General features: G+C 51.4%; 3 protein-coding genes across 4 annotated transcripts; 2 read left to right on the top strand and 1 right to left on the bottom strand.

The window, feature by feature from the left end:
- The first annotated feature begins 21,775 nt into the window (after window positions 1-21,775).
- On the top strand, window positions 21,776-33,926 carry CCN5 (cellular communication network factor 5). Its single transcript, XM_047067965.1, has 4 exons — window positions 21,776-21,835; window positions 25,871-26,087; window positions 31,636-31,890; window positions 33,706-33,926. Exons 1-4 carry the CDS (start codon window positions 21,776-21,778, stop codon window positions 33,924-33,926), a joined length of 753 nt encoding a protein of 250 aa, XP_046923921.1.
- A 19,170-nt stretch (window positions 33,927-53,096) lies between these two features.
- KCNK15 (potassium two pore domain channel subfamily K member 15) lies at window positions 53,097-58,001 on the top strand. The gene is made up of 2 exons (XM_047069960.1): window positions 53,097-53,379; window positions 57,251-58,001. Exons 1-2 carry the CDS (start codon window positions 53,097-53,099, stop codon window positions 57,958-57,960), a joined length of 993 nt encoding a protein of 330 aa, XP_046925916.1. The 3' UTR covers window positions 57,961-58,001.
- Window positions 58,002-63,140: 5,139 nt separating this feature from the next.
- On the bottom strand, window positions 63,141-122,435 carry RIMS4 (regulating synaptic membrane exocytosis 4). Of its 2 annotated transcripts, none has more exons than XM_047069788.1 (6): window positions 122,339-122,435; window positions 81,597-81,738; window positions 67,422-67,534; window positions 67,044-67,145; window positions 66,269-66,408; window positions 63,141-63,483 (listed from the first exon to the last, which is right to left on the bottom strand). In XM_047069788.1, the coding sequence occupies exons 1-6, from the start codon at window positions 122,433-122,435 to the stop codon at window positions 63,265-63,267; spliced, it is 813 nt and encodes a 270-aa protein (XP_046925744.1). In that variant the 3' UTR covers window positions 63,141-63,264. The 2 variants fall into 2 exon arrangements, with proteins under 2 accessions (XP_046925744.1, XP_046925745.1); XM_047069789.1 differs by having other exon boundaries at window positions 81,597-81,735.
- Between the last annotated feature and the right edge of the window lie 1,246 nt (window positions 122,436-123,681).

The raw sequence follows: 123,681 nt of genomic DNA, 5'->3' as shown, positions 1-123,681 counted from the left end.
TATCAAACAAAACAAAACAAAAACAAAAATAGAAGCTCCTGGCTATCTCAGCCAGTAGAGCGTGCAACTCTTGATCTCAGGGTTGTGAGTTCAAGCCCCATGTTGGGTGTAGAGATGACTTTAAAAAATAAATAGAGTCTAAAAAAAAAATGAAAATAAGAAGTGTTGGCAAGGATGTGGAGACTGTGCACTGTTGGTAGGAATAGAAAACAGTGTATCTACTGTGGAAAACTGTATGGCAATTCCTCAAAAAATTAAAAATAGAATTACCATATATCACTCAGCAATCCCGTGTCTAGGTGAATACCCAAAAGATTTGAAAGTAGGGTCTTGAGGGGCGCCTAGGTGGCTCAGTCGGTTGAACATTAGGCTTTGGCTCAGGTCATGATCTCATGGTTCATGGGTTCAAGCCCCACGTCAGGCTCCACGCTGGTGGTGTGGAGCTTGCTTGGGATTCTCTCTCTCTCTCTCTCTCTCTCTCTCTCTCTCTGCCCCTCTTCCACTCATGCTTTCTCTCTCTCTCTCTCTCTCAAAATAAATGTTTTTAAAAAATGTTTTAAAAAATGGCTAAAATGGCAAATTTGATATTATGCATATTTAACCACAATTAAAATTTTTAAAAAGGGAGGTGTCTATAAGGTGAGCAAAATACTCAAGATACTGTGAGTAATAAAATTCAAGGGGGAGAACAGAGTGTAAGGAATGTTTCCATTTGTTTAAGATATCAAACTGTTAAACAGAAGACACAGAGATAGGATAGAAGTGACCTTCCAGACCAGATTACCATGCACAAAGGACTAACAAAGAAAGTGGGCAAGGACCCGTCTTCGCCCCTCATGACTTAGAGAAAGTTAAGGCGGGGGCGGGGTGGGGGCGCTTGGTGAGGTGCTGTGCAGGAAGGGGGTGCAGCTCAGGCCTGAGGGACCCCTGCCTGAGATAGCCAAACAGAGGCGGCACCTCCATATGTTGGACTAGAGACTAGGAGGGTTTCTGGACCAGTTGGGGGCTGAGGTGGGGGGAGGGGGGGTTCTGTCATCTTGGGTCCTATCCCAAGAAGCTGGAGATGGGTGTGGGATTCCTAGGGCTGAGCAAGGAGTGGCAGGGGACTTGGCGCATCCACCAAGGTCAAGGGTAAGAGGAGCCCGCAGCAATGGCCAAATTCATGAAGCCCACAACAGTGTCCCATGATGGAAACATGGGGCAGCTTAAAATGTCTGCTGGCTAGAAATAAGTCAGTCAGAGAAAGACAAATATCATATGATTTCACTCATATGTGGAATTTCAGAAACAAAACAGATGAACATAAGGGAAGGGAAGCAAAAATAAGATAAAGACAGAGAGGGAGACAAGCCGTAAGAGACTCAAATAGAGAACAAACTGAGCGCTGCTGGCCGGGTGTTGGCTGCGGGGGGATGGGCTAAATGGGGGACGGCCATTAAGGAGGACACTTGTTGGGATAAGCACTGGGTGTTATATGTAAGTGACGAATCACTAAATTCTATTCCTGAAATCACTATCATACTATATTTTAACTAACTTGGATTTAAATTAAAAAATAATAACAAAACAAAACAAAACAAAACAAAACGTCTGCTGGTTAGAACACTGGAAGCCAGCCAGGATGGCAGCAGCTCGATTAAGACCCTTCCTCTCCCCTTACCACCTCCACCCAGCCCCACAAGCAGGGGAGAGGAGGAGGGATGGAGAAGGCCCCCACCCCACCTTCCTCACTGTGGGAAAGAAGCAGGGGAGACGGTCTAAACCCAAATCAAATTGGCAATTTCCCTGAGTATCCTGACTGGATACAATTTGAGTGGAGACCATGTTTGGGACTGAAAGTGACGGCAGAATTGTCTCTATCTAAAAGCTGCTGAGACAACATGACTCCATTCCATGTGCCCTCCCATTCTCCAGGGCACTGGCAGAGGAGGGGGGGGGGAGGGAGAGAGGGAGGGAGAGAGAGGGAGAGAGATAAGGAGGGAGGGAGGGAGGGAGAGAGAAGCTGCAGGGTCTCTTAAGGGCCTGCCCAGAACTAGCACGAGGTTGCTTCTACCACATTCTATTGACCAAAGCAACACCCAAGGCCAACCCATCTTTGAGGGAAATAAAATCTACTTTTTGAATGGAGGAGCTAGGTCAAAGTCACATTGCAAAGGGGCGTGGGAACAGCGAGGGATGGAGAAGTGGGCCCACTTTCCTAACCAGTCTCTCAAAAAGACCTTGCTTCCCTTGCAAGGGAAGCTGGGAAATGTAGGCCAGCTGCAAGTCCAGAAAGAGGAAGCAGGTTACCGGTTCTGCCGTCCCCGCCCCCTCCTCTGCTGGTGCCCTTCTAGGCACCTGCCTACCGTGCTCAGCCCAGCAGCGTGGCTTAGCAAGAGCCTCTATTCTCAGATATGGAGGTCCTGACTTCCCATTTGTGCGACCACACACTTCTGCTCTCAGGAGCTCCATTTTCTCATCTGGAAAATAGGGATATGACAATAATCATCGCCTCCCATTGACATGAGGATGATGAAAGCACTCTTCAATTCATGAAAGCCTCAGACTTTGCAAAGAACCGGCTGACGCTGTGCTTTCAAAAGTGTTAGGGAAGTAGAGGACACAGAAATCAAGATATGTGTGCAGACCTGGGGAGATGTGTTAACAGTGGGGGTGGGGGGGAGCAATCAGAGGAGCTGTGGCAGGAGAGGCTCCTGCAGCCAAACTTTGACAGGTGATGAGCAAGATCGGAATAGACCCAGGAGACAGGGAAAAGCACGGTAGGGAGAAAGAACAGCACATGCAAAGGTGTGGAGGCTGGAACACACGTGGCACGTTGAAAGGTCCCATGCCTCACTATTTAAAGCAGAAATTCCCCAAGGGTGGGATGCTGGCTGGGCTAGGGGCTGACGCACACTAACATGCTTGTTCCTTGGCAGGGCAGGTTCTAAAAGGGGGGGGGGTGAAGAATGAGAAATTGAAAACAGATCATTGGGGAGAAAAGTCTTTCAGGCTCGAGACAACTGTCTTTGCAGCCTCTGGCTCCCATCCCACCCATTCCCTGGCCCTGACGCAAGGCTGGCTGGAAGAAGGTGTTTCTCCTGGGACTGTTCAAGCTGAGGGCCTCGTCGGCAGGAGGCTAAAGCCTACCCCATTCCTGTCTGGGTGCCAAACTCTACACCAGGCTTAAATGGACCCACAGCCTGACGGCATACCTGAAGCCATGTGAAGTGCTCCCTTGATTCTCCCCTCAAGATACGTTCTGTTATTGTCCCCATTTCCCAGATGAGTAAACTGAGGCTTAGAGAAGTTAACTGGCTTACCCACAGCCACATTGCCAGCCAAGGGTGAATCTGACCGATTCCATTGCCTTATCCTGGGCCTGGGGTGCAGGTAGAGTAGGGAGATGTTTAGAACAGCAAAGAAGAGCATTCCATGGGGTACAGGATTTAGTGTGTGAGGTGGTACAGTGCAGGGAGCAAGTGTTTGACTCAGAAGTCAGATTTTGGGGGCTGTTTGTTACAGCAGTATGACTTAGCCTATCCTGACTGATACAAGTCATGAGAAACAAAGTTACACGTCCTTTAAAAGGTTACGGCTTACTATCTTCCTCTCAGAAGCAGCAATTAAAAAAAAAACCCAGCAACTAATTTTTAAACTTTGACAAAGTACATGTAACATAAAATTTGCCACCTTAACATTTGAAAATGTACAGCTCTGTGGCATTAAGCCCATTCACATGGTTATGCTGCCATCACCACCATCCACCCCCAGAGCTCTTGTCGTCCTGTGAGGTTCAAACTCTGTTTCCATCAAACATGAACTTCTCCTTCCCCTTCCCCAGCCCCAGGCCACCACGCTTCTACTTTCTGTCTCTATGCACCCGATTACTCCAGGTCCCTGAACGTCCTCATGGTTCATCCATGTTGTGGCCTGGGTCAAAACGTCCTTCCTTATTAAGGCTGAGTAATATTCCGTTGCACGTATATTTGTCATTCATTCACTCAACCATCCCCCATGGACACCTGGGTTACCTCCACCTTTTGGCTGTTGGGAATAATGTTATACAAAGGGGAGCACAAAAATCCAGAGCCGCATTAGAAAGCAAAGTTGTTGGGGGAGATACGTGCACTGACCAAGACGCCAGGAGACTCCAGGCCTCCGGATCCACCACTAACTTGCCGTGTCGCTTTGGGCACATGGCTTTCTGCATCCGATTCAAACTCTCCTCGCTTCGCTGCCTGCCTCACGGTAGCGTGCGGAGACCCGGTGGGACCGTGTGCCGTATGAACGCTCCCTGCAAAGAGAAGCCACGAGAGACTGTTATTGCTGTTACTTAGTGGGCTGAGGGTGATGATTTCCCAAAGGCATGAGTCACTAATGGTGGAATTCTAGGCATCAGGAGACACAGTTCTGGGCAACAGAGACCAGATTCCACACAGAGCAGTGACCCTGACCCTGAGCCTGCTAAGGAGCCACACCCTCTCTCCTTGGCCACTGGCTGTTGTGAGGAAGCAGTCAGTGAATGTCATATCACATGGTCCTTAGGGTAGAGCCTGCAGTTCTTATTGCCTCACATGATTGTTAAGGAGGCCGAGAAAGGGTGATACACTTGCCTGGGGCCACACAGCCAGAGAGCAGTGGAAGCCAGACTAGAACTCAAAGCTCCAGACTCCCAGCCCTACACCACCCTGCCTACCATGTGGTTCTAACTCTAGGAAGAGGGTATAGGGACTGAGCTCTGGAAGAGCAGTTGGGGCAGGGAGAGAAGGGGGGCCCAAGTGGCCTCACGGGGAAGGGGGAACTTTCTTCTTTGGTATCATGGAGATTGACCTAAGAACCTCTCAACTTACAGCCCTCTCCGTACTTTCCAAAATCCTGAGAGCACTCGTGATAACAATACTTGCTACTATTAATTGAACCCTTCCTAAGTCCCAGGCTTAGAGCTGAGTACTTCACGTGCTGGTCTCCTTCATCCCTCCAGTGAGCTAGGAACCAGTGTTATACCATCCAAAAGGCCCCAAACCTGAATTCAATGGCATTTTCCAGGTCATAAAATGCGAAAAGCCCAGAGCTGGCTTTGAACCCAGGGCAGCGTGCCTGTGGTTATCTGTGTACTGAAGTGCAATGATTTACTGCTTCGGCTGAATTCTGTAACAGTTGTGAGGTCAGGGGTGGGGGTGGGGGAGGGCTGACTTCACCCATTGCTCAAGCGGGAAAACTGAGGCTTGGAGCAGATTAGTGGCATGTGGACAAGAGGAGGAGTCAGGGCTGGGTCAGGGCAGGCTTCTGTCCAGCACATCTGCTCCGGGGAGGACAAAGCTCTTCTAGGAGTGCTGCGGCCCCTGTCAGACCTAAGCAGGATGGGGAGGGGGTAGCAATGAAACCTATGTGGGCCCCCTCAACCCAGCAATAACGACAGCCAGCACTTAAGGAGCGCTAACCAGGCCCATGGTGTTCAGCTTGACACCTCCTCTGGATTATTTCATTTCGTCTCCACCCACGTTGAAGGAACTCACCTTCCTCTCCTCACTTTGTAGATGGGAACGTTCAGGTTCAGGGAGGTGAGCTCACTTGTCCAGCTGGCCAGGCTAGAAGGTTGTGGAACTGATATGCGAAAGTCTGGCCTTTTACCCACCCTGCAAGATCCCCTCCCCAAGGAGAGGAGAGAGCAGCAGCCCGAGTAAGCCCTGCACAGCCCGCCAGGGCTGAGGCTCCGGAGATTCCATTTGCCAAGGGTCCCCAGGTACGCTGTTCTCAGAAACCATATTCCTCAAGCAGAGCTATCATGCATGGTGATTCAACAGCCCCCCCTTCCCCGCCAATTCTCCGCCGTCCACAGGATAGAGGATCCACGGGGTGTGGGCCCGAGAGCTGAGCCAACAGAGGGGCTGGTGACAGCAGGTCAGCCCAGGCAAATTTGGCTACCTACAGAAGCCTTCCCCTCCCTGTATGTGCCGCTCTCAGCACTGGCCGGGGAGGAAGGCAGCATCTCTTAGGCCCCATCCTTTCGGGGCCCTTGATCCAGCTCAGATCCAGAAACGACTGCCCATTCTCTTTCCTGCCTCCAGCCTTCTCTCTAGAGCCTTGCCTTTGCTCTGGGATAGGGGTGGGCAATGTGTTCAAGAAGTCTCTTCTCCAGCCCCAGGGGCTCAGCCATTCAAGAGTCTCCAGTCCCCGTGGCTTGTTTTCAGGGTCGGGCTTGTGTATTGGCTGGGTTAAGTCATGCTAGCTGCTGTAACAAATACCTCCAAGATTTCAGTGGCTTTCCACCACGTTTGGTTCTTTCTCACATGCCCGTATGGGAAGTCTTAACAGAAACATTTTGATCTGTACGGCCATTTAGGGACAGAGACCCTCCCTTCCTAGCTTGTGATTTGGCCTTCCTCGTCCTTATTCAGCAGGCAGATCGGCAAGGATCATAGGCCAGACCCGAAAACGATGCATTTATTTCTGCTCATATCCCATTGGCCAGACTCGGTCACATGGCCACACCTAACTGCACAGGGGGCTGGGAACTGTAGCCTGGCCGTGCACCTAGAAAGATGGCTATCAGTGAGCCCTAGCGGACTTCCATGGGAATATGACCCCGTTCTCACTGAGGAGACACAAAGTCTGCCAGGGGGTTCTGAGGAGGGCTTGCCTCGATTATAAGAAGCCGTGTAGGGAGACGTTCCTCTCTTCTTCCCTTTAGGTGGTTGCATGAGGATATGATGTCTGAAACTGGCAGCCATGTTGAGACCATGAGGAGCCATGCCTGAGCCCTAAAGCCAACACGTGGAAGACGCTGGCGCTGAAGTACGGGTCCCGGATGACATCACTGAGCCTCTGAACTAACCATTCCTGGAATGACGAAGCCTGCAGAGTGCTTGACCGCAGAGGTCTCTACTGTGGAAGTCAGGAGCATCAGGGTATTCCACGATTTGCAGTCAAACCTCCTGACTGACACTCAGGAGTGAATGCTGGAAAGAGCCGGCCCGTCGCACAGGCTGTTGTGCTTATTTTAGGGGAAAGGGTGGGGAAGGTGCAGCAGTTTGAACACAAAATGAGCAACTACTTATGTGCCAGGACCCTGACACATGTAGGGTCTATGTGGGGATAAACTGCCCGGATTCAAATCTTGGCTCCATCACCTCAGCAGCCCGTGACCTTGGGTAAGTCACTGAACCTCTCTGTGCCACAGTTACTCCATTCCTAACATTGGGGTGCTTCTAAATATTCCACCTACTCGGTAGAGGATTAAATGTCCAGTTCATGTAACCAGTCTAGCACATTATCAGTAAACGTGAGCTTGAAAATCCTGACCAGACCCTGAGGGGTATGAGGAATATTAACCCCATTTAAGAGATGGGGAATCTGAAGTTCAAGGAAGTGAAGTCTAAGAGCATACAAATAAGGAGAGACAGAACCTGGATTTGAAGCCAGGTCGAGTTGAGCACCTACAATGTGCCAGGCATTATGGCAGGAGTTTAGTTACATTAGCCCATCGGATTTGCACAGCAGCCCTGCATAGGAGGTGGTGCTATTATTTATTATTTATTCCTACTATTTATTCCCATCACAGAGGTAATGAAAGTTGCCTACAAGTAGGGTCAGGATGTCAGCATTTGAACCTAGGCCTGGGTCCAAGCCTTTATTCTCTCTACCATTTATCAGCCTCCCTCACAGGGACCCACAGACTATGATAGTAGACCTTCAGGCATCGGAGGAATAAGACACTTGGCCCCCAGGGCTGTTCAGGGTCTCCTGATCTCATTCCCCAAAGCTGGCTGCCAGTTCAGCCTATCTCCACAGTTGTCCCGGTGATGGCTGTACCCTTGCTCTGCCAGGAAAACCAGGACCTGAAGCAGAAAATCCTGAGAGAGGCAATGCTTGGCTCACTTTATAAAGCAGAACTTTAGGAGCTGAACCATAACGGAGTAGGCTGCCTTGGGGTGAGCTCCTCGGTCCTGGGAGAATACAAGGAAAGATTGGTGGTCAGTCTTCTCCTGTGAAGGTTTTAGAGGCAGTTCCTGCATGGAAAGATACTGATTCGAAGACCTTTCAGTTTGAAAATCTGTGATCGTGAGACTCCCAGATTCTAAGACCGCACAATACTCAGAATCTAGGGATCTAAGATTGTGTGCCTTTGCCCCTCTGTGTTTTCTGTCCCCACTTCAGGCTGTTGGACTGTGACTCGGGGAAGGGATATTCCAGTGAAAGCAGAGAATAACTTTTTAGGTTTCAAAAGCCCCCCTTCCTCCCCAAAAGACCATTCCTAAAGGGACTTGGGGCATAGTGAGTACATCATGAGTCAGAGAAGGGCAGGCTTCCCTGCTTTCTCCAACCTTTGGGATGGTGGCTGTTCCGTCCATCTGGGTCCTGGAGCGAGGGGACATGAAGCCGGCGGCCGGGGGCCTGAGTGCACACAAAACCTGAGAAACAAGGTTTTGGGGGTGGTTGTTACTGCACTGTGACCTGGCTGACCCTGACCGATGCACATTCCTCCCCCTCCCCCTTCGCCTCCTCCCAAATAAGAGAGCTGGGAAGGGAGCCAGAGAAAAAGCTACGAGTGAACATTTTTTTAATTTCGTGGGTCAACATGACCCCAGACGGTTCTGAGGAATCCAAAAGTAGAGCGAGGAAGGTATCAAAAGATGAAACGATCACGTGGCCTATGTAAGCCAAGGGGGCCTGAGACACCCTCACACTGAGACACAACCACAGGGAAAATGCACACACACACGTGTGTGCGCGTGAGAGAGAAGAGCTGGGGAAGAAAACAAACTGATCAAGACTGATTTTCTGCCCACTTGTGAAGTGGGATGTCATAACAAACATTCAGGATAGATTAATTTCCTGCTCATCTGAATTAACTGAGATTTGTACCTGCTACCCATACTCCTAAGATTTCATAATCCCCAGAGTCTTGGATTCTGGGCTTTTACCATGACTCCTTCCCCAGGTGGGAGGTTGTAGGTACATGGACATGACAGCAGCCAGGTCTGGAAACCAGAAGACCTGAGATCTGCTCTCAAACGTCACCTTCCCAGGGATGCCTCCTCCGGCTCGAAAACGGAACTCTCTCTGCCACCTGGGCATTCCCCCATGCTTCTTCCTTTTTCTCCAAAGCACTAGCATCAACGGACACACTGTATATTTTACTTATTCGTTTATTGTCTATTCCCTCCACTTGACTGTAAGTTTCAAAAGGGCAGAGAGATTCCTTCCTTCCTTCCATTCTTTTTCTATCTCCTTTCTCTTTTTTCTCTCCTCCTTCCTATGTATCTATAAAATACTTCAAACCTACAGAAAAGCATAGAAAACATATAATGAACACTCATTTGCTATTTGCCCATCCCCTAGGTTTAACAACTGTTAAAATTTTACTCTATTTGCTTCATTTTTGTTTTGGTACCAGCGTTTTCTAAAGTAAACACTATTCATCATGATACTGCCTCTTTAAAAGCTTGGAACCAGAGGGTTTTGTCTCTTGTATTCATTGCTTTATGATTTACTGCCTGGAAGTTGGTAGGCCTTCAGTAAATAGCTGTTGAATCCTCATGCAAGGAGGTATTATTATCTCCATTTTTGGAAGAGGAAACAGGCACAGAGAAGTCAAATAACTTGTCCAAGGCCACACAGCTAGGAGGCGGTGAAAGGGGAACGAGAGTTCAGGCAGGCTGAGGCTAGAACCCAGGCATTTCCTGCACTAGAGGCCTCTAGGAGGCTTCTTCAACTGGGATGTTCCTTCATCTTCTCTGCCCACCTGTCCCATCCCACCACCATCCAAGAGGAGACCCAGGGCAGGGAGACGGTTCACAGGCTAGCCAGAAGCAGGCTATGCCCTACCTGGGCACCTGGGTGGTCTCCATAAAAGCTGGGGCCCTCTCTCTTGCCCAGGGGTGGAGACAGAATGCTCCTTTCCAGTTGAGTGACCTTTGGGGTTTGTTATGAGTAGAGATTCCTTCTGGGGAACGTGATGGCTGATGCTGGAAGGCTGAGTCCCCAGACTTAACCCACAGGAATGTGGGGAGGAATCTCCAGGCCTCTGCCCTGCAGGCCAGCTCTCTGGGCTGCCTTGGGCCAGCCAGAGGAGGGCGGTTCTAGGCAGCTGTCCCGGTTGCCGGGCCTTCTGGGGAGGCGGATTGGGACCTTTTATTCCTGGACTGGGAGGCAGCTCCATAAAAAGAGGTCCAGGTTTCAAAACCGAAGAATCCTGAGGTCTGCATCTTCCTAGCCATGTGACGCTGGACAGGTGCCCAGGCTGGCGAAGCCTCGGTTTGCACATCTATCAAATGGGGAGAATTATCGTCCCAACTCACAGCAGATCTGGGACTAGGACGGGGCGGGCCAGGTGCCCAGGACACAACATCTAAGGAGGCGCTGGCTCTCAGGCAGGAGAGAGTACGTACCCCTTAAATTATGTACCCCTGTCACCTCGCTGCTAACCCTGGTCCCCGCCCTTCTTCCCAGGGTTGTCGTAGGCAAGAAATGAGATATTCTGTGCAGGGCACATTAACACAGTGCCTGGTACACGCCTCACTCTTTGGGAAAGGCTGTTGTTGTTATTCTTACCGACTGCTTTTCAGAAGCGGGCCGGGCCCTTGCCCAACCACGGTCCCATTTCCTGTCTCTCTCAGTGGCCTGCGTCTCTTCCACCTGTGTAGACTGCGCCGTTTTCATGATTTACCCCCTTCTCGCAGGATTTGACCCCTACAAATTTCATGACTTTCCTTGGCCTATGGCTCCTGCTCCACGTTCACGGCACACGAACAGGGACTGCCCATATTGACCGTGGGCTTTGAGTGTGCCGGGCACTGTGCTAAGCACGTAGCTGCCACCTCCCAGCTAATCCTTACCGTGACCCTGTGAGGTAGGAACTATGATGTGCCCATTTTGCAAATGAGGAAACTGAGACACTGAAGCAGTAAGGGACTCGTCCTATGATGGGAGGGCCAGAGCTCAGGGCAGGCCAAGGTGGTCTGACCCCACAGCCCGCATGATGGAGCCCAGACATGGCTCCTTCTGCCTTTCACCGGCCTGTGCCCCACGAGGTGCAGACACAGGACTCAAGGCAGGGGCCCCAATGCCAATTGGAGGAGACTGACCTCCCTGAGCTAAATCAGGTGCCAGGCACCTGGGGACAGGGGGATGGCCCAGATGCCCTGTGGGCATTTCCAGCCCACAGCGGGTGGTTTCTGAGTTCTTCCCAGACCAGACAGCTTTCTGCTTTCAGGCTCTGGCAGTAATGACATTGAGCTCTTATTTGTGGAGCATTCACCCTGAACGAGCCCCATGCTCCGTGCCCCACATTCAAAACCCCAAGCAATCCTCACAGTGTTCCTCTCGTTCATGACTGTCTATGTTATGAATGAGGGAGACCTCAAGGCACCCAGCAGGGGGCACGGCCCAAGTATAGGACAGGTCCAACGTCTGAACTCCCATTTGTCTGAATGCCAGGTGGGCTGGGGGTGAAGACGGAGCTGCTGAGGGCCTTGTGGGCACCTCCCCACCCCCACCCCGCCCGTCTCTGCTACCTTCTGTGTCTCCTCCTGCTGCTGGCAGCCACTGTGGTCAAAATGGGATCCACCCCCAAAGTAGGTCACTGAGGGGACTGGGGCTGAGGCCGGGCTGGGGAAGGCGGCACATTTCTGGGCTCCAAGGACTCCAAGCCTGGCCACTCCATGACCACGCCCTGTGCCCCAAAGGCACACATACATTGCTTTGGATGAAGTGGAATCTGGGGCAGGTGAATTTCGATCTGGGGGAGACAGCTCAGCGCCAGGAGCCACGCTGGGGTTTGTCATTTGTACAAATTGGTCCGGTCTCATACAAACACTGCTCGGGACTGTTCAGGGCTTCTGTACCTCACAGGACAGTCTAAGACTTTTCTTGGCATTCAAGGCTGTTTGCAGACGTCCCTCAGTCTTGCCACCTGTCACTCTCATCACTCATGCACCTCAGCCCTGCAGGCCGCAGCCTTTGCTATTCCACAAACAGGTCGTGCTGCTGAGACTAGGACGGTGGCCTGGCTCTGCGTCTTTGCCTTTCCACAGGCGAGGCTCTCTGCCTAGAGGGTCTTCCCTCCCCCAAGATCCTTCTGGATCTTCTCAAGCCGGGCTGGGCACAACTCTGAACTCCCAGGGTTGCTGGCAAAAAACCTACATGGACAATGGGTAGCTTAGTGGTTAAAAATGCAGGCTTTGAACTGAGGCATGGGTTCAGTCCTGGCTTCGCCACTCACCAGCTGGGAGACGTCAGGCCGGCCTCTCTGAGCCTCGGTTTGCTTCTGTGAACACAGAAAGAATGACACGACCGACTCCGTGCTGGGGAATCAGAAGGATATCATGCACTTGAAGCATTGCGCTCAGTGCCTATGGCCTCTCTGCGTTCAGAAAGCATTGGGTGTTCCTCTGCTCGCCCCGCCCCTAGGTTTAAACCCCGAGTTGGTGGCAGTCTCCTTGCTGGGTGCTGGGATAGAGCAGTGACTGGGATCGTGTGGCCCCTGCTCCCACAGAGACACTGGAGAGCCACATGTTCACCAATTCATTTCCATCGTGACTACAGTAATTAGGTACATCACAGCCCGACCTCCTAACCCCCCAAACCCTCACCTTGACCTTGAAGCTCCCTGGGGCAGGAACCAAATCTGATTTATCTGCATAACCTCAGCTCCTCAGTCATGGTGTGGATGCCCCGCAAATATTTCAGTTGAAAAGATTTCCATAGCAAACAGGGCACTGAGTATGTGAGAGCAACTCTGTGGTACATTTTACACGAATGAGATCATTTCATTATGTCAATGTCTCCTTGTAGTGGGTACTATTATCATCACCCTCATTTTACAGACAGGGAAACCAAGGCACAGAAAAATTGAGCAAACTATCCAGAGTTATACAGCCAGTGAGGAGCGATGTCAGGATTTGAACCCAGGCAGCCTAGCTCCAGAATCCACTGGCTACTTGCTTCTTGTGAGTTGATGCCATTTTCCAGGGTGTCCAGAAAGGGCCTGGTCCCCTGACCCAGCTCAGGAAGCTGGACCAGGGAGCCCAGAGCCGGCCTGAAGACCTCACCCATCTCTACCACCCCCTGTTCTCTGGAGGGTGGGGGAGGGTCCTCAGCTCTCCACTCCCCAGGTGGACCATGAGGAAAACAAGGCTTCAGCTGCAGCTTTGATGTCCTCTGCCAAGCTGGCACTTGGAGGCCTGGGGGGCCTCAGGGGATCCCAGCCCGGCAGCTGGGCCGGCCTCAGGGCCAGGGTTTCCGTAAACACCCCCAGTGAGCCAGCCCCATGTGGCCAGTCCGTGGGCTGCTGCTGGCCTCGAAGGCCGAGGTTTGGCTGACCCTGTGAGGCTTCCTGTAGCACAACCATTTCCAGCCCCTCTGCCTGGCTGGGCTTCCAGTAATGAAGTGTTTTCTGTGGGGCCGGCTGGATGGGGCACTGGGGGCCTCTCTGTCCCACGCGCTGCACTGGGCTCCTGGAAGCCGGTCTGGGTGCCCCTTGCTGCAGCCCGGACGGCCCATCTGGGGTCTGAGGGTGAAATCACCTCTACGGAGGCAGGTCTTGGGTTCCTGAGAGTGGGGGCTATGCCCAGAGGGAGGGTGTGGCTGGTCCTTTCGGAAGGGCTGCGGGGTGAGAGAAACTGCCAGGCAGCTTGGAGACGGAAGGGCAAGTCTCAGCTGTGGCTACAGCCTCCTCGCCGCCCAGAGCAAGCAGCTGCGAGGGGCTGTGGGGCAGGGGGCAGAGACGGAGGGGGCACGAGTCACAAGGAGCGTGCCATCTCCTGAATGCCGCTATGCCCAGCCCTTTAATTCTCATGACAACTCTGCTTGGAAACTGAGGCCCAGAGAGGTGAAGTGACTCACCCCAGGTCACGCAGTGAGTGACAGAGCCAGGACATGACTGGGTCTCTCCCTGCCCCCTGAATCGCTTCTATCTTATTGTCTGAATCCCAGACAGTAGGAGCTGGGAGATGCTTCCAGGCCATCTTTTAAGAAGAAGTAAATCAGAGTGGTCAGGCCTTGGGGACTGCTGGTGGGTGGGAGAGGGCCCGGAGCCCCAGCTGAGGGCCCCCTCCCTCTGCTTCATCCCAAACCATCTTCCCTGGGCCGGTTTTAAAAATGTAAGTTTTGGGGCGCCTGGGTGGCTTGGTCGGTTGAGCGTCTGACTTCGGCTCGGGTCATGATCTCACGGTCCGTGAGTTCGAGCCCTGCGTCGGGCTCTGTGCTGACAGCTCAGAGCCTGGAGCCTGTTTCAGATTCTGTGTCTCCCTCTCTCTCTGCCCCTCCCCTGTTCATGCTCTGTCTCTCTCTGTCTCAAAAATAAATACACGTTAAAAAAAAAAATAAAAAAAAATGTTAGTTTTGTGTGGGAGTTTGTTCTGAACAGGGGTCTGCTGTCTTGAGAAGGGGGTTCTGGGGCAACTAGGAGTCAGGAGTGGGGCTCCCCTCCCCCTACCTGGGGACCCTGGGGCCCAAACTGATGCCTGGCTGGTGACTCACTCCCTTCTTAGCACATCCTCCTGTCCCATGACTGAGAGCCCTGTGGGGGCGGCCCCCAACCAGCGTCCCCCTAACAAATGCCCTCCCCACCCCCAACACACATAGGGACTGGGAACAATTAACTCATGGCTCAGGCCAGGCCAGATGTTCACATGGGTATTGGGTTTGCTAACCACATGCGACTCAAAGGCTCCCTCAGAGCTGGAAGTCTCCCAAGAGGCCACAGAGGGCCACCTTGTCATGTCACAGCAGGGGAACTAAGGCCCAGAGAGGGCAGGTGACTGCCCTACGGCCACTTAGGGGTAGAGAGGAGGAAGGAAGCTGGCATCCTGACGCCTGATCCAGAGCTTTTCTGCATCTCCAGACAGTCCCTGGGTTTCCCAAGGCAATCCCTCTTCCCAGCCCCAGCCACAAACGTCCCCCGCCAACTGACACAGGGCCCTCCATGACCATGACCCACAATGTCCCCCCGAACTGACACAGGGCCCTCCATGACCAAGCCTCTCCAGCTGCATTTCGGCCTGCCCCTCACTTAGCCCTCCAGGATTTATCCAGGCTCAGCCACTCACAGCTCCTGCTCTCGTGCTACTCCCAGGCCTTTGTTCTCTCCCAGCCTCTATTTTAATGGACTTTTTGCCTGGACAACTCCTACTCTTGCCTCAAGACTCGGCTCAGATGTCACCCCCCCCCAGTAAGACTTCCAAAGCCACCTCTCCCACCTCCCAGACTGGGCTGGGTCCTCTTCTCTCATTGCCTTCCCAGTTACTGTGCTCTAATCACCTCTGCTTGTCTCTCTCTTCCCCTATAATCTGTGAGCCCACTGGACAGAGACCTTATTTAAACATTTTTTTAATGTTTATCTATTTTTGAGAGACAGAGTGTGAGTGGGGGAGGGGCAGAGAGAGAGAGAAAGAGAAAGACACAGACTCTGAAGAGGTTCCAGGCTCTGTGCTGTCAGCACAGAGCCCGACATGGGGCTCGAACTCACAAGTCGTGAGATCATAACCTGAGCCGAAGTCGGACGCTTAGCCGACTGAGCCACCCAGGCACCCCTTAATTAAAGTTTTCCTTTTAAGTTTATTTATTTTGACAAAGAACAGAGCACATGAGTGGGGGAGGGGCAGAGAGCAAGAGGGAGAGAGAGAATCCCAAAGCAGGCTTTGCCTGCTGTCAGCACACAGCCTGATGTGGGGCTCGAACTCACAAACCGTGAGATCACGATCTGAGCTGAAGTCAAGAGCTGACGCTTAACTGACTGAGCCACCCAGGCGCCCCTTGAGACCTTATTTTAATTCTTTATGTACTCATAGGGCATGGCCCACTGCATTCAGTGCTCGTTGAATGAATGCATGGGTGGATGGATATACAGATGGATAGATGGATGGATATACAGATGAACAGCTGGACTGATGGACAAATGGATGGATGGATTAGGTATGGATATGAACATGTAATGCCACCTGTAGGGACTCAGTGAGAGGTAATCCCTGGAGACCAAATGTCCTGAAGGATGGAGGGGCTCTTTGATGGGGAGGGAATAACCTAACCTATTATCTGCGTCCTCCAAGAGATGTCTAGCAAAGAGCCAATCCACCTGTCCTGGCACCCAGTCCCTCGTGAACAACAACTGGTTCCAACTCAACGTGGTCTCCTGAACTCTGACGAGTCAGACATCAGTGAGTCTACAGGAACCACCTCTGCCTCCTGACATTCTAGAACTCTATACTCCTGAGGTCCCTCCCTCCATGCTTCCCTCTGGGTCAGACCTGACACTCATACTTCCAGACACAGAAACAGATTCCTAGAGCCAAGAGGCCCTAGAAAATATGGAGTTTGCCCCAGTCCCATTTAACAAATGAGGAAACTAAGGCCAAGCAAGGGCAAGGAATTTTCCCAAGAATGTCTAGCCATAGAGCTGGCATTAGAGCTTGGGTCCCCCAATTCACTCATGCTTGCAACAAATATGTAAGTAGCACCTAACATGTGCCAGGTTCAGTGCCTTCTCCCTGGCACACTAAGTCTGTAAATAAACCCTCACGCCAATTTCCAAAGCCCTTTCCATGTCCCATCATGACTTCCTCCCAGCTCCCCAGCAGGCTTATCAATGCTTCACCAGCTGCACCCTTGGCACAGCCCCGGGTGCCAACCCCCTCACCCAGCAAGTGAGGACCAGTTCACTGCCAGGCTTCCCAGTTCACACGGCTGCATGAGGCCGTGTGCAGAGGCGGTCACATGCGTGGGCTGAGAGCTCCGCATTCCAGCCCCTTTGGACCCTGTGTGTCCCTGCACACAGAACCTTGCCAGCTCAGACTGAAGCCAAGTGTTAAACTGTTCAAGCCCCACAGCTGTCCTAAGGGGTGGGAGAAGGAGCTCATCATGGCACCTAGGATCTCAGGTCAGGAGCACACCTCTGAACTCTGGCCCAGACCGGGGAGTGTGTGGAAGGAGAGGCCGGGAGAGGTGCCTGGGGGCTGGGTATTTGCAGACCAGCTGAACCGGCAGGAGGCAGAAATTCCATTGGCACACAAATCACCTGTGGGTCTCATTAAAATGCAGGTTGATTCTGGGCGGGGCTTGGGATTCCTCCTTTCAAACAAGCACCAGGGCGCTGCTGACCTCGGAGCAGGGAGGGAGGGGCCAGACAATCAGGCCCAAGATGGAGAAGACCTACCTGACTCCATTGGACTCTTCGTGAGCAAAGATAAACCTTCGTTGGGTCAAGCCACTGAGCTTTGGGGATTTGTGACCTCAGCATAGCCTAATGTCCCCGAGTGACACATTAGGATAGGGGACTGTCCTATGTAGTCAGGCCACCAATATTTACTGAGTTGCTGCCATAAACTCATTTTGTGCCCCAGAGGCCTCCCTCTTCAAGAGGCGCTCACTCTCCGGGTGACGCAGTGCAAGGCGGGCACCTGAGAGGGAGAGTCCCTTAAAGTTTGCTCCCTTGGGGCATCTAGGAGCACCCCTTAGTGCACCCTAATCCCAGCACTGTGAGTCATGGGGGAGCCGGGATTTGAAGCCAGGACCTTTTGACTTATGAGGCTATGTTTCCTTCCGGTAACGCAAAGGGGAGACAGGCTCATTCTGGGATCTTATCTAGGGGGGTGGCTACGGCAGCAGCCAAGAGACTCATGGGTTCCCTGGACTGTCCCATCCCTCCAGCACCAAACTCAGCGGTTTGGAGCCCAACCCACTCGCACCCGGTCAGCAAAGTGGCAGTTCCCGCCGCAGGCTTTCAACACTCTGAACTGTGTGTGGAAGGCTCGTCTCTGACACTTTCATCACCAAATGCCCCGATGCCAGCCTGCGTGCTTCCAGAACTGGCCAGGCCCCAGGGCCTCCCCTCCCTGTCCACACGCTGCCATCCCCAGTTATTAGAACAAGTTCCAAGCAAACAGCCACACTCTGACTCAGAGGGGCCCGCCGGGGGAGGGGTGGGTGGCAGGATTTCCACTCATCTCTTGTCGCCTACCTGGCTGGCGCTGGCCCATGCCTTCTTCACTCCCCCAGGACCCCACGGCGGCCTCACCTCCCCACTGCCTGTGGAGGCTCCCCCTCCGATGTTGCCATGAGCAGCTCCTCCCCACACTGAAATCCTCCTGTCTTCCTTCTTGCCTCAGCGAGATAAGTGGTTCCACGCCGCTCCTCCCAGGAAAAACTAATCAATGCTGATAGAGGTCAGAATAGCGAGTACCTGGAAGGGGCATGAGGAACCTTCTGGAAATGTATCTTGCTCTGGGTGGTGGTTACATGGGCGTGCACACATGCAAAGAGTTGTCGAGAGGTACACTTCACACTAGCACGTTGCCCCTCGATCTAAAAAACATATGCCACAGAGAGCTCTAGGAGCCGTAGCCAAAATAAATAACACAAACCACAACGGAAGGTTCTGGAGTCAGACGGACCAGTAACTGAAAACCTGGCTCTAGTGTCTAGCTGTGTAACCTTAGAGAAGTTACTTATCCTCTCTGAACCTCACCTTTCTTACTGAGGCATACATTGTGAGGATTAGAAACACTACTTTTTATAAAAAAAAAAAAAAAATACTTAGCACCGGGCTGGCTCCCTCTGAGGGCCCTTTTCTTTCATTGTTGTTAAAACCGGTGGTCTCAGGGGCGCCTGGGTGGCGCAGTCGGTTAAGCGTCCGACTTCAACCAGGTCACGATCTCGCGGTCTGTGAGTTCGAGCCCCGCGTCGGGCTCTGGGCTGATGGCTCAGAGCCTGGAGCCTGTTTCAGATTCTGTGTCTCCCTCTCTCTCTGCCCCTCCCCCGTTCATGCTCTGTCTCTCTCTGTCCCAAAAATAAATAAACATTGAAAAAAAAATTTAAAAAAAAACCGGTGGTCTCAGCAAAGACAGGGCATGGGAGTGGTCTTCCCTGGGTGCAGGCAATAAGAGGGGCACATCGTCTGAGAGAATTTAAAGGTAAAATTGGGGGCGCCTGGGTGGCACAGTCGGTTAAGCGTCCGACTTCAGCCAGGTCACGATCTCGCGGTCCGTGAGTTCGAGCCCCGCGTCAGGCTCTGGGCTGATGGCTCAGAGCCTGGAGCCTGTTTCCGATTCTGTGTCTCCCTCTCTCTCTGCCCCTCCCCCGTTCATGCTCTGTCTCTCTCTGTCCCAAAAATAAATAAACGTTGAAAAAAAAAATTTTTTTTAATAAAAAAAAGGTAAAATTGATGAGGGGCACCTGGGTGGCTCAGGTGGTTGTGTTCAACTCGTGATTTCGGCTCAGATCCCGATCTCATGGTTCGTGAGATCAAGCCCCAAATCGGACTCTGTGCTGACAGGGCAGAGCCTGCCTGGGATTCTCTCTCTTCCTCTCTCTGCCCCTCCCCAGACTTGGGTGCTCTCTCTCTCTCTCTCAAAATAAATAAAATAAACATTAAAAAAAGATAAAATTGATGAGAAGTCCGTATATAAATATAAATCACATCAATCATAAATTCATGGTAAAGTACTTTGCCCTGAAAATATCTTTTTTTTGGTCCAAGTTCTAAACAATTGATGCCGTAGCTGTTGAATTTTAATAATGCGTAGGTAAGCTTCGAATTAGCACATTTTAATTTCTTATCCTTTAATAAACCTACATGGAAGTGAACTTGGAGAAGTCTAGGAAGACAGTTGCCCAGTACACATGAGCTCAGGAGCACACGTTCACCGAGAGCAGAAGTGCCTGACAGTTTGGAATCTTGCGCAGCACCTGTCTCTAACCCTGGGGGTGACAGTTCTGCACCCCGACAGTAGATGAAAAGCATCAGTGGATGCTGAGTGACAGTGAAGACGGAGATAGAGGTCTGTCAATTCTCTCATTCTATGTGACTCCTTGGAATTTGGGTCTGTGCTAAAAATTTAAAACGGTGAGGGGTGCCTGGGTGGTTCAGTCGGTTAAGCATCTGACTTCAGCTCATGTCATGATCTCAGGGTCCATGAGTTTGAGCCCTGCCCTGGGCTCTGTGCTGACAGCTCAGAGCCTGGAGCCTGCTTCAGGTTCTGTCTCCCTCTCTCTCTACTCCTCCCCTGCCCACATTCTGTCTGTCTGTCTGTCTCTCTCTCAAAAATAAATAAACATTAAAACTGTGACACAGTGTGAGCTGTGGAGGGTGGTGTTTTTGTTTGGTAAGTGCAAACCTTAGGTCATACATGAAAAGTATTTGTTTCATTTTATGATTATTATGGAAAATAATTCTGTCGTGCGAAGGAGGGGGTGCTCAGCAAGGATCCGCTCCCTGTGTAGAGTCCCCTAGGCATGCCTCTGACTGAAATAGAAGCATTTATAAACAAAGACCGCATCCCCTTCCCTGCAGGCCAAGGGACCCCCTGCCCTCCCCCTCCAGCCAGAACCCACAGAGAGGAGCTGGGGTCGTACATTTCAACCTTTATCTCCCCTCCCCATCGCCTCCTTCCCCAGGAGCGCAGCTGGGAGGGCGTTTCCCCCTAGGAAATCCACTCAGTCTGACCCCTATATCAGCTCACCCTTCTTCCTCACCAACCGCCCATTCTGGAACCCAGCGCCTTCACTTCAAGTTTTGGGGTACTGGTGGAGATTATGGGGGCCAAAGCCCTCCCCAGCCCCCCCCTTGACACCACCGGTGATTATCTTTGCCAAATGCCACAACCCAAGCACTTGCCCACGTCCGGCAGCCCCGGTGGCTGGATCGTTGGAGATGCCCCCAGACACCGGCGGTATGAATTCGGTGTCCTGCTCCCCATGTAGAACACCCCTCCCCACCTCCGCCAGCTCCGGCCACACCTTTGGCTCCCAGAGTAGGCATGTTATCACGCTCACTCCTGCTGTGTTTGCCTCTGCCTGCAACATTCTCCTCACACCTCCTTTTCCTGTGGTTCTCTGTGAAGGCGCCTCCCCCAGGCAGCCACCCCTTCCCTTCGGTCTGAACAAGGACCCCTCCTCAGTATGCCCAGAAATTCCACCTGTTTTCCCTCTGTCGTCACCCACTCTGGGCTTTGTCCCAAGGTCACTCTTGTGTCTCCAGCTCCTACAGAGGGGGCCTCAGAGATGGCTGAATTAAACGAAATGGATTTGGTTCTTCTAGATCATCCGGCAGGGGCCCGGCAAGCACCGGCACACGATAGGTCCAGCCTGCACGGGCTCACCCACTGTGGGCCACCTCCCGGAGCCCGGGGAAGCAGGCACTGGGGAGGCCCCTTGTTGCCAAAAGCAAACAGGCCGCCCAGGGAAGTTTTGCTCTGGGTCACACCCGCCTCTGGATGGCCGCCAATCTTCCTGCCAGAAACCACAGGCCCAGCTGAAACTGCCCAGAGTCCGGGCCACGGGGCTTCGGAGGATTTGGGTCGGCGCGGCAAAGGGGGTATCTGCTGAGCTCTTTCTGGATCCACAGCCCCCAGGGGGGCGGGCAGGGGTCGGGCCAGGGCTCATCAGCAAGAGCAGCAGCCCAGGAAGGTCCCCTTCCCTTCCTGGGCTGGGAGGAGCCAGAGAGGCCCCTGCCAGCCTGTCGCAGGCTCCTGGCACTGGCATTGGCTCTGACTTTCACACACGGGCGTGCGCACGCACGCACGCACACACACACACACACACGCTCACACTGGTAGGCACCTTCTTGGTGGCCTCGCCGTCTCATCTGCAGGTAAATGGGCTCATCAGTGGGAGCATGAGGATGGGGAGAGGAGCAGGAATGCAGAGACCAGCGTGCGTGTGCATCTGTGTGTGCGTGTGCATCTGTGTGTGTGTGTGAGCCTGTGTGCCTGGCAGTGACCTCACAGCTGCCGGGACATAAAGACTCACAGGTCCTGCCTCCCAGGCTGAAAGCCGGCTCCGTGGGGGACACAGTGACATGAGAGTCACACTACAGACCCACCTTCTGGCCTTCTCCCTCCTCTGCCTCCTCTCAAAGGTAAGGGGGCCCTGGGCCCCAAAACATCCTGCTGACTTCCTTGGTGTGTTGGGGAGGTGTGAAGTCACTGCCAAGGACCCCCTAAAAGAATTCCTGCAGGTCTTCTATGTTGGGCACAGCCGGGCTTCCCTCCCTGGTGCCCGGAGAGTTGCCCCTGGCCAGCTCTGCTGTGTGATCTCAGGCAAGTCCCTTCTCCTCTCCGAGCCTCAGCTGCTTCCTTGGATAAATGGGCATAATGATCATGAGGCTTTTGTGAAGATCATTTATGGTAATTCATCAAAAGTACTCAGCGCAGCACCCGGAACGTGGCAGGTGTTCAGAAGCAGAGGGTCGTGACTATTAGCAGTCCCCAGAGCCCTACAAAGCCGAAGTGGGCGTCCTCATTACAAATAAGGAGATGCCACATACACCCTGCTTTGCCTGATTGTGAGCCAGGGTTTGAAAGGATGTTGGTGTCTAACTGATCGGAAAAGTTCACGCTGCAAGGGCGTTAATGCTGTTGGCAGTGAGTGACCTAATGACCTGCAGACCTGGCTGAAAGGGGACAGGGAGACACCTTGTGGAATGATGATCTTCTCTTATGGGACATTTTTTCAGAAGGTCTGTGAAACATCTACCTTGCGTAACGTATCCAACAACCTCGTAAGGATTTATTATCCCCTGTTTTTAGTCAAGCAGGACTCAGAGAGGGCAAGCAACTTGACTAACATCACACAGCAAAGAAACATCAGAGCAATAGAGGAAGTGGAGCCCAGGATAGGCTTGAGTGTGTGGAGGGTGGGGAAGGGGCGCTTCTACTTGTGCCTCTCCTGCCTGGGCCTCTCCCCTACCTGGACCGAGGCCACAGCTGCTGATCCCTGTGATTCCCTCAGCAAATGCTGAGTTCCCGACGCCTTGGAGATTGGCCCCACCGCGAGCCATGATCTCACTGGGCTTTCATGTTCCGCTGAGGAGCACAGCAGAAGTTTTGCTCTCCTGGGTCCTGAGCAGCGGTGGGGCAAGGCCCAGAACTCTGCCAGCGTCCCAGTCCCACTGTTTGTTCTCCCGAAGGCGCCCGGCAGAACATCACGCTTAGGTGGGTGGCTTGGGGGCTCGGGGTTCTGGGCCCAGACTTATATAAAAGACCAAAATGAAGCCATCCTGGGCCCACTGTCCTCACCTCCATTATTCCTGGTCCCAGGGAGCCAGGCAGCATCCTGCACAGGACTCAGGGACCTGGTCATCACGAACACGGAAAGCTACAACAATCCTCAGAACGAGAATCCCGAGCCTTCCGGCGGGCTGTGGGCTCCTGGGCTCAGGCCTGTGAACAGGGGCAGGTGGCAGAGACCTGGAAACAGACAGAGTCACGATGATCGAGAGCTAGCCGTGACCTTTTATCCCTGTCACAATTTTAAGATAGGTGGTCTCTACCCTGTTTTACTGAGAAGGAAACAGCTCCCTCCCCGACAAAGTGGTTCAGCGGCGTGGTGTTGAAAGTCACACAGCCAGACAGTGGTAGAACTTGGATTTCAACTCTTCCTAGAATATTCTGTGTCCGGGGCTCTTCCCCCTTGGTGACCGCAGCAAGGGTCTGGAAAAACCATGTGTGCAGGGGGTGGTTGGGAAGGGCATGGAGATAGAGGGAAACCAGAGAGGGCCTACCTCCCCTTGGTGTGCTCCCTTGACCTGTCGCTGACCGTCCTGAACAAATGGGTAAACTGAGGCAGAGGCTAAGCTGGCAAACAGCTCCCCAAGATAGGTGTGATAATTACAACCTGGTGAACCCGCATTCCGGTCCTAGCTCTGCCTCTTACTGGTGACGTGGCCACACTGTTTTGAGCTTCTACAGTGGGCACAGTGCTGGCACCTCACCTCGCAGGGCTAAATCAGATGACACATTACGGCTGCCCGTGGTAACTGTTAGCCATAATCACTGATATTATTAGCGGCCCCCCCTGCGTATCAGGACCTGCACATCTGGCCCTGGCCACGCTTGCTCATGGAGAGCCAAAGTGGGAACCTGGGTGCAAGCCAGACGGTCTGTGGCCTGGCACCCCGGCTTTCAGGTGGGAGGGACCCGAGAGCCAGTTCTGGTCAGGGTCCCCACTTCCCACTCACCGAGGGAGCCCACCCTCTGGTTTGAAAGGGAACCCCAGAGTCCGGCCGATTGCTCGCTGGGTCAATTCCATGAGAATAATTTCTACGTTTGTTAAAAGGCAGAGTCAGACTCATAAAATGGGGCCCCAGATACTGCAACAGACTTCCGGGTGACGCTGCTCCTGCTGCTGGTCCAGACCACGCTTTGAGGAGCGAGCCTAGGCCATCTTCTCTAGAATCTCTTTGGTATCACCCAGTCTCCTGCTTGGAATTCCTGCAGAGGCGGGAACTCTTTCCCCTGTGAGGCTCCACGCTTGAACCTGTTACCAGTGCTGTCCTAGCCTGGTCTGTGACACCCCCTCCCACCCAAGGCTGGTTGGCCAGTTTGGGGCGGCCCCTGGTGGCCAGGGTGTGAGCTGCAGGCCACTGAAGGCAGGTTTGCAGGACGGTGGTAGGGTTGGGGCAAAGTGGGGATTAGGGCAAAGAGGTCATTGCCTGCTTTGGGGCCACACCAAAGATAGGAGGTTATTAGTTCGATCTCTGTAAACTGTAAGTCTTCCATTCTCCAGGTAAAACCCTCTGGTCCTCCAAGGATCCTACTGAACTAAAGATTGGTCCCTCACAGAGGGGGCCACTGGGAACATCTTGAGTTACGCCTGCCTCTTGGTCCCCACCTCCAAATGGACATATGGGGAGACCATGGCATACGGTTTCTGGTTTGGTTGTTTCTGTGTCCTGAGTGGGAAGAAACAGCCAGGACACTTGGGTCGATACCCACCTGGGGGGCGGGTCCCTGGCTGAGGCTTTTCCCAACTATAGCATCCTTAAGGAGGAAGCAGGTTCCCAGCTCTGTGGCTAACACACTGTGACTTTTGGCAAGACCCTTGTTCTCTCTGGAGCCGAGGGTTCCCATCTCTCCATGGCCAGGGGCTGGGGGTTAGAACTGGAGCAGAGGTGCCAAAATCCTAGCTGTGCATCAGAAGCCCCTGGCAGCCTGGTACAAATACAGATTCCGGGGCCCTGCCTCTGGAGGTTCTATTTGGTAAGTCCCAGGGGAGGTCTGGGGTTCAGTATTTTCCCAAGTTTCCTGGCTGATTTAATAAGTATCCAGAAATATATTCTGGGTTATTCCAACAATCAAAAACATCTATGATACTGTTTGATTTATTCAGCTGTCGAGATAAAGATTTGCAATCTATGTGCTAGAAAACATATAGTGCCCTGTTATTTTATTTTTTATTTAAAAAAATTTTTTTAATGTTTATTTATTTTTAACAGAGAGAGAGAGAGAGAGAGACAGACAGAGACAGAGACAGAGCATGAGCATGGGAGGGGCAGAGAGAGAGGGGGACACAGAATCTGAAGCAGGCTCCAGGCTCTGAGTTGTCAGCACAGAGCCAGACACGGTGCTCGAACTCATGAACCGCGAGATCATGACCTGAACCGAAGTCGGACTCTCAACCGACTGAGCCACCCAGGTGCCCCAGTGCCCTGTCATTTTAATCCTTTGTTTTGTGGCGTTTGCCTTACTATAGTGTCTAAAGGGCGGGGCCTCAGCCCTTCCTTGTCATTCCCAACAGTGATCATCATTTGCTAAATGCACTGAGCACCTACCCCATGCCTGGCTGCCTGCTCAGGGTTTAACATGCATCACTTTATGTACTCTTCAAAACAATCCTCTGAGCTAAACACTGCTATTGCCCCCTTTTTACAGATAGGGAAACTGAGGCTAAGAGAGCTTAAGTAACTTGCCCAAGGTCACTCAGCTAATAAGAGGCAGAGTGGGGACTGGAGTTCTAGTCCAAAGTTCTAGCTCATGACCACAATGCCAACTGTCTCTTAGGGAGGAGTGTCACGAGGTTCAAGGCCAGGTCTGTGTGACCCTGGGGCCAAAGTGTGGATCTCTCACTGCCCCCCTTGAACGGCCATGGCTGAGTGACATCTCTGTCTCTGCAGGTATGTGCCCAGCTGTGCCCAACACCATGTGTCTGCCCCTGGCCGCCACCCCGATGCCCACCGGGGGCGCCCCTGGTGCTGGACGGCTGCAACTGTTGCCGGGTATGTGCACGGCGGCTGGGGGAGCCCTGCGACCATCTCCACGTCTGCGACCCCAGCCAGGGCCTGATCTGCCAGCCCAGGGTGGGCCCTGGTGGCCGAGGGGCCGTGTGCCTCTGTAAGCAGGTTTGCGGGACTGACGGTGGATGTATTTGGGAGGGTCAAGGCTGAGGGGACCTGAGTCAAAGAGAAGCTCTTCTCTCTCTACCTCCTTACATCAGGTGCACCATCCATTTCAGCCAAACCCGGTGACCCACGGTTCCCTGGGCCCTCCCTCTGCCTGCCCCCCACCTTGTCTTTGATCCAACCATGCCCTCCACCTGAGCAGCCTCCCCCCATTCCTACCTGTCCAAATCACAACCCACTGTCAAAGGTGAGCTCAAACACTCCTCCCCCGGAAGTCCTCCCAGATTATTCAAACCAGATGTTACTATCCTTTCTGGGGACCTTCACACCTTTTTGGGAAAATAAAAGCATTGCTGCTTATTTAGGGCATAATACTTCTCAGACAGTGTGCTGAAACTTGCCACATAATCCTCACAACGATCCTATGTGGTAAGTACTTTCAGACCCACTTTATAGATGAGCAGACTGAGCCTTAGTAACAGTAATGGGCATGATGACTCTTAGACAGCTTGGGACCAGATCACACAGATTCTAAAGCAACGTTTTGTTCTGTCTTCCTCCTGGATTGGGAGCCTTGGGCTATCGTTTGAGTCCTGAGTCTGCCATTTACTAGTGACCTTGAGCATGTTATATCTCTCAGCATTTTAGGCCTTGGTGCCTTCTGGCACTTTAGATCAGGGTTTCTCAACTTTACTCTTTGGGGCCAGATAATTGTTATAATTCTTTGTAGGGGGGCTGTCCTACACACGGTAGGACTTTTAACAGCATCCCTGGTCTCTACTCACTGGATGCCAGTAGCATGACTCAGGTCATGACAATCTGTCTCAGACATTGCCAAGTGTCCCCTGGGGGAGCAAAATCATCTCTATTTGAGGACCACTGCCTTAGAGAAACAGCCAAATGTGACAGTGTTCTCTTTTTTCTTTTTTTTTTTTAATGAGCCTTGTAGAGCAATCTATCTCTTTCATCTATTTGCATGTGTCATTTTAAGAAAATAAGAACAAGAGAGGGGCTCATGAATCATTGACAATGAATCCACTTATAGAAAAAAACAAGGCTTAAAGACTAACAACAAGACTTAAAGATAACAACAAGACTAATAGACATAAGGTTATCAACACTAAATCCTCGTTAAATGTTTTTTTATGATCAGGGGAGTATAATCATGAGAAAGTAGTGATTTGTTTTATAAACTGATAGATGGTTGCTAAAGGGAAAAATGAGAGAAGTAACATTTAGCTCACCAGGCCATTGTTTTAATTAGCCAGGACACATGTAAAGCACACGGCAAAGCTTTATTTGTTGAACACTTGCATGGTACTTACCGCGTGCGAGGCGCTAAGGGTTTCACAAATATTATCTCATTTAATCTCACAACAACCGTGGGGTGCCTGGGTGGCTCAGTCGGCTAAGCGTCCGACTTCGGCTCAGGTCATGATCTCGCGGTCTGTGAGTTCGAGCCCCACGTCGGGCTCTGTGCTGACAGCTCAGAGCCTGGAGCCTGTTTCAGATTCTGTGTCTCCCTCTCTCTCTGACCCTCCCCCGTTCATGTTCTGTCTCTCTCTGTCTCAAAAATAAATAAACATTAAAAAAAACTAAAACAAAACAAAACAACCTTATGAGGTTGGTCCTGATGTCATTCGCATTTTATAAATGGGAAAAAACAAAAAGAGGCACAGAGAGGTTAGGCAACTTGCCCAGGGTCACACAGCTCATAAGGAGCTGGGCTGGGATTTGAACTCAGCGAGCTGGCTCCACAATCCTCCTTTCCATCACTCTTCTGCCTGACACTCAGCATATGATTAGTATACATTGGCTGTTATTGTCACTAAGTTTATTAAAGGGCTTTTCCTAGTCTGTCTTGATTCAGACTTCAAACAACCGGAGGTCAAAAATGTAGTTAGTCTTTGCTTCTTCCTACAACTCCCAGTGCTGGTCAGGCAACATAGTGGGTGTTCATGAACCAAATCTGGAGGCTGGTGAACCCCACAGATGAGCCAGAGCCAGCTAAGACCTCACGGAGGCTGGGTCTAGGTCTTAGCTCTGGAGGGAATGTGCTGCCCAAAAACTCTCTTGTCAATTCCTGTTGGACAGACCTCTGACGGCCAACTCCAGTCTGTGTGCGTGTCCATCGTAAGCCTCTGATCCCTCATACCCCAAGCGTGCAGCCTCCGCACTCAGCCGAGGGCATCCCCGCCCTTCCTGTGGCTTGAGTTTCAAACTTTACAGTCATTCTTGACCTCTCTCATTTTTGCACATCCCACATACTTCCCACAAGCAAAGTCTTCAAGATATTTCTAGAATCTTCCGTTCCCAATCCAGCCCCTGCTACCAGCCTGGTCCGAGCCCCATCATCATGTGATGGATGTTGCGGTGGCTGCATAACTGTTTCCCTGCTTCTATCCTTGCCTTTCGCCTGTTTCCAACACAGCAGCCACAGGGCCCTTTCCATACATACATCAGACCACATCCATCCTCGGCCTCAAGGCCTCCAAGAGCTTCCTACCACCTCCGAATACAAGCCAAAGTCCTCCTGGTGGCTACAAGGCCCCACAGGGTCCTGCTCCTACTTTCTCTCTGACCCCATCGAACCCCCTCTCTCCCTCCCATTCTCTGCTTCAGCCACACTGGCCTATTTTGTTCCTTAAATATCCCAGGGAGGCTCCTACCTCAGGGCCTTTGCACTGGCTGCTTGTCTACCAGCATTCTTTCCCCCAGATACATGCATGGCAAGTTCCTATACCTCCTTCACATCTTTACTCAAATATCACCCTCTTGGTGAGGCCTTCCGCGATCACCATTTTCAACACCCCTCTCTTAAAACCCTTCCCTCCATTATTTTTCTGGCTCTAATCGCCATCTGACATCATAAACTCTACTTGCTTATTGTGCTTATTTCTGCTAGGGCGAAAGCTCCAATGAGGGCAGGATGTTTGCCTGTTTTAGTCATCGCCATACCACAAGTACCCAGAACAGTTCCTGATGCATAGTAGGTACCCAATAAATAAGCATTGAATGAATGAATGAATGAATGAATGATAGTAGGAGTTCTAGAGAAGCTAGCAGGAAGAGGCACAGGAACAGGCATTTATTGAGCATGTCCTGTGAGCAAGCCCTTTACACACATGATTTCACTTTACCCTTAATAATGAGGAAGGTCCTATTATTAAACTTATTTTGCAGATGAAGGAAGTGGGGGGCCAGAGAGGTTAAATCACTTGCCTACAGTCACACAGTGTGCAAGTGGCTAAAGGTAAACAAACAAACAAACAAAAAACAAATACCCTGTCATTCCCTCTCCTGTAAGGGACCCTCAGAGGGAAAGAAGGATGTAGAAATCACCAGATAACAAGACTGGGCTCTCAAGTTTCTTTTTTTAATTTTTTAATGTTTGCTTGTTGTTTGTTTATTTATTTAGAGAGAAAGAGCATGAGAGGGGTGGGGGGATGGAGGGGGGGAAGGGCAGAGAGCAAGGGGGAGAGGATCCCAAGCAGGTTCCATGCTGGGCTCCATCTCACAAAACCATGAGGTCATGATCTGAGCCAAAATCAAGAGTCGGCTGCTTAACTCACTGAGCCACCCAGGAGCCCCTGGGCTCTAAAGTTATTTGAGGGAGGTTGCTGGACAAGAAGGTATTGGAAGGGCCCGGAAGGGGCAACTATATGTGTATGTCGGGGGTGGGGATCCAAGGATGAGTAAGTTTGGAGGTACCTCACGTGTTTGGGACCACGCACAAGGGTGCACGCAGACCCCAGCGTAGGGAGTGACTGCCCAGGGACCATTGCTCCCACTCCCAACCAGCCTGAGCTGTAGGACCCAGGAGGGGTGCCAGGAAACCTTGCTAAAATTATCACCACTCCAGCTGACTTTCCTAAACAATCCCTCTGTTTACCAGTCATCCCAGCGACCAGGAGGCCCCAGGGCTGTGACATCAGGAGTCCGGTGGAGACCCAGGCTCGGCCAGGCTTAGGGTACAGATTAAGGCACAGCTGCCCCCTACAGTTTCCAGGAAACCAGCGGCCACATGATCCAGGCCAGAAGGCCAGGGATTTGGAGCCAAAGGGCTGCGGCCTGGAAGGAGTGGGGAGACCGCTAGTGCCCGCCTGTGCCTCTCAAAGGAACAGGCATCACCCGCTCCCACTCACCTGCTATGTTCCAGACTCGGGGCGAAATCCTTTAAGTACACTGGCTCCTTCAATCCTTGGCGGCCCTGTGAGCGGGTATTGTGGCTCAGTTTCCACAGCTAGCAAGTGGGAACAGGGACTGCCCTCCACATCTGTGTGGTTCCCAAATTCCTGCATGTGTATAGGCTCGCTAGAGGTTTCTCTCTGAAATCCTGGGAAAATCTGCCTTCCAGCAAATCCGTCCCCAGAACCTCCTGACCCCTCCGAGCTCTCTGCACTTCCCCGGGCGGCTCACACGCACCTCTCCACGGCTCTTCACTCTGTCTTGGAGACAGTGACATCTGTCCCTTGCCTGGGCATCAATCCCTCACGGCAAGGACTGTGTCTTAGTCCTGTCTAGGAGCCCAGTGGATGGCACACAGGAGGGGCACACTACATATCTCTGGAATTTATAAGAAGTCGGAACTCTTTTATCAGTGTCTCTCACATGCTGGGCGTTGCACCAGGCATTGCAAAGGGCATTTCCCCAGGGTCTTTGTGTCCCATCCATGCTCTGAGCCGGCCTGGTGGATGGGGATGTGCCGGCAGGAGCACTCCCAGCCCCAGCCCTCAAGCAGTGCTTTTCCAGTGGAGGAAGTGGGGATAGCGTCCACATCTTGAGGGCTCTGTTCAAAGAGTGTTTCTTGAACACCTACTATATGCCTAGCACTGTGCCAAATGTTTTGTACATATTATCTCGTGTAACTGAAGGTACTGAGCTGTTCTCATCAATGCTATTGTTAAGGGGACTCAGAGAAGTCAAGTAACTTATCCAAAGTCACACAGCCAGCAAGTTAAGCCCTGGCCTAATAGGGACGACTACCACACAGCAGATGTACAATGAAATTTTGTTGCAGAAACCCTCATTGTGTATGTATGTTATATATTATTAATATATAGTACTTATATTCATAGTAACAACAGAGCAGCTAGGATCTATCGAAGATGTCTTTTATGTTGGATTCATTACATATATCATTTCATTTTGTCTATACCACAACCCTGTGAAATAAGTATCATTATAACCCACTTTGCAGGTGAGGAAACTGAGGCAAGAAGTGAAGTCGCTTGGCCAAGGTCCAGAGCTAATAAAGCAGAGTGGGGCTCCGACCAGGCCAGCGTCTCCCCATCCCTTGTGTCAGGATGCAGTGTGCCACGCTGTGTTCCTGCTGGCTCCAGGGCAGGCTGGCAGCGGGGACGGGGTGCATACGATGGGCTGGAGCCCTTTGGCCCAGTGTCCTGACCCTGTAAGGGCACCGCTCCCCAGCAGGATCTGGGCCAGCTCTGCAGAGAGACCACGTGGAGGATGTGGCTGGCACAGGCTTGCCCAGGGAAAAGTTGGGGGTCACGGATGGGGGTGTGGTTTCTCCTCTGCAGGGGGAGAGGATGACGGGAGCTGTGAGGTGAACGGCCGCGTGTACCGAGATGGGGAGACCTTCCAGCCCCACTGCAGGGTTCGCTGCCACTGTGAGGATGGTGGCTTCACCTGTGTGCCACTGTGCAGTGAGGACGTCCGGCTGCCCAGCTGGGACTGCCCGTATCCCAGGAGGGTTGAGGTCCCGGGCAAGTGCTGCCCTGAGTGGGTGTGCGACCAGGGAGGGGGGCTGGGGGTCCAGCCCCTCCCAGCCCAAGGTGAGTGCAGGGTTGGCCCAGGCCCGGGGCAGGGCCACCTGGGGGCGGGGCGAGGGCGGGGCTTCTCAGGAGCCAGGACAGTGGACTGGTCAAAGCCAGGGGCAGGGCCACCGGGGAGGGGGGCGGGGCGAGGGCGGGGCTTCTCCGGAGCCAGGAGACTGGACAGGTCAAAGCCCAGGTTTCCCTGACAGGACCCGGGAGGGGGTGCGGGCTGAGGAGACTAGGTGAGCAGAGTGGGAAGTCACAAGACCTCTTTGAAACTGGCAAAACAAGAAGTAATATAATTTTAAGTCATAAATAATGAAAAATGAAAATTAGTGGCAGAGTGGAGAAGGGAAAGGAGGGCTAGGATCCTTGAGCCAAAGGCTCGCATTTCATAGCGGAAGTACTATTACGACATACTACTATTATAATTCTAATACACTAATACACATAATAATATATTTATATAATTTAAATATTATATACTAGTATTAACATGTAATTATTTGGATGTACCCAAAGAGGAACTCAAAACTGAATCAGGCAAGGTGGTTGCCTCTGGGATGTGGACTTAGGGGCAGAGGTGGAGGAAAGACAGTTACCTCATGCTATAAACTCTTTAGAGATTTGGTTCTTGCTACATCACTGAGTTATTATGATTATCATATGAATGTGATTTTTCTAGAGAAAGGCAGCTGGAAAGAAGGCATGGGTCCATTGGCGATGGACCATATTGGGAGTAGAGCATGGTGGGTTCAGCATGGAGTCTGCCCGGGGTTCTAAGCCCGGCTTCACTACTTCTAGTGGTGGGACTCTGAGAAAGTTGCTTAACTTCTCCGGGCCTCAGTGCCTCCAACTGTTCCAAAGTGAGAATAAGGGCATCCACCTCGCAGAGTTGTTGCGAGACTGGGCGAGTAAACACAAGGAAAGTAGTCAGGCAGTGCCTGGAACATAGCGCTCCGTCCGTGGTGGCTGTAGTTATCCCCAGGACGGAACGGGACACATCCGCTTCAATGCACAGCAGGATGCCAGCGAGTTGATCTTGTGCGTAAAAAGCAGGAGAGGGCACTGTCTATGCAATTTGGCCTCCGGTATGTGAGTACATGTGCGTGTGCATACAGACGGCGCACAAGTCATATCACACGGGGTTTCTCAACTTTGGCACTAGTGACACGTGGGCCGGGTAACCCTCTGTCGCGTGGGAGCTGATAGGATGCTTAGCGGCATCCCGGCTAGACTCCAGTACCCCCACTCCCAGTGTGACCACCAAAAGGTCTCTGGACATTGCCAAATGTCCCGGGGGGGGGGGGTGGGGAGCAAAATCACCCCCAGTTGAGAACCAGTTGGTTAAAAAGGACCAGAAGAAAGGACACCAAAACATCAGAGCAGAATCGGATGTGAGAGGAGGAAAACTTAGACGGTGGTGAACCCCCCGTCTTGTTCCGGGCACAGCCTCAGAACCTCTAGCATCTTTGCGGCCGGGTCACGGTACCACTACCCACACAATCTCCTTCCTGTAAGAGGCCATGGGGGGAGGGGTGCAGAAATGAGAAACGTGCCACTTCCTGGGGGACCGTCCCGGCCGTCACCATCCCAGCTGCCTAGTAACCCACACATACGAGGTGCTTACAAGTAGGAGTACTCTGCTAAGCACCTCCCCTCCATTATTTTATTCAGCCCTAGCAATCGACCAGTAGAAAATTTACATGGGAAGAGACCGAGGTCCAGAGAGGTTAAGCAACGCGACCAAGAGGGCACCGCCAGCAGTTGGGTTGACTTAGCCGCCAAGCCCTGACCTCGCAGTGCTGACCTCTTTTTCTTCCCCCCTCCCAGGACCCCAGTTTTCTGGCCTTGTCGCTCCCCCACCCCCTGGCATCCCCTGCCCAGAATGGAGCACGGCCTGGGGCCCCTGCTCAACCACCTGCGGGCTGGGCGTGGCCACCCGGGTGTCCAACCAGAACCGCCTCTGCCGACTGGAGACCCAGCACCACCTGTGCCTGACTGGGCCCTGTCCACCTGCCAGGGGCCGCAGCCCACGGAACAGTGCCTTTTAGAGCAGAGCTGGGAAGGGGGGTTCGGTGCCCACCCTAATCCAGCAGGCAGCCCCGTGCCTGGGCCCTCCCCACACCCTTGACTGGGGCAACGCCATGCAGGCCCCGGAGGACAAGAATGTTCACAAGCCGTCTGGTCCATCTGGACCCTGAGATAGAGCTGGGTTGCGTGCCCCAGTCTCCCTTCCTCTACCTCACAGCCTAGGGGGCTGGCCAAGGTTTCCAGGGTCTTCTGGTCCTTTACCAGCCTCCACACAGCCTTTATCAAACACACACATGGGCAAGCTTTCCAGCAGATAAGGCAACCAGCTGTCCCTTAATCATTAGGCCAAGGCAGGTGCTGGGCTGGACTGGCTATTTTCCCGGGGGTGTGGTGAAGAGGGGCGCACAGATATTCTGAATCTCTTGCTCCCTTTCCTGGAGTTGACATAAAAACGTCCCAGGTACATGCCTAGGCAAGAGCTTGTAGGTCAAGCTTATGCTGTCTGAGAAAGCGCTCCCCATCCAAGGGCAGCATGCAGAGGCTGCATCCTTTGTGAAAATCACAAGGTGAAATCACACTGTCTTGAAGAAAGTCAGAAAACAGGCCTGAAAGGGATCCGTTAAAACCAACTCGTGTTAATAAAAATGAACCTTTCGCGCACACCTGCAACGTGCCAGGCACTGAGCTAGACGCTTTATATAGAGCTTGGTGCTTCGCAACATTTAAGACCAGAGAAAATCAGGGGGAAAATGAAGGCTTGCCCCCAGCGACTGGGGAACACGGCCTGAAATAAACCCACCCAAGTGTGCAATTGTTTGAAGTCTCATGTTTTATTGTTGTTTTTTCTTAAACCTACATATAAATTTTCTTTCCTCCTCTGTGATCTACATCTGTGTGTTTAAAAAGGAAAACTGTGTTCTCATCACACTCCAGTCAGGAAATTAGAAAACACTGAGTATTTAAACAGGGATTTCTTTTCATTGAGCTAATTTTATTGAGGCACGGCTTACACACAGTGAAACACACAGGTCTTAACATATGGTTTACCGAGTCTTTACAAATGTATACGCCTGTGTAATCAATACCCCCATCAAGGTACAAAACATTTCCATCATCTCAGGAAGTTTCCTACGGCGCCTTCCCGGTCATCCCCTCCACCCCTGAAGGCAACCACGGTTCTGAGTTCCAGCACCTTAGATGACGGATAGCTAGCTGCCTGTTCTTAACGTAAAGAGCATCACGCAGGAGGTATTGTCTTGTGAATGGCTTCTTTCACTTGGCACCAGCTGTTGGGATGCAGGGTTTGAGGGAGAGCAGAGCCCAGAAGCCGCGATCAACCAGCAGAAGGTGGAATCACAGCAGGGCCGGCTGCGGGGAGCAGGAGCCCCCAAGGACACGCAGCCTTGCAGACCTAACAAAAAGCGATGGAGATGGGGAGGCAGACCTGGCTTCTGCTTCTCCTACCCCCGGTTTCCGTTAGTGCCTTCCATTGGTCACGTCACCCCCCTCCCCCGGAAGGTGAGAGGCAAGGGAGCCTGGGAGTCTAGGGCCCTGAGATACTCTGCAGAGGAGGCGAAGGGTGGCCCCAGCTCACAGAAGGCACATGACCTGCCCCTGGGGACAGCTGCCTCCAGCACTTTACTCAGGTAACACCTCCTCCAAAAAACCCCAGACAGAGAATCACAGGCAGCGTCTGGGCCACTTATTCCTCACAAAACTCTGGTTCACAGATGAGAAAGCTGCTTGGACGCCCAGTTTACCTGACTCAAGGCTGAGTTGATGCTCTCTCACGGGATGAGAGTTTCAGTGGGTCAGGCTCCACAGGGGTAAACTCTGAACACATTGCCGGGGAAAATTCGGAGAATATCCCTAGAAACAGTGAGAGCGAGGATGAGGACAACAGACCTGTGTCCAATGATTCCTGCATGTGGGGCCCTTGCTTCCGGGCACTTTACCCACAATTGCATGTTGCCCTTGGGACATCCCTAAAGGAAAGCGCTATCGATATTCCCATTTTAGAGATGGGTAAACTGAGACCCAGAGTAACGGGTTGTCCTAGGATTGTGGTGCTGGGCCCTGGGCCATCTGGCTACAAGGCCTGTGACCTCACTGTCAAGCAGCTGTGAACAGAGCTGCACAGAGTGGGCTTGGCCATCTGGCCCAACCCAGCTCTGCTGTTTCCTGGTGTGATTTTAGGCGGTACCTAACTTCTTTGTGCCTCAGGGTCCTTTTCTCTAAAGTGGGCTGAACAGCAGCGCTCTACACAGAGGGTTGTTGAGTATTCTGAGACTGAAATAACAATTTTAATTTTTCTTTAATGTTTATTTATTTTTGAGACAGAGAGAGACAGAGCATGAACGGGGGAGGGTCAGAGAGAGGGAGACACAGAATCTGAAACAGGCTCCAGGCTCTGAGCGGTCAGCACAGACCCCGACACGGGGCTTGAACTCACGGACCGCGAGATCACGACCTGAGCCGAAGTCGGATGCTTAACCGACTGAGCCACCCAGGCGCCCCTGAAATAACAATTTTAGCTATCATCCTCTTGACTCGACCTTTTAGTGCTTTAGTTTTTTCATCTGTAAAATGGGCATAAAGAGCAGTACCCACCCTAAAGGATCACTGTGTTGATGAGTTCCCATATTAGGTCGCGGTAATTCCTCTGTGTTCACCCGAAATACAGGCTATTATTATTGTCCTGCCTTCACGGTTCTTTGGCAAGTCAGGGAAAGATATGAGGCAAAGGCTGGGATTTTTGTTTGTGAAGAAGAAGAGGTCATTTTGGGGGCACAGGTTAGGTGAAAATCAGACTACCCCCCACTGAAACCCACAGCTGGAGGTGCTAGGCCCAGCCATTCCCCGTTACATTTATACTTGTTAAATATCTGTGTTGTTGCAGGTAACAATCGTGCATTCCTTCTCATCACTATGGTATTATTCCCTTGCACGAATATACTACACTTTCTCTACCCGTTCTATGCCTGATGGGTAGTTTCCGGATGGGGGCTATTATGAATAGGGTGTCATTCTAGTCCGTGTCTTCTGCTGGATATTGATGAACACTTCTGTTGGATCAACATTCAAGAGTGGAATTGCTGGGGTCTGCACTCTTCTTCCTGGGTTCGATTATCTTCCAGTAGATGGAGGTCTCTATACAATAAGTACTCAATAAAGACTTATTGCATAAATAATAAGAGAGCTGGGGCGCCTGGGTGGCTCAGTCAGTTAAGTGTCGGACTCTTGATTTTGGTTCAGGTCATGATCTCACGGTTTGTGAGTTTGAGTCCCGCATCGGGCTCTGCACTGACAGTGTGGAGCCTGCTTGGGATTCTCTCTCTCTCTTCTCCTCTCTCTGTTCCTCCCCTGCTTATGTTCTCTCTCTCTCTCTCTCTCTCTCTCTCTCAAAATAATGAACTTTAAAAATTAATGCTAAAAGAGCTAGTATTTATTGAGTTCTCACCACATAAAAGACTCTGCTCCAAGCATCTTCTATGTAATCTCTCACTTGACCCTCATAATAACATTTGAAGTATAATTATGCCCATTTCACTGACAGAGAAACTGAGATGGCAAATTGAGGAAACAGCCCCAAGTTCACAGGGGCAGAACCAGGATTCAAACCCAGAGAATCCTGCTCAAGAGCCCGTGCCCCTGGCCACCAGGCTCCCCTGTGATCAGTCGCTGCAGTGTTCAGGGGTGAGGCCCACGGGCCTGGACAGGTAGCTGTGGGCATGGGAAAGAGGGAACAGATGGAGAATCAGCAGAGCCCGACATTGCCTGTGAGATCTGGTTTGAAGGATGCACGTGAGCAGCACGGGAACTAAGATACCCAATACAGCCCTGGGCTTTGGGCTGGAGGGCGGCAGAGTGGAGGGGCCACCAACAGAAACCCGGGGGAGTGGTGGAGGCTCTACAGGAGGCAGATGAGGGGGTGTCCTCGATGCCTTGAGTTCGAGGATGCAGTGGTCACCTAGGACAGTGTGGCCAGAGGCAGCTGGAGATCAAAGACGATCAAAGATCATAGACTGACATAGAGACATGAGTTAAGGTCGGGAATTTGAGTCGCTGCACAGAGGAGTAGATGATCACATTGACCCGGCCATTTAGTTATGGAAATACAGACAAGTATGGGGTTTGCTGGTATGTATAAACTCTTACCACCCTGTCCTCTCCACCGCTCCCCAGCCAGGACTACCATCATCTCTGCCCCGATGACCTCACACCCTCTTCTTACTCTCCTGACTTCCACCCTGCTCCTTGCAGTGTGTGCAGAGGGATCCTGTTCAAGCCAAGCCAGACCACGCCGCTCCTGCACCTGAGAACATCTAAAGGCCTCCACACAACCTACAGCGCCCCTCACTGTGCCCCAGTCACCTGTCTGCCCTCATCCTCAATTACTCTCCCCCTTGCTCGTGCCGCTCTGACCTCATGGTGCTCCTGGCTGTTTCTTGAACATGCCAGACATTCTCCCACCTCAGGACCTTTGCGCTGACTGTTCCCTATGCCTGGCATAATCTTCCCCCAAGTTTCCCCATGGCTAATCCCCTCACTTTCTTTCAAGTTTGACTCACAAAGTAAATACTTCACAGAGAACCTGCCTCAGCCACCCTGTTCCGTCCCTCTGATGCATGTAGCGTGTTTTAACACACTACCTGACTTGTTTGTAACATTTATTATTTGTTGCCTGACTCCGCAAGTGCTGGCTGGGACCTATTTTTTCTGCTTTGTTTCCTGGATTCCCAGGACTTAGAACAACACCGAGGACAGAACCAGGCTTGGTCCTTATTGAATGAATGAAATGATATACCTTCATTCAGCATTTTGAAAAAGGGATTTAATGGGGGCTTAGAAAACTAAATACGCCATCGTTGTCAAATGGGAGTGGCTGCCCGGTTGGCAGTGATTTCCCAGTGGCCATGTTTGGGTGGGTCAGAGCTCACCCCATCCCCACCCAACACTCAACCTCAGTAGTTCTCAGAGTGGGGTCCCCGGACCAGAAGCATCAGCATCATCTGGGAACTGGTTAGAAATGCAAATATTTTGGGTCCCATTCCAGATTCACAGAAACTCTTGAGACGGGGCCCAGAAGTCTCTGTTTTAATAAGTCGTCCGCCTCATTAAAACTGTAAGTTTAATCAGGAGTGTGGCTCCAGGGGAGAATGGGAGAGGACGGTGGTGCGCTGCTGCCCCCTTGCGGCACTCGCGCGCATGAACGGCCGAGATGCCCGGCGGGGAGGAGCCCTGGGAGGCGGGCGGGCAGGGCGTCTCCACCCGGAAGGGCCTTGCCCAAAGGCAAGGAAGAAGCGGGATCCTTTACTGTTTGCACCAGCGCCACAGTTTTCTTGACTCCAAACACTACACGGATGCCTCTGAGGACCCCTGCACCGCCCTGAGCGAGAGGTGCCCACCTTAATCTGGCCCACCCCCTCCACGACTCCGAGTCCCTCGTCCACAATCCAGCTCCCTCCTCCCAGTGGCCAGACTATGCAGCGGGGAGCTGCTTCTGGAGCCCAGTTGTGGTTATGTCACTCTGCTTAAACCCCTCCGAGGCTCAGAGCTGCCCTCTGGCTTGGGTCCAGACTCCGTCCATGACTCACGGGGTCCTGCTTTGTCTTCCCGCCTCCTCTGCGTCCCACCACACTGGACGGCTTGGTCTCCCCCCCCCCCCCCCCCGCCAGGAGCACTCTTTCCCCCACGTCTTCACTTAGATGACCCCCAGATTATTCTCCATTAGTCGCAGCTGCCATGTCTACCTGAGGTCAACCTTCCCCTTGTGCGCTGGCTCCCACCACTCTCACCTTCTCGAATGACGTACCGGGAAGTCCCCCTTTCCACTCCCACATCTTCCCATTTCTCCCTCTCTTCCCGATCATTCCCGCACACATACACACGTGTTGGCTGCTCCACTAACAAGAGGTTGGGTGCCCTCTTCAAGGGGCAGCTCCAGCAGCCTCACTGTCACATGCCTCTCCGTGGCTACAACGTGGTCTAGGATGTCAGCCACATCCTCAGCAACAGGGTCCTGATTTAGCTGATTCTCAAGAACTTTGTCCTCTTCTGCTTTGATTAATTATAACATCAGGGGGACCCCAAGGGCAGGAGCCCGAGCCTCTTGGACACCCTGAGGTTGGCCAATGAACATAGTTGTGAGTGGTCCCATCATACTGGTCTGGTTCTTATCTGTGGCCTATTCACTGCCTCCTGGCCCCTCACCACTGGCTTTCATAAAAGCGTTCTGAATCCCACCGCTGGGCTAGGTCTTTTCATCCACTCTTGGTGAGAAGGGGACATTAACATGAGCTGCCTCAGCAGCTTCTCCCCAGCCCTGAAGCCAGCAGGCAGCCAAGCACCGGCGGTTGACTTTGACTTTCACCCTCTCCTCGCTTCAAGGACTGGACCTCCAGGTCCTGATAACCCTCCCGCATCCCCCAGGCTTGGAGACATCCCATTCGTATCCTGTTGCCCTCCTGTCTTCTTTGATCCCTGCTCCGTGCCCCACTCGCGCCCCACTCAAAGCCCAAGGTTTGGGAACCGTGGCATCCACACTGTGTCACCGCTCACTCCAGGTGGCCAGTCTGGGGGCCTAATGGGAAGTCCCCCCGAGGCCGTTCGCTCAGATTTCTCAGCTATCTCAATTCGATCTCCCAAAGAAATCTACATGTATTTTAAAATCTCCTGTCAACAGTCATATTTGTAATGTGTCCTTAATCACTGTGGTGCACATATGGGTCTTCATCATAATTTTTTTGCCGTTTATTTATTTTTGAGAGACAGAGAGATGCAAAGCGTGAGCAGGGGAGGGGCAGAGAGAGGGGGAGACACAGAATCCGAAGCAGGCTCCAGGCTCCGAGCTGTCAGCGCAGAGCCCGACACGGGGCTTGAACCCACGAACTGTGAGATCATGACCTGAGCTGAAGTTGGTTGCCCAACCAACTGAGCCACCCAGGCTCCCCAGGAAGGACTATTTTACCGCTGACCATGTTTAGATTTACTGGCATGTGTGATAATAAAGAGCAGATCAAATTTAGCCAGTCTTATTCAAGTTTAAAAAGTCTTTAAAAAACAATGCACCCCTTTATCACCTGCCTCTGGGGGTACACCACTCCAACACCATGACCCCGCCTTGCCACATCACTGCTTACTAGCTAAGCCCCAAAGTCTATTTCTCAGTTACATAACACTCCTAACAGGTGCTTCTGGGGGATAGTCTCCTCCACAAAATGATTAAGAGACTCGGCCTCCTTCAGTCTTATGGCTCCACCCCATCCCCACCTTATCGGCATCCAGAGTAGCACACACAGGTCAGGTAGGCAGGTCAGCCATCCCATGCAACGAACGCCTCAAGAATGTTTCTGGAACAACTGGGATCAGTGGCGAACAATTACCATCATTTTGACTCAAGTAGCCAAACGGTCACTGGCTAAGCTTTCAGTTGCCAGAGGCTACGTCTGCCACCCTGAGAAGAGACTGCCTGAAAAATGAAGTCACACAGAGCCAAGTAATTAAGGGAGACAGATGCCAGGCAATAGGGTATGAGCTGCTGGGTCCAGCCATGCCTGAAGTTATACCTCCCTAAACCTTTCAGTTATATTCCGTTTCTATTTAAACCAGTCTGAGTTGGGTTTCTATCACTTGAATTAAAAGAGTCTTGACAAATATAATTGTATATGGTAGTGTAATTACCAGTCTATTCTTGGCTTTTCTGTTGGGCTCTGCTCCCTAGAAGCCAAGTAGATTTCTGATTCATCCTTGTGTCCCTGAAGCCAGCACAGGACCTGGCACACGGTAGGTATTTACCACATGCCTGCTGAATGGTGACAGACTTGGGTTCTAGCCCTGATTCCACCTCCGGTTCGTGACCTTGAGCATTGAATTCTCCTTTCCGAGCCCAGTTTTCAACTGTAATGACACGGTCATCTTTGCCCTTCCCTGCTTGAGGGCTGTGGTGAAGACCGGAGAAGTCCAGGCTGATGGAAGTGCTTGGCAAACTCTAAAGCTCTACATACATTGGAGCTATAATTATATTTTCAAGGATGTACATTTTGTCCTAATTTCACCAGCCCCCGACAGACTGTGGGTTCTTGGGACACAAAGCAGACAGCATGTTGGAAGAACAGAAGGATCTGAGAAGAGCATACTCAGCTGCCCCCAGCACCACCTCCATCAACACCAGCCTTGATGACCCTGCAGATGAGACGAGCAAGATGGACCCCTGGTGGCCGGCACCTGCCCCCCACGGAAATTGGTGAGACCAGGCATCTCAGTGTCTCCTTAAATTTGAGTCCTTATAAGTGCTATGACAATCCGGCAGAGGGTGGCTGGTTGTTCTCCAAACTGTCTCTCTCTTCCTCCTGGGCACCCAGAGAGAGACCCCACCTTCAGGTCAGGGGACTGAAGTCTGGCCATGGGATAGGATTTCAGATCTGAACCATAAGCACCCCACTTACAATCCTCCACACTCGCTCTTTGCCTTTGTCCACTGGTCCCATCCAGAGGACCCAATAGAGGGCTCCAAGGGTTTTTTTTTTTTTTTATGTGTATTTATTTTGAGAGACAGAGAGCAAGCAGGGAAAGGGCAGAGAGAGGGGGAGAAAGAGAATCCCAAGCAGGCTCTGCGTCGTCAGCACAGAGCCGGTGTGGGGCTTGAACCCACGAACCATGAGATCATGACCTGAGCCGAAACCAAGAGTCAGACGCTTCACTGACTGAGCCACCCAGGCGCCCCTAGAACATTGTTCTTAACTGTTCTCTGTGAGCCTAGGTCCCCTCACATAGCTGTTTGTTGGGGACCACGATCAAAAAGACACGACTAACGATTGACCCCTGAGCTGGACCCAGTACTCAGAGGCTCCTCAGCCTCTCCCCTGCCCTTGGAATGTGGGTTCCACTTGCCTTTCCTGTTCCCAGAGCCTGCTCCAAGGACACAGCCGTGAGATGGTGACGTGGTGTTGAAAACACCCGCACAGTGTATGTGACTGAGCCCAGTTAGGGCCCCCTTCATGAACCCTTAAGATTTGGCGGGCAGGTGCAGGGATCCATTCGTCTTCCTGCTGCCTGGGACAAGCCTCATATGGGAGTTCCCTTTGTCATTATTAAAACTGCCACCTACCAACCTGGAGTGGCCCATCTCTCTCTTGGGTCTCTCCCTGTGCTCCTCAAGTGGGGGCTGGTTTCACACTATACCCGGGAAGCTCAAGAGAGGGTTGTGAGCCTATACTGGTAAAATCTATGATCTTCTCCGATTAGTAATATTAAATACATAAAATAACATATATGGGGTTACAAAGGAAACAAATTACTGAAATATGGTCACTAAAATTAAAAAAAAAGTGAGATAGTTACATATGTGCTTCATTTTAACACGGTAAACAAGATCGAGTCTAATTACCGTCATTTCAAAGTGGTGATTGTCTGCAATTAACTGCAACGTGATGCGACAATACCTGTGACTTCGATCGGCAACAAGTAGGTACAGCTAATGCCACCTTGTCCACGTTCCTAATCGAAGGACATGCTAAGTGTCAGCTCGAGGTGAGTATAAATAAAGATGCAATTCTTTTCCCTCTCAAGCCCATAAATCCCTAAATTCCATCCATAGATCCCTTGACTCCGGGGTAAGAGTCTCTGCTTTAGGGCAGGACAGAGCCACGAAAAAAAAGGCCTGTGTCCTTGGGTGACCACATAGAGCGGAGACCCCTGCAACACGTATGCAACCCAGAGGAAAGGGCAAATTTTTTCCAGGAACGTCAAGACTCTGGGGCCAGGCTTGATTTACTGCGCCAGCTGGGTGAACCTGAACAGGCCATCCAACCTTTCTGGACTTTCATAGCCTCATGGAGAAAATGCAGACCATGATCCCAGGCTTACAGGGCGGCCATGAGGACAGGAGACAATAGCTCGAGAGGTTTGCAAGCTCTATGTAATGTATGTCTGAGGTCTTCAGACACCAGCCGGTGAACTGGTACTGAAAATAAGGGCAACGCAGTGGAACTTCATCAAGTTAAATGGATACCATCTGTAGGACTGGCCTTTACCCTGAACTTACGACCTCTCTAATTTGAGGGGTTATAAAATTGATTCTTTTATAAAATGAGGATGCCTATAAATAACGCTTGTGGATTTCCCCCATTGTTCTCACTTTGCAAAGGGAGTTGGCGGTGTTTTTTGGACTCACAAATAATTTCATGAAATTTGGTGGTTTATGAAGACCAAAAAGTGGGAGACCGCACAAATAGCCATTCTTATTATCACTCCAAACTAATAAAGCTTAGAGAGGATTTGATCCCTGACCTGGCAGAAGTCTGAATAACAATAATATTTAATATGTACTGAGGGTTTCAATGTGTCCCCAGGTGATCGAAATATTTGACCTGCATCACTGGTTTATTGAATAATCCGAACTTAGTGAGGGGACACACAGAAGCGGGGTTTAGTTTTTCTTCAGCTGTTGTCTTTGAACACATTGCATCAAACCTCTCCTTGCCCATGCTTTTTAGTCGGGCTGAGATACCTCATCATATCCTACTGAACACTTCTGCTAAGTCAGGACTGACCCTTCACTTCAAGAATGCATTGTTATTTAATGTAACAAACTGTTAAGTAGCCTAAGTAGGTGCACCTTGTTACACTAGGTGGTAGGTACTATTATTAAAAGCATCTTACAGCGCTCGCTTCGGCAGCACATATACTAAAAGCATCTGACAGATACTAAGGCCCAGAGAGGTGAGGTAAGTTGCCTGAGGCCACACAGCTAGTAAGTTATAGACACAGGATTCAAATCCAGAATGTCTGGCTCTAGAATCTTGCTTTTAATCTCTGCAGCACTGAAAGCAGTGTGAGGGTCCCTTTAACACCTTTCCCACCCCCACCCCTTCTAAGTTCTAGCTTCTCCTGTTACGAGGACTGGAGGGAGCAGTACAGGAAAGGGGGCAAAAATCAAGCTGGTGTTGCTTGAGGTCATCTCAGGGGGATGGATTCCTTCTGTGTGCCCAGTGTCCGAAGGCTGGTATCCTTGGGCCACGTGAGTAGCTTATTCAGGGAAATCTAGGACCCATGGACCTCTCTGAGACCCTGTCCCCAGAAGTACACTTCATAGCCTCTTTCTGCCAGAGTCCTCTTTCCTGGAAAGCAAAACGATCATCCCTTTTGGGCAGGATACTGAGCAGATGGCCCAGCACCTACTCAGCTCACGGGAAGCTCTCCCATCCTTGCATGGCCAAATGGCTGGGGGTGCGGGATGCCCTCCGCCCTGCCATCTCTCTTGAACCACTTTCTTCCAGCTCAGACTCTGCGGGCAGATGTGCAAGCAGTTGGAGAATCAGAAACCACTCACCACTTCTGGCAGGAACCCCGAGTCTCTACAAGCAGGATCTATGAGGACAAGGGGAGTACCCCTTTGTTCTTTCCCCAAGAAAGCAGACAAGAAAAGGCATGTCATTTCTCCCTGTTCTAGAAAATCATTCTCAAATTCGAATCTTCTGCTTATGGAGGCTGAGGGGGTGGGGATGGGGTAGGAGAAAACCTGGTATGATGTCCCTAAGAAGGTCCTACAGACATGTGTCTCGTGGCTTTCTGGAAATAGGGGGTATCTAGCACCTTGTGGTTTTAAGTGGAAATAGGAGGCAACAGAAGCCCCATTTAAGAGTCTGTTACGTGTATGTCATCGAATTTAACTCTCACAACAGCCCTATAAGGTAAGTTCATTAATTAGGGTAATGGCAGTTGCTATAACAAGCAAACCCCCAAATTCAGCCGCTTAATGCAATAGAAGTTTATTTCTTACTCACGTAATAGTCCAAAGCAGGTGTTCCTGGCTGGAGTTCCTTCATGTGGTGAGCCAGGTAGCTTACAGGTTATGGCTCCACCAAACTCCGGGACCTTGGGAGCCTTCTGCAGCTAGATTGCCCTCAGGGTGGAGAAGTTCACCTGCTCCTTAAAGGCCCCACCTAGAGATGACACTCACCACGCCCACTCACATTCCATTGGTGCGGGCTAGTCATGTGGTCACGCTAGGAAGCAAAGGAGGCTGGGAAGTGTAGTCTCCATCTGGGCAGATGTCTTTCAGAGATGATTCCACACTAGGTAGAAGCTTTCTTTACCAATGTCTGTTTAATCAGCCCACCAGGTTAACCAGTGCTCTGCATTTCATTGGAACACGACACTCCTGCCCCAGGCACAATGAAAGCTCACAGCTAGTGGGCCACTGCCTGGCATTCCATTCTGCTGCCTCCCACAGAATGGTGGTGTGGGCTGAAAGTCTGTGTACCTCCCGTCCCCAAATTCATATGTTGAAATCCTAATCCTCAATATGAAAGTATCGGGAGATAAGGTCAAGAGTGGGGAGCGCTTATGAATGGGATTAGTGCCCTTATAGGAAGAAATAGGAGAGAACTTGCTTCTTCTCTCTGCTCTCTGCCATACGAGGAGAAAACAAGAAGATGGCCATCTGTAAACCAGAAAGAGGACTTTCACCAGCCGCGCCGGCCCCCTGATCTCAGACTTCCAGCCTCTGTCACCGTGAGAAATAAAAGTTTCCTGTTTAAGCCACCTCATCTCTGGGATTCTGTTTTGGCAGCCTGAGCTAAGACAAATGGCACGTTTGCCAAGAATCTGCTGGGCCTGTTCCCAAACCAGTTTGCACCGGCCACACTTGTTATTGTAACGATATTCCACAGGCTGATGAAATACAAGTGCAAAAAGGAAGAGATTTGTTTTTATGAAAATTCGATAGAGACGAGTTGCTAAAAAACACTGTCAATTTAGGCATGGAAGAAACAATGACAAGAGATCCAGAAAAAACCTGCCACGAGAGAGAGATTCTGCACTCGAGTTGCTACACAGTATCTTCAAATCCTTGTTCCGCTTGAAATAAACCCCCGTCAGAAATCAGAAGATAGATCCTGTAGCTGCTGTAAGGAGGACAACGCTAAAAGCCAATTAGCAGCTCAAGAATGGCAAATGTTCTAGGTGTTTATCATTTAAAATAATTCTGTGCGGGGCGCCTGGGTGGCTCAGTCGGTTGAGCATCCGACTTCAGCTCAGGTCAGGATCTCTCGGTCGGTAAGTTCGAGCCCCGTGTTGGGCTCTGTGCTGACAGCTCAGAGCCCGGAGCCCGCTTCCGATTCTGTGTCTCCCTCTCTCTCTGCCCCTCCCCCTCTCTCTCTCTCTCTCTCAAACATAAATAAACATTTTTAAAAAATAATAAACGAAAAACCATTTTATTGTGAAAATTCTCAGGCATACACTAAAGGACACAGAATGGTTTCACAACTCTCCATTCCCCCTTCAGTTAGTTTTCTTAATGTTTATTTATTTTTATTTTTGAGAGCGACAGGGGGGGGGGAGGGGCAGAGAGAGATGGAGACAGAAAATTCCAAGCAGGCTCCGCGCTGTCAGCACAGAGCCTGATGTGGGGCTCGACCTGACGAGTCATGAGATCGTGACATGAGCTGACATTGAGTTGAGCATTTTACTGACTGAGCCAGGCAGTGTCCCACCCCCGTCAGTTTTTAAAATTATTAACCAGAGCAAAAGTTTTAATATCTCCACTAGCCCAAACTCCCAATGGCTCCAACCGAATGGCCGCAGACTCTGTGTCAGGAGTCCTTTGAGCAGCTCTGGCGGGTCCCGACAGTCAGGTACAGGGTCATGCTCAGCTGCCACTTGTCCCCTGACCAGTATCTGCATCAGCCTAGGGACAATGGTGGCCCCCCCCCCAACACACACTGGGTACAGCTATGGTGTTTCCGGTAGGTTCCATCTCTCTGGGCCCCTCGAACCAGTGCCTGGAAGATTCTGCAAGATCCCCAAATCCTACTATAACCTTCTTTAAATTAGCGAGAGGCAGCTTTTAACTTCTTGCAGCCCAGATCTCTCAATGATCCTCCAGCTGCAGAAAGGTCACAGCTGCCACCTCCAAGAAGCTGGTACCTGAGGCCCAAATGATCCATTCTTTAAGGACGGAGACAAGAGACAGAGATCTTATCAGGAAAAATGCCTGAGCCCTCCAGGCTTCTGGAAAATTACTGAACTATATTCTAACTATAAAAATCAATCCTTTGAGATCCCAGGAGGCCTGGGGAATAATTGGGGTGGAAAAGGAAAAGACAACATTAATTGGGTGTAAGGGGTACTCACATGTGCTGGGACCAGTACAGAACTACTGGTACTCCCATGTCACAGATGAGGAAACTGAGGCTCAAAAGTGACGTCATTTGTCCAAGATGGAACAGAGATCTGACTCACTCAGAAACTCCTGTTCTTTCTGGATTACTGCCCTACCATGTGCCACCTTGGATGACAGTCCCTTCTCTCTCCCTGATCCTGGGTCTTCCCTCTGACATGAATGGCATGGCCTGCCTGGCTCACAAAGCTTTCAGAAAGCTCTAGACTCATAAGGGATGTGAAGTGCTCTGAAAGGCACCCAGGGTCCAGCTGGGGACTGGGATCACCCTTCTTGTTGTCCTCAGAGCTGGCAACCCTGGGGCTCTGGAAGAAGATCAGTGGCCTCACTGAGGGGCCATGCGTGGGACTCTGGCATGAAGGGACAGAGGAAAATCACTGGGTCCCCTCAAGTTCCCAGAGTGGGAAGAAGGAGAGCAGGTTGGGGGGCAGGTGAAGGGGGTGCCTCGGAGTGTTGCTGTTTTTGGTGACGGCTCAGCTGACGGTTTTGCAAGCTGAGAAATACACACACACAAACTCTAACCTCCTCTGGCTTAAAATAGAGCTGCTGAACCAAAAATGCCAAGCACAGGGCACAGTCACCTGCCCGGCGGGGCCAGACAGCTCCAGCATGGCCCCAATAATACCCACCCTCAGTGGGCACATCTGACAAACCAGCTGGGTGTCACAGGGTCCTCACGATGACGGTGGAGGCAGGCAGCCAGCCAGTACTCCTCAGCTCCATCTTCGAGAAGAGGAAGGTGAAATCCAGAGAGGCAATAGGGGCGGGGGGGGGGGGGGGTGATAAAGCCGGCGGCATCTTGCCTGACGAAGCACCATGGTGCATTGGAAGGATCATGACCTTGGGGACCGCGCAGCCCCGAGTTCGAGTTCTGGCTCAGCCCCTGCCTGGCTGTGAGGACGGGACAAGCAGGGCATCGTCTCTGTGCCATGGTTTCCTGCACTAGAAAGGGAGGGCCCCGTCGGTAATGTGGGAGAATGTGCCTGGCACACACATGCACTTCCAGAAAAAGAATTCCTGACATCTGCAGGCAGACAGTTGTAAAAAGGGAGGAAAAGCAGTGAGCTGCTACTGGGCACCTGGAAAGCGACACACAACATCTTCTATAATCCTCGATGCGGTCCCATGAAGGGGGCGTTATTATCACTTTCATTTCTCACATGGGAGAAGCGAGGCCAGAGAAGTGTTCTACCCACACTCACCGACCGGGAAAGTGGAAGAGCTGGAATTTGAACCCAAGCCTCGTTGACTCCAGCTGTGTCAATGACCGGGATCGTGAATTGTCCCCGGGAAGTTCTTCTCAGGCCCTTCTCAGGCTGTAAATCCACGGTGCTTCCCCATCCCCCCAAGACTGTGGCCCCGGGTCTTGTCCCTCTGAAGTCTGGGCAGGAATCAAAAAAGTTACAGGGGTGCCTGGGTGGCTCAGTCAGTTAAGCGTCCCACTCGACTCAGGCCATGATCTCGCAGTTCATGGGTTCAAGCCCCGCATTGGGCTCTGGGCTGACAGCTCAGAGCCTGGAGCCTGCTTGGGATTCTGTGTCTCCCTCTCTCTGCCCCTCCCCTGCTCATGTTCTGTCTCTCTCTCTCAAAAATAAATAAACACTAAAAAAATTTTTTTTATTTTTTTGAATAAAAAATAAAAAAAGAATAGAAAAGCTACAAATAAGGCTGCAGCACCAGAATCCTGATTCTGGGTCTCTGAGCCGCGGTCTGGCTCCTCAGGAAGAGAAGTGAGTCAGAGCACACGCCACAACGTCTCTATGGGCCTGGGTGTTCGCTCACTTGTGACGTCCGAGGCAGTGCCTAACACTTCCAGATGGTCCTCAGGGGCAGATGCTGCTCTGGGTGCCTCCGGCTTATGGGCTCCTTCGATGCTCACATCAGTGAAGCCGTCCCTGCTGCTGCTCCCAGAAATGGTCACAGACGTGGCGGCTCGAACAACACCAACGTGCCATCTTCCACTTCCGTAGGGTGGAGGGCTACCCGGGTCACACAGATGAACTGCGCTGAAACTGAGATGCTGGCAGGACTGCATTCCCTTCCGGAGGTTCTAGGGAGGAACTTCCTTGCCTTTACCAGATTCTAGAAGCCACCTGCTCTCTTTGGCTTGTGGCCCCTTTCTCCATCTTCAAAGCCAGCGACGCCAGGCCAATTTCTTCTAACGGTTGTCCCTCTTCTGCCTCCCGTGTCCACGTGTAGGGACCCTTTTGAGGACACCGGGCTCACCCAGACTGTCCAGGATCACCTCCCGTCTCCAGGTCAGCTGATTAGCAACCTTCCTTCCACCTGCAACCGCCCCCCTCCTCTCTGCCACGTACCCTAACCTATTTACAGGTGCCAGGGAAAGAATGTGTGCATCTTTGGGGGCCATTCTGTCGAGCACAGCACCTTATGAGATAGGAGCTTTTCCAAACCCCTTTTACTGGGGGTGGGGAGACTGAGGCATCCCAGGTCCACACACTGGTAAGCAGCAGAACTGGGATATGAACCCAGGCAGTCACGGTGCAGAGTCCATGCTCTTAACTTCTATAGGCGGCTGTGGCTCCTCTGTCCGCAGCCACCAGCTGTGCGCTGTGCCAGATCCGGGTGCTGAGGACAGAGAGGGGACCAAGGTAGGATTCCTGTCCTCAGGGGGAGCATAGATATGGAACGTGAGGATCCCAATGCACTGGAAAGAAGGGAAGACGGCAGGAACTCAGAGGCCTCTGGCGGCACAGAGAAGGCCGCCCGCGGAGGGGTCAGGGAAGGAGATGTCCAATGAACTGGGAGCTGAGGATGAACAGGGCATCGGCCATCCAGGCCTACGGCGTAGGAGATCGTGATGACGATATGCATGAATACTTGCCAAGCGCTTCACCCGGGGTCTGGCCCCTGGCAGGCATTCGATACATGTGGGCTGCTGAGTGTAATGGAGAGAAGACTGTTTCAAGCAAAGCAAGAGTTTGTGCAAGGAACTGAAAGTTCTGTGTGCCTGAAACAAACAAAAAACCGCAAAGGGGCTGCTGGAGTAGAGATGGGGGGTGGGGGGGGGAGGGGATGCATGCCAAGGCTGCAGCAGAGACCAGGCCGTGCAGATGCTCTGGACACCTGCAAGAGAGGCTGCCCGTGCTCGCCCCGAATCTCCACGAAGACCCACCCATTTCAGAGTGAAATGAATGGGTCTCACCTCAGCGCTGGGCGGCAGGAGTGGATTCCTAGGGAGTGAGGTCAACGGAAGGCTCTCCGAGCACCCAGCCGGTCAGGCGAAAGACCCAGGGGTCATCCGGAGCGCCCCCTTGCCCTCCATATCCAGCCCGTCAGCAGGTGCTGCTGTTCCGTGCGTCAGGGTAACACCAGCTGCAGTAACAGGCTGGCCCCACAGCTCAGGGCCTTAATGCAACAGAAGTTCAGAATAGGTGCTCCTGGCGTGGGGCAGCCTTGGGCTGCGTGGTCAGGCACCCAGTCCCCTTCCACCCTGCGGCTGTGCTCTCTCCTAAAGCCTTTGCCTCTCTGCATTCAGCCTGCAGGTGGGGGAAGAGAGGTGGAGTGCGGCACCGGGAGGGGTCACTTCTGCCCACATTCCATTGGCGGCAGTTCTAAGTGCAAAGGAGGCTGGGAAATGTGGCTATAGCTGTGTGCGCCCAACTCCAGCCCACCACCCTATCCCAGATCCAGCCCCCCACCTTCTCTGCACCTCCAGTGCCCTGCCCCTGGTCCAGGCCAACCCCCACCACGCGTGGGGACTACGAAACTCTCCTAACTGGCCTCCACTCTTAGTCACCACCCCTTTTCCACAGGACAGCCAGGATGCTCTTTTTTTCTTTTTAATGTTTATTTATTTACTTCTTTTTCTTTTTTGTTTTTTTTTAATGTTTATTTATTTTTGAGAGAGACAGAGACAGAGCTTGAGCAGGGGAGGGGCAGAGAGAGGGAGACACAGAATCCGAAGCAGGCTCCAGGCTCTAAACTGTCAGCACAGAGCCCGACGCGGGGCTCGAACTCACAGACCGCAAGATCATGACCCGAGCCAAAGACGGACACCCAACCGACTGAGCCACCCAAGCGCCCCAGGATGCTCTTTTTTAAAAATGCTAATCAGAGGGGTGCCTGGGTGGCTTAGTCCGTTAAGCATCTGACTCTTGATTTCAGCTTCGGATTCTCTCTCTCCCTTTCTCTCTGACCCCCCACCCCCAGCTCATGTTATCTCAAAATAAATAAAATTTTAAAAATTATTTAAAAACATACAAATGTCTATCAGATCACTGGTGTGGGCATCCTGCTTACAGCCTTTCCAGCTGTAACGAATAGACCTGCATAAGGACTTGTAAGACCCTGTGTGAAATCGCCTGTTTTCCTTCTGCTGCCTGCCCCTCCACCCCCCAGCTCCCCGACCCGCCTGGTTCCAGCCACACTGCTTCTCTGCTTAAAGGACTTGCACTGGCTGCCTAGATGCTCCCTCCCCAGTCACTCCTCAGAGAAGCCTGTCCCGCCACCTCAGCTGGTGGCGCCCACCTCCCCCCCCCCAAACTGTCTCCCTTCTGTCCCACACTTGTCTTCAATGATCTTCGTGTGTCTGTGCTGTCGCCAACCCTCTTTCCTAGAGTATCAGCTCTATTTACCCCCAGGAAGCTTGTTTGCACCAGTAGGTGCTCAGTAAAGATCTGATGGATGACTGACTGACTGAACGAACGAGTGAATGACTGGCCCAAGGTCACAGAACCACAGTGGTGGATGGGACATCTGCACGGCCGGGCTTTGGGCGCTTTACTCCAGCTGTCACCGTTGGCAGACACCTGCGCCGTTGGGTAAACAAAGGCAGGTGTTGGCAGGGGGCGGGGCGGCAGGAGGAGTCCTCTCGGTCCTCCTCGGCCCCCCCCACCGAGGCCCCGCCTCCGCCCCCCCCCCAGCTCCCCCCTCCAACGCCCGGCCGCCCGCAGCCCGCTCCCCGCCGCGCGGGGCGGAGGGCGCAGCGCGGGGCGGCCGTCGGGGCGCATGGACGGGCCCGGGGCGCGGGGCCCGCGGCGCCGCCATGAGGAAGCAGAGCGTGCGCACCGCCGCGCTCATCCTGTGCATCCTGTCCTACCTGCTGGTGGGCGCCGCGGTCTTCGACGCGCTCGAGTCCGAGGCGGAGCGCGGCCGCCAGCGGCTGCTGGCCCAGAAGCGCGGCGAGTTCCGGAGGAAGTACCGCTTCTCGGCCGAGGACTACCGCGAGCTGGAGCGCCTGGCGCTGCAGGCCGAGCCGCACCGCGCCGGCCGCCAGTGGAAGTTCGCCGGCTCCTTCTACTTCGCCATCACCGTCATCACCACCATCGGTGAGCGGGCCCCGCGGCGCCCCCCGCCCCGGGCTCGAACCCCTCCTCTGCCCCTGCCCGGGCCCGGTGGCTGTGGACCAGTCGTTTCAGCCGCCCTCCGCCGAAAGGGGACGGCGTCCCACGCGGGCGGGGCTGGGAGGAGTCGGGAGCTCAAGTTCGCCCAGAGGCGGCACGCGGGAGTGCTCGGGGGAAGCCTCCAGGGGCCGGGAGACAGGTGGAGCGGGGCGAAGCGCGAGTGGCTGGAGACGGAGGCTTCCTTGCCTGGCTGCATCACACTAGCTGTGTGACCTCAGACAAGTTGCTTAACCTCTCTGAGCCTCAGTTTTCTCCTTTGTAAAATAGGGCTGCTAATAGGCCCTATCTCAGGGCTGTACCGAGATAATTATTGCCAAGGAGATAATGTGTGCAGAAAGTTTTAGCGCAGGGCATGACACATACAAAGCACTAAAAAAGAGAGAGAGATTGATTTTTGTATTATAATTATTATGCCGTTACTCCATGACAATGGGATCTAGTCTGTCTTAGTCACCGCAGTGTACCCAGCCGAGCGCATAGTAGACACTCAATAAATATTTGTTGAAGGAATGACTGATTACCACAAGCTTTGGACCTCACCCTTGGGGATCCAGAGCAGTTTCTCTGCAGCATCTGGACCGTCAGTCGTTGCCATGGCTACCGTCTGGCTGGTACCTGCTGAGCAGAAGCCTGGGGAAGCAGGAAAGGAGAGAAGCAGGCTCTGCAGGGCTCCAGGCTGGGTGTCCGCTGCTTCCCAGGCCCCAGCTGTGGATGTCCAGGCACCCCCTAGAGCTTGGATCACCACTGTGGAAGCCTGAGCTTTGGAGAAAGTTTTTTCCTAATGCTCTTGGCGAACGAATGTGAGCTGTGGGTTAAAAGCCCGAGTTCTGCAATTACATAGCCCAGAGTTCCGTTCTCATCTCTGCTGCCTCCTGTCTGTCTTCTCTGGCAATTGAACGTACCTCCCGGAGCCCTGGTTTTCTCGACTGCAAATGCAGTGCTTGCTACCTCGCTGGGTGGTTGCCAGGTTTAAATGAGGTCAAGTGTGTAAAATGCTTGGCAAGGTGCCTGAGGCCAAATAGGCACTATTAATTGGTCATAATAACAATATAACAATTCATTGTTTGCCAGCTGTGGGCCCAGCTCCCACTCAGCCCATTATGACCCCTCCTGTGAACATGGGCACCCCTGCTTCCCTACCCAGGCTCAGCCCAAGACACTCCCTGTTGCCATGCCCAGTGGTGTGGGACCCCATCCACCTTTTCTGCCCTCCCCCACGTTATCTGGAAGGCTCACAGCTGGTTTTGGCCTTTTCTGTGGGCTGTTCCTCACTGGCACCTTGGGAGCCGGGGGGAAAGGGACCCAGTTTGGAAACAGCTGGAGCTTTGCCTTTTCCGGCCACCTGGGGGCGCCAGCTGGGGCTGTGTGGTCCCGGCTGCAAAAGCCAGCCTTGCAGAGAGCCCAGCGCCAGAACCCAGGAGCTAGAGCTCTGCAAGAGGCACTGAGGCGCAATGGAGGAGAGTGGTTAATGGCTCAGGCCCTGTGATGTTTGGGCAGCTTCCTTGCTCTGAGCCTAGTTACCTTGTCTGCAAAAACGGGAGACTAATATTGCATACAGTAATTAGGAGGGTAAAATAAAATAATCTATGTAGAGTACCTAGCACGTTTAGTTATTGTCATTGTTCGTTTCACTCTGTCAAAGCCTGACCTAGCCCCAACCAGCTGGAAACAGCACTGCTTTGCATCTTACTGCTAAAAAGGTTCCCCTGTGTCGCACTCAGCACCCCCTTCAGTTTGATTTGATTATTGATGATGAGCATTATCGATATTAAACTTTCATTGGGCCTTTTGTCTGTGTCAGGCTCTGTGCAGGGCACTGGTGACTAGGGACACACAGAAGTGATTGGCGTGGTCTCTGGCCTCAAGGAGCTCACAGTCTCGTGGGCGGAGCTCCCCCCAAAAACAGATAGGGGGCAAACTGATGGGGCCACGCAATAGAAATGTGGATGTGGAGCCACAGATCTCTAATAACATGTATTGTGTCGATATTCTGAATAAATGACGTGTGCACGCAGCATACACAAAAGGGTAGAGAATGAAAAGGAAGTCTCCCTCTCACCCTGTCCCTCAACCCATAAATCTCTTTCCCTGGGTCAAATACAGTTCCTGGTTTTTTGTGCATCCTTCCACATATATTCTCTACCTGTGTATTCCTTTAAAACACACACACACATATATAGACATTAGGTTATACACACTGTTTTGTCTCGCACTTTCTTTTTTCACTTAATATATTTTGGCGATTTTTAAAAAATCAATCCCTAAAAAGCTGTGTCATCTTTTTCTTGGCCGTATAGCAGCATTTCTCAACCCTAGCACTACTGACACGTCGGACCGGATAACTCTGTTGTGGAGGGAGGGCTGGCCTGTGCATCACAGGATGTTTAGCGTCCCTGGCCTCTACCCACAAGATGCCAGGAGCACACGACCATCCCAGTTGTGACACCCAAAATGTCTCCAGACATTGCCAAATGTCCCCCTCAGGGACAAAATGACCCTTGGTCGGAACCATTGCTGCGTAGGGCTCTGTCATTTGGTTGGCACCATGATTTATTTCACCAGGCCCCTACCGATGGACACTTAGGTTGCCTAGTTTTCACCACGAGCGACGATGCTTCCCTGATGCCCCCATGCACACCTCACTTTGCACACACATGTATTTTGGAGGACTAACTTCCTAACTGTGGAAATGCACGGGCCAAGCGTTTGTGTGTTTACATTTTGGCAGATGGTGTCCATTTGCTAGAGGGGGCACCTTCTTTGGACTTTTCCTGGGTTATGGGCCTCTTTGAGAATACCCTGAAAGCTTTCGCTCCTCTCTCCAGGAACGCTCGGTACCTGGGGATGTCATGGTGGTCCAGGACTCCAGGAGGCCCACTCGTGTGTAGGTCCCCGACAGCAGTCGAGGGGACCTGATGAAGAATTACTGCTTCAGACTGAAGAAGTGCTTAGCGAGGGCTGGCTTGGAGCAGGATGTGGGAAGTCGTGGACTAGGGCAGCAGGGAAAGGGCTATCCAGGGGAGGAAAAAAACCATGAGAAGAGGCATGTGGAGGTGGGAATGCTGGTTGGGGCAACAACACAGGGTGGGGCTGGACAGGTGCGGGGTGGTAGGGGGAGTCAGATCACCAAGGAGCTCCGACACCAAGTGAGAAGTGGTAGGTGCTTTACCCTGTGGGTCCTGGGGCACCATGGAAGATTTTGCTTGATGTTTAAATCAAGGCATACTTCACACACGGTGAAACACACATTTTTCAGTGTAGCAGCCCTGGGCAAGTTCTCACGGGTGAGGACCTGTCCTGCAGCCACCACCGAGACTTAGCAGGCTCCCATCACCCCCAGATTTGTCATGCCCCTTTCTGGTTAACCCCAACGAAAGGCCACCGCAGATCTGCTCTCTGTCCCCATGGTTTTGCCAGAATGTTTCCAGAATGCCATTTCAGTGGAACCATGGAGTGTGTAGTCTTTTGCGCTTGGCTTCTTTCGCTCCCCGTAATGCAGCTGAGACCCATCCTTTGTTGGCGCAGGTAACCCCAGTTCATTCCTTTCTGTTCCGGAACGGAACTGCATTGTACGTGCGTACCGCAGGTTGTTTACGCGTTCCCCAGCCGAGGGACGCTGGGTTGTTTACAATTTGGGGCGGTTAGGGATAGCCACACAAGGTTTCAAAAGCGGGGAATGACCTAGTTAGAAGCAGCAATTCAAGACGCTGCGCAGGCTCCGGGGGGCAGGGGAGGGAGCCCGGACAGGGCGGCTGCGGCCGGTGCTCACCACCCCTCCCCTCCGCTCTCCCTGCAGGGTACGGCCACGCCGCGCCGGGCACGGACTCGGGCAAGGTCTTCTGCATGTTCTATGCGCTCCTGGGCATCCCCCTGACGCTGGTCACCTTCCAGAGCCTGGGCGAGCGCCTGAACGCGCTGGTGCGGCGCCTCCTGCTGGCGGCCAAGCGCTGCCTGGGCCTGCGGCGGCCGCGCGTGTCCACCGAGAACATGGTGGTGGCCGGGCTGCTGGTGTGCGCCGCCACCCTGGCCCTCGGGGCCGCCGCCTTCGCGCACTTCGAGGGCTGGACCTTCTTCCACGCCTACTACTACTGCTTCATCACCCTCACCACCATCGGCTTCGGTGACTTCGTGGCGCTGCAGAGCGACGAGGCGCTTCAGAGGAAGCCGCCCTACGTGGCCTTCAGCTTCCTCTACATCCTCCTGGGGCTCACGGTCATCGGCGCCTTCCTCAACCTCGTGGTCCTGCGCTTTCTGGCGGCCAGCACCGACGCGCCCGAGCGCGCCACCCGCCGCGCCAGCCCGCTCCGCCTGGGGGCGCCCGAGAGCCGCGGCCGCCCTCCGCCCCGCTGCCCTGCCCGCGCCGGGGGCTCCGCCTCCATCTCGTCCCGCGTGCACCGACTGCAGCTGGGGGCCCGCGACAACCTGGCCTTCTCACCCCCCTCGAGCCCTGGGGCTGTGGGCGGCGGCACGGTGGGCAGGCCCCCGGCCCGGCGGAAGTCCATCTGACGGCCCTGTCCCGGGCCCCGGAGGGTGGGGGTTGGGGGAGGTCGAGGGAACAGGAGGGGCTAGGGTCACCTGTCAGAGCTTGGAGAGGGTAGAGGGGCTGTGGCCTCAGGGCCGTCTTCTGCCACGAGCAGTGTGTCTTTCCCTTCTGTGGCCAGCCCCTCCCTCCTCTCCAAAAATCCATTAAAGCCGCACCTTAAGCACAAGCACGTCCTGTAGGTGCAAATCCCCGTGGTCCGAACTGTTTTAGGAAGGCGCGGCCACATCAGCCACCCAGGAGAGGCTCTCCACAGGCCCATGTCATCAGCTAGCCCTCCCGAGTGGAAACAGGTGGCCGTTTCTCCGCTGAGAGAGGAGGCAGGTTTTCCGTGTTGTAAGGGAAAATGCGGGACTTCCAACCCTGGGAGCCAGGCAGTGAGGCCAGCTGCTCACACCGGGAGAGGCGTGGGGATCGGATGCACTGAAGGGAAACAGCTCCTGTCCCCGAGTGGAGGGGCGGACAAATCTGCACTATTTAAACGATCGCTCATCCTCTTGCTCAATGTGTAGAGTGGAATTGACCCCTGTGTGAATGAAACACACCCTCCGCCCGACCCCCCCCCCCCCATGTTCTTTGTCCTTGGCGAGCGCCATCCGAGGACGAGGAGGGCCTTGTTGACACCCACCACGTCACTGGAGCACCTGGACGCAGTCAAATGCTGTGGGAAGACCCCTCTTCTGGAAGCCGTGAGATCTGGGTCCTGCCAACTGCCCTCAGCGTGACCTTGGGGAATGTCATCCCCTACCTGGGTCTCAGTTTCCACATCTGTAATGACTGAGTTCAGCTGGAATCGTGTCCCCACCCCCCCACCCCCACCCCCTGCATCTCTGGAAGGGTTCCTGGGATGCACCCTGCCCCCTAAGGTGTCTGTGGCATCCTGCAGCGCTCGGCTTCCTCAAACACCAACTACCCGTGGCTTCCCAGATAGAACTCTCAACACAAAGCAGAGCGAGCCAGGTTAGAAAAGCCAAAAACTTTAATTTTCAACATGAGCTACATGGTCATGAACACAATGCAACGTGACCCACTCCAACCCAGGCGCCCCGGAAACCCTCCCTCCCCAAAGTCCCGAGTGGCTCCTGCTCCCAGAGGGGGAGTGAGAGAAAAGTGGGTGGATGGAGAGGCCCCCAGCCTGAGGACCCGGGGTCCGGCCTCCCAGCCACCCCCTTCGGAGGCAGGCATAGAATGAAAGGGCTCCAGATGTGATGCCTGAGGCCCCGGGTTCAAGTCTCCACTTTGCCCTCACAGAAGCTAGGAGTACATGGGCACAGTCAGCCTCCCCCACAGGGTTTGAGTCCGATGCGCTCATGGACATGGCAGCCTTCTGTCCACTCTGAGGCGCTGCTATACAGACAAGGGGCCCTCCCACAGAGCCAGGGGAATCACTGCGGGGGAACGGGAGAGGGCTCGGTCCCCTGGGCCGGGCACAGTGCTGCTGCTCAATAAATAAATGCAGGTGGCCTTGCCTGACGCAACAGCTGTGCTCCAAAGGGAGGGGGGCTCGGCGCCGCTTCTGAACACCGAAGTGCGCCCAGGAGCTCCTGGTTTAAGGAACCGGATGGTGAATCAGCTCGTAAAGTACGTAACCACCCCCTAAGCTATCTGCTTCACCTCCTCTTAGAGCTCTGAGCTGTGGGAGAACTGAGTTCCAGTCCGGACCCCGCCGGGAACCCACAGTGGGACCTTAGCCGGTACTTTCCCTCCCAGGGCCTCAGCTTCCTCCTCCGTAAAGTGGGCTGACAATACAGGCCCCCTCTACTCCCCAGGGGCTCTTGTGAGGGTATACTCGACGTAAAAGCACTTGGAAAGCAAAAGTTTGAAAAGCACTACGGGAAGGTCAGATCTTGTTACATCGTAAAGTTTTGTGAGGCTTTCCTTAAGATGACGTGTGTCACAGCCGTCTCACTCCCACACAGCCCCCGGGCGGGAACCGGCACTTACCTCCCTCAGGTTGGTCCTACGGGGGTTCTGACCCACCCTCAGCAGGAACCCCTACCCAGACACCGAGGTCTGGACCAAATCCTGGGCACCCTCAGTCCGCTGGGCCGGACCCCAGGGCAGCTAGGGCTCTATGGTAACTCTCTCCGCCAAACCGGGGTCCACAGAGATGGAACCAAGCAGGGCCCCGTGGCCCAGGGCTGAAAGGCCACAAATGCTTATCATGGCAGACATGCCTGGGCAGTGGCTTCTGGTCCCATGGAGGGAAGCACAACAGAGCCCCATCGCACATCTGCTGAGGGGTCTTGGGCAAGTCACTTCCTGACTCTGGGCCTCAGTTTCCTCCCCTCTCAGATGGGCTACAATTTGCTCTTCCCATCTTTTCTGGGAGGCTCTACGGAGAGAAGGGAGGAAGAGGTGTCGTGGGCAACGGTGGCCCCACCTGGGCCTGCTCTGGTTCCAGCTCAGCCTCGGGTGGGAGGAGGCCAGGATGGAGGTGCCACCGAACTCACAGGTGACCCCAGAGGCGAGCGTTCCCCTCGCCAGGCCTCAGTCTTCATCAGTAAAATGGACTTCATGAATGGTCCCAAAGGTCTGTTCCCAGCTGTATGGAAAGTGGACTCTGGAGAAGGGAAGTGGAGAAGACTCCCTCCCACAGTACCCCTGCATGTGACTTCTGGCCCAGAGATTGAAAAAAGAATCAGCCCCTCTATAAACCCTAGCCTCCCACTCCCAAATCCCACAATTCCACCTCTCTGCTCCTCTCCAGATGGAGCTTGAGCTGGCAAGGGTCAGACAGCAGTAGGGACAGGCTGGCCTTGAAGGTTCCCCAAAGCTAATACTGAGAATAGTCACCCCCTCCCCAAACCCCCATCTCTTGGTGAGGACAGACAGTGGTTCCGCACCAAATGGTCAGAGCCCCCTTGGAAGCGGGGCACGTGCTCACAACAATGATACGAAGAAACAGGGCTCCAGCCCCCACCCCACCCCACCAGGAGGTGAACTGAGATTTCACAGAACAAACAAGAAAGTCACTGAGGGGGGCCCTCGGTGACCACCCCCAGGATGTTGTTATTGCTTTGGAGCGTGCTCTCTCCCTTTATAAAGGCTGTGCAGACACCAGAGGGTAGGCTCGGGCTGGGGGGGCTCCGAGCCCTCTCTCCCTCTGTTTGGGACAGCCTGGCTCTGCCCCGTCTTTGAAAAGCTACCCCTGAACAACCAGAGCAGTGACGGCTGGAGAGAGAAGGCGCTCTCCTGGCTCAAAATATTCCAAATGGTGAGTAATAAACGAACAGCAGAGAAATCACACTGGTTAAAAAAACAAACAGGGGAGGGGCTGATTCTGGGCCTCAGATCAGAGGCCACCCAGAGCCCTGCTGCCTCCTGCCCCAGCCTTGGGATTCCACCCAGCACAATCCCAGGAAGCTCGGAAGAGCTCATCGATAAAAGAAAGGGGCATCTCTGTCTCCCCTTCCCAGTGCAGCATGGGAAGCTCTATGGAGGCGATATAACTTATCCGGGACTTTAAAGGCTCCCCAGGGCTTAAGGAGGCAGAGGGGAGGGGAGGGAAGGATAAAGGAGAGGGATTCCAGGTGGAAGAAATTGCCAGATCAATAGCCTAGAGTGAGGCCAAGGACAAGGCAGGGCTGAACACAGCTGGGCATCCTCGGTGGAAAATGACCTCCTCCAATGGAGCCCAGGCCTCTCCACCAAGGCCCACAACCCTCAGGAGCGCTTCACAAATAAAACCAGTACCAAGGATAAGACGTCAGAACATCTGAGTATAAGGGGCATCTCCAGCTACAACCGGGTCAGAGGGGTGGGGAGGGAGGAGGAGGGGCGAGAAGAGGAAGAAGAAGGGCTGGCCTCCCATGAATCAGGCTCCAGGCTCAGACCCAGACCAGTGAGGAGACAGCCGCCTCCTGGAATGTTCTGGTGTGCCTCCTCTCTACCCATCCTGGAACTCTGTAAAGACTATATGCAAGCTAAGAAGAGGCCCCAGGGCTTGGAACGCTAACTCTACCCAGCTAAACTGGACTACGCCCTACACAGCAGGGACTGGGTAATGAGGGGTGGTGGGCTGCTGGGTGCCTCCCAGGGGAGGTGGCAGAAATGTGCTTCTCTAAAGAGGGGCCAGCCTGTGTCCTCCCAGCATGCAAAAGGGCTTCCGTGGGCCTCGGGGAGGGCCGGGCCAGGAAGGCAGCTACCCAGGCTTGCTTGAGAAGGAATCTCCTGATTCTTACACTCATGAGCCAAGGTAGTTGAGGCAGGGGCAGTGGGTTCTGCCCTTAGTACAGGATGGTTTGTTTAAAAAGACTAAAATAGGGAAGCTCTGTTGCCTCCCCAGACCCCTAGCCTGGAGGCAGAGGGGTAGACAAGAAGACCTTTGACCTCACCCAACGAGGAGGGATTCTCCTATATGGGAAACCCTTGCCTTGGCACCACTGGTCCCAACCCCAACTTTGCTTAGACTCCCTCTCCAATCCAGCGTCCCCAAATTCAGAGACGGTGAGCTCCCTGGACTTGGGGTTCTCGAAAATCAGGGTCCCGTGGCTCCTTCACCAAAACACAGACGACCCAGTTCTTTCCAGTCCATTTCCACACTATCTCGTTGCAATCCCACGGAGCTAGGCACCCTGGGGGTCTGTGCCAGGTCCAGGGCACCGCCTCCTCTCCTTTGGCCCCTGCTGGACCCCAATTCCTAGAGCCACCGGAAGAGGGGCAGGCAGGAAGGGACAGACAGATGGACTCGGACAGGCTGCGGCAAAGCTCCTTCCACGGGCAGGCGGAGGGAGGCCGAGCTCCTCGTCATGTGGGAGGCTCTGGACCCCCCGGAGCTGGCTCCGGATCCTTGCAAAGCTGCCCCATCAGCTCTGGGGCAGGAGTAGCTGCCTGAACCCGGTGCCGCAGGAAAGACACTTGCTGGTAATTGGCACCATGGAGATGGCCGCTGGGTTCTGGACTTGGCTCCGGGCAGCGAGCTTCCGAGGAGGCAAAAAGGGGGAGCAGTCGGACAGTGTCTGGGACAGGAGGATGGTATGCTCTGCCACCTCAGTCTTTCCTTTCTCCGGATTGCAGCCACATCCACCAGGTCAAGAACCGGCCAAGTCAAAAGTGCAGCCAATCCCGTTGGGAGAGGGAAGGTCTTAGGGGGTAGGAGGCAAAAAGGGGGTGAGGAGGGGCCCTGGGGGTCAGGTCTCCCCGTTCTGCTTCCCCACTGTGGGGGAGAACCCCATCCTCCTCTGTTCAATGTGCCCCTGGGCCTGGGGTCCCAGGTTGGGGCTGGGCATTCTCCAGGCCTTCTCGGGGAGCCCCTCCCCACCCCGGCCCTAAGATCGCTCGCCACAGGGGCCCACGGTGCTCTCGAGGGACAACTGGGACGCCTGCCGGAGCAGGGGGCCCGCGGCTGGGTCCACCATGGAGGAGGTGGGGAAGAGCTTGTACCAGCCCACGGCCAGGGTGGTCAAGTCCAGCTCCTCCAGTAGCACTCGGGCCACACCCATGAACTGCTTCCGCTCCATGCGCCCATAGTTCCCCCACACGATCACCTGCGGGGCGAGAGACACTGCGGTTCAAATCTTGCCATTCACGGGCCCAGAACCAGAACTCAGGTCACCCTCATGCCCACTTCACCTCTGAGTCCTGTAGATGCTCCCGCCTTAAAATTGCTCAAGCCTGGGTGCCTGGGGGAGCTCAGTCGGTTAAGCATCCGACTTCAGCTCAGGTCATGATCTCAGGGTTCGTGAGTTTGAGCCCCGCATCGGGCTCTGTGCTGACAGCTCAGAGCCTGGAGCCTGCTTCGGATTCTGTGTCTCCCTCTCTCTCTCTCTGCCCCTTTCCCACCTGCACGCTCTCTCTCCAGAATAAACAAACATGAAAAAAAAAAAAAACTGATCAAGCCTGACCATATCTTCCTGGCTCTAGTGCCGCCATTATTGCTTGCCTGGGCAACTGGCTTCCTGCCTCCCATCTAACTCTCTCCATTCCACCCTCCACACCCTTCACCTTTGAAGCTGAGCCTTGAGGGCTGGCCCTACAATGTGAGTCCCCTGCCTGGTACCCTCCCCCTGCAATCCCCACCAGGCCCTCTGCTTCCAGATTCTCGGAAACCCCCCATGAGAAACAAAACAAAGTTTTAAAAGTGGCTGAAGAATGTATGGTATACAAGCTAGCTTCCTTCCTTTTTCCAACAGACTCTTTTCTGTAGTGCCTGCCCCATTTCTTGGTCAACACTCTCCCTTGGAGCAGCTAGTCGGGTGGTTTCTGTGGCTGCAGGACCCTCACTTGCTCTTCTGGAGCTCAGGGTCTAATTCTGTCCCCTGTGGGGTTAGCCCACAAAGGTGGGCTGGCTCAGTCACTCCGTGGAGCCCGCTGACTTTAATGCACAGCCTCTGGGGTCAGACACAGGTGGGTTCAAATCCCAGTCCCGGCTGGGTGGTTTGGGTAAGTCATCCAACCTCATGGGCCCTCAGAGTGGTTTCTAAGTGAAATTATCCCCAGTTTCCCTCGCAGGCAAGGATCAAAGGAGTGGACGTCCAAGCTCACTATGAACTGTCAGCTGCTTCTCGAGCACACAGGGCAAGATGACAACAGCGTGAGCCACTACTGCATACGGTGTTGGACGCTGCTCCAAGGCTCCGTTGGCCTTAGATTCAACCCTCCCAACAACCCTACAAAATGTTTTGATTTCACAGCTGTTTCAACTGAGCCTCAGAGAAGTTCAATCATGTGCCTGAGATGGTTCACCTGACCAGTCTTCGATGCTCCTTGGGCAGCTGATCAGAAGTCCGCCTCTGGTGCATGGATGGATTCATTTTAAACTGGGGTTATGGGCTGAACCGTGTTCCTCCAAAATTCATACTGAAGCCCTAACCCCCAGAATGTGACTGTATTTGGGAAGAGAGTCAAATGAGCCCATAATCCCATCCGACTGGTATAAGAAGAGGAGATTAGGACACGAAGAGAGAGAGAGAGCAGGGACGCGTGTGCACAAAAGCAAAAAGACCACGTGAGGACACGGGGAGAAGGCGGCCTTTGCAAGCCAAGTAGAGAGGACTTGGAAGAAATGGAACCTACGATACCTCGAGCTTGAGCTTCTAGCCTCCAGGATCGCGAGAAATAAGTTTCTATTGTGTAAACTCTCCAATCTGGGGTACTTTGTTACGGCGGCCCTAGCAAACTATTACAACTGGCATTCGGATCTCGCTCACGGGGCTGGTGGGTCTGTCCTGCTGTGACATCAGTCAGAGAGCTCACCAGCAAGGACCCCACTCAGATTGCTGTTTCCCCAGACAGGGACGTTCTGTGGAGCTCCTCCAAAGATGCTCAGGCCAGAATGCTCTACCTTTGTCTACTGGACCAGATCTGGCCCATAGATGTCTTAAGCTGCACGTGAATGCCTCTAGACTAGAAGAGTTCTCCCAAACTTGTTTGACTAGTTTATACAGTAAGACATTTACATCATCACCCAGTGCATACAGGGGACTCCCAGTTGAAGAAAGTCAGATAAGACCTGCCTAACTAAGAATGATCAATGTTTCCTTTCCTATTCTATTCTGTTAAACAAACAAACGAACCAACTTGTTGAGATTCGCTAAACGGATTTCACAGCTCGCTGATGGGTCTTAACCCTCAGGTTGAAAAATTCTGCCCTAGATAGGCCCTGGGCTTCCCAGTCTGGCCAAAGTCCCACTGTCTTGGCAAATTTGTAACACGCTGGCCCCGCCCTCATTTGCTTTGCCTGCTCTGGTTAGAAGCAAAAAACTGAGGTACAAGCCAGAGGTGCCCAAGTGGTGACTCCAAGGCAGTGGGCATACGGTTCCTGCAGGCATCCAACCTGGGCCCTGCCAACACCCACGATGGGCAGCTATTTCTAGCTTGATGCCTGAGTCACCATTAGCACCCCCCTGATGGCCAGGGAACCAAACACCTCTCTGGATCCTCAACAGCTCCCAGTCTATTATCTTGTGCTCCAGGCCAAGCCCCCGGCTTCCAGAGGCTGTTCTGATAATGATTAATAATAACAAGAAGAACAATGGTGGCAGGCATTTGTGGGGCACTTACCATGGGCCGACCCTGCATTTTTCTTGAACAAGGCACCCATTTCGCTGTCACAATGTTATCTGTAGGTACTGTGAGCACCCCCATCTTATGCCCATCTTACAATAAAGAAGCTGAGGGTCAGAAAGGAACTTGTGCAAAATTGAATTGTGTAGCTCAGATCAACCACAGTGCCCTCCTTCCTCCAGGTGAGGCCCTCCAGAGACACCCCCCACGCCGGGGTGCCCCCTCTCTCCCTCTGGAACTGCATACACAGACCTCGGGGCCCCTCACCTGCAGGACTTTGCCCTGGGGACTCTCGGGAAACAGCAGCACCTGGTTATACAGCGGGTCCAGCGACTTGCGAGCAACTTTGGTCTTCTTCTTGGCAATGCAGACGCCGTTCTCCAGCAAGTAGGCCTTGATGTAGGCCGCTGAGGACAGAGACCGGCGGGATGAGTTCGACTCTGGCCCTCAAATGGTGGGCAAATGGCACAGTAGGGGGAGGCTCCCCACCCACTGCTGGGGGCCAGATGGCCTCATGGGGTTTGGGGAGGCAGCTGCAGGGGTAAGTGTGGTGGTAGGTGTGAGTGACAGGGTGCAGCTGGGGTTGGGTGGGGCCTACTCCCCCTCCTTGGGTGATCCTACCTGCCCCCTCCCTGCCTTTGCTCACTCTGTACTTACCTGTTTCCTCCCTTAGTCCCCGATTTGCTCACCCCTTCCCTGGCTTACCCCTTCATCACTGACACATTCACCCAATACATGTTTGCTAAGCACCTACTTACTGTGTGCCAAGCACCTAGGCATGGGGGTATAGCCATAAACAGGTAAGATGGTCCTTGTCCTCCAGAAGCTCAAACCAGTGGGGAAGACCAGTAAGGTCAACTGACAATATCCAGTGGTTCTCTGAACAAACTCAAAACCACTACTCCCATGTGAGTCACTGGAGTTGGGACAAGGGAGTCCCCTGTAGTTGGGCCCAATTTTCTCTCTTCTAGACCCAGAAACCCCTCAGGGCCTCCCCGCCGACCTCCACCCCTGCCTTGTAGAAGGAAGGGCAGCCCCACACCTGGCAGTGTCTTGGAGCCTGGCTTGGCCGTCAGTCCCCGAGCCTGGATGATGTCCACTTCCAGCTGGCCATTCCGCTCCTGCAAGCCGATCTCCACGTCCCCTGCAAGGGGCCCCAAAGCACGGGACTGGGAAGTGGCTTAGAAGCTCGCCCAGGGGCTCAGCCTCTCGTCTCTACTTAGGGATGAAGCCCCCCCTTCCCCTGCTCCCACCCAAAACAAGACCAGAAACCACTCCAACATGAGGCTCTGCTGAGCCTGTGGGTGCAGACTAGGCTCTAGGCTGGGTGCTCGGTGGATGGAGCCAAGGGGGATGGGGACAAGGGGGAGAACAAGGGCTTGTGGTGGCCCCCATCAGGAATAGGTCTTGGGGCACTCACCCATCGGCGTGGTGGCCAGGGTCTGGCGGCCCACGAACTGCGCTGGCCCCATGCTGCCGAGGAAGTCACTGAACTGCGCGTCTGACGCCAGGCAAACTCCCCCATAGTTAAGGCTGCAAGAAGAAAAAAATGAGACAAAAACTAATGTTCCCAGGGGCTGACTGAGGACTCTGATGACTCAGGCAGTCACCTCCAGAACCTCCCTCATTCCACGGGGATTCCGTCCACATCCATCACCCGGCCTCAGGCAGACCTCTGTCCTGTCTCTCCTTACTTCTTTCTATCTTCATGGCCCTCAAATCTCTACTTCGACTCCAAAATTCTAGGGCTTAGCATGTGTGTCCTGTACCATCCCCCCCGCCTCTCCTCACCAACCCTCAGGTTCCACCTCCATGAAACAGGTGTGACCATATCTGCCTCCCGGGGTGGTCGTAAGAAGCATGGGAGGTGATGCTGGTCAGTGCCCAGCTCCCATGGTTTAGTGCCACAACACTGGTCCAGAGACCAGCAGCATGGCCCAGGAGCTAATGAGGAACAAACCTGCACCGCACTCTACTCCGACCTGCTGAATCCGTCTGCCTTTTAATGAGAGCCCCAGTAGACTCCTTTACACCTGACAACTCGAGACACACGGGACCAGGGGCTCGGCCTCGGAGGTCTGCCTTGGTTGCTGCTGCTCCAAGTTCACTGCGCCCTGTCTGTTGGGAATGAGACCGCAAATCTCCTTTGAAAAGCCCCCTCCCCAAGGCACCAATTCCCCTGGAGTGGAGCAGAGCAGGTTCAAGAGTCTGGGCGTGAGCTCCGCCTGGCCAATCAGCACATTCCTTCCCTTGGCTGTTTACTGGCTCAGAGACCTGCACGTGGCCCAATTCAGCCCACAAGAATCTGGTTAGGAGGCTTTCGACTGTGGGGAGTGAGAAGCTCTTTTTTCCCACCAGGCCTGAGCCTGAGACAGAAGACTGGAGCCATTGGCAGCTATCTTGCCGCCATCTGGGGTCCGTGAAGGAAGCCACCATACAGGTGGCCTCGCATAAGCTCCTGGATCAAGTTCTGCCTAAAGCAGGATACTTCACCTCTTCCGTGGTTACATAAGTCAATAACGACTATTATTACAAATTATTACCTTTTTGCTTACGCCAATTTTAGCTAGTTTTTCCTCTCTCATCTCCGAAGTGGGAATAATTGTGTTCCCATTTCCTAGGTGTGAGATGAAGCACTGAGTACCATGCCTGACGTACCCTGTCACCTTCAGGAGCAAAGCACGGGCAACCCACTTCCCCATGTGACCCTCGCTCCGACCCCAGGATGTTGGTTCTTCATTTTACCACCATTATTCAGGTGAGGAAGCCCAGGTCCTGCTCGGCCTAGAGCCATGGAGCTCACAGGGCAGTCAGCACTTGAGTACAACACTTCTGATGCCAATCCCCGGTGACTTCCCACCTGGGCAGGTCCCGAGGATAATAGTGCACTTTTAACAAGTGCCCACAGTGTGCCAGGTTTCACAGCAGCGGCCAGGGCGGTCTCTGAGCAGGAGGAGGAAAGCACCTTGGGGCCTGGAGGGTACTGCATGCTTGGTTCGCTGCACAGAGAGCAGACTCTCCAAAGCTCCCCCCCCCCCCTTGGGAAACCTGCTGGGCTCTCAGCCTTGAAGGAGCAGGAAGAGCTTCCAAGGAAGGTGGGGTTTTGAGGTCCACCCTGCACGGGTGCCCCTTCCTGCTTCTGAACCACTCAGCCCACTAGTCTGTCTTTCCCGAGGGACGAGACCCTGTACACTGAGACCCCACCGTCTTGCTGGGGAAATGCATTGCTCCTGAAGAAATGTCCTAAAGAAGACAGTATCACAAGACACACCCAGTCCCCTGCCCACCCACTTCGGGTTGGGTACCTCAGTACCAAGGGCTTATTACTATGTGCCAGCACCCTTCCAGGCTCCAGGGCTTATTCAAGTCTTGTCCTCACGGGCCATATATTCTGGTGTGACTCATGGAGATTCTAGTGAAGCAGGTATGATTTTATTTAGCTAACATCAAGGACACTGAGGTTCAGCGCAGGAAAGCCACCTGCCCGAGTCACACAGTGAGAGGGTGGGAGAGGCAGGATTTGAACCTACATCTGCGGGCGGAAGACACACACTTAGCTCACTGCCACAGCACACGATAACCTCCCCTTGTCCAGGACTGGCCCCAGTACATGGAGTGGACTCCTAGAAGCCCGGTATGTGTTTGTTTCTTTCTTTCTTTAAAAATTTTTTTTTTAATTTTTATTTATTTTTGAGAGAGACAGAGACAGAATGCCAGTGGGGTTAGGGGCAGAGAGAGAGGGAGACACAGAATCCGAAGCAGGTTCTAGGCTCCAAGCCGTCAGCACAGAGCCCGACGCAGGGCTCGAACTCACAAACCATGAGATCATGACCTGAGCCAAAGTCAGACGCTCAACCAACTGAGCCACCCAGGCGCCCCTTTTTTCCTTTTCTTTCTTTCTTTCTTTCTTTCTTTCTTTCTTTCTTTCTTTCTTTCTTTCTTTCTTTCTTTTTAACATTCTTTTAAATATTTTCTTTTTATTTGACAGAGAGAGAGAGAGAGAGAGAGAGAATGCAGGGGAGAGGGGCAGAAGGAGAGAGAAAGAAAGAATCCCAAGCAGGCTCCACATCCAGCACAGGGCCCAACATTGGCTCAATCCCACAATCCTGGGATCGTGACCTGAGCCAAAATCAGAGTGGGACGCTCAATCAACTGAGCCCCCCCCGCCATGTGCCCCAGTATGCATTTCTGAGTGCGGTGAATGTTGTTCTCATCTCTTCCTCCCGGACAGACAGCTCAATCCATTGCTCAGCCTTGTAACCAAGTGTGGCCAATGTGAGCTGAAGGGATACAGGCCACTTCCAGGCCTAACCTATAAAAACCTCCCACATGCCATCTGTCCTGTGCCAGTCTAAGCCTATCGGTAGTAATGCCAAAGGCTAGAAATGCCTGGGGCACTCACCAGGAGCCGTGAGCTTCCCACAGACATCTCCCCTCTCCAAACCAATGTAACGACTGGACCAACCCTTGTGGTTCTTATTATGGTTGCACGATGCCCTTCAGCCATCAACCACCAGGAAACTTTGAAAAAATAAAGGCTTATAACCTCCAAGACCTGGAAAACCACACAGCACACATGGGGTCTACACAGCAAGATCATGGGAAGGGGGGCACGAGACAGTGCACAGACCAGGGGTTCTGCCTTTATTGAGTTCAAGGGTGGGGGCCTAGGGTCTCAGGGCATGCTCTTTATTGGTGAATTTAAAACACAAGAGTGGGAATTTAAAGAATGGGAAGAGAACAGACAAGTAGCCCAAATAGTTACTGAAATCAAACAAGATCTCTAAATCAACCCAAATCTCTAAAACAAAAGAACCTCAGTTTCGGGGGAGGGGGAGCTGGCCTGGCTCTTTGTGTGGCTGGCAATTTGTTTGCCTCTTTAAAATGAATGCCTTAGCAATCAAAGCATAAGTCAGACTCCTGCACGACAAAAATAAAACAAAAACAAAAACAAGAAACTGTCAGGGCTCACAGGACACCATCTCACACCCTTTAAAATGGCTACTATCAAAAACAAAATAAAATTAAGAAAACAAAATAACAAGTGTTGGCAAGGATGTGGAGAAATTGGAACCCGTTGCACTGTTGGTGGGAATGTAAAATGGTACAGCCGCTATGTAAAACAGGATGGCAGTTCCTCAAAAAAATTAAAAATAGAATTACCATATGATCCAACAATTCCACTTCTGGGCATATGCCAAAAAAAGTCAAAGCAGGGCTTCTGAGACACATTTGTACACCCATGTTCATAGAAGCGTCGTTTGCAACACTCCGAAGGTGTCCATCGATGGAGGAACGGTCTGTACATACAATGGAATATTATTCCGCCCGGACAAGAAGCTGTGACACGTTCACAACAGGGCTGAACCTTGAAGATGTTACACTGAATGAAATCAGCCAGTCACAAAAGGATAAGCACTATGTGATTCCAATACAAGAGGTATTAGGGCAAATTCAGAGACAGAACGATGGTCACCAGGGGCTGGGGGGGAGGGGAGAATGAAGAGTTAATGTTTTATGGGTCAGAGTTCACTTTAACAAGATGTAGCGTTCTGGGGGTGGATGGCAGTGATGGGTGCACAGCAGTGTGACTGTACATAACGCCACTGACACACACACTTGAAATCTGTTTCGGTGAGGGATGAAGGGGAGGGGGAGCCCCAGGCTTCCAGCTGTGGAGTGAGTAAGTCACCGGGATGAAAGGCACAGCACAGTCAGTGATACCGTAACAGCGCTGCTGTATGGGGACAGATGGTACCGATGTATCACCATGTTGCACACCTGAACTAATGTAACATTGTGTCAATTATACTTCAGAAAAACCCCCAACTGTTATGATGGTAAATTGGCATCATGTGTATTTTAACCACAATTAGAAAAAAAAAAACAACACATATGATTTTCTCTCTCTCCCCTCCCCCCCACATCAGAAGCCCTAAGAAAAAGGGAGCCTGGGCCCAACGACCAGAAACACCAGCATTGAAATTTGCATGAACAAGAAACGAACGTTTGCATGAAGTCATTGATTAAAGAGTCTGGTTATGGCAACTGGCACTGCTTAAACAAATACAGTGACCTTGACCCCTGGCCAAAGCTGATGGATCCACGGCTTAGACATCTGACCCAAGCTCAGTCAAACAAAAACTCCCTCTGGGAAACAAGACAGAGAAGCCCAGAGACTGAAAGTCCTGAGAACTGAGTCCCGTGCGTAGCCCTCACCAGGAGCCCCAAACTAGCCCCCCAATCCAGGCTGCCCAAGCTCTGCCCTCGACCATGTGAGACACCTGAGTGGCATGACAGTACCTTCTGTTTTTACTTAAGCTATTGGCAGGGTTGATGGCAGGATAATAATTTGACATTGTAGCCTGAGTGTTTTTCCTTTTCGTGATTTCCTACCATCCCTCCACCTTCTTCCATTCAGGCAGGAGCCTCAGACAAGTGATGACCCAGTAGAAGGCAGACAATAAGCATATTCTTGGCTGTTGAGTTTCAAATCCAAGAAGAAACAGAAGGATGCGCGCAAACCACGCGGTCCTGCACCACCCCCCCCAATAAACAAACAAACAACTCCCCAGCCTGAGAGAGCAGAGGGAGTCAGGGAGGACGAGAGGGTCCGCGGGTAAGATCTGGGTCCCTGGGCTGGGCTGGTGGTGCTGAGCGATGACAAAAAACCCCACACAGGCCTGGAGAATCTGAAAGCAGAGGGGCCTTGTGCCTATTCTTCCTACTGGGTGGAGCTGAGAAACGAACATGACGCTTTGCAGAAATGGCTGCCTGGTGTCTTGTCAAGTGAACCTGTGTCTGAGGCTGTGTGTGTCCCTCCATGCCGGAGAGAAGCATATGTTCCTGCTGTACCCAAGAGAGGGCCAAACCAAAACAGAGGCAGAGGAGTACTGAATCCAAGCAGTCCGGCTTCTGAATCTATTATCTCAGCAATTATGCAACAGCCTCATGGAGAAAGTATGGGAGAAACTTAAATATCTAGGGATAGAAATGTGTACCTATTATTCCTGCAAAGATCCTTAATTAACAGCACCAAAGCTAAGACCCAGACTTCCTCACAACTGAGGACATGGGCCTTCCTCCATAGCCCTCTTTTCCAACCCATGCTCCTGGCCATCTGTGGGGTCCAGGCTCCATTCTGTAAGGAGGGTCTGGGCTCCAAAAGCCCAAGAAACAGCGGTGCCTCTTGGGTTCCAAGTCACCGTAGGGCCCAGCCTCCCAGGCAGAGTGAGGCTTCTGCAGCCTGAAATTGAAAGTTCCCTCCAACATCATCATCGTCTACTCCTCAGTTCCTGATGGGATTGTGAACAGACAATGGGGAACTGGCAGGCCTGGTAATTAGCAGTAATTGTTTATAATATCTGGGCGGCTGCCTGATTTCCCATCCCAGGGTGCCTCGCCAGCTGCCAAGGAACCAGGCAGACGCCCCAGAAACCCTGAATGGGTTATCACATCCTCCATGGGGCTGGAGGACGGAAGAAGCAAGTGGTGACGGGTCCCTGCTGGCCTGAGGACCAACTGTATCAGGGACCCCACTCCACCTCGGGTTCTTCCCTGGAAGAGGATAAAAGGCAGGGGACACAAAGTCAGAGCTGGTTCTACTCACTGGTCACCTGCCTGCTGTGTGATCTCTGGCAAGCGGCTGGTGTCTCTGTGCTTGAATCTTCTCATCTGCACTCAGGACCACACCTACCTACCTCTTGGACAGTGTGCGGCCATTCCTTTGGCAGGTGCCTGTGCTGTACCCATTTTAAATGCTTCAAAAATCTCTGCTCATGGGAGCCACTCTCAAGGGGGTGGGAAAGAGCCTGCTGAGTTAAATACCATACACATGCTACTACTTAGACCATGCCTGTATGCAGTAGGAACTCAGTAAATGTTCACTGCCAAACCTTTCAGCTGGTCTAAAACTTGGAAAGTATGGTGGCTAAGACTGGACTTTGGCATAATACAGACCTTGGATTCCAGTGCTGTGCAACCTGGGGTGAGTTTTGTAACTTCTCCGAGCTGCTATTTCTTCATCTATGAAATGCAGATCAACTATAATCGCCTTACTGAGTTGCTGGGGAGAGTCAGTGAGGTAACACAAGCAAGGTGCTCAGTACAGGACCTGACAACACAGTATGTGCTGAGTGAATAAAATCTGGTCCCTGCCGCCCGGCCTGGGAGAGCCTCTTCTCCCTCTTCATGGCATTTTCATGGCACTTCTGAGTCCCCGCCTGTCTGGAAGTGTAGCATCTGGAGGCCTGAGACCAAGCCCAGGCCAACTAGGGGGTAGTGGGGGATGGGGGGAGGGCTGCAGTAGCTGGTTTCTCCTGGGGACACATGGAGCCACGCGGGTGCAGGCACAGGCCTGAAACAGGATTACACTCCGTGTTCCACTGGGCTTTTATTTTTGTGTTAATGGTGAAATAAGATTGCCTGCATTTCAACTCTCATTAGTTTTGTTTGGGGAGCTGAAACCCATTTGTCTTTTATTATTAACCTTTGAGCTGTTTGGACCCTGGATTTTCTGTGCTCTTGACAGTTCAAGAAGTAATTGGGTTATTTGGGGAGTGACTCTTCTCTTTTCCAGATGGATCACCTGTGTCAGTTGCATCCGAAATTAAAAGGCTGCACAGCCCTCCTGGTGATTATGGGTTATGTGCTTCTGAAAGGTCTTAGTAGTTTATGGGTTCTCTTCTATTCACTGTCTGCCCCCCTGTTTCCACCCATCCATCTACCCTCCCACAGACTGGTGAGCCTACACTACAGCCAGTTCTGCTGTAACACAGAATATACATTCCTGAAAATCACTCTGCAGTGCAAAATGCTTCAATAAAAAATCAGCTTATGGGGAAAACAGGGTTAATTAAGGGCACAACACCCATATACTACATCAGTATCACATCTACAAAAAGAAAAAAAAAAAGACAGGAACATAGTAAAAGTGGTAGCACAGTCTTTATACACATTAAAAGGTTAAGAAATGCATAAATACCAAAACAAATACAGCGCTGTACCTAGGAGATAACCTAAAGTCTGCTTGTGGAAACGAGTGTCAGAGGGATGGCAGCCGGTGAATTACCGTGCATGGCGGAGCAGGGCTTTCTGAAGTGGGACGCCGGGTGTGGACAGAACACCAGCCAGGAGCTGTGGGAAGCAGGGGGCTGCTGGCCGTGTGTCTTATGTATTCCCGTGTAGGGGCAGTTTTCTGCGTTCCCCTAGTGTGTCCCGTGGATGAAACGCACCTGAGCAAAGGCGAAATCTGTACTGCACTCAAATTATTCCCTAATACTTCAACTGTGTTGGAACAAATTCATGTTTTCAAAACAAGCGTTGTAGCAGAATTGACTGTATGCAAGGACACACAGAATCCGCAATCCCCACTCTGGCTTCTCAAGTATTCAAGACATTTCCAAACCTGCCCCCAAGCACATGAGTGCAGCTCACAGGCATGAAGCCAGGGATTTGATTCACGTATCAAATAGATAACCGAAGGGGAAACCAAGGCACAGAAATGTTACATAACCCAACCAAGATCACTCTGCTAGGAAGTGGCAGTCTGACTGCAGAGTGCATCTTCTTAACCACTCTGCTGTGCTACCTCTGTGTGCCCTGAGGAAACCTTCACCTTGACCAGAGCAGAGCACAGCCCTTGCTTGCACTGCAAGCCCTGGGGTCAAGCAGGCCTGCATTTGAATCCTGAACCCCACCCCACCCCACCCCCCCATCCACTAGCTGTAGAGACACATTCTTCACCTCTCAGAAAGCCTGGGTTTCCTTTTTGGTGAAGCAGGAAAAAACCATAGGACACCCCTCAGTGCTGTTGTAAGTACCAAATGACATAAACCCAGAACCAAATCTGGCACAGTCAAATGTTCCATAAATACTAGTGCTTATAAAGCAGAACAAAACATGTCCCCCTGTCTCCTAGCCCACAGCCATATCCAGTGCTGGTTTGTCCTTCAGGCACAATGACTCTGTTAAATAGCAGAAGTGGGGAACAGAAAGGGGGTTCCAACCACCCACCAGGTCTCCTGGGCCTTTGGTAACTAGGGAAACAGCCTTGGCAAAATGTGACCCAGGTGCAGTGGCCATGCCATCAGCTCACAGTCTGCTTTCCAGGGCTCTGGGCACAGCGATCCAGACACCCAGGGAGCTGGATGTCGACGACCCAGACGCCTTAGAACAATGCGGGACACAGGAAAGGAGCAGGAGGGGCTCTGGGAGCCAGCTTTGAGAGCTTCCGGGCCCCAGAGAGGATGCCGGGCCCCCGATTCTGAGTGATGGAGGCTGGGGAGGTGCAGGAAGGAGTGAAATGTGGGTGTGCTTCTGCCCACAGTACCGATCCGCTATCTACCAAAATGTGCTAAATATCACCTGTAGGGCAATGCTGGGCAGGCACTGAACTCAGATAGACAGACACACGTGTGACAACTATGACAGAGTGGAGGGTGCTGTGGTGGGGGAGATCAGGCTGTGGAAGCCGCTGAGACAGCCAGAGGCATGGCAGACCTCGATGTTCCGCCTCCCCTGCCCACACCCGGGGCAGACATTGCTAATAGACCTCAGCATTCCTGCCGAGGCTAGAACGGGCTCCGGAATCGTTCTCCACACAGCATTCCAGGGAGCCACTATCAATTAACCGAAGCTGGCACCGGAGATGAAGCGTATGCGCCAGTTCTTAGCTGCGATCTGGAGGAGGAATGAGTCAGAGGGTGGAGGGGGAATAGAGGTAGGAAAGGCAGTGCAGGTAGAGGAAGCAGAGACCTGGAGAGGAGACAGAGGTTCAGGGCTCTGGAGCAGGGGGCACAGTGAGGCCGGGAAGAGGCTGGCAGAGATCAGCGGAAGTAAGTGCTGAGTGACAGACTATGGAGTTTAGACCAAAAGGGAGTCTTGCATACATCCCCACAGGAGTGATGAGTGGCCTCGCCAGGGGGGTGGGAGGGAGAGAAATGGATGAGTCAAAGATAGTTAGGAATAAAATGGAAGAGCCCAGTGATGGGTTGGATATGGAACACAAGCGGCGAAGCTGCCTGGGAGAACCCCAGGCTTCTGGTTTGGGCAGCCAGGAGGCGGTAGTGCTGTGGGCTCAGACAGCAGGCTCTGTTTACCCGGACCCCCACATCTTCCAACACTTGCCACATCAGTGCTCACCAACCTCTAACAGTCAGGACCTGTGTTCCTCTGGCCCTAAAAGCTCACTCTGCTGCAGGGAGGGCAGGAGAGTTAACTGAAAGCAGCCACCAAACAGTAAGTGACCAGAGTCAAGAATGAATATTTAGCTCCCCTCACCCGCTCCTCCCGGGGTTAGCTTTGGGGTGCACGGTCCCCCTGACTGCCAGAGTCCCCTTCAGGATCAAGCTCTGGTTGCCTGTGGTGGCAGCTCGCTTCTTAATTAATTTTTTTAAATGTTTATTTATTTTTGATAGCGAGAGACAGAGCGTGAACAGGGGAGGAACAGAGAGAGAGGGAGACACAGAATCTGAAGCAGGCTCCAGGCTCTGAGCCGTCAGCACGGAGCCTGATGTAGGGCTCGAACCCACGAACCGTGAGATCATGACCTGAGTTGAAGTCTGGTGCTTAACCGGCTGAGCCGCCCAGGCACCCCAGCTCGCTTCTGAAAGCACATGCTCCTGCATACCTGCTTTGCTTCTCTCACGTGCTCCTCTGCCATGGTTTTCTGGAACCATCTCCCAACTGAACTACTTGGACTCAAATCCATTTCTCAGGCCTGGTTCTGGGGAACCCAAACTAAAGCAGACAGTCACCAGGGAGTATCTCAGGATTCAGGGGTGTCTGGGGAGGCACTATTCTCATGGCCCTTTCTCAGGGGGCTTGAGCCCCTGCCCTTTATCTGGGAGAGATGGGCCTGCTGGAGGGGAAGGTGGGAAGCTTGACTCTGCCAAACCCACAGCTGTTCCCTTCCATCCTTGACACAGAGAACTCCAATTTTCGTTGAGGCAGAACGGGGCCCAGGGAAGGAAAGCCCTTCCCCAGGAGATACACCAGGATTGGTCTGACACGCTGAGACCCAGGCAGGGAAAAGATGAAGGGATTCATTGAGCCACCAAACCACCCTAGAAGCGTCCACCTCCAGAAATCTTGATAGATGCAACCATTAAGTAAGGGAAAGAGTCAAGTGTAAAGGTTAAGGGCAGACTCCAAAGCTTAGATTTGAAGGCTGGCATTTAAAACCACTTACTGGCTGAGTGACCTTGAGCAAGTTAATTAACCCTTTTGGCTTCCTTTTCCTCGTCCGTAAAATGGGGGACATGAACAGTCTCAGTATCATCAGGTTGTCGTGAGGATTAAATGAGCTGTTGTATGTAAAAGCACTTCGCCCGGTGCCTGCCCAGAACAAGTGCTCCATAAGGGTTAGCTCTAGAACATTATTACCACTAAGCCAGGGCTTCTCAAGCTTCATGTGCACACGATCCAGCTGGAGATCTTGTAAAAATTCAGATTCGGATTCAGTGGATCTGGGGTGGAGCCTGAGAAGCTGCATTTTTAACATACTCCCAGGGGACCCTGATGCAGCTGGACTGTGGGCCACACTTTGCACAGCGAGTGCTGACGTCACTGTCAGCCAATATCGTGCAACCTGGAGCCCAAGGATCTTCGCTGACAGAATGGCCCCACCCACATGCACCCCTTCCCCAGCCCAGAGACCTGGCTAGGAGGCAGTGCTTTCCAAGTTCTCTATGCCTGTCTTTTGCAGCTCTCACTTCACTGATAACTGCTTGGTCAGTGCAGGCAGGGTGTCCCAGGTGCCCGGCCCTAGCACACTGTAGGTACTCGATCATCACTGCCAAAATAAAACCCCCTGCGGCCACTTGCAGAAATACACACGCCCAGTGATCCAGCGCACGGGCAGACGGACCCAGCAGCGCCAGGGGCCGCAGGCTCGCGGGGGCAGCTCAAGCACACTGGCTCCTCGTAAGCCTCAGCTGGGCTGGCAGGAGCCCAAGGGGAGGACAGTCACACCCCCTCCTATTTCAGAGCCTGGCATCTGGGTCCCACCAGCGCCCAAAATACCTCCAGAACAAGGAGGAGGCCGACCACAGCTCCATGCCCCCACCTGTTCTTTCTAGGTCCCTTCCTGGCCCAGGTGTCAGGTGGAGCGGTAGAACCTGGCCGGGTTCCATCAAGACTCAGACCCTCTCTGGAGGGCAAGAGTCTCCCCTCTGCCGGAACCTGCATCCTCCAACCCACCTAGTCCTTCCTCAACTGGGTTCACGATATCCACCCCAGACTTTTTGATACTCAAAACCATCACAGCCAACATCAACCCCATACTTGCTCTGTGCTAAGTACTTACAGACATGATTGCATCGGGGGTGGCTCCCTGTATCCGTTAGGACGCAACTGGCCACAAGGAGCAAAATACCCAATTAACAGGGGCTGAATCAACAACCAACAACAATAATCACAGACAATAATAATAGACTAATAGTGCATGCTACGTACCAGTCGCTGTGCTAAGCGCTTGCACATGTGTTAATTCATTTAATCCATACCACAACTCTTTTAGTGGTCTATACTATCATTGTCCCCTTTCCATAGATGAAGAAACTGGGCTCAAAGAAGTAAAATAACTTCACCAAAGTCACACACCTATGAAGAAGCAGAAATGAGAGAGGCACCCGGGTGGCTCAGTCGGCTGAGCGTCCAACTTCAGCTCAGGCCACCATCTTGTGGTTCGTAAGTTCAAGCCCCACATCAGGCTCGCGACCCGTCAGCCTGTCAGCCCAGAGGCTGCTTCAGATCCTCTGTCCCGCTCTCTCTGCCCCTCCCCCACTTGTGCTCTCCCAAAAATAAATATTTTTTTTTTTAAAAAAAGGAAGGAGAAATGAAGCACAAACCAGGACAGTTTGACTCCAGAGTCTTGACTTGAAGCGTAAGAGGCTGAGAGATGTGCTCAAGGCCACCTGGGGGTCAGTGGCAGAGCCAGGGACTAGGACCCAAACCTGACCCCCTGAAACTCAGCAGAGACCCACTACTACCCAGGTGCCTAGAATATCTTCCTCCAAGTTTGGCTGCCTTGCCAAGTTTCTCAGGTTAAAGAAAACATTTGTTCCCTTCCTCCTCCTCCTCTTCCCCTTCCCCTCCCTTCCGCCTGTCCTCCTCCTCTCCTCGCCCTCCGGAAAGCCTCCCTAGGAGGTGGGTGGAACGGCAGCATCTGCCAAGGCAAGGCCATTCACAGAGGCCGGAGATGCCCAGTTTAGGAGGGGCTGGGGGTGGGAAGGCCTCCAGCCAGCAGGAACCCCCAGCTGGGAGGCAGCGTCAGAAATGAGAGGAGAGCAGGAGGTGGTGGCCAAGCCCCTGCCCTGCCCTCGGACAAGCCACTTAGCCCGTGCTGTCCAGTGGAATGGTCTCTGAGGACAGAGAGGCTCTATATCTGCATGGTCCCAAACGGTTGCCTCTGGACACGTGTTGCTGTGCACCTGAAATATGGCCAGTGTGATGGAAAAAGAGATTATTTCACTTTATTCAATTTTAATTAATTTACATTTAAATAGCCACGTGCCTAGTGTCCGCTGTACTGGTTGGCACAACTTTACCCTTCCCCAGCTGAGGATGGCTAAGACAAGAAAGCAATGTGTTGCCATGGAATGAGTCCCCACTGGGAGTCAGGACTCATGAGTTCCACACCTGTTAATGTGCTGTGTGCCCAGAACAGGTTCCTGAACCTCTCTGGGTACGCTGATCATCACTCTGGAGCAAAGTTTCATTGCTAAGGATCCACAGATGGGCTTTAGGGGAATCTGGGAACCCCTTACAGGTATGAAAAGAGGATGTAGGTCTGTGTGTGTGTGTGTGTGTGTGTGTGTTAGGGGGCATGTGCATGCCAACAACTTTCCCAAAATTCTCAAAGAGGTCCATAATTGCTGCAGACAGGAGAACGTCCTGGGGAAAGATTAGTCCTCCCCCAGGGAGCCTTTAGAAAATGGAGTTCCTGAGCTCCACTCCCAGAGACCCTGATTCCAGGCACAGGCCCCTGCAACCCGTATGGGGAGCAAGTGCCCAGTGATTCTGATGCATCAGGGGAGAGAGGTGCTGGCAAGGAGGGAGTCATACCCAATGTTCTATGACTCGATGTTTGTGAAACTCCTTAACAAGCAGTAATATGTATTTTTAAAAACCACTTGTGATTTAAGAAACTAAGAAAGTGAAGATGACACAGTAACACTCATAATAAGACCCCTCTCCACCCCCTTATTTCCCAGCACTCACATGTGGCACTCGTGTGCCGACACCGTCCTGTGCTCTCTGTAAATATTAACCCGCTGAATCCTCACAACACCCCTCTGAGGCTGGTACGAGCACCCCATTTTACAGATGAGGAAACTGAGGTGCAGAGAGGGGACTTGCCCAGGATCACGCAGCCAGTGGGCAGTTGGGCCCCGGAATCTGCTCCACGCTGCTCCGCCACTGGGGCTCCTTGTTTATCACCCCCCTTCTGGACTACCAGGAGTGCTGAGACAATGCCCCGACCAGCCTGAGGCTGACCCAGGGCTCCCGGATGGGGTCGCTCAGCCCTGCCCGCCCCACGCCACAGGGCTCTCGAGAGCCAGGAGGGCTGGCAGCAGGCCGGCCCCACACTCACTTGCCCTCGGAGCCGTAGCTATTCATGCTGTCCTCGATGGACTCGTGGCTGGCCTGGCGCAGTGTCCGGCTGGGCATCTCCACTGCCAGGCCGGTCTCCGTGCTCCTCTGGATGGCCCCCTTCAGCCTCCGGCTGTCCCCTTCTGGGCAGAGAGGCCAAGAGAGATGGGGAAAGAGACACAGGATGGGAAGGGGACGGAGAGACAAGTCATCTGGTTAGTGTTACAGTGGCTGGTGTCGGCCCCCACCCCCAGACCATCAAATTCCTACCACCTGCCCCACCTGTACCCCCCTTCCTGGGGCAGCCATGCCCCTCATACCCACCCAACATGCAGTGTCACACGAGTCCCGTTAACTAACGGATTCATTTACAGGTACTTTTTCTTCCTTGAATCCATCTCTCCCCTGCAACTTTCTACAAATCATTTCTCCTCTTCCTCTTCAGCTACTGTTTTTTTAGAGTTTATTTATTTTGCAAGGGGAAGGGCAGAGAGAAAGAGGGTAGAGAGAGAATCCCAAGGAGGCTCCGAGTTGTTAGCATGGAGCCTGACACGCAGCTCAATTTCATGAACCATGAGATCACGACCTGAGCCATAACCAAGAGTAGGACACTTGACCACCCAGGTGCCCCTTCAGCTCCTATTTATTGAGCACCTACTACATGCCATACTCTGTTGAGTGCTTTGCATGGATTTGGACCAGGTTTTGCACCTCAGTACAACTGGCAATTTAGATGGCATACAGTGGTGTTGTCAGGGGCTTCCTGTGCATTGTAGAAGGTCTATCAGTATCCCTGGCCTCTACCTACTAGATGCTAGTAGCACCCTCCAGTCCAGTTGTGGCAACCAAAAATGTCTCCAGACACTGCCAAATCTCCCCTGGGCGTGGGGCAAGTCTCCCCTGATTGAGGACACTGATTTAGACCACTGGCTCTGAAACCAGACTGTCCAGCTTCAAACCTGGATCTCTTTCTCACTGGCTGTGAGAGTCTGGGCAAATCACTCATCCGCCCTGTGCATCAATTTCCTCAACTGTAAAATGGGAGAACAGGCTTATTATGACAAATGACCCTCTGCCCTTGCTACTCCCTTCCCTCAAACATCTCCTCCTCTGCCAGTAGCTCACTCCTTTGCTTCCACTCTGCAATCAATCACCTTATCCAAGACCTTCCTTGACTATTTCCTGGCCCCTCACACCCCCTGCCCCTCTCTGTCCTATCATCCTGCTTTGGCTTTCTTTCTAACACCACCCCAGATATGTTGTACATTGCTGATTTATTGACCAGCTTCCTTTCCGCAGAGGGTGAACTCCATCAGGACACGGTACTTTGCTTTGCTTTGTTGACTGTCGAAGCCCTGGGGTTGAGAAGAGGATCCAGCCACAGTAGGTGCTCAATAACTGCTGGATGAACAAATGTGTGCCTTGAGAGTGGTCTTCCTCCTCAACCACCCGTGAGGAGATGGGTCTGCTCTCTCATGTTAGCATCAAGGACACTAGACACAGAAGTTAAGCCACTTGCCCACACCCATCAAGACTTAGAAAGGTGGATGGGGGGGGGGATGGGGAACAACAGTGCCAGGAATTGACCCCAGGAGAGTCTCTTTGTTCCATGCTCCACAGCCTGGTGATCAGGGTAAGCTTTACAACTCCTGCCTCCCTGTAGGCACTGTGGGTTTGCTGGAGGTGGGGATAGATCTTTAGGGGGATCTTCCCCATGTCTCTACAAAGTCTGGGATGAGTTCGTACACCTCAGGGACTTTCTCAGCGCCTGCTGACCAACCCACTGCAGTGAAGCAGTGCCACCCAAATCCCATCATTCTGCTTGGCAAGAGGTAGGGGGACTCGGGTCTGCATGCCAGGAGACAGAGCAAGGCCAGGACACCTCCTGGTGGCTGCCTCCTGGCATCCCTTCTCCTTTCCTCCTTGACTTTAAAAGATACACACACACACACACACACACACACACACACACACACACACACTGTGTGTTTCTCAGTGTGTGCCCACGTTTGTCTCCCACATGTATCTGCATTATTCAGGCGCACAGATGTCCACACACTCAACACACAGTAACACAAATACAAGAATATACGTGCAAAGACAGTGTGTTAATGTATGTCTGAGTGTTTGTATTTGTGTGTTTCCATGAGTCTCCATATACCTACCATTCTGTGTTTCTGAGACTAAATGGGTATGTGCCAGTCACACAGATGTACATCCATAAGAAGTATATGGCAACCCACTCACAAAAGCACACAGAGAAACTGACGCTGTGCATTTCTGGGTGTGTATCACCTGGGTGTTTCTGAACACATGTGTCCCTGTCTCTGTGCTTCCCTTCATTCCACAATTGGTTCTTTCCCTAAGCTGTATCTGCATCCCACCCAACCACTTCTGTGTTTCTGTGCATAGCAGGTGCTAAGATAGAGTAAGATTCAGAAACACACACATGCACACTCACAAGCACAGAGAGATGTCCCCCACCGCACATACACACAGTGCAGACTTACGTCCAGGGACAAACCCCACTCCCTCACACTGGGGATGCAAACCCACAACCCGGAACCCTGCAGGCAGGCTACAGACACCTGCCTGGGCTTTCCACCTCCCCACTGAGCCCTGTTCTAGAGCACCACACTGGTTCGTTCCCCCACCCACCAGGGTCTGACACATTTCTCCTGGAAGAGGAAGAACCAAAGCATGACACAACAACTCAGTCCCCACAGGGGCTAAGGAGGAAGTTTGGAAAGGCGTGCTTCACGTGCTGTGGCATTCTGTAGCACCAAAGCATTTCACATCCAGTACCCTGTATGAGCCTCGGTGAGGCTGGTTTTGCAATCAGATGGAGCAGGCATAGAATTCCGTTCTGCACACACTAGTTGCTAGACCTTGGGTGAGTCAGGTAGCAGTTGAACCCTGTGGAGCAGTTGAACATCTACCACAGAGCCTGGCACACAGTAGGTACAAAACAAAAACGGCCACGTGACTGCAGAGAAAGACCTCCTAACACTCCCCAAATATGCTCATGCCAACTATCTTGCATTTTCCTCCAACCTGCCACCATCTCCACCATGGGAGTCCCCAATCAGGTACCCAACCACACCAACAATGTCCATCTAACCTCATGGGTTAGATGGCCATCTCTTGGTGACTCAGTCAAGGTCCCCAAAGGGACTGTGCCAATGCTTTCACACTTCCCACCCCATAACCCCATCACCCCAACAAATGACCTTTCTCCCACTTTGCTGAAAGAATGTGTCTCTTTGACTTGCTCTTTCTCACTTCCAAATTTCACCATCCTTAGACCTTTCAACATGCCCCTCACCCCTCCCCTCCTCTCTGGGAGGAAGGGGTAACCCTTCTCCTGGCCAAGGCTGATCAACCACCTGTTCTCCTCATCCCACCTCCTCCCACCCTCTCCAAGAACTCCTCCTCTTACCATTTGTCCTCTCTGGGCCTTGATTCTGCCACCTCTACATCTTCTGGCTCTTTCCATTCCTCCTGCAAGTCTGCTCGAGGCTTCACTTCTTCCACCACCCCCTTCAACCAACAAACTCCTTCAGAGAACACAGACAACCACACACTGTCATCTCTTGCAGTGTGGCTTCCACTCCATTCACACAGCTTACTAAACCAGTCTCCAGTGACTGCTCATGACTAAGTACAAGGGCCTTACCTCAGCCCCCAGCTCCTGAAATATGGCACTTCCGCTCACTCAACATTTACTGACTGCCTTTGTGCTCAGTGGGAAGCCTTCATGAAGATGCGAAACGTGCTTCTAAGTGCTGGTCTCCACTGATAAAGCACACACCGGTGCAAGACAGGAACTTCAGCCTCTGTTTCGGGTCCACTGGGTCCCAGAAACAGAGCCTGGCTTGAGCCGTGGTAGCAGACGATGTTGAAGCACCACCCACATCTCACAGATCTCCCTTCATCCCACCTCTGTGAGGCCCCTCTACACTGGCTTCTGAAAGCCACCACCTGCCAACTTTTGTGTTTTGCTCGGTCTTCCTTTGGGCTACTGAGCCCATGTTTCCCCCACACAGACAGAGGCAGAAGTGCCTGGGGGTTTATGACCTGTGATCCCCTTAATCAAAGACCAAATGGAACAGGAGAATGAACCCTCACTCCGGTCCTTTGCTTCAGGTCAGAACAACTCTGAGGCATAACAGGCTCCAGAGGAACACTGTGGGAGGGGTTGAAGCTGCCCTCTGTGGGCTCTGCCTGACTCCACATCCCTGCATGCTTCCTGCTTTCAGGTCTCCTGTGGGGGCATTTCCATCACTTGCACACGAATCTTATCTCGCGGTCCTTTTTGGGGAAATCTGACCTAAGACACCTGCCTTGACTAGCAGCCTAAGAAAGTCAAAGTTCAGAAGTCTTTGCACTGGTGGGGTCCAGCATCACAGTGGAAAGACCATTTCCTTCACGAATGTGGTGATAAAAAGAGCTGCTGCATAATGAATGCAGGCATGGAGAAGGGCATGCTTTCCAAAGGGATGGTTAAGGGGGGCAAATGACAGGCTACCTTGTCCACTGTCATCACAAACGACCCATTGGAGAGGCCTGGAGTTTGAGTGCTGTAAGCTTTGGGCACCAACTGTGGCTGGCTACTGTAATGTACAAATAAATGGGAATTTGGATGACCCACTTCTGGCTACCCACTCACACTTGCTGCACCCAAAACTTGAACTGAGCAGCTTGAATTTTCTCCCACAGGGTCCTAAGTCCCTCTTCTCTCAACCTGTGCAGAGCAGGGGTAGTGGCGTGGAGTGTGAACAGCTGGAGCCCTGCCAGGAGGCAGCAACAGCTTGGGGTACCAACACCACTGTGTGCCAAACACCATGCCTGATGCTGGAGACAGGAGGGAGTGTGATGGGAGTGGCATGGTCCCTGCCTCCACAGAGCTCAGAGTTCAGAGGGGGTGTTGGACACTGAACAGATGATCCCATTGACTAATCACAAGTGTGTTAAATGCTTTGAAGACCAAGTACAAGATGTAATGACAGCACCCATTGGGGGGGCCAGTGGGAGGGAGACTAACGTAGGCTACTGATTACTTCATCCTTTGAACAACAGCCACTTCAGATCTCTTCTTTGGCTTCCTTGATAGTAAATTTTATGAATCTCCTCCAGTCTCTCTGACTACTGCTTCCATCCCTATATGTGAGGCCCTCACCATTCAGTCCTTGGGTTCTCTCTCTCTCTCTCTCTCTCTCTCTCTCTCTCTCTCTCTCTCTCTAACTCTGCCCCCTGTCAATTTCAATCCCCTCCCACAACCTCAGCACTATCCTATGCAAATGAATCCCACCCTCAACCTGTAGCCTTTAACTCTGTTCACAGCAATATTTCCAACTGTATTCCGAGCATCGCTACCTGGATGTTGAGCAGGATCCTTGAATGCAACCTGGCCAAAACTAAACCCATCCCTGGTCCCACCTCCCCCAATCAACTCAGCCACCCAGACCCAGAACCGCCTCAGGACCTCTCTGACTTTTCCTCCTCTCTCATCAAATGGCAGGTCTTATAAGCTCTTTCCCTGTAATATCTCTTATCTCTTCCCTTTCTTGTCCATTTTCACAGCCAACCACTGTGATTATCTCAAGTCTATACTACGTCAACAGCCCCCTAACTGGTCTCCCTGCTTCCAACTCACCCACCCAACAAGCCATTAACAGATTAACTATCTTAAATTACCACTTCAGACAAAGATACTCCACTCCTACTCATTTATTCTACACAAAAAGTCACAAAAGTACATAAAGATATGCATGAAGAGGTTCCCCATGTATTATTTACACCAACGAAATGCTGGAATTAACCGTCCACGAACAGGGGACCGGTTTATTAAATGATATATCTGCACAATAAAATACTGTGAAATAGTTAGAAAGAATCATCTAGGGGTGACTGGCTGGCTCAGTTGGTAGAGCATGTGATTCTGGATCTCAGGATTGTGAGTTTGAGCCCCGCGTTGGGTGTAGAGATGGCTTAAAAATAAAATCTTAAAAACATCATCTAGATCTACACATACAGTGACACAGAAAAACTGCCTCAACATACTGTTAACAAAGTATGTTGCAGGACACTATGTAAATCATAATACCATTTTTGTAAAGCTATAGATAGCTCATATATATTTGGGAGGAAATCTGGGAGGATATGAACCAAACTGTTAATGGGGAATAACTGTTAGAGGAGGGGTTTGAAAGATGTGTTTCTGGAACTTTTAAATCTAAGTACTGTAAGATCTATACATAAAAGTGCACAAACCCAAAGTGTACAGTTTGATGAACTTCCACAAAGCAAACGTATAATCAGCACCCAGATAAAGAAACAGAGCACTGCAGGGACCCCCAAAGCCCACTGTGATGTCTTCTGGTCTCTCTCACTCCACAAGGGTAGCCACTATCCTGATCTCTAACACCAGATATTAGTTTTGCCTGTTTTTTGAACTTTATAAATAGAGAAGGCCATTTTTTTTTTGGGTGGGGTGGACCGGCTTCTTCTGCTCGGTGTTATGTTGACTGTGTAAGGCCCACTCATGTTGTGTGTAGTTGTAGACGGCTTATTATCACTGCTATATAGTATTCCACTGTATGAATATACCACAATCTATTCATCCACTGTACTGTTTAGTATTTTTTTCCAGCATAGGGCTATTAGAAATAATGCTGCTATGATTATTTCGGCACTTGGCCTTTAGGGAAGATTCACACATGCATCTCGGACATATACCTAGGAACAGAGCTGCTGGGTCATAGGGCAAGAATTTTTTCAGCTGCCAAATGATTTGCCAAAATAGTTGTACCAATTCACACTCCAACCAGCACGTTGGGAAAGTTTTATTTCTCTTTTGTATGTGTCTATGTCTCTTGAATTTTTTATAGTTAAATGTATTAATTCTATAATGTAAATGAAGGCAAAACCTAAATTTATAAATAAATCACAGCTTCAATCATGCCATGATCCTATTTAAAACCTGAGAATGGCTCCCCGTTGCCTGCCAAATTAGGTTCAACCTTTGCAACCAGGCATTCAAGACTCCATTATCAGATTCCCAGCCCATCTGCTACTGGTCTCCCTCACAATCTTCCCACCTCAGCCCAGCTGGGCGCCTCATTACTTTAGGTACATCCTCAGTAACGTCCTCATCTTGGTTTTCTCTCCTTTACTTTCCTCCCTTGCTCACCTGCCCTATTAAAATTCTAACCATTCTCTAGAGCTAAGCTTTAAATAATACCTATAGAGTTATTCGGCACTCACCAAACTCTTAGGGCTGTTGCAAAGAGTAAATATAACAATTAGGTAATGTAATGATACAAACATTTAATCCTTGGGATGTCCTAGGTGGGCGATGGCATACTGCAATCACTTGATAAAGATGATTATTATTATTATTATTATTATTATTATTATTATTACCATTGTGTCTGACGTTATGCCACATGTTTTAAGTGGGCATCATCTAAAGGTCACAATAAACTATGAGTGAAAAAGTTACTGCCCCATTTTACAGGAGAAGAAAATGAGAATCCAGAAAATTAAGGAACTTTCCCAAGGGCACACACACCTACTAATGGCAGAGCTGGAATTCAAAGCCAGGTCTTTCTAATGCCAATAACCATGTTTCTCATGAACCACTCAACTAAATTCACTAAGCTTTACCACAGGATTCAAATGCCATATCTTCCACAAAGATTTCCCTGATCAGACTCCCTGAGTCCTAGGAGAACTTCATCTTCACTACTGGTGTACCTACTCCACTGAACCTGGAAACACAGTCCTCACTCAATCTAGCTGATATCTGCATGTACAGTGTAAGCTCATTCGTCACTTACTACCCTTCAGCACCTAGGACAGCACCCAACATTGCCTATCCCCACTAATAGTGTTTAATTGAATTGGCTTTATTTTTAGGATGCATCCCCAAGAAAAATGCAAATTCTCCAATAAAGCAAACAAGTTTCACTCATATGTGCTTAATGTACCTTTTCCCAAAATCAAGCATTCATAAGGAACAGGATAATAAAAATGATTTATTTATCATAATGATTTATCATCATGATAAATTATTAGTGTAGATACCATCATTTATAGCACTTAACCCTGTGCCAGGCACTAGATAGATAATTTAACCATAACTCTGACAGTCAAGAATTGTTATCCTAATTTTACAAAAAGGAACCAAGCTCAGAACAGATCAGGAACGTGTCCAAGGTTATACCAGACAAGACAGAGCTAGGCTTTAAACCCAGGTATGTGTGAAAAACAATCTTATATTCTCAACCGCTAGAGATTTCAGCACTGTGGTGGCGGGAGGAAGAGGAAACAGAGAATACAACTATTCTCCACTTTGACATTTTACCAAAGATGGATCTTTACAGCTTTGTCTTCCAGATGAGGAACCCAAAGCTGAGAAAGGTTATATGACTTAATCCAGGTCCCCAGGTTGCAAAACCCCTAATCATGTCACTGACCAGAGTGTAATCTTGTCTCTGTGAATGGCCCACTATGGGTCCATATCATAGTCTGTGAAATTCCCTAGACACAAGAGCTCTGGGTCAGTCTGTTATTTTAAACTAGGATCAGAGCTATACCATGGCCCCTGAGCCCACTGCTTCCCCTGCCCACAGCTACTGCTCTTTTGTTCCTCTGAGACAAATACCCTGGAGGGTGCTGCCTCTTCCTCCTCCATGGTCAACCTCTCCCTGGCTTAGCTATTCCTAAGTGACTTCAGCCTCACATGTCTTTCTTGCCCACGTCTTAAAACTCATCTGAAAATCAAGGCTGAGGTGGCATGCAGGCACTCAGACCTCCTTAGCCCTGATATTGCCTCTGGCTGTGTCTCCAAAACCAGGTCAAGGAAGCACAAACCCTGACTGAGGGCTCTTTACCTCCCCCTCTTCTCTCTGCAGCTGTAAAAATCTGCCTTCCATTGAAATCAGAGAAGATTCCATTTGGAGGGAACTTCTGGGTCATCCAGACTAACGTCTTCCTGTGTAGAGGGGCAACTGAAGTCTACAGAGGGACATGAGTCAATGACTATGTTGAAATTAGAATTCAGGTTTCTTAACTGCCAACCTCTCAGCCCCTTTTCACAGTGAACAGCCATTTGCCACTATTTCTGGAGCATGTTCAGGAAGCAGCAAAGCCTAGTGGTTAAAACTATGGCCTGAGTTGTAGAGCTGGCCCTGGTCACTTTATTGGTAATGTGATCCTGGGCAAGTTACTTACTTCTCTGTATCTTGGTTTCCTTCTATTCAAAGAAATAGAGAAAATAATGGTATGCACCTCAAAATATGTTTATGTGGATTAAATAAGTTAATATTTGGTAAAAAAAAAAATACTTAGAACGGGGTCTGGTACATAGGAAGTGCTATTTAGTAAATGACATATAAGTATTTGTTAATTAGACATGTGTCTCCATGTCTCCTTTTGGGAATTCAAATTCAGTCTTACTCTACATTACCAGAGTCATAGCCTTAGCTCACCCCCTAACCTTCTCTTCCCTGGACTACTGCAGTAGTTAACTAACTTAGAGGCTCCCAAACACTTGCCTGGAGGTCAGTGGTGGTTCGACAGTTTGGAATACATTGGGAACTCAGTTAAAACACAGGTTCCTCTGTCCCCTCTCCTGAGAATTCTGGTTCTGTAGGCCTAGGGTGGGGTCTGTGAATCTGTAGTTTCCCCAGGTACCTGAAATGCTTGGTCAGGTGGTCAGTCTCTACTCTAACTGGTGTCTCAGCACCAGAACATTCTCTTCTGCCAGTTCTCCACTCTGTGGTCTGCATGAACTTTCTAAAACTTAATCCTGAATATGTCATATCTTTGATTAAAACCTCCAATGGGGTATCTGGGTGGTTCAGTTGGTTGAGCATCTGACTCTTGATTCTGGCTCAGGTCATGATCCCAGGGTCCTGGGATTGAGCCCCACATTGGGCTCTGTGCTGAGCATGGAGCCTGCTTAAGATTCTCTCTTTCTTTCTCTCTCTCTCTCTCTCTCTCTCTCTCTCTGCCCCTCTTCCCTACTTGTGCTCTCTCTCTAAAATACATACATACATACATACATACATACATACATACCTCCAATGGTACCTCAATGCTTGCAGAATAAATTCTAAAGGGCTTAACACACATTGCCTTTCAGATCTAGTCCCAATCTACATTTCCAGCCTATTTTTTCCTGTTTCTCCAATGTGCTCTCCATTCCATTCACACTGAATAATTCAGGTAATTCCAAACATCCCATGTGACCAACTACCCCCAAATGTCTTGCCAATCATCCTGCATATAAAATTCTTACCATTCCCTTCTCTTCTGGAGAAAGATGCTTTTAAAAACAACTGTTAAAGTATAATATATATACAGAAAAGTGTACAATTATATGATGTACAATTGTAAGTGTACAACTTGATGAATATTACAAAGTACACTCACACAGGGAGCCAGCACCCAGATCAAGAAGCAGAACATTACCAATGCCCCAGAAGCCCCTCATGAGTAATGGTTACTTCTCCAAGAGTAGCATCATCCTGACTTCTAATACCACAGGTTGGTTTTGCATCTTTTGTACTTTTTTTTTTGAGAGTGAGAGAGAGAGAAAGAGAGAGAGAGAGAGAGGGCGCACATGAGCAGAGAAGAGGCAGAGAGAGGGGGAGAGACAGAATCCAAACCAGACTCCATGCCTGTCAGCACAGAGCCTGACACAGGACTCAATCCCACGAACTGTGAAATCATGACCTGAGCTGAAATCAAGAGTCAGACACTTAACCAACTAAGCCACTGAGGCATCCCTCTTTTGTACTGCTGTATACACAGAATTGTCTCGTATATATTCTCTAGTGTCAACTTCTTTATTTCAACATTATGTTTGAGAGTTTCATTCACATTGTTTCAGTGCAGTTCATTCTCATAGCTTTATTGTCTTACACTGTGTGAATATATAAAAATTCTATTGCTGATGAATATTTGGGTGGTTTCCAGTTTGGGGATATTACAAAAAGCTCTGCCAAAGACATTCTCATACGTGTCTTTTTGCAACCATTTATTTGTGCACTTTTGGGGAGGGGGGCACAAACCTAGGAGGGAAATTACTGGGTCATTAAGGATATGCATTTAAAATGCTTTTTAAATGGATTAAGCATAATGTGGACTGGAAATATTAACAGAGATTATCCTTCAGCAAGAAGCAATGTTCTGAAGAGATGAGGCTCAGAACTAAAATATTTTGGGAAGAAGGATGGTGGGAAAACTGTTGATTAACCGTCTATCTGGCTCACATTTATATTCCCCAAATGTAATAGTTGTTAAGTCAATGTATAAAGGGCAGACAGCACCCAATACAGAAGACGGAGGGGTGAAAAAGGCCTGGAACTCAGTAAGCATTCAACAAATGCTGGCTATTATAATTAACCTCTTCAAGAGTCATTGGCCAATAGCTCACTAATACCATCTTTCATATATTGTCATTATTTAATTGATTCTAAGACACACATTTTCAACATCTCTGAAATTAAGATGTGAATGACAACTGATGGCAAGTCAGTAAAATTCTGACATGTTATATCTGTCTTGGTGGTACAAAAATGAAGTTGTGACTTGAAGTTGAAAACCTAATGCAGAACAGGAACGAGCAGCCCAAAGTGTTGGGAACTGTCCGTGGTGCTGACCCAGGTGCTGAGTCCTTGGCTTGCCTGGGCCAGAGGTGGCAGCACACAGGGAGGGGAGATCCCAGAACAACAAAGCAACCCCAACCCATGTTTGTTTTTAAGTCACGATTCCTTTCCAAGGGCTTAAGTGATGCCTCAAATTCCACCCTTCCCTCCAAGGGCTTACTGATGCCTCAAATTCCACCCTTCCACGTAAAGACAGGAACTCCCACTTACAGAGCTCCCAGAGCCTACAACAGGCATTCAACCTACTTCATCTAATCCTCACAACCAGAGTTGACCCATGGAGGTTAATGAATCTGCCCAAGATGGCAAAGCTGTTAAGTAGGAGAATGATCTTGGTCTAGTGCAGACCAGAATGTAATTTTCCCTTTAGGCTGCTTTACACTAGGGGGACAATTTACAGTCCCCACAAGTGGCTGCCTTTCCCCAGGAAGCCATTCTCAATGGCTCTTATGACAAGGTGAGCAAGCTGTGGAAGAAGCTGAGTTGTGGGCAAAAAGGTAGAGGCTGTGGTCCCCTCTGGCAGTAGGAAGCCTCACTTTACGTTGTGTGTGACTTCCTCAGAACTCTTTCCAAGATTTGAAGGGAGAAGAGGGACAGATCATAAAGACACAGAGCTGAAACTGGTGGGAGTGAGGGAGGCAAAGGGTACATGATAAGGATTTGAGAACACCAGATAGGGAGGGTCTAAAGATTTTGAGAGAATTAATTGGATAAAGCATACAAATGTGCTTTGTATCTCTAAAGAGTTATGCCTCTGGAAGAAAATATTATTCTCATTTGTCCAATGAAATATGCATTGACTGAGCTCATTTCCTATCCCATGCTTTTTGTGACTTTGGAGATTAGAAGACACAGTCACTGTCCTTATGGAGCTTACAGTTGGTGGAGGGGGAAGGGATAGAAAACAGATAAGTAACTGTCATTCATTCAACAAACTCTTACTAAGTGCCTATTCAGTACCAGGGCCTGTGCAGGAGACTCATAATACAGACGAATTAAATCCAGACCCTGTTGAAACTCCCAGTCTATCGGGAGACAGACAAGTAAATGGGCAATTATAACACAAGCTGTTATAATTACAACATACAATAGTTCAAGGACAGAGATATACACATAGTACTATGGGAACTGAGGAGTAATTAATACAGCAGTAATAGTAGAGGTAGTGCTTGGGTTGTAAGAAGAACTATTTCAATACTGAATTATACTTGGTTGCAAACAAAATCATAGGAAGATTTTATTGTAGACGCAAGTGCTACCTTCTGGGAGTTTACAACTGAAAGCCATATTGACAAGTATGTAGGAAGAAGACAAAAATGCAGAACCAAAATCTTAACCGAGGACAAAGAACTCTGAGTGCACAGTAAATGCATTTGGGGGAAGAGATCCTACACTTACTATGGATGGTCAGGGGAAAGTCATTCACTGTATTCTTACCAGCATGAGAAGACTTTCTTGAGAAGAGGTATTTCAGCAATCATTGGAAGGAAGATAAGTCCCCACAAGTGGCTGCCTTTCCCCAGGAAGACATTTTCAAAAGCCCCTAGGACAAGGTGAGCAAGCTCTGGAAAAAGCTGGGGTGTGGGAAAAGAGTGGAGTCTGTGGTCCCATCTGGCCCTAGGAAGCCTCATAATCCGCATACCATCCAAGGCTTCCAGAATCTGCCACAAACCTATACTACAAGTCTTACATCATGACCATACCAGGTGTTCCGTCCACACTGGATTACTCATCATTAACCAAACACAGCCTACATACTTCTGTCTTCTTAAGAACACAGGCTAGGGAGCCAGAATAACTGGGTCCAGGACTTGCAGCATCTCTCTGCCACTTTCTGAATAAACTCAAGAAAGTTGCTGAACCTCTCTGAGACTCAGACCCTCATAAAATAGAAATAATAATAGAACGCACTTCTTGTGGTCATATTGATCAACTCTCACTGGATTATGCTGCAGTAACAAATGATGTCCAAATCTCAGTCGCTTATAGAACAAAGGTTTACTGCTTGCTTATACTAAACATCCCTTATTAGTTAGCTGTGGCTCTAACCCATGAATTCTTCTGGAATCCAGGATGAAAGAGCAAGCCCTATCTGGGACATGCTAATTTCCATGGCAGAGGAAAAACAGAAATAATGAAACCACAAAACATCTCGTCTAGCCACTGTACTTTTCTCTATGTATATTTAAAAATTTTAAAGATTACACAAAAGAATAGATATATTTATCCCCTAACAATGTAAAAAGGCCAAAGGTATAGAGGAGATAGGGGAGCTCTCTCCCTTGTACACACATTGCAAAGCCACCAAATGATTTGTTATAACAAGACAGTGTGTTAGCCTATTTTAGCTCAGATTCACATTGTGAAATAAATCCCCTCGTGCCCCTAGTGGGGCTGACCTCAATGACATAACATATGTACAGTAACTGCCATGGGAAGATAAAGGCACTGAGGAAATTATAGGCACTACGATCAACAAGATTCTGAGATAGATGGCAGTGTCCCCACTTCCCAGAAACTCTCAGAATACCAAGGCTCTGAGAACTGAAGCACTTTGCCCAGCGTCCCATAGCAAGTTAATAGAGGGGCAGAATGCAAAACAAACCTGCCCAGACTACACAAAGAGTCAAACACAAATGTTCACAGCAGCATTATTCATAATAGTCAAAAAGTAGAAACAACCCAAATGCCCACCAACTGAGGAATAGCTAGACAAAATCTATTACACCCATTTAGTGGAATATTATTCAGCTGTAACAAGGAACGGGGAGAGCTGATAAAGGCTACAACACAGATGAACCCTGAAAATATGCAAAATGAAAGAAGCATCATGAAAAACACATTTTCTATGACTATTTATATGAAATGTCCAGAATAGGCAGATCTATAGAGATAGAAAGATTATTTATTTCTAGGGAGTGGGGTGAGGGGTGAGGAGAGATGGGAGAGCGAGTACTAACGGCTACAGGATTTGGGGGGGGAGAGATGATGAAAATGTTCTCTGGTTGATTCTGGTGATGACTGTGTAACTGTGAATATGCTAAAAACCACTGAGCTGTACACTTTAAGCAGTGAATTGTATGGCATGTAGTTATATCTTTCCCTCTATATATGTATATATACCCATTTCCTTTCCCAGGCCCTGTTCTTAACCCCTATTCTATACTGACCCCCCCACAGGGAGCCAGCAGCATGGTGGTGGATAATGCTTCTCCAGGTCAGGACTGACCTCAACAGAGGCAGCAAACGGCTCCAGCTGAGCAAGAGGCCAGCATGTGAAGCCTGTTGCAGAAGCCAGATGAGGTCTAGGCTGTGCACTCTGGACCCCAGACATTCCATCTTCCAAGCACACATGTACACTCATATCCCCACAAAGGCACATGGATGAAGAAATGCAGTGAACACATAGGGGAGAGGGGAAGGAATCCCTTACTCCCAGCCATACCAGGGCAAGCTTTCTGTTTATGCCTCCGGCCCCCCACGGGCACCTTCCTCAGTCTACACATGGTCAGCTTATTTCAGAGCCTACCAGACTCAGAAGAATTAACCAGGATCAGCCAAGACCAGTTGGAACCAGCTGGAATCACCTGCACCAGCCCTCCCCAGAGCAAACTCACCTTAGATGAGCTACTCAGCGCCAGAGGCTGCTGGTAAACCTGGTCTCAAGCTCTTGCTCAGCTCATCCAAATATCATGGCTGCTGAACATCCAGTCCCCCTCTGCATGCTCTGCAGGACGGAAGCTAACCAGGAGCCCACCGAGGCTTTCCAGGCCAGAACCTGCTCCCCACACCTGCTTAATGCCTGCTGGGGTTTCATACTCCTTGGATAGAAGCGCCATATTTTATCTTCAGCTTAAACAAATGCCTCCCTTGATTTGGCCTCAGCAGAGCTGCTGAGCACCGCTGGGCTCCATCTTGGCCAAGGGACCTCAGTTCCTTTCTATTCCCTCAAATGAGGGCAGAGATCAGGTCTGCCTTACAGACTTGCAAAGATGCCTGGTACTCAGCAGGTACGCTTCGGAAAACCAAAGGTGGAGCTTCCGAACTCCAGCCCTGAGCTTCTCAAACTTTAATTTGCAAATGAATCACCCAGGGAACTGGTTAAAATGCAGAATGAATTCTGCATGGGGCCTGGAATTCTGCATGTCTGAGGCTCACCAGAGGCCAATGCTGCTGATCTGTGGCCCACATTTTGAGTAGCACTTTAGCCCATTCCACTCACTCTTTTTGGATTTCTTCACCTTTTCTGATTGTGCAAAGAGTCTCTTGAGAAGCTGACAAAAGCTATTTATTCTCTCTTTCCTTAGAAAAGTACCTGTCAGCACATATACACAGTATGTTGCATAAAATTTTGAGGTTTGAGGTTTGCAGTCTAGTGAAAAAACTTTCTTTTGGACAGACACGCTTTAGTTCTCATTAAAAAAAAAGAAAAAAAGAAAAAAGATGCAGTAGGGAACAGAAAACAAAACAAAACAAAAAGCCCCAGCAGAATTAGGACTCTTAGGTCTGGTCCTAGCTCTACCACAGATTTTCTGCATGACATCAGACAAATTTCTGCCCCTCTCTGAGCTCAGTTTTCCCACCATGAAGGGACTGGACTAGATTACAATGATATATTTGTTTTGTCTTTTTTGCCAGCTCTGGTACTGTTGCCTAAAATACTCTGTGTTAAGAATTCTTAGACTGTGTCTGGACTTGGCAGAAAAGGGTGCTATGATTGATTGGTGATGCCTGCCATGGTCCCAGGAAAGAGGGGCCTTAATTGATTGGTGATGTCTGCCAAGGTCCCAGGACTGGAGGCGATGGGCTTCTAGCCACTATCAGCCTATCCCCTAGAGACCCTCCAGCTGTGACATTTCATAGCCCATTTAGAGGAATCCCAGGTTGGGGAAAGAGAAGTCTGTGCTTGTCCTCAAGGGGGCAGGAAGGGATAAATCTTTAAGCCACTAGCTTCTCAAATCTGCCCCCCTGCAGCCCCCTTTGAGACATGGTAGCAGAATCCCTTCTCCATGGCAGAGAAGGACAGCATGTCCTTGCACTCCTATCCTTGGCTATTTTTAACTCCAAGGACAGGCTCAGGCAGAAGCTGAAATATAGAAGGGCTGCGGTGGGATACCCAGCCTCCTAAGGGAGGAGAAGCCACCGCCCTCCCATGGTTCCCAAGTCGCAGCATTGGTGGCCAAGTGAGAGTCAAAGCAGGCTGTCAAGGGACAGGAGAACACTCCTCGCCTTCCATGTGAGGGAGGCTCTGCCCCGCCCTGGTACAACCACAGACCCTCTGCCAGTCCCTATTCCACTACACCCTGTATGTGCTCATTCATGCATCCAGTCCACATACAGGAGCCAGGCTTCATACTAGCACTGAAGACACAGCATGGAGCAAGGTGATGGAGGTCCCTGTCCACCAGGCCCTCCCGGTCTAGGGTGGAAGACAGAGCCTGGTGTCGTAGCACAATTCTGTGGTTACAACTGAGGTGACTGCAAGGATGGGAACTACCTTGTGGTCACCTCCACACCTGTGAGCTCCTCAACTTCATCTTTCTATCCCTGGACCCTAAGACCTACTCTGGCACAGAGGAGGATTCAGAGAATATTTGTTGATTGAAAATATTACATAGGAGATATTTTCTGGAGTTTGAGGATCCTACAGGAGCCTATCTCAGACTGCATGAGATCGAATCATTCATTTATTCTCCCTCCAAGTACTTTTCTAAGCCCATCGAAATGTCAGGGACTGTCCTAGGCACTGGAGCTAGACAGAGCAGGGACCAACATAAGGAAAAACAACAGCCCTCCTGAGGCTCCAATCTAGGAGAGGAAAGGAGACACTAAACCACCCAAATATGTGAAGATACAGAGGGTGCTAGAAGGTGATGAGTGGAGGTGGCTGGCCCAGGAGGCCTCATCATGATACCTGGTTTAAGACCCAAAGAAGATAAAGGAACAAGTCAGATGGATACCTGGAGAGAAAATGCTCCAAACACACACACTCTGAGGTGGACGTATGTCAGGCATGTCCCAAAAACAAGGAGACCAGAGCCGCTGGAGCAGAATGAGCAAGGGAGAGCGGTATGAGATGAAGTTTGAGACAATGTGGTGGGTGAGGAGGGACAGACTTTGGCAGACAGACACTGCTTACATCAAGCCTGGCATCCAGTGGATGGAAACAATGGGTGATGATGATGATGATGATGATGATGATGATAGAAGCAGCCAGCATTCACGAGGCAATGACCACCAGGTGCTATGCTATACAACGAACATAGGTTCACTTACTTCCTACAGCAACACACGAAAGAGGCCCTATTTTATCCCCATTTTACAGATGGGGAAGCTAAAGTTCAGCAAGATTTATGCAGCTTGGAAATGGCAGGGTTGGGACAAAAATACTGGCACTCTGGGGCCAAAATCCTCTGTCTTCCCGAACATACCAGTCTTTTGCACAAGTACCATGAGTACAGTTTCTTTCCCTCTCCGAGTTCTTACATTTCTTGGACTCCTATGAATATCTTTTGAAAGCCGTTTACCTCTCTTTTTAAAAACTCCTGGTTTTCTCCAGAAAAAAGTACAGATGCACAATGACACGACCTACACATAATTTCAAGAGGTTCAAGGTGAGGGGCGCCTGGGTGACTCAGTCAGTTAAGTGTCCGACTCTTGATTTCAGCTCCAGTCGTGATCTCACAGTTTCGTGGGTTTGAGCCCTGTGTCAGGCTCTGCACTGTGTCAGCATGGAGCCCACTTGGAATTTTGTCTCTCTCTCTCTCTCTGCCCCCCTACCCCACTCATGCTTTCTCTCTCTCAAAATGGATAAACTTAAAAAAATAAAAAAATAGGTTCAAGGTGAGAAACCTCTGCCCTGAAAGTAAGCGCATTTTAAACATCTGTAGCAAAAGCAGAATTGCCAGAGATGTCCAAAGAAGCAGGAGAACATGGGTTCCTCTTATAGGAGCCCAGCTAAAACTATTTCTATTTGTCAAGAGCTTACCAGGAGCGAAGCACCTGTAGACTTGTTTTATCCCATGTAAGTCTCACGTGAACCCTGTGAGATGATTGTTATTATGCCCCCTTTACAAATGAGGAAATTGAAGCACAGAGAGGTTAAGTGACTTGCCCAAGACCACACAGCTGGTTTTTGACAGAGCTGGAATGTACCTCAGATCTAGCTGACCCCAGACCTCAGTCTCTACTCCAGATAGTCTCCATCTGGTGTCTCTAACTGCACCCCCTCATATTCCCAGAGAGGGGAAGAAACTTGCTCAAGGTGTCAGCTCAGCACATACAGAGCTGGGTCTAGGGCTGTGTTGCCCTAGTAATCGCTACCTACATGTGACCACTTAATTAAAACTTTTAGAAATTAAGAATTTGGTTCCTCAGTTGTACTAACTACATGTCAAGTGCTGAACAGCCACATGTAGCTAGTGGCTCCCATTTTGGGTAGTACAGATATAGAACATTTCCATCATCACAGACATTTCTACTGGACAGCACTGGTCTAGAACTCGGTCTCTTGACTCCTTACCCAGGATTTTTCCACTGTCAGAGGTTCCTAGAAATGAGATTTGCCTGATCGGTGAAGTGGATGGAAGGGGAGGCAGGAACAGGGCAGCTGAGGTTGTACAAGAAAGCAAGTGATCTCAGAGAAAGGCTCACAGGAGGGAAGCTTAGATCCACATCTAATATAGGATTAAAGACACGGAAGTCACTGGCGTGGGACCCACCTTGCCAGCAACAAACACACCTGTATGTCTGACTACAGGGACCCTCTTCTAACTACAGAGTTTCTCATTTCTGGTTGATGTCTGTGGTTTCTTTCCCAGGAGACAGTGCCTTTCATCCAGATCAGGCTGAACGGCTGCCCCCTGGGAGAGAGAACTCAGTGCCTAAAATGCCTGCTCACCTTGCCGGGACAGCGAGGAGGCCGAAAGTAGGGGACACTCCGCAGCCGGCCAGGGCCAGCCTTGGACGCAACAAATGAGTCAGACCTGGACTCAGGGAAGCAATGCAGTGGGCGCCGGGTAGTGACTCAGGGTAGAGTAGGGACTGCGGACAGTGGACAAGGTGTCGGCCGCACCGGAAGCTGCCAGAGCAAATCTGAAGACCCGAGCCCCAATCAGGCTGCGAATCCAACCCAGGAGAGCCGGCTGAGCAGCGAGGCCCTACAGTTCTTCCCAAGGACTCCTTTATCCCTGCAAGATGCTCAAAGGCACCGTAACTAGATTTTTCCAGTGGAATACTGCGGAGGAAGAAAATAAAAAACTACACAGCTGTCCCTAAACTGCCCAGCACCAGGGAAATCATGGGGGCTAAAGTGTGTGTGTGGGGGGGCACTTAACCCTGTGCACATTGTCCCTCTCCTCCCTCCTTCCTTCCCATAGGGTCTGATGCAAAAGCCTGCTGATGGTGGGAGAAAAAAGAATTAGCAGAAGACACAGATTAAATTCTTTTCCCGTCTCTTATCACCTGAGGAACTCCTCCAACCCTCTGAGCTTCATCTTCCTACCAGTAAAAGGTGGGCGATTTTACCACCTGCTCCAGCAACTTATTTGTAAGGTTCAGTAACACTAACCATACTGATGGTGACTGCCGTTTAGTGAGAACTTTTTCACCACGTACCACATCACCTACAGTAGGGCTGGGCACGTATCAAGCACTCTAAATGTTGAATGTAAATGTCTCACGTAATAACAGTAGTAATGATAATAATGATTATTATGATGATGATGAAGTAGGTGCCTTACTCCTGTCCTGAGCCCATATCACACATTACTCGATCCTTCCAATGACCTGATACTGTTATCATCTCCATTTAAGAGACGAGGACACTGAGACATGGAGAGATTCATTTGTTTAAGGACACATCCAGTAGGGTAGGACAAAAAAGAGGGAAGGTTTAAATGCAGGTCTCTCTGAATTTAAAATCTATGTAGGTTTTGCCTCTAAAATTAAATAAGTATTTTGCAGACAACAAAGGGCTGTACAAATTTGATTTTCAGCATCATCATTGTATTAGGATTAATGGTGAAGGTGACTCTGGGCACAAAGGAAGGACATTCTGCAGTCGAGCTGCCAGTCAATGGGAAGAACTGCCCTGAGGTTATGACTTCCCTCACTGTCATCCAAGGGAGACTGGACAGGGGGCCAAGGCAGCCCCCAGATGGAGACTAGATCAGTATGGCAAATCCTAAATGTGGTTGAACATCAGAATCACCTGGGGAGCTTCTGAAGCAATAGATTTCTGGGTCCTATCTGAAAGTTTTAGTTGAGTCTGGGTTGGAGCTCAAGATCCTGGTGTCAGATGGAAAACACGTACCCAGCAGGTTGGGAATCACTGGACTAGCGAAATGCTGAGTGCCCTCCTCACCCAAGATCCTGGGACGCTAGAAGCCATGGGAGCCACCAAAGGAAGCTAGGATGTGCCCTGAAGAAGCATGCAATCGCTTAATAATAACAACGAAACCTTGCTCGCCGCCAAGCACCTGTGTGGCCCCAGAGACCCGCCCCCCCGCCCCGCCTCCTCCCAGGCCACCTCCTCCCAACTCCAGCATCCCATCCTCCAGGACACCTTTCCCCACTCCCAGAGCTAGGGACCCCTCTTTGGGCTTGCCAATGACAAGGTTTGTATTTGTGGCATCTGAGCCACCCCAGGCTGTGATGGGGCTGGTGGCTCACTCAAGTCCGTGTGCCGGGCACCCGGGGCCTGGCCTGGGTGCTCACTGCACTCTTGCCGAGAGGCCCTTGCGCTGCTCCATGAAGGATGGGCAGAGGAGGCGGGGAGGAAAGCAACGGCGGCAGGAAGGAAGTAATCCAGGTCACCAGGTTGGGAGGAAACAGAACCTACAATTTCTCCCTGCCACTGTTCAGAAACGGCCTGGGCTATTTATAGCTCACAAGCCTTCTGCTTCTCGCATTTAAATGCGGGGCCAGGCACGGAATAAAATCCTGGGTAAGTCTGTCAGTTTTAAATTTATTTATTTATTTATCTTTTACAAGAACAAGAGCGAAAAGCAGGAACAGAAACGAACCGTGGCTATTAGGGTGAGCTGCCTTTGTGCTGTCCCTGGGCCGGCCTTGGCAAGTCTGTGGTCTACAGACGAATCATACGGTTCTAGACCTGATCCTAGAAATCAGAGTGTCCCTGTGGAGACCAGCCTGCGAAGGTCCTTTTAAGGTGATTTTTAAACAGTGGCTTCAGTTTACAAAAACACTACCACAGCATGACCCTGCCTTGATTTAAACACACATTCCTGCACACACACATACACACACACGCACACGCGCACACAACTGGAGACAAACAGCCCCAATGGTTAAAACGTTCTGCTTTTGGATGACAGAATCGGAGGCATCTTTATTTTCTTTTTTTGTGCTTTCTCTGCATGTTTCTCAAAATCTCCACCATGGGGACACATAGCACAGACTGAGGATGTTAGACCCAAGGAAACCGACCCTGCTGTTTGCTAGGTTGTGACCTTGGGGGGAGTCTGGGAATAGCAACAGGACTGAAGACTGTACAAGGTAACGCATGTAAAATCTTAGCACAGCAGCTGGAATGTGGTACGTGCTCAGAAATGTCAGCTAGTGTAACTGTATAAGTGTTTGTAACTAGTGAACACACAATATTGTTTTAAAAAATTAAAATGACAAGTGGTGACTCTACCACTCCCAGTGTAGCAGGAGCCCCGTGAAGGGACTGGGCCAGCCTGGGAGGGCTCAGAGGGCCAGGTCCCAAATCATCCCAGCCAAAACCACAGCAAATGATTTTTCCACCTTTGCAAAGGATGGTGGCTGGGGGTGGGCAGTGAGTCCCGCCCCTCTCGGCAAGGGCCCAGGAGGCCTGAAGAGGACAACAGAGCTCTAGTCTCCAAGAAGGGCCAGGGCACTAGAGCCTTTCTTAACCACTCACTTCTTTTCTGGCCCCACATCCTCCTGAGGCACCTACCTTCCCTACCCTACCTCCCCAACCCCCAGACATCAAGAAACCACAGGAAGCTCCTCCCTGACTACACAGCCTGGTAAACAGCTTCTCAGACCCCCTGTTCAATGGGGTCACCCAGTTATCTGCTCTGCTCCTCTCTCCTTCTCTGCTGAGGGAGGCCCCTGTCCTACCTTCAAGTACCCAGCACACTGGAGTAAGGATCAGTAAATATGTTGGCTGCATAAAGAATGCTTTCAAAAATCACAAAGGGCAGTGCAGAGCAGTGGTTAAGCTAACAGACTCACATGCCAGGCAGGCCTGTTTGACTTTACTACTGAATGACCTTGGGCCAAAGAAGAACCTATCTTCTCTGAGCCTCAGTTTCCTCATCAGTACAATGGGTATGACAATTTTGCCACCTTCATATTCTGATGTTTCAATAGGATAATCCAGGTAAAGTGTTCAGAGTACCTGGCATGTATGAAAAAAAATAAACATTTACCATCATGATGAGGGTGATTATTTTTTTAATGTTTATTTATTTTTGAAGAGAGAGAGACAGAGTGCAAGTGGGGAGTGAGGCAGAGAGAAAGAGAGACACAGAATTCGAAGCAGGCTCCAGGCTCTGAGCTGACAGCACAGAGCCCAAGGTGGGGCTCAAACCCACAAACTGTGAGAGATCATGACCTGAGCCGAAGTCAGATGCTCAACCAACTGAGCCACCCAGGCAACCCGTGATGAGGATGATTATTAAAAATGAAAAATGAGGGGCTTCAGATCCTCTGTCCCCATGTCTCTGCCCCTCCCCTGCTTGTGTGCATGCTCTCTCTCGCTTAAAAAAAAATAAACTTTTTAAAAAATGTAAAATGACTTAATGATTATTTTGGGATCCCACAGTGTCAGCACTTTCCCTCTGGTCTTGCCCATGGCTCCTCTCTGGTTCAGGTTCGTGGGGCCCTGCAGACTACTGGACAAGCATCTACCTGCACAAAAATGCCCAACTGAGGCTGGGCCCAGGAGAGAAATACAGCCCATTTTCCCTTGCCAAGCAGGACACCCAGCTGGCACTGGAGAAGGAGGGGCTTTTTTCTAATTCATCCTTCCACAGGACATACCATTCCCTTTATTTTTTTAAGTTTATTTATTTATTTGGGCGGCGGGGAAGGGGGGGGTGCGCAGAGAGAGAGGGAGAGGGAGAATTCCAGGCAGGCTCTGTGCTGTCAGTGCAGAGCCTGATGTGGGGCTTGAACTCACAAACCATGAGATCATGACCTGAGCTGAAACCAAGAGTTGGACGCTTAACCGACTGAGCCACCCAGGCGCCCCACCATTTCTTTATTCGATCACCCAGGGTGGGGGTGAGAGTGCCTTTCTCTAATATGCACAAAGGTACCTTGTAAGCCATGTGTACCGCAAATGGGACTATGAAGAGAAGGGCCATCCCTGGGCGGTTCTCACTCTTGGTTCAGAGAATGACACAAAGAAAGGGCCCCTAAAATCGTGGGGCCCAGGGCAAGAGTACAATGGAGGCCCTCATACTTGCTCTAAATATTTAAAAGTTATAAATTAGGCTATTGAATAAAATATGTTCTATCCTTCTGTTCTGACAAATATACCTCCATAATGACCTTGAAGGCCAGCACAGGTTCAAATTTAGAATCCACAGTGTTCCATGGCTGAATATGGAATGAGGAGAGAGCGGGTCCTCAGCTGAAGCCTGCCTCTTCCCTTCAGTCCCACCCCCACATATAAAGGGACCCACTTTGCACATCTGTGCTCTGTTCTCACTTCCACAAACAGCCACTTTGGAGCCACTTATCAGGACACCAGTGATGGGCAGAGTCTACCCTCGGGAGGATGGACCTAGGGAAGGGGTCTGCACAGACCCCATAAGGAGACTCAGGGCCATTTGGACAGAAAATTCAAGGGTCCCAAACACCTAGAATATGGCCTAGAAAGAGGGGCCCAGGGGGGCATATCCCCTTCATGCATAGACTCCCCATCCAGTGAGGAGGACCACAGAGCTGCCTAGTAATGCTGCGGGCCCCAAACCAGGGCCCTGCTGGCCAGATACAGAGGCAGTAGCCGTACAGCCCATGGTTCCACCAGCAGCCAGGTCCCCCACTCACCACACGTCACGAGAAAACCTGCACGGCCTGATACGGGTCCATTCTTTGGGGGACTGTGGCCTGAGCTGTACCAAACCCTTTCAAAAATCAATGAATTTGTCAGCCACTTGGGGTGGGGGGTGGTGAGGTGAACATGAGGCTTCTGTCACCTTTTTTCTCAGGCAAGGCCCAGATTTAGGGGTTTAAATTTCTGGGGCAGCCCCGGGTATCTGTAGGCCCTGTCCTACTTTGAGCTCTTTTTGGGCCTGGAGACATACAGACCCTATTCCCAATTCCTGGTCAGGGCTGGGGTTTCAGACAACCCTTCAAGTGCAACCATTACCCGAAACAGTGGTTTTCCTTTATTTTTTAATTTTAATTTTTTTTTAAAGACATAGACATTCACCTCTGGAGAGAAATTATGGGTTTCAAGAGTTCTTGACAAAGAGCTTCATTCCAGAAATGTAAAGCCAGCATTTTAAATTTGGTTCTTATTCACTGCTGGGAAGTATTAGAACGAAGATTACAAATTTAATAATGTAACACGGCAGGAATTGGCCCGGCCTCATCTCCAGGAGAGTAATTTGTTCCTGCCTTCAAACTGGCACTTCCCAGCCTCCCAGCATCACCGGACCAGCCTGGTGACACACTCCTGACTTTTTTGTGTCTTGCACTCTAGCCCACGCAGCCAGCCGAGACACCCAAAGATCATCATCACCATGGTCTGGGGATTCAATGCTGGAATGGTCAGACCCATCTGGGGAAAGTCACTATAACCAAAAGGAGTCATCCCAGGGCCTCTTGGCTCCCACCTGCAGCCAGACAAGTCCTTGCAAACCCCAGATTGAGTCTGTGGCTTCCCTTGAAAAACCCAACTGGGGCTCAACTGTCCGTAAGTCCAGGATTCTTGACTTTAAAGATCTAGTATGGTCTAGTCCTGCTACTTTGCTCCCTTCCCTGGGTTTTCAAAACACCACGTGCCCCTCCCACCACAGGGCCTTTGCACAGCTGCTAATAATAACATGAGCTAATATTTACAGAGCACTATGTGTCACACACTATGCTAAGGGCTAAGGGCTTGACAGATGTCCTCTCATTAATTCTCATTCCTACCCTGAGAGGTAGGTAGTGTAGCCAAGTGGTTAAGCTCAGATTTTAGAGTCACACAGCTGGATATGAATCCTGCCTCTGACTCTGATGAGCTGTGTGATCTTGGGCAATGTACTTAATCTCTCTGTGCCTGTTTCCTCACCAATTAAACAGGCATATTGATAGTATCTACCTCACAGGGTAGTTGTAAGGCTTGAATAAATGAATGGAGGTGAAGCGTCAGAATGTGATGGGCGCTGCGTGTAAATCATCACTATATTCTTCCCATTTTACAGAGAGGGAAGGAGAAGTACCATGTGATTAAATGACATGGTTAAGGTCACACAACTACCAGTGGGGATAGGTCTCCAGACTAAAGCTCTCAATTTTCACCATGACATATCCATTGTAGAAAATTTGGAAACTACAAAAAAAAAAAAAAGACCAAACTACCCATAATTCTGCCATGTTGTAGCAATTACAGTTAATATCTCCCATTTATGTGGCAAAGAGGAGAAAAGGGGAGACAGCCATACAGACTGAGAGAATCAAGGATTCGACCCTTTACTCCCTTAGCTGACTTCCAAGTCCGTCCTCTCTGCATATGGATGGCATTCTGTCTCGGGTCCCCCCTCCCCTACTTGGCCAACTCATCCCTCAGATCTCAGCTTAGCTGGCCCCTTCCCTGCACTCCCCAACCCAGGGCAGGTCAGTTCTCCCAGCCAGAGCCTTTCCCGGCACCCCCCACTTGTCCCGTACGGCACTTACCACAGTAGTGGACAAATTATTAGTTATTCCTTTGGGTAATCTAATGCCTAGCCCCTCCCCCCACCAGACAGTAAACTCCATGAGAGTTTAAGGGACAGATTAAGACTGGATTTTTCTTGGGTCATCAGCACCTAGGACAGGGCCTTGTCAACAGCAACTACTGGCAGAAAAGAGGGAGAAACGGAGGTGGTAGGGAGCATAGGAGGGGGGGGGGGTTTGGGATTCAGCTCCACCTTTCCCAAATCAATGCCCCTGAGGTGGGATACAGACAGGGAATCACACAGTCCTTGATCCGGAGGAGCTCTTGGTGTGGCAGTGGAAAAATGACAGAAACCACATTCTGCAACCGCCTGTGAGAGAGAGAAGTGCTGTGATTGCCCAGGAGGAGTGATCAACTCCCTGTGAGAAAAGAGAAGTGTACTTCCTGGAGGCGGTGGCATTGGAGCCCTGAAGGAGGAGGGGGAAGGCGTCCCAGAAAAGGAAACTGCTGAAGCAGAGGCATGGAGGTAGAAAGCGCAAACTAGACTGCCAAGAATGGAGGAGCCAGTCTTTGCCTAAAAGTAACAAATGGCTGGAAAGCCTGGAAATAAGAAGTTAAAAAATAATCTGCCCCCCCCCCAATGTGTTTTCCTGTTCATTCTGCCATTCTCTTTCCAGTACACTCTTCCAAACACAGCCATCCCCCAAAACTGGCATAAGCGATGTTGTTGGTCCCCTGTCCTGGACCTTTACTACCGTCAGTGACCACTGGCCTGACTTCCTGTTGCCAGAAACTAGACTTCGTAGCTGGAGGGCTACCACCTGTGGCAGGCGGGAAAGGACAGCAACAAATACTCCCCAGCCCAACCCCCACGGCCTTCAACCACTGACTGACAGGAACTGCTGTATACATACCCCAGCTCCCTCACCCCTGGGTGGGATAACCGGGGTGCCTGTTCTGCTCCAGGGGTCTGCAAACTACCACCCAGGAGTTAAATTAGCTCACTGCTTATTGTTGTAAATAAAGTTTTATTAGAACACAGCCTCACTCATCCATTTACATATTCTCTCTGGCTGCTTTCGAGCTCCAACTGTGTAACAGCAGTGGTAAGAGACACCTTATGGTCCACAAAGACTAAAATAACCACTGTCTGTCCCTTTATACAATCTTCCAGAAGCCCCCAGCAAGATTTAACCCTGCTTGCCCTCAGTCAGGGGCTGATATCACTTCGTTCCCTAACTCACTTTCTCTCACACCTCTCCTGAAGTTTTCAGTGATCACCTCTGTGAACCACACAAACTGTGTACAATTGCTACGCGTCTGTTTGACTCCTAAAAATGGCGATTTCATGTGGTCCATCCTAATACTTATTCAAAGCCTTGTTTCAGGAACTGCTTCTGGGGGAACCCAAACCTGGACAGCAGGGTGTCACTGTGCCCATTTGCAGGCCTTAATTTGAGACTATTCCCTGCACACACACTGCAGAGGTCAGCTCTGGTTTCGAACTCCCCACCCCCACCCCAGTCAAAACCTTGCCAAGTCCTTGCTATGTGCAGTATTATTAGAATACCTTCAGGGTTACCTGTGGCTTACAGCCATGGACTTGTTCATCTAAAGAGGAAAGCAAGGCTCAAAGAGGAGCCCATGGTCATTCAATTGGCAAACTGGCAGAAATGGGGTCTCAAATCCAGGGCTCATTTCATGACAAATCAGCTATCCCTTAACCCTTCTCTTCAGGCAGCCTATTGGGGCCTTTGCCCACCTCTCTGGAAACAGGGTCAATTTTCCAAGAGGATCAGGTGAATTCAAACAGACAAAAATGTTCTGTCAAACCCAAAGGGCTTGAACATCAAGACAGACACCCTTCAGAGAGGTACTTAGAAGCCCACTAAGAAACATGAAACATACAAATACATTCATGAAAAAAATGAAATGCAGTACAGAATGTTGGAAAAGACCGTAAGTGTTGGAGGCAGACCTGGATTTGAAGCCCTGTCCTACCCTTCGCTAGCTGTGTGACTGTGGCCAAGTCAAGAGTCCATCCAGATCCTTGATTGTTCCAGCCCACCTACCATGATCATCGTACACACCTTGTGGGGCTGTGGAGAGGGTCACCTGAATTAGGGGTGGACACTGCTCAGCCAGAAGTTTCCAGACGGTCAGTGGGGGGATCCAGCCTAGCCAGATCGCCTTCACCAAGCAGGACAGCCATCCCATAGCTTCTGTGAGTAGCTGCAGGTGCTGGCTCACAGCTGCCCCTTCTTTGAACTGCCCTTAGCTAATGGGAGCTGCCTTGCCCCAAGAGTTATGTCCTGACCTTTGGGGACTGCCCACAGCCAATGACCGACTGATATGGGAGTGCAGGAGGCCGGTCAACTCTGCAATGCCACCTGCTCCCTAGAGCTTCCCGCAAATCAGGCTGAGGCTAGCCCACAGCTGAGTGCCCACCTTTAGCTGCCTCTTTTCCTGCCCATCGTGCATCCCTCTTATAGGCCTCCCCTGAAAGGACTGCACAGCACATCACCTGCACAAGAGCCCAAGTCTCAGGCTCAGCAACAGGAAGGAAGAGTTCTTCCCTCCCCTGCATTCTTTTCAACTTGAAGACTCCTGGGAGGAGCCTAAGAACACTCCGCATGCTCATTTCTCCGGAGCTAGTGGCACCCACTTGATTCCCAACAGGGCCAAACTTCCTGTGTGGGGGTCCCTCTCCCAGAACTGAGCACACCCAACAGAGGCTGGGCAGAAGTGGCAGATTCCGGGGGCCAGATGGCTTGGGATGGGTTGGTCCTGGCCTGGGGCCCAGAGGCGCCTGGTTCAGTCTTGATGTTGGGCCCAGGCAGATGAAAGATGTTTCTTGAGACATTTGCTGAGGAACTAATTAATTTCCATTACAGGCCCCAATTAGTGACACATCCTCCCACCCACTCCCCAGGCAACTCCAGGCAGCAATTCCCAGGGACATTGAGTGTTGGAGATGCAGGGTGAGGACTTAAAGCTTCAGGTGCAGACAGGGTCCACAGTGGCCACTTGGGGCACCTCACAGGAGAGGAAAAGGCCCTGGCTAGGAATCCAAAAACATCAGCTCTATTCCTGGCTTTGCCACAGACCTGCTGTGAGGCTTTGGCCAAACCAGGCGATCCTTCTCTGGGCCTCAATGAAGACGAACAGATGACCTCAGAGAGACTCCCAGCTTGGAGGCTCCAAGATAGTAATAGCTTACACTCTTGACACACTTTTGCTGTGTGTGGGCTCTCTACAAAGCACTTTACAAATACTTACTCATTTGATCCTCATCATACCTTCAGGGAAGGGAGGAGCTATTATTAACCCCTTTTTATGGTTAAGGAAACTGAGGCTCAGAGAAGTTAAGTAACTTGCTCAAGGTCACACAGCCAATAAGCAGCAAAGCCAGTATTCAAACCCAGGCCATCTGGCTGCAGAGTCTGCATCATAAACCCCACCAAGCTACACTGCCTAGTCTGACTACTCTCAAACCTTCACAGTGCCTGACGCAGAGCTAACCACCACCATAAGTGCTTAATAAGAATCCGCTAACTGGATGGGGCGCCTGGGTGGCTCAGTCGGTTAAGCGTCTGACTTCAGCTGAGGTCACGATCTCACGGTTTGTGAGTTTGAGCCCCACTTCAGGTTCTGTGCAGACAGTTCAGAGCCTGGATCCTGCTTCAGATTCTGTGTCTCCCTCTCTCTCTGCCCGCCTCTCCCCCCTGCCCCCCAGCTTGTGCTCTGTGTGTGTCTCTCTCTCAAAAATAAATAAACATTTAAAAAAAGATAAGAATCTGCTAACTGGAAAATAAAGAAGAAGCTGGCAGCCTAAAAGACCGCAATGGTATTAGGAGTAGGACTGGGTGGCTGAGGTGGGAGCCCAGCTTCCTTGGGTGTCATTGGTGAGGTCTGGCTTTTTCACTGTAACGTATCATCAGTAACAGCAGAAAGAGCTGGAAACAGTGTTTGTCCTGGGGACGGGGCAGGAGAGTCAGAAGATGGAGGCATCCAGGACAGTTTTCATTGGATACTTTGCGTGCTTTTAAAATGCTGCACCACTGGGGTGCCTGGGTGGCTCAGTCGGTTAAGTGGCCGACTTCGGCTCAGGTCATGATCTCACGGTCCGTGAGTTCGAGCCCCGCGTCGGGCTCTGGGCTGACAGCTCGGAGCCTGGAGCCTGTTTCGGATTCTGTGTCTCCCTCTCTCTGATCCTCCCCTGTTCATGCTCTCTCTCTCTCTGTCTCAAAAATAAATAAACGTTAAAATGCTGCACCATCTAGGGGCGCCTGGGTGGCTCAGTCAGTTAAGCAGCTGACTCGGTTTCGGCTCATGTCAAGATCTCGCGGTTTGTGAGTTTGAGTCCCACATCGGGCTCTGTGCTGACAGCTCAGAGCCTGCTTGCGATTCTTTTTCTGCCTCTCTCTGCCCCTCCAGCACTGACTCTCTCTCTCTCTCTCTCTCTCTGAAAAGTAAACAAAAAAAATTTTTAATGCCGCACCATCTGCATTTATTGCCTACTCCAAATAGCACTTAATCTTTTCAAAATTATTCAATGACCAATCAGCCAAGGACCAGCTAGAGAGAAATGGTGCCAGGTGGGATACTCTGGGGATAAAAATGACCACAGAGGGGCTGAGCAGGGTCGGAATGCAAAGGAGGAGATGGGGGGTGGGGAGGATCTGGACAAGTGTCCTCTGTTTTCTGGAAGACTCTGGTTGTGCCTAAACAGACCCTCCTTCTGCAGATGGGCATTCTGAGGCCCAAAAGACAAAGGGAAGTGGTTGTAGAAGATGCTGAAATTCAGCGGCTGAATGGAGACCTCTTCCCTGATTCCTCGTGCAGCCTCTTGGGCTCCACTCAGCACACAGCGAACGCCGGCAAACCAGAGCAGAGCCATGAGTCCAGACCCCGGGTGTGAAGCCCCACCCCCCCCCATCCCGCCCATCCTGCACCCAGGCAGTAGCTTCCATCTCCCGGATGCCCTATGGGTAGTACGTAGGTTACCTCTAAGTCTCACAAGGTAGGAGTTATTCACTCCATTTTGCAAAAGATGAGGCTGCACATAAGAGTTACATATCGTAGTCAAGAGACACAGCCGGTACATGGCAGAGACTCAAAGCCAAAGCCCGTCCTCCTTTCCGTCCCTGAGCCCCCTCTCCCGGAGACTCCTTCCTATCAGTTTCAGACGAGTCCCACCTGGAAACTATTTGTAAATGCCTTGGTCTTCAGACTCCGAGTTTTATGGGACTGGGTGGGAATCTTATCACATCATAAGGTTTGTCCCCCACGACCTCCAACCTGAGCTAAATCTCAACCTTCCTTAGAAAATTACCAGAGACCCTTTTCTTAGACACATCTAAATTAACTGACTCAGTAAATTCCCTTGGTAGCATTTCCCAGCATTTTGCCCCTCAACATCGATGATTCCTTTGATTTACTTTTTCCCAGCAGAGGCTTGTCCTCAAATGAACCTGCCGGTTTTAAGACATAGCCCTGCCTTTCTCCAATTCAGGAAAGGGACTGTGTCCTGTTCCCTCTGGTAAAGGCACTAGACTTGAACCCCTCAGAATCCCCAGAACTGAATCCAATATCCCACAAAAGGATATTAAGGCCCAATGTGTTATTCACATTGACTCGTTTATCATTTATACAGATGACTTCCAAAAGGATTTATGGGGTCCCACACGTTAAACCGGTACAAAGCAGGGCAGCATCTGAGGCTCATTTGATCTGAGACCATGTGCTGGAGACAGGAACGCCCGAAGACTATTCCCAGCTACTGAATTTGGTACCCAATGTCCCAGCATCTAAGACACAGGTAGCCAGGAGACATCCTATGTTAAGAACCCTTCATTTCTCTCCAGCTTTTTTCTCTAACCCAGTAGTTCCCAAGGCAGGGTCCCTGGACTAGCAGCATTGGTATCAGCATCATCTGGGAACTTGGTAGAAATGAAGAGTCTCAGCTTCTACTCCAGGCTGAATGAGACACGCTGGGGCGGCACCCAGCAATCTGAGTTTTAACAAGCCCCTTAGGTGACTGTGACCCACTGAAACGGACAGGAATAGCCACAACTGCAGCAGCTACCCCTAACAGAGCATCTACTATGCGCTCAGCATGGAACACACAATCTCATTCATCCCTATAACCGAGGAAACCTTCATTCCACATGCCCATTCTGGACTAGGTGCATCCTGGGCATCACACCACTTATTCCTCATGATAACCCTTTGAAGAACTTACTATTCCCCCATTGTACAGATGAGGAAATGGAGCCCTAGAGAGCTGAAGCCACTTGCCCAAAGTCACACAATTTAGAAGTGGCAGAAGCAGGATGAAAATTCAGGTCTGTTGGATTCCAAAGCCACGTTCTCTCTGTCGCAAAACAGAAGCTCCCTGGGGTCTTTCACAGCTACATCAGCCTGAGGAGCTATGAAGCTGGGTCAGGTAAGACTCAAGGAGGGGAGGTGGGCATGCAAGGGAGGGCGGAGCAGGAGCCCTGCCCAGACTCCACAGTGCCCTCCAGCTACAATGTGAAACGAAGCCACGCGATGCATTTAAAGGCACAGCCACCTATGTCTAAGGGATAAAATAGACAGGGATTCAGGAGGCATGAGTTCTTGGCTTCTCTCTCTGACTTTACACAGATGGAGGGCCTTTTCTCTTCCCCCTCTGGACCCGGTTTCCCCACCTGATACTCTTTACTGTCTGCAAGGTTGAGCGATCTGCCCCCAGCTTACTTCTCTGACCTTGTGTCCCCTCATCCATTCTATGAAACCACACTTTTTGTTCCACAAACACCCAAGCTCACATTGACCTCAGGGCCTTTGCACCAGTGGTTGTCTCTGCCTAGATCACTCTACGCTCTCAGATTCCCACTGCTGGCTCTTCATCATTTAGGCCTCAACTCAAATGTCACTTCCTCAGTGAGTCTTCCCTGACTACCTTACTTATTGTTATCTTCTATCCCATCAGTTTTATTTTCATTTCACTTAACACAATCTGAAATTACTTATATTTTAAAATTTTTTTTTTCAACGTTTATTTATTTTTGGGACAGAGAGAGACAGAGCATGAACGGGGGAGGGGCAGAGAGAGAGGGAGACACAGAATCGGAAACAGGCTCCAGGCTCTGAGCCATCAGCCCAGAGCCTGATGCGGGGCTCGAACTCCCGGACCGCGAGATCGTGACCTGGCTGAAGTCGGACGCTTAACCGACTGCGCCACCCAGGCGCCCCTGAAATTACTTATATTTTAATTGCTTCCTGTTTATTGTCTGTTTCCCCCACCCCAGAACATAACTCCATGAGAGCAGAAACCATGTCTGCCTTGTTCCCTCATATGTCCTCAGCACTTAGAATACTGTTTGGCACTGAGCAGCTAGTTAAATATTAGTTGAATAAGTAAATGCCAAAGAAGAAAACCTGGACTCAGAGGCCAGAGCCCTGGATCTGGAACATGTGACTCTGGCAAGCCATTCTGCCTCTCTGAGCCTCAGTTTCCTTCCCTGCCTAATGAGGGAAGGACTAGATGCTCTCCAAGGTTCCTTCTAAGAGTGCCAGTCTTGGGAGGCCAGGCCTAGAAGCCACCCAGCTGGTCCATCCAGAAGCTGCAGCTGGCCAGGGTCCTGCAGCAGCTGCCCCCTCCTCACCCCCACCAGGTCCCTACCCAGGCACGCAGTCACCTCACTCCCCCATCGCAGAAACTGTTAATGAAGTGCGCACTGCTAAATGCAGTTACAATTACGGGGGCTAAGAATAAGGCACTGACATCAGCCACGTCAGTTTCCGAGTGAATCAGAAAGGGAGGAGGGAGGAAGGAGAAAGGGGAGGGGGGATGGCGCTCTAGAGCTGTCAAGTAGAAATAGCACAGCGTTAAATATAATCCAGCACTGGCCTACATCGGTCTGGAGAGGCAGGTGACGGCTCGGCCCCCAGGGCCAGGGCAGACAACTGGATTCTTCAAGGAGGCCAGGCACAGCCCCGTGATGGGGATCATCCAGGAAATGATGGCCAGAAAGGCAATCCAGTGGACTGGGGTGGAATGGCAGATGCTGGAGGGGCATATCTGAATCTGAACAAGACTCCACACCCCAGCCTCTGTCACTTGCTGTTTTGTTAGCACGAGCACAGCCCCCAGGGCATACACAGCCCTCTCCCACCTGGAATCTCATTTCATGCCAAGAGGCAGAGGGTGGCCTCTGGAGTCAACACATCTCAGTTTGTGAATCACCACTGTGCAACCCAAGAAAGTCATTAAACTACTCTAAGCCGCTTGGCTTTTCCCCATCAGCAAAATGGGTACATCTGTAACAGTAGCTACCTTTCTGGTTGCTATAGAATTCGGTAAGATCAGGGAAAGCACGGAGCACAGCCAAGCAAGACTTTCAATCATTTTATTTTTATAACCCTAAGAGATGCTAGACAGGATATTTAACCCTTTTTCCAGAAGAGGAAACCGAGGCTCAGGAGGGTTAAAGGACCTGCCTGAGGCCCCAGAGCCATAGTAGAGTCCAATGCTAGCCCCATGGAGTAACCGGTAGGGGAGACAGTGGATTGCAATGTGGTCTCTCCAGGTGACTGGTGCGGGGGGGGGGGGGGGTGCCGCACTGGAGATCTGACAGTAGGACGGGGGTGACAGTAAGACAGGGAGATTGCAAGTAGCCCTGGAACAGGGTGGGGGGCACAGGTTACAGCGCAGGACGTGTTTGCACCCTTTTGAGCACATTGCCCAGACTGGCACCTCTCCAACAATTCTTAAAAGAAACGCTGAAGCGATGGTTGTCAAAGCCAAAATGAAAAGACGGTAGAGGAGGCAAAGTAAAAGGCCCAGAGCCTGGAGAGGTCAGCTGACACGGAGGCGCTCTCACACTCCCGCTCTCCTCCACACCTCCGCCCCGCCCTCACTCAGCCTGCCAGGAGGACGGGTGGGGAGGGAGGCAGAGCGCCACCTGCAGAGGGAGCCGAGGTGGATGGAGCCCTTCTTCCCGCTTCCCGCTTCCCACCAAACAGAACCAGACAGGCCTCGGGCAACTGCAAACTCAAGGAAGCAGGAGCCATGAGTCTGGCTGCTTGGGGACAGGGAAGGGGGGTGTCTGAGGGAGAGGGATTTAAGGAAAGAGCTCTCAAGGCATCAAGGCAGTTCTGCAGGGCAATGATCTGGGTAGTGGGGGAAGGAGTGAATCCCCATGCACCCGATTCTTCTGAGATGCTTCTTTCAGGATAATTTGACTCAGATAAAGTAGTTTGGGTCCATACTCTCACCCCACCCTGTGATATGAACCATGAAAAAAATTGGTTCAATTCTTTACCAGGCCTCAGTTACCCAAATCTGTAAGAGTTCTGCACAACTCCCCAAACATACAGAAGATTACAGCACTTGGTGGTAAATTGAGGGAGGGGACTGAGGGGGACAGAAAGTGGCCTGCCCTAGAAAAACGGGTGGGAATGGAGGCTTCAAAACCTCAGCCTCACACCTCAAGTGGACCTGATCCTGAAGGATATTTTAAGGCCTCTCCCTCACCTTTCCCCCTTATCCACTCAGTCCTAGTCCTGCTCTGAGGCTGAAGCACTGTTCCCACCCACCAACTCAGCGGGAAGGGGTGGGACAGCAGGACGTTTTGTTTCTCAGAGAAAGCTCAGGTCAAATTTCAAGGACAAAAGTTAGCACTTGGTCTGGGAAAGAAAACTCTGCCAAATGGAGTAGATTGGGGGTGGGGAAGGAGGTCCAGTGCTGTCCTTCCAGGTGCCTGGGGTGGGGGCAAGAATGAGAGCTCTAACTCCCCCTGCCGGGATCTGTCTGGCAGGATATAGGCATCTCCGCCCCACAATCCAGGAGAAGAAACTCAGACAAACCCCTCTATTTCCCCCTCTCCAAAAACAACGGGAGTGGGCTTTGGTCCTAGTTTGTGGGATCCATCCACCATGCCGCCCCACCCACCAGATTTGGCCTGAGCGGAAGAAGGCGGTGCAGTGAAGGGCTTTGCAGCCCAGAGATGTGGCCCTAACCGCTAAGCGAGGGACTGGTAGCCGGCCCGGTGTTGCCATGGCAACTTTCTCCAGTGCTGGATCGAAGCATCCTATGGGCAAATCAGAGCTGGCTGCTCCCGCTTCTCCGCCCTTCTCCCAGGCCAGGGAGAATTGGATGCCGAAACCACTTGGTCAGACTCAGGGACACCATCCTCAATTCCAGACCCTGATGTTAACAACCGCCTTTGGTATTTGTTGTAAAGTGGAGATACCCTTACTCCCCAGCAGTGCCCCAAAGCACCGTAGCAAGGCTAAGACAATAGATGTGAAGAAAATTAACTGTTAAGGAAGAACAGGGAAACAGGGAGCTGGACTGCTCCCCACCCTCTTGTTCCACAAGCAAGTCCCCCAAATCCCCATCTTTAAACCGCTGCCAAGAAAGAGGGCCCAACTCTGCCTTAATAGCTTTCACAATGCAATTAAATTAGCTTACAAAAATTATGAAAGCTAACATTTTGAGAATCCCACAGATGCTAGTTTACAGTCATGCTCAGAAACAAATCTTATTTGATAATTTGATAATAGCTAACAGGTATCGCGAGCCTACCCAGTGCCAGATACCGTACTAAGCCCTTTGCATGGCAAAAACAATGTAATAATCAAAAGCATAGATGTTTCAGTCAGATCGCTCAAGTTCAAATCCTAACTCCCTCACTTCTTGGCTGAGTGACCTTGAACAAATACTCTCTGTGCCTCAGTTTTCTTATCTGAAAATGGGGATGTTAAATGTTAATTTTATAGGGTTGCTATGACAAAAGAATTAAAATAATATATTTAAAATGTGTAGGAGGATGCCTATCAAAAGGTAATAATTTAAAAACTGTTGACCCTATGCAGTCCACACTATTACTTTCTCCCTCATTCAGATGAAAAAGCTGAGGTCATGTATCTAACTCCCCAATTACAAACCCAGAGCCAGCGAGGCTGAGCAATGAAGATATGTACAGGAAAATGCCCCCCAGTCCATGTCTCTCTGAAGCCCCCAGCATCTTTGGAAAAGGGACAAAAGCAGCATAAGAAATGAGTTCAGAGTGCAAGGTTGGGGCAGAGATGCTCCTTGGGAAGAATTCTAGGAATCTTCAATGACCGGCATCCTGAGCTTTAGGGTGGCTAGAACAGGGTGAGAGGAAGGAGCAGCTTCCTATGCTCACAAAATGTCCAAGCCTCCCAAGCCCGATGCAGGAAAGTACTCTGGCCCAGTTAAGACTAATGAAATAGACTTCTCCTCACACAGTTTCTCAGGAAACCAGCTGAAGGTGCAGGTGAACCCTGAAGATGGCTCTGGCTCAACCTGGGTGATGGACACGATGCATTCAATAGGATTTGGAAGCAGCATCAAAGAGGAGGCATCTAGATGAGCCAGAAGCCATCAGGGACACACCTCTAAGCCATCAGACAGCCCTGCATTCATGGGCCAGGGGAGGAGGGATCAGGGCAGTGGAAGGCAGAGGGAAGCCAGTTCTGATAGCCCTCCTACTGAAGCAGTCTCTGTCTAGCAGGTGATAGATTATTCAAACTGCTTTTAGAAATTAGTTCAGCACGGTGCTGTTCTAAAAGAATAAATCCAAAAGGCTTTTTTTAGGAGAAAATTAATGACTTTGAGAAGAACAAGAGAAATTAAGCACCAAGACAATGTTTCCTACTTCTGATTTTTACCAGACACTCATTAGTCTTCCGGAAATGAAACTTGACTTTCTCCCTCCCCCTCCCAAACTCAAAGCATCCCTTAAGATGAGCAGACAATGAGCACAAGATGCCCAAACCAAACTCTTGGCTGGCAGCCGTTCCCTGGGGCCTCCTCACCTGGGAACCATTTTCTACACAGTGAGATTTAGTTTTTTAAAAAATCCTCTTTCAGACAGAGGGCTAGTAGTTTACTGGAAAGAGAACTGGAAACCTGATTTTAGTCTCAGCTCTATGCCTACCTCATTGGATGACCTTGGGTTACACACACACACACACACACACACACACACACACACACACACATATACACTCATCCACTTGAGCTCCAAAAGGGGTTGGACAGGATGATTTCTAGGTCTCTTCCGAGTCCAAGACAAGAATTTGAAGAAACTTGCTGGAAAAAACATCAGGTAGGATCTTTTTTTTTTTTAAATCTCTATTATAACATCAAGGACTCTATTCTGACTTAAGTGAAATCGGAACAACTTGCCTGCAACCAGCAATAATAACCAAGGCGTCTGACCCATGACATGGGATACGACTTAGGAGAAAAACCTAACTGTCCCTGCCATTGTCCCTGTCCCTGCACCTCCAAACCCATGCTCCTGCCCAACCTGCCTCTTGAGACCAGGTAGCCTATTGAACTTCAGGAGAGTCCTTGACCATTAAGTGAAAGGTGGAAGCATCATCTCACTTCTGCTGGTGGGGATCCCTCTCCCAGCCCTCATGCTAACCTGATTTCCTCCAGTGGAGGCCACTGTGTTGCACAGCCCCTCCATACCTCCTTACCTGGCCAGAATAATGACCTCCCTCAGCTACATCAAGGGATAAGTTAACCCTCTGAGCCTCGGTTATTTTTTTTCCATAAAATGGTGATTGTGTACAATGGTTTTGCAGTAATCGTATTTACCCTACTCCCAACTCTAGGTCTGTGGGGAATCTGTCTCACACACACACACACACACACACACCCAATCCATTCACTTGGCCAACAAATTCTTCTGGAGAACCTTTTCTCCACCTGCCTCTTGCTCTAGCAGGAGGACATGAGCACCCATTACCCATGGCTCCATCCCATGTCTCACCAGATAACTCGGTGACCAGACAAGGGTCTCTGCAGGCAGGAAGTCTTAAGCAGGACCCATAGACTCCCTAACACTGCAGACAAAATTTTGAGGATGGTTCGTATGTGTATGTTTTGAAGAGACAGTTCATATTTTCATCAGGTTCTCAAAAGTGTCCGTGAAACCATTTTGCTACTCCCCACCACCTACACCCCTCTCGTTTTTGTCCTCTCGCTGAACTCACTCTCAGATGTTCAGCTTCTGTTACCTCAGATTTTCAGAAAACATTTTTAACTGCACCCCGTGTCTGAGGGACTGCCATCCCATTTTACAGATGGGGATATGGAGGCTAGGAGTGACATGACTTGCCCAAGGTCACAGCTAATAAGCTGAGAAGCAAGACTGGAACCTGATGCTGACTCCCAATCTGGCACTCTTTGGGGAACTCTCACCCAAGCCCTCTAGTTGCCCCACCTGTTGGTGGATTCGCTACTTCACCGCGGAAACAGATCCGGAGCCCTCACGTTCCCTCTTCCCGATCCCAGGGCCCCAAAGAGCAGGTTTCCCTACATTTCCCCGCCCCTCGGGCTCTGGCTGAGGCTGCGCGCAGGCCCGGGAGCGCGAGGTTCGGGCCGCCGGATGGTGACCGGGTTCAGCCCACCCAAAGGGGCTACTCCAGGGACAAGAGCACCCAGGGGCCGGGCACACTCCGGAGGGTGCGCAGGTGAGGAGTTGGCGCCGCCCTACGTCTCCTTCCAGGACGAGCGGGGAGGAAAGGCCGCACCCGGCCAGTCTTCCCGCGGCCCGCCCCAGTCTGATAGGAACCAGGAGTCCGGAGCCCCAGCTTCTGGGGGAAGAAGAGGAGAGACAAATGGGGACGCTCAAGGCCTTGGGCGCAGGGCGGGGGTCTTGGCCAGGGAGCCTCTGGATGCAGGCAAGACAAAGATGGAGAAGTAAGGTCTGCGCGCCACCTCCAACGGCGGGGGGCGCGTCAGAGCCCCAGGGGTGAGGCTGCCAAAGCCCCGGGGCTCGAGGAGTGGGCACCACAGGCGGGAGGCTCAGGGAGGGCGGCAGGTCGGATCCAGGGACAAGACAGGGGGCACCCGGCAGGCTCGGGTGAGTAAAGAGAGCTGGTCCGGGCGACCCCACGGGCCCACCTGCGGGAAAGGGGTGAATGCAGAGGAGCTCGGGGTCCCTGGGGACGGCTGGAGGCTAGAAGGCACCGCAGCTCTAGACCTTGAGGCCTCGTGGGTGGGGGCGTATCCCGAGCGGGACTGCCAATGGGGTGGAGAGAGTGGCCCCCTCTTAGGGCGCACCCGGTCGGGCAGGGGGCCTCCGGCCCCGGCTCCCGGGACCACCTCCGCCCCCCCCCCCCCCACACACACACACCGCCCCGGGGATCGGGGGCGGGCGGCGCGCTTACCCGCGTCCTCGTCGTCGAAGGAGTTCATGCACGGGAAGTAGATGGCGAGCGCCTCGAAGGAGGCGGACAGGCTGAGGCGGCTCTGCGAGCGCTCCATGCCGGCGCCGGCGCCCGGAGCCTCGGCCGCGGCGGCGGCGGCGGCGGCGGGCGGCTTGGGCAGCTTGGCCGCCCCATTCTTAACGCGGAGTACGGCGCGCGGCGTGGTGGCGGCGGCCCGGGGCTAGGCCGGGGCTCCGCGGCGGGGCTGGCGGGCGCGGCGGGGCCGGCGGGCGGCGGGCGGGCCGGGAGCGGGCGGCGCGCGGAGCCCGAGGCGCGCTGTGCTCCCGGCGGCGGCGGCAGCGGTGGTGGCGGCGGCGGCGGCGGCGGCGGCGACGGAGGTGGCGGCGCAGCGCTCTGGCCCGCGGCGCCCCCAGCCGGCCGCGCGGGGCGGGCTCGGAGCGGCCGCCGCAGCCAATCGGCGCTGCCCGGGGGAGGGGGCGCCGCGCGCGGGGGCGTGGGAGCCTGGAGGGCTCGGGTGGGGCCCCTCCTCGCCGCCCCCAGCCCGGCAGGTGTGCGCGCCCCGCGAGAGGAGCGGAAGGGAAGGGTTGCGCCCCAGTCCCGGGGCCGTGCCCCCCTCCCCCACTCTGTCCCAACCCCACGTTCAGCCCTCAGACTCGCCCAGGATGCAGGCGTCCATCACCTACCGACAGAGGCCTCACCCGGGGCACACACAGGCTCAGAGGGGACACACTCAGAGCGACCGGCGCACAGCGCTCAGCCTCCCACGGAGACCCTCAGATTAACACATGAACCCGCAGAGGAGCTCAGACAGGCTCCCACACGACTGCATTCACTGTGCGAGCTACACCACAGACACCCTCAGACTCATACATACACCCCGGCAGGTGCTCCCACAGACTCGCTCACTCACTCATAGAGACACTTGCGGAATCAATCCACAGACACCCTCAGACAGACTCGAGAGACCCACACAGGTAGATACACCTACAGACACCCTCAGACTCTCACACAAGACCTGCAGAGGTAGATACATCCACAGACACACAACAGACTCCTATGGAGATGGGGGGGGGGACAAGATGCAGAGCAAAAAACAGGGACCCCCTTGGTCACAGAAGGAGACCCCCAGATCCCACACAGACCCACAGAGACGTTCAGACAGGCACATACACTCACGTACCCACACTCCTTACAGATGTCCTAGAATTCACACACACAGACACTTGTACACTCAGATGGCACACACTCTCAGACCTGCACACAGAGACACTCAGTGCCCACCATCATCGACTCCCTAAGCGCTGATTCACGCGTGCACAAACGCTGGTGGACTCCTGCACGGT

The sequence above is a fragment of the Lynx rufus genome, unplaced genomic scaffold (genome assembly GCF_022079265.1).
Source record: "Lynx rufus isolate CCGP_SWC_20201006 ecotype Redwood Valley unplaced genomic scaffold, mLynRuf1.p SCAF_8, whole genome shotgun sequence".
Lineage (NCBI taxonomy): Eukaryota > Metazoa > Chordata > Mammalia > Carnivora > Felidae > Lynx > Lynx rufus.
The sequence above is the reverse complement of the archived record's forward strand: the minus strand, read 5'-3'. Positions and strand labels throughout refer to the sequence as shown.

Coding starts and splice junctions, on each gene's coding strand:
- CCN5 (XM_047067965.1), top strand. CDS start 21,776: ATGAGAGTCACACTACAGACCCACCTTCTGGCCTTCTCCCTCCTCTGC. Junction 21,836..25,870: donor TCCTCTGCCTCCTCTCAAAG/GTAAGGGGGCCC, acceptor CTGTCTCTGCAG/GTATGTGCCCAGCTGTGCCC. Junction 26,088..31,635: donor CCGAGGGGCCGTGTGCCTCT/GTAAGCAGGTTT, acceptor TCTCCTCTGCAG/GGGGAGAGGATGACGGGAGC.
- KCNK15 (XM_047069960.1), top strand. CDS start 53,097: ATGAGGAAGCAGAGCGTGCGCACCGCCGCGCTCATCCTGTGCATCCTG. Junction 53,380..57,250: donor CACCGTCATCACCACCATCG/GTGAGCGGGCCC, acceptor CTCTCCCTGCAG/GGTACGGCCACGCCGCGCCG.
- RIMS4 (XM_047069788.1), bottom strand. CDS start 122,435: ATGGAGCGCTCGCAGAGCCGCCTCAGCCTGTCCGCCTCCTTCGAGGCG. Junction 81,739..122,338: donor CTTCGACGACGAGGACGCGG/GTAAGCGCGCCG, acceptor CTCTCTGCCCAG/AAGGGGACAGCCGGAGGCTG. Junction 63,484..66,268: donor CCCAGGGCAAAGTCCTGCAG/GTGAGGGGCCCC, acceptor CTCGCCCCGCAG/GTGATCGTGTGGGGGAACTA.